This window comes from Pieris napi, chromosome 19, assembly GCF_905475465.1.
Source record: "Pieris napi chromosome 19, ilPieNapi1.2, whole genome shotgun sequence".
NCBI classification, from domain to species: domain Eukaryota; kingdom Metazoa; phylum Arthropoda; class Insecta; order Lepidoptera; family Pieridae; genus Pieris; species Pieris napi.
This window is the reverse complement of record NC_062252.1, coordinates 9,002,260-9,146,438: the sequence shown is the minus strand read 5'-3', so window position 1 is coordinate 9,146,438 and position 144,179 is coordinate 9,002,260. Positions and strand designations below refer to the sequence as shown.

Below are 144,179 nucleotides of genomic sequence, written 5' to 3'. Positions count from 1 at the left end.
AATCATTTTGCTCTATTACCCTAGTTTAGGTTCGGATATAACAAAACCTGTGATAACACGGAACTAGCCTTATCATTTTCACGTTATCGGTAAAAAACCCAGCTGTGAATAAAAATAGATAAAAAAACTGTTTACATACTACATAGCATAATATTTTATTCGAAAACCCCGATCGATTAAAGTTTGTTTACAAATTGATAAACGTTTTAATGAGTATATCATTTTAATATTTTTAACCGACTTCAAAAAAGCTATCATTTTGATTTTAATTATAAGTTTGGTTTGGGTAAATTAGGTATAGGATTTATTAGCCTATATCGATGGTTTAGTTGCAGCATACGATACGTACGAGATGACTTTTATAAATTTGCCTAATACCTTATTCTGTATGTATAAATGAAGTATCGTTTAATACATTTAATTCTTTTGGTAAAATACAAATAATTTGATACTTTTTAGTGAAAAAATCGAGACATTTCAAATTTGTTTTTAGCAATAGCTTGACAATCAATGGACCACTAACAGTGTAGATATCTGAGAATTGAATAGTATTATGAGTACTTGTGTATACAGGTGCTAATTAAAGATTTAAGTTGGCACCTGGTAGTTAGTACCAGTGTACAAGGATCCTATGATAACCAGAAAAACACGGTACGGATATAAATATCATATATCATAGCTATGAAGTTACCGTCGATCGGAACCCCTTCACGGGTAAAGGCCTCCTCCAGCTTTTAAAGTGAAACTTTTATTACATCGTCTCAAACTTTTTCATCTGTGTGTTGCATGTCGCGTGACGGTCGGCCGCGGAGAAGGGATAAAGTGAAAGGCGCTCGTCATAGCAGCCAAGGCCAATATGGCGGCGCCTATAGTTCGCAGCAGCTGACCGTGTAGTGTATAAACTATTGTTTAATATGTGTATATAATCTAAATAATTGTTATTAATATGTGTATATAATCAAAATCATTGTTAAATATTATGTATGTCGTACTCTCTAAGACACAGAGTTCACAATTTTCCAAGTATAAAATTAAGATTGATAAAGCGATTTTTATACCCTTAATGGAATATTATTCCAAAAAATTTTAGTTAAATGTCTATAATGTGAAAAAAAGGTTTCACTGTTACCGTGGTTTCATAAAACCACACAATCCTTTTTTTCCAACTACCTGCTATCGCTTATGTTTCTTCTATCTACCTTTTTTGGTATAAGTCTATTTTTATTGCAGTACACAATGTATTGCAATAAAAATAGACACAAAAATATGTCTATCTCATGTGTGTCGCAACAACAATTTAAAATCCCTTTGTCTAGAGCAAAGCTAACGTAGCTTTACGATCGATTCAACTACGCAAATACTCCGGAATTGTTTGTAGACTTGTATAAACATTGGCATACGGGATGCGAGACGCCCTAGATTTGGTAACGCTAGTCTTAGGGTTGTCACTGAAAACATTTTATAAATAAATCAAAAATACAACTTTTTCTACAGCTGTGATACTTTTTGACATTCAACACCTTTTGTCTTCAATCACCACGCACGCTGTAAAGCACGCGAAATATCAGATAAATTTAAAATTATGCAAAATAATTGTAAATTTATAATAATACATAACTTCAATCAGTGTCTTCTTTAAGATTACAAACATACATACAAAAAAACAAGTGTTTCGTCTTTATAATATTAGTATAGATTATTCAGGAAGTGGCTATGCCAGTCCTCTCGCGATTTTTCTTATCAAAATATTTTACTCAAATAGGTTGAAAAAATATAATCGAAATAGTATCGACACTTTCTCTGAGCTGTCCAGGGAATCCTGATCATCTGCAAATAAGTTCAAAATAGTACAGCATTAATGATTCCAAAGTTAAACAGATGGAATGCCCCTTATAAATACCGTGCATGTACCTCTCATCTCTTGACATGTCAAACATAAAACGACTTTCGCGGGTATAAAAATACCTAACCCTTGAAGATACTCGTTCCAATTAGTCACGGTTGACAACCCTACGAGTGCTTTCACATGAATTTGACGATACAAATTGGACCATCGTGCATCGCTGCACTTGAGGAAATATGATTTTATGATTATACTTATTACTTACCTTTGTGCTTTGAACTTTCATTTTGTTGTCGTTATTAAATTCTACCTAATTTTTTTCGTATTAATATTTACATCGGGATGTTTATGATAATTCCAAAATTTAAACCTAAATAAATGGAATTTGCTTAACTACACAAAAGTTACTTTTTTTTATAGACCAAAAATCATACGGGGGCAAACGGGCAGGAGGCTCACCTGTGACCTGATGTTAAGTGATACCGCCGCCCATGGACACTCTCAATGCCAGTGGGCTCGCGAGTGCGTTGCCGGCCTATTTTAGAATTGGCACACTCTTTTCTTGAAGGACCCTAAGTCGAATTGGTTCGGAAATACTTCAGTGGTCAGCTGGTTCCACACAGTATTATATAGATTTTGGTAAATAAAATAACTAACATTGCTACAGTTTTTTGATAATAATACCAAGTTATTTTTATTAAAAATATCACTGATGTGAAAAAATACATTATTTAAATGATTTGTTAGTAGTGATCGCTAATATTGTTTACAAAAAAATCTAATAATAATCAAGATGGTTCTGTCTGTGAGCTTCAACATAACTAATAATTAACACAATTAAAGTAAATAATAACCGCATTGAAATACGTTAAAGTATGTTTATCTAATATATAAAATTCTCGTGTCCCATACTCCTCCGAAACGGCTCGACCCATTCTTATGAAATTTTGTATGCATATTCAGTAAGTCTGAGAATCGGCTACTATCTATCTTTTAAACCCCTAAGTGATAAAGGGTGTCCACTGTCCAACCCAAAAAAAATTCTAATACAACGTACAAAAATACATACAACCCCTAATTTTCATCCCTCAACGATCAACCCCTACTTCTTTATTATTGTAGAACGTTATTTTTTATTGAAATAAAAAAATGATTCCTAGAAATAATATACATATAGACCAGTGCCGATAATTTTTGAAACCAAAAAAAATTACAGTAGGATGAAACCCATTAGAAAAGCAGGGGAATATGATCAAAATGAAAGGAAAAATAAATTACGGTCGATCTGAGGTCGGGAAGGGGCAGGGGGGGGGGGGAGTTTTAAGGGTAAAAAACGGTTTATCTCGATTTCCGGCAAAACTAAAAGTCCTATCGAAGAAAACTAAATGGCATAGTTGTAGGTCATAAAAAGATCTAAAACTTTTGTATTCACACATTTTTCACATAACCTCAAAATTTATGTGAAAAATTCAAAAAACCAACTTTTTGGTTTTTTATTTCTATCTTTTACAAAAATTTATTTCAATAACTTTTCAACATTATAAACCTACGGTTGGCAAAATTAATATAAAAAATATGATACTCAAGGTTATGTAATTCGTAGTAATAATATCAGAAACGGATATTGCCCACGTCTCGGATGCCTAAAAAGATCATCACGCTTTTCCAATGCCATCAATATCACATTCAGGTCAAACTGATAATCCTAATTTTTGATATCGCTTAAACAGTCATTCTATGACGTTGATAGCTTAGTGCTATACATATTTTACAACCAATTTATGTGTCCTTTTGCATTACTGACTAATTCTAATTTTTTTTTTAAATAATATTAATAATCATCAAGAGAATATTTTTATAATCTTGTCGTTTCAAAACTCTTAATACGTTCTTTAATTTGAGTGAAGAAATAACCGTATCGACGGGATGAACATCAAATGTTTGACAGTTACGAAACACTTTGTTTTTTATAATAACATAATACATTACTTAAACATCTGCATAATAATAAGAAATAATGCCACTATGCTATAAAATTGAAATGAATGATTTAAATTTAATGTTCAGTCCTTCAAGAAAAGAGCGTTGCGATTCTTAAAAGGCCGGCAACCCACTTATGAGCCTTCTGGCATATTGCGTGCGTCCACGGTCGCCGTTATCAACAACAGGTGCCTTCTGTTAGCCTCTTTTTCTATAAAAAAGTATAAATTCGCTTTCATATGTATACAAACTTTTTTGCAATAAAAAATTGTCTTGCATGAGATAAGTTCGATGGCGGTTGTTGCAGATATGTTCAGATATAATAATATGTTAAATGAAACACTTTGTTTGCAGCTGGCTTAGTATTAGTAGGGTTGCGACACATAATTATTAACAAAAAAATCGGTTGTCTGTAAAGTCGGTTTACTGACGATAGTTGAACGTGACAACGTCATAAATATTGATGGGATGGTTGCATTTAAAAAAAATATATATATATTATTTGTTTGATAAGTATTTTGTATGGATATAGAGAAGGAGGTAAATGGAAATCACAATTGAATTGATCAAGTTACATTTATTTGTACGCATAAATACAATTATGTAAATTTTAAATGGAACGCCTCAGAGCGAGGTAACGCCTCAGAGCGAGGTAACGCCGCATGAGTCATGTTTTTTCGTGCGTGCAGCCGGCTCCATCGAATTATAAGACGTCACGTCAAAAACTAACCTGGCTTATTTAAGGGGTCTTAACTCTAAGTAACACTTCAATGTCGACCTATTGGACATTTTCGGAAACGAGAATGTTATATTACAATTTATGAGTGTTGAAAATAATAAAGGATGATGCCTTTATTATTATTGGCTTTAAGTGTGAGACGAAATATATATGTTAGGTAATTAAGGTTCGATTACTATAGCGTGCCTTTAAATAAACACTCAATCTAAAACGTTTTAAACAGGATTACTAAGAATTCGTTGCACGAATTTCAGTTGCTTTTAATTATGAATTCCGTCAATATTGGTAGTGCACTCAACGTGCAACTCTTTGAGATGCATTTACATTTTAGTATTTTTCCGGGTTGTTTTCGTCCTAGAACTAGATTGCATATTTCGTGGTACTTGGGAAATGTAAGCTGGATTTATTTTAGCTTTAATTTACTTTTTTAGCTGTGGTAAATAAAATGGAACGTAATTTATTAATGTATTTAGTATATAATATTTTTATTTATGAAGGCAAATCATGGCTGTATTTATTCACGTACTATTACATACTGAATTCAACGACTACCAGACACTTTCCGAGAGGCTTGATCCCTTGGCGTTGCGTAGAGATGTGGGGAATTAACAAAAAAATTCAGAATAACATGTAACTATAACTAAAATAAAATCTAGAGAAAAAATAATAAAAATATGTATAAAGAAAAGATTTAAATGCCAATGAAAAGGTTATGTGAGTCATAATATTTAATATATGTAAGTAGTAGCTAATTACGAGGCAGAAAAAATATTAAACTTTAGCTACTGGGGCCGGCCAGTCACTCGTTTTACTGGTCAAGGATCCTCTTAACTCACTTAAGTCGAAGGAAGCGTATTCTTCCTCCATATTACGTTAGCTAAAACATTTAAGTTAGTTTAAAACACGTGTGCTTTAAGTGGAAGAAGTTTTAAAAGAACCCATGTTAACGAAAAAAATCGGTTGTCTGTAAAGTCGGTTTACTGACGATAGTTGAACGTGACAACGTCATTAGAAAATACTGATGGAATGGTTGCATTTTTCAAAAGGAAATTTTATTTTATTTGTTTGATAGACATTTTATATGGATATAGAGAAGGAGGTAAATGGAAATCACAATTAAATAAACAAGTAGGAGACAGATGTCGAACGCTGCCGAACGCGGAGGCCGATTGTGCCTCTTTGTCGCTCGTTCCGTGCTCTCGCTTGCACTTCAAGCCTTAAATGGAACGCCTCAGAGCGAGGTAACGCCGCATGAGTTATGTTTTTTCGTGCTTGCAGCCGGCTCCATCGATTTATAAGACGTTGTCACGTCAAAAACAATATTAAAAAACGTACATTTGAAATGTTTAACGCCTGAAGGTTTGTAATGGCAAAGTTATCTGGATACTTACTGTTTCACGCTAAGCCTATTTACGCAATAAATTTAGTTAAGACGTATTATAAAAATTAATAACAATTAACTTAACTTTGTATTGGTATACAATGTATTATAGCATTTTAAATAAGTCATAGCTTTTTTGAAAGACATTTTATACAAAGATCCCGAGTCAAAACCAAAATGTGTGCAAGTCTTGAAACAATGTGATGCGCCTGAAATATATATAATATGTATATATTTTATTTATTTATTTACAACGTTGTTGCTACAGCTACTTATTAAACAATATTCAAACAATTACACTGTACACAAAGGCCAAAAACGGAATAAACATTTAAACATACACAAAGCACAGTTTCACCTATACAAATACAAAAAATATACAAAATATTGTTTTCGTCTGGCTTGTAGTAATATTCTTTGAATATATTGACAAAGCGGTTTTCATGGCTCATTTAAACTAGATATGAGCTTCTTAAGAAAAAATATTTAATTTAATTGTGGGCACAATAAAGCAAAAAAAAAATTGGGACCGTATAATATTTTTTGCCTTCACAATAGTTCATACATCTTTTGAAGACTTTCGACCTTTAGCTAACAAGAAAGTTCTTTATTTTTAGAATGGGAGCTATCATCAGTCTACATCTTGCAATAGATTTCTTGATGCTTGAGAATTTATTATTTTAAAATTAAAGCGAATATGTATCACCTCGACGTCCGTTGTTCCCCAAACAAGCGTTTTTTGAAGAGACTTGGCACTTGCCGTCAGCTATCCATTGAAGTATTTCCGAATAACCACTTATTGCAACTATGGTTACCTTCATTGGAGTCCATTCGCAGTCCATTGTATAAGCGTAGAGTTATACTTCTTAGGCGTAACAAGATAAAAATATTTTCAAAAATTTTACTTTCGCCTTATTCTACGTTTGTAGAAAATACGACTCTAACAATAGAATAAAATTTACTCTCATCATTTTTCCCTAACGCGCCAAAAGAAGTATAACTTCAAAAAAACTAAAATGTCGAGTAAAGCTAACTTCAGGGTGTCGGTTATTTGTAACGGTGTGCGGGTGTCGGTTATTTGTGACTGTGTGTGCGCGCATCGTAAAAATTTACTCTCATCATTTTTCCCTAAAAATAAGGCAAAGTAACATACTTTTCGGTGTTAGAACTTTTACGAAGGCGTCTAAACACACACAAACAACATTTACTCCTATAGTCGTATTTTTAATAAGACGAAGCCAACTGACAGTAGCTAATGTCACTTTGTAAAATAATGTTGCCATATTTAAAGTAATAGTGATACGTTCAGTTCTTGTTCAATCAGATGAATGAACAATGAGTGGGAATAGTTAATCATTTCAAACTATACAATAATATTATTTATATTTTAAAATTGTGTAAAAGTGCTCTGATATAAGTTAGGTACTAGTAGTATGTAACTACAATCAGTTTTTTGACGGCTTATTACAAAGCGCGGCGTGGTGACTAGTGCCATCACCGATCATTAATTCAGAAGTTTTTCAATCATTCACTTTGTCAGAACACTATTTTTATTTAATTAAAAACTGACAACACCGTAAACGTCAGTTGACTTGGTCTAATTGAAAATACGACTTTAGACTTATAGATAACCGATAGTAGATCTTATGTCTAATCAAATTCATTGAACCAATTTATGCCTACGCACAGATCACAAGGCGGGTGTAACCCAAATCCATGCATTTTGGGAAATGGACCCACCGGACATGTAACATGCTTCAATCACAGCACACTCCGGAGGGCTGTATTTACTTTGAACAGAGTGGGTTTGGGTCCATTGAAGTACGAAGAATCGTGTCGTTTGCTATTTTGTGTTACGTAATTATATGTCAAGCGAAAGTTGAATTATTGAAATATAAAAATGCCACCAAAAATATAATTACATAGTCGAAAAAAAAAAACTCGCAACGAAGTTCTTCTATCAAAATAAATAAAAAAACTTTAGAGGTGTCAAGGGACACCCGGATGGAACGAAATTCCTTTCGATTAATTTATATGTTAATTGGTATCATAACAGTGTGATAGATTTTCTCGACACCAATCTTACGACGAAAAAAAAAGCCAATATCACGAGGTGTTTCCAGGCGGTGTCGTTACAACTTTTGGTCTTAATTTATTCCGTCTAGCCCCCTTTCGCAACGCTCGATAACTTCGTTCCAACAAGACTAATTTAGTTAAGTGATTCCAAAAATAATTTTCATTTCTTATCCCTACAAAAAAAAGCCAACATCACGAGGTGTTCTCAGGCGGTCACCCATCCAAGTACTGACCTCGCCCGACGTTGCTTATCTTCGGTGATCGGACGAGAACCGGTGTATTACAATAGCAAATAGCAAAAAAGTGTCGTGACAACTTTTCGTAAGAATTTTTTCCGTCTAGCCCCCTTTCACAACGCGCGATAAGGAACTTCGTTCCAAAAGTCCCTACTTATGGGACCATTCTTAAGTTATTACGTAATTAGGTAACCTAATAACACTTAACACTAAATGTTTGTCCTTGACTATATTCTAAATTTGAAGTTTCTATGTCTGATAGAATTGTCTTATTTGTTGATCTGTCAGTAAGTGAGGAGTGATAAAATTAAGAGATTTGACTATAGTTCACTGAAATGTTACAATTTGAGGGCCAAACTGAACATATTTAGAGGACTCAATTTTATTTATGGGACATGTAGGGGGGGTTGGCACCCTTGTCCCCCAGCCGCCATCTTGGAAAAAGGGGTGAAAACACGTTTTTGGCTGTATCTCCTAAACTATCCATCTAATAGTTATAATTCTTAAACTACTGGTTCAAATTGAATGAATTTTGAAATATACTGTGTTAATACAACGCCTGCTTGGTAACTGATAACGCAGGCTCCTAGTTTTATCCACAAAGAAGTTATAGGGGTCGAAAAAGGCCTGAACTACTGGAAAATGATGGTACGACCGTGCCACTTTTTTGCTGGACTTGGCGGCCAGATAGAACGTGATGGACTCGCTTTGCCCCACCGAGTGAATATAGGATAGGGGCAAACGGGCAGGACGCTCACCTGATGTGGTTGACACTCTTAATAAGGCAGTTTTTGCCGTGCACCACCACTATGTGGAACCAGCTGCCCACTGAAATATATCCTAACCAAATCGACTTAGGGTCCTTCAAGAAAAGAGCGTATTAATTATTAAAAGGCCAGCAACGCACTCGCAAGCCCTCTGGCATTGAAAGTGTCCATGGGCGGCTTAACATCAGGTGTGCCTCCTGCCCGTCTCCCCCTGTTCTATAAAAAAAACAGTAAACTATAATGTTTAAACTAAAAATATACAGAAGATAATTAATATACTTGACTTACATAACCAATAAGCCGTAGTTACACAGTTGAGTGAACATAAATAATGTTAATTACATTAGTAATTGCCGTGTGCCAATGGATCAACGCACTCCCCATACAGTGCTGAGTCAACATAATGGATGAGCGTTGCATTTGGCTAGCATCCAAATTTACTAGATCTAGGTATATAAAGCAGGTTACATAATAGGCACTGTGTTAGCTTCGTTTGAAATGCTAACATATTTGCTCTTGCGAACGGCGCGCTCGAGATTTTAACTATTTTAACTGTAATAGGGTTTAGACTTTTAATTAGTCTATTAAAATTGCTAATTTAGGAATATTTAAATACCTTTTAAATGTCGTTGTTTGAACGCGGATTTATTTTAGTAGATGTCGTGATATTTTTACACACGAAGTAGGATATAGCTTTTAAATTTTTAGTAGTTTTTGTCTGAAGTAACGAAAACATTTAGATCAAACCACTTTTTTTTCAAATAGCGGTTACAAGAAATTGTCATGTGTTACACAAGAGAAAAAAGAATAGAAAGAGAGAGAAGGCACGAGACTATATGTGCCTTCGTATCACTACGATGACGTGAAACTCGCTAACCAAGTTATTCCAGCCGCTAAGGATGTATATGTATACAACTTTTCGACTTTAGCCACCAGCGCCTTCGAGCCAGTTAGACGCATCGAATATCCTCCCATTTAAGTTGGAGAAACAGTACACCATCCTTCCTCCAAATATTAAACTTCAGTTTACATGTGTCTATGTTGGAAACAGCAGGAACAATGTTGGCGCAGTGGCTTCAGCGTGCGACTCTCATCCCTGAGGTCGTAGGTTGGATCCCTGGCTGTGCACCAATGGACTTTCTTTCTATGTGCGCATTTAACATTCGGTTGAACGGTGAAGGAAAACATCGTGAGAAAACCGACATGTCTTAGACCCAAAAAGTCGACGGCTTGTGTCAGGCAATGGAGACTGATTACCTACTTGTCTATTAGATTTAAAAATGATTATGAAACAGATTCAGAAATCTGAGGCCCAGTCCTAAAGCGGTTGCACTACTGATTTGTTTATGTTAGAAACAGAGGCAATTAGTTCGCTATATTTCATATTTAATGTTTATGTAGTTGACTGTAACTTTACAGTCAAATAAAGATCTCATATAAAGTTGGCTTGAAAATTTTACGATATTTACTACGAAGATAATAATAGAGTCGTGAACTCTATTTATCGCAATCGGCAACCCTATTAAAAGTCATTAATAGATAACTAGTACGTATGTTCGTAAATAATGCGAGCATTCAAACATCGATTAATCGACAATTCCCTGAGTAATTGCGGTATTAATATTATCTAAACATTACCATATATGCTATTCATTAATTGGTTGGCTTTTTGGTTAATTTCGTAATATTTCTATTTACAAATTTATTTATTGTTAAAAAGCTGCAGTCTTTGTTCTTAAAGCTTTTACGTTTTTGTAATCATAATTAATTTTGTTTGTATTGTGTTTATGGTAAGCGATTTAACTTATCTTAATTTCTATATATTATTATTATTATAATTGTTTTAACTCATGTCATGTAATTGTCTACCTCGTCAAATGACATAATATTAATATTACCACTAAAAGGTTAAAAAACATTCTTCCGAGTATTAGGGTAAGATTCTGAGTCGAGATGCAATTATTCTTCTCTGAAGACTTGGATGCATCTATCTTAATCCATTTGATATCCATAAAAAATTTTGGTTGCAGGTTCTAATAATTTTTATATAACCATGCTATTCTTAATGGGCGGATCGATAGCCCCTATTAGCTGTCGTTAATTTCTATTAAAATTCCTTCTCCATATGCGACAAGAAACACAAAATTGTTCCATGTGCCTCGTACGAACTCGAATTACCTGCATAATTCACCAATGTTTCGGGTTTTATCTAACTATGACACTAATTATGAGGATATTGATATTTTCCACCTCACCAAAGAACATGTGAGAAAATATTTGAAGGGGCGGGAAGACTTGAATTTTGTTTAGGTTGTATTTAGTATTATTTATTGTTTTAAATATTAAATTTCAGTTTTCTGTATGTATTTTTGTCTATTGATGCGCTTATTTGTTTCATTTTTCGTATATATAATATTGTTTATCTATGTAATCTGTTTTGGCTTTTTGTACTGTCTAAGTGTTTGTTTTGTAATATTATGTATGTTAGGTGTAAGATTACCTACTTATAATTAAATAAATAAATAAATAAACCTCAAAAAAGTTACCCCTTTTTGCAAGTAGGACAAAAAGCGAGGCCACGATTCACAAGCCGGATCGTAACTTTGCAATAAATTCCAAAGTACCCTCGTTTTTCTCTCAACATTAAGTACAGACATTATCGTTTTGCTACAAATTCCACTGTTTTATTATTGTTGTAAAGTCGAAAATTTATATTTATGGATGTTTGTTATTTTAGCCAAGTTTATGAGTAGACATAATATGAACATTATGTGTCAAATTTAAATTATTTAATTCGTCACATTGTATTATTATTAAATTTTAATTAAGCTACAAATCAAAATGTATCTATTAACAAAGAATTACCATGAACCCCTTGTAAAATATTTATAAGTAAATATTGGTGTGTCTATGTGTTTATGGGTGTATGTGTGTTTTTGACAATTGACTTAATAAATTTATTTTGTATATCATAAAAAGCATTTGTTCCGTAGATAAAGTATAGAACTAGATGAGCTTCTAAAATGACAATAATAACTAAAGAGAGAAGGCATTAACGTGAAATACTTAAGTGCGAGCGAAACAAAGTATCAGTTTTTCTGTCTCTATTTGCGTGTCGGGTTTTATTTGTTTACCACCGAGCCCTTGGTGGTTGTTTGGTTTAAACAAGTTTTAATAAAATATGAATAATAAGATAAATCTGTGAAACCCAAGTCAAAACCATATTTTAAGACTTTATCCTTATAGAGAGTGTATTTAAAGTGTCAGTCATTGTGAATTGTTGCATAATTGGCTATAGTGAACGTAAAGAACCAAACATAACCTTTCATAGGTAATTAGCTTATTTTGTCACGATTCAGTAACTTTGTTCAAGAATTATTCATTCGAATGTGTATTTTGGTCAATAATAAGCAATCTTCAATGAAAAAATAAAAAAACTGTAAATAATAAAAATGTAAATACGACATATGTCAATCATTCGCTATCTCACACGCTGTACGCTGATGCCTGGTCTATACCATAGTCTGTCTACGATTTGTTCCATTAAAAATGTCAAATTTAGAAATTAGAAGTGTTATCCTTGGCGTATTTTTGACGTCGATTGAAAAAATACTTTTTTTTCACCAACAATTTTATTTCTACTATATGAAATTCCGTAACTAAATTGTGTCCGAAGTAGACACATTTATGCGTTCTAACTCATCAGTTGCGTTTAAGCAATTAGGGGTTCCCTCAATGGTCGATGTTTAGGTCAAATACTTGCAGATTTTTTGTGAGCAAAGATTTAAGCTAAAGTAGCGGAAAGTTTCTTGACAGTTTCTTCGCTCTCCCTTGATTTGGGAACTGGTAGTAAATGTAAAATTAGATTTAATTTTTTGCAGCATCTTGAAATGCAACAACCAGCTTATCTCAACAAATCAGATCTTCTCACGTCTACTCAAGAGAACGCTCTGATTGCGTTGCGTTGTTCATATTACCTTTTTTCTTACCTTGTATTCGCCATTTTATATTGTTAAATATTAGACCTCGTTTCTATAAGGCATTTTCTATTATAACAAAACCCTTACTAATATTAATAATTATATAAAAACATTTTGATTCCTTACGGGTTTTCTAACGATGTTCTTCTTGATGTACGAGCATGTGTCTTTTTATTATATAAAATATATATATCTTTGCATATACTATATCTAGTTTTCGTATAAGGGCCGTAATGCTAAGTTCAGAAACTGATAGATTCGTTTATGTAATTTGTATATAGCTGTCCCAATATTATGAAATTTTATTGATAGCGGGGTACAAAAACGAAGCCGAGTTTTAAAGTGCGGGATATTAGACTTAAAACTAAGTAAAAAAAAAATATCTTTAAAAAAAACTAAAAAACACGCTTTTAAAGCACATCAAACTAAAAGGTGAAAAATAATTCCTAGATGTGCTTTAAAAGCGTGTTTTTTAGGTTTTTAAACTATATTTATTTTCCACTTTTTAGTCCTAGCAGCAACGTGTTGTCTCAATTTAATCGAATTGCTTTGTGGACTTAAAAAAAAATTCATTGTTTTTTCGAGATAAACCTATGAAATTATTATATTGTCGCTGATTCTTTATAAGTGTACAAAGTTTGAATTAAATCTGTTCGATTAAAGTGGGTCAAAATCGAGTCCGAAGGAGTCGGTTACATACATACATACAGGTGAAGCTAATATAAAGCGTGTAAAAAGAGAGCTGGTGCTTTCCTTGCTCAACGAATAAGTATCGCAATACAGCAAGTAAATGCTACCAGCGTCAAAGGTACACTGCCACAGGGACCAAACTTTTTAAATTTGTTTTAATTTTCTTTTTATTACTATGTTAAGTAAATTGTAAATACTCTATATTATTTATTTATTAAGTTATTAAGCTTACGACATCACACACAGTACTAAATCTACTAATAATTTTTCAAAATCTTACATCTAAAATGTGTGATTGAAGTTTGAATTGAATTGAATTGAATTGTGTGTTAAGTAACATAAGTTACACGAAAAAAAAAATAGAAATTAAAATTAAAAAAAAAATTGGTTGTTATGTTTAGTTTTTATTTAAATAAATTAAGCCTGTGCTATATTTAATCCACAAAAAAGTATAAAATAAACAATATAAACTCGCTGCTATTGTAATAAAACACCTTTGTTTTTCATCTCTTAGTTTTTCCATATTGCAATCATTTTCTTTCTTTCAAGCGTTATACAGTCTGTTCGCGTAGAAAATTATGCGAGTTATCAATAGAAGGTTAAAATATATTCTATTCTATGAAAATAACTATTTAAAACACTTGGTTTGTAACAATAAATAAAACTATACGATAATTAAACTGTTTTAACATTAAGCTGCAATCCATGTTGCGTTGCCCTTGATAAATATTCTGGAATACAAGAAAATAATAGTTAATATTTTGTTACTGGGTAATTGTTGTTTTAAGAATTGGTTCGGAAATACTTCAGTGGGCATATAAATAAATACATTTAGGTTGATATTATTTTCTACTTAGTATTTTTTTTTTCTTTGCTACTGAGGCGCAAACTAGCTGCTGTGGTCTCTGGCAGAATGACCAGCGCTGTGGAACTTTTTGCTCCTCAGTATAATGCTGAGCCAGGGCCAATTACAACGACAGTACACACACATTGCACACTTGAAGCGAACCGAATGGCAAAAGGGAATTTTTAATTTTTATTGTTTTTGATATGTCTTATTTTATTTTTTCTTTGAGTATTGTTATTTTGTATGTTTATGTGTGTGTGTTTTCGTATGCAATAAATGTTATGTCTATGTCTATGATATTGATGATGGTATAAATAATGCATTGTAGTAAATAGTGTGTTGTGAAAACTTGCGTGAAGAGCTTACTATAGAAATGATAAAATTAAAGCCAGAATTACATTACGAAATTAGTGGCATGAAATTAATTTCGTGACATTATTTTTACCAACAGTTTAAGTTTATAGAGAAGCATCTCTTTAGCTACATTGCATATAAAAAAATAAAGCTTTGATGCTGATGGGGCCATGGTTACAGCGATACTAAGGATTTACAAACATATCGAAACTACTTTCGTGAAACTGATTTCCCAGGCATGCCACTAATTTCGTAATGTAATTCCGGCTTAAGGACACCAAGGACTATCTGTCTATGTGAAATTAATACACACTCGTGCAGAGAATGTTCGTGTCCAAAGACACAAAACGTGACGGCGTGTGTCAGGCACAGAAGGCTGATCGCCTAATTAGAAAAAACAAAACACGAAACTGATGCAGAAATTTAAGTACTAGACCATTAAATGTTGTAGCGCCTCTGAACTTTTTATAAATAAGGTGAGTGGCCGGTCAGCGACCCTCAAGCAAAAAAGCAACCGCGTTATTATATACATGCATGATAATGCATAAAAATATTTTATATTTTTTACATTACTCAAAAATAAATAGAAATCTTACCCCATTTCTTATTTTAATTAACGCTGATTATTTCTTGATACTTTCTTTAAATACACAGGCTTCACAGATTCAAAATTTTTCTCAAAATATATTTCTTCAAGATCGTGTGGCTGATAGTTTGTTCTGACAAAACGACTGTGTGTACTAATTATCAGAATTATAAAAAATAAACATTTAAAAAGCATTTTCGAATACAAAGGTACGTTGTAGAGTATTGAACGATAATTGAAGTATTGAAGATATGCACCTGGGTTTTATATGTCTAAGTGTGGTTTAAGGGAATCCCCGATTAGAACAAGATATTTAAAAGTATTTTCCTTAATAACAGGTACGACATGTACACAATTAAATTGGATTAATCAATGGCGCTACAATCTTTAATTTATCTATTATCATCAGCTATTTCATGATCATTAGTGAATTTCTGTGCTTAACACACGCCGTCAACTTTTTGGGTCTAAGGAAAACCGGTTTCCTCACGATTTTTTCCTGCACCGTTTGAGCGAATTTTATATACGCACATCGAAAAATATCCATTGGTGCACAGCCGGGAATCGAACCTACGACCTCAGAGATGAGAGTCGCACGCTGAAGCCACTAGGCCAACACTGCTCTGTAAGGAAACTTGTGACGAATAAATTCTAAACCTGTATCTATATTGTCTCCTATTGACAGGTGGACCAACATGCCTATATGAAGGTTTATAGTTACGGAAAATATTAATAATCTATCAAAGTTGATTTTAATCACAATTTTGCCGCAGACCAAAGCGTACCTACCTAGTCATACTAAGTAGCTTTAAGCTCTGACGGGAGATAAATTACTCTTCGGTGGCTGTACTACGTGTTTACGAATCATGGACAACTGGGTTACAAAATTATAAAAAAAAAGTGTGTGTACTGTACACGCGTTAGAAGTTATACTTCTTTGGCGTAACAAGATAAAAATCTTTTCAAAAATTTTATGTTTCGCGTTTCTACGTTTGTAGAAAATACGACACTAACAATAGAAAAAAAATACTCTCACCATTTTTCCCTGACGCGCCAAAAGAATTATAACTTCAAAAACACTAAAATATTGATTATAGCTAACTTCAAGATGTCGGTTTTTTGTGACGGTGTACGCATAGTAAACATTTACTCTCATCATTTTCACCTAACGCGCCAAAAGAAGTATAACTTTATAACTTATTAGCTACCTCGGATAAAGATTTAGTCTAGCTATTCAAAGCCACTATTATATATTTAACGACTCATTGGTCTAGTGGTTAGAACCCCTGACTGCGAATCCATGGGTCCCGGGTTCGATCCCCGGCTGAGACGGACATCGATGTGATGAGCATTTGGTGTTGTGCTTAGGTCTTGGGCGTTTAAATATGTATTTATATGTCTATCTATCTATAATATGTATGTATTTCCGTTGCCTAGTACCCATAACACAAGCTTCACCAGCTTACCATGGGACTAGGTCAATTGGTGTGAATTGTCTTAAAAAAAAAGGAGGAACGCTGCCAGTGTCTTCGGAACCTTGCCTAAAGGGACTCCTTTTAATAATATATTTTAAGGTTAGTTATTGTTTAATATAAAAAGCAGCTATTATTATTTTTATAATTCCGTCAAAAATAACGAATTATATTAACGTTAACTTAATAAATAAAAACTTATTAAAAACAATCCAACACACAATACAGTCTTTACAATGTTCCTAACCTAAATAGTAATATTAATAATAATAAATATGAAAAATTGAAAATAAAAACAAATTGTAAAAGTTTGGTCCCTGTGGCAGTGCTTTAATACTGGCAGTATTTCCTGTACTTTTAATCATGTTATTGTGTTGCATACATTTAAAAAATATCACTATTCCGTGATTAAACAGTGTGCATCTCATAGTAGAGGAGACTGCATGCTTCGTAAGGCAAGTTTTTCCGTCTGCCTGTGACCTGGTTTCGAAGAATTTAATCTCGAAATTGCTTGCTTAACAGATCCGATCGGCTGGGGAAAAACATTGACTAGTTTAGAATCGTATAACTGCATTAAGTTTGATGAAGCAGACTCCTTAGAAAATAAAAATATGAAATTAATAATTAAATTAAATGTTTTAAAGAACTAATTTAGGAGTAAGTATTAAGTATGACTTCGTTAGCTTGGAAACGGACAAAGACCTTATGTTTATAATAGTCAATTCTCAATATTTCCATCGTCACAAAGGAATAATACTATAATATTTCTACTGATGAAAATAATAGCAAAAATTCGTTTAGTAGTTCTTAAGATTGCCTCAACAACTACCTTATCACTACATAGTATAAAACAAAGTCGCTTTCTCTGTCCCTATGTATGCTTAAATCTTTAAAACTACGCAACGGATTTTGATGCGGTTTTTTAATAGATAGAGTGATTGAAGAGGAAGGTTTATATGTATAATAACATCCATGAAATATTGTTGGAGAAATACTGTTATTTTTGAGGTTTCTAATGTGATGTCTCATGTCGTAAATCGTAAATAATTACATTTTTTCCGCTTACATTGCGAACCCTACGAATTTATCAAAATAATGTACTAAGTATTGTACACATTGAAAAGGTCTACAGAAAACTCCGCGATGGTATATGTCTATCTCTTATGGATATTCCACAATAATTTTTTTTTGTCATTTACTTTTTACGACAAATAATGGCTAATTTTCGAAGCGATTTTAACCAATACAGCATTAATCCTTATCCAATTAAATACCTTAAATACATTGTTGATTTAATATAGATATATATGGCCCTTTACAGCATATGATTTAAATGAATATTTTCGAAGATATTACAAATTTAAAAATTGCGGAACGCACCGCGTCGACGGCCGCGGTTGTCCCTATACTCTATAGCACTTTGAATTTAGTATCAGCATTGCATCCGTGCGAAGCCGGGGCGGGTCGCTAGTATTATAATATGACAAATTCTTAAAATATAACAGAAAATATATTTATATTGACAAAATTCCATTTGGTTCATTAATCTGTTTCAAAAACTTCTCATAAAAACTATTTACTCCAAACGAAAAAAATGTTTTGACTTAAACGAAACAATCTAAAAGACCAAACCTTAACAAAAAAGTTCCACAGACAATAAAACTATCACATACCCTGTGGTCACACCACAGATTAAAAAACAGCAAACTTTAGCACATCGTAAATTACACAATGCCAGCAAATTGCCGCGCTTTTAAACTATGAACAAAATATTCAACAAATGCACAGCGTTTTATGATTACACTGAATATGAATTGCTACAGTCTACAGGATTTTAAATATTAGCATTCGCGAGTATATTCACTCTTAAAAGTCACGTAGTGATATCTCTTGATAATTAAATTTTTGCTAGGCACGTTTCAGTGTGAGAATTGATTTCTAAGTTCCATAAAATAGATAATAGTTTATGTATGAACGTGTTTTCGTATTCTTATAGTGTTTTATTTAAGAAGAAATTAAAGCGATTAATAGGTGATAAATGTCAATATTTAAACTGTGTAAGGTTTTCATACATTTTTTATAATAGCAACATTGTACGCCGCCATGTTCGGACAGTTGCCCGCTAGTAGAACCGTTTGGAACAACATTCCAGCGCCATTGTCATAATAGGGAAACTGTATCCCAAAACGTCATGTCTCATCTTGATTGTAATGATTATTATGAAACAAGGATATTGTTAATCGGACGTTTTGTTTCACATCTCGGAAGTAGCAAGTTTATATTAATATATATAGCTAGTAATCTAGCTGATCCGGCAAACGTTGTTTTGCTATGTATATTATTTCTAGGAAACATTTTTTTAGTTCAATAGAAATAAATATCTTCTATAATAAAAAATCGAGGTTGATCGTAGAGAGTTGTATGTATTTTTGTATGCTGTATCATAAAAAAATAAAACAAATTTTTTTGTCTAAAAATAAAAATAAAATTTAGGGGACCCTTTACATTTAGGGGGATGAAAAATAGATGTTATGCAATTCGCAGACCTAACCGATATGAACACATAATTTCACGAAAATCGATCGAGCCATTTCGGAGGAGTTCAATTACAAACACCGTGACACGTAAATTTTAAATATATTTTTTAAATGTATATGTTTGTTTTTATTTTCTTTTGAGGTAATTGGTTTGGTTTGAGGGTAGTAAACTATTAAAAATTGTAGTAAACCTTTTGGTGTTACAACACTTAGTTTTAATTGGCTATATGTTACGTATGTTAAACAAAACTTGAATATACATAGACTGCCTTCTTTTAAGTTTCAGAAGCAATAGAGTGAGATAGACTATCCCGTAAGTCCACACCGTTGCACTTGGGGAAGGCTTTGTGAAGTATGATGATATCCAAGCAACAAGGCAGCCGCGTAGGTAGTCTAATTATTGCTCATTCCCAGTGGTATCGAATAATACTCATTTTAATTCATCACTTAAAAATCGAATGCGCCACAGCTGAGATGACAAAACAATCTTCACTTTCACACTCCAGGATTTGTCTAAGATAGGTATGAAAATTACCTTTAAATTATTTTTAAAATAAAAATTAAAAATGTGAATTATATTATTAAAATTAATAAGTAAAATATTTAAACTGTATATTTAATTTGTGCTTTTCCTGTTTTAGCTAGTTAATATCTATTTGTGTCCTAATTAATAATTGTGTTTAAACCTTGTAGTTTCCTCATACGGTGAAAGCCTAAATCGACGTGACATAAAAAAAACGTTCAAAAAGCGAATGCAATTTAAAGTCTATGTATTAACATGTTTAAGACAAGATTTAATGCTATATACTTTGAAAATAAATTTTCTAAAAGGCAGCTGGTGTAAGTTCCGAATCTGAATCAATTGATCTCGGCGAGTTCACAAATGACTCAATTGACCTACTAGTGAATATTAAAGCATTGATTAATGTTTATTATCAAATCTAATTTAGGGTTAGAATCTTGGGGTTGAAGTGCGCAGGCGCAAATTTAAGATTTAAGTTGGCGCTTGGTAGATAGTACCGGTAACCCCAGAGCTGGTGCTTTCCTCGCTCAACGAATAAGTGTCGCAATACAGCGAGGAAATGCTGCCAGCGTTAAAACACTGACACAGGAACAAAACTTTAGAAATTTGTTTTAATTTTATTACTATGTAGGTTAAGAATATTGTAAATACTGTATATTTGTGTGTTGGAAATAAATATCATATTAAAAATTGATTTAAGGTAAATTATCGGACGTCAAGGCAGAAAACAATATACCGTTCCACAACTGAGCGTTTTTCAAGGCAGTTTTTGCCGAGCACCACCTCTATGTGGAACCAGCTGCCTATTGAAGTATTTCCCAACCAATTCGACTTAGGGTCCCTCAAGAAAAGAGCGTACAAATTCTTGAAAGGCCGGCAACGTACTTGCGAGCCTTCTGGCAATGTGAGTGTCCATGGGCGGTGGTATCACTTAACATCAGGTGAGCCTGCCCGTTTCCCTCTGTTGTTTTAACAATTTTTTATGTAATTGGAGGGAGGGGAAAATTGTTTTAACAATTTTTTTTCTTTTTTTTTTAAAGACAATTCACACGAATTGACCTAGTCCCATGCTAAGCTGGTGATGCTTGTGTTATGGGTAATAGGCAACGGAAATACAAACATATTATAGATAGACATATAAATACATATTTAAACACCCAAGACCTAAGAACAACACCAAATGTTCATCACATCGATGTTCGTCTCAGCCGGGGCTGGAACCCGGGACCCATGGATTCGCAGTCAGGGGTACTAACCACTAGACCAATGAGTCTTCATTACATATATTGTATTAATGGTCGTATAAATATATATTAAACCTAGTTATTACGTGATAATTAAAAACAGTATTAAAAACCAATTATGTTCTAAAAATTTAAAATTCGAATTGAGTTAAATTTGAAAATGGAATCAACGAAGTTGGGATCAATTGATACAAATAAAAAAACTGCAACAGTTGAAAACCGTCTAATAATCTAGTTTTATGCTGAGGCGTATTCATGAATATGCAACGTGTGTCCGCTAGAAGATATTAATTATGCACGGTTTGCCTCCTCTCCGGTTAAAGGGAAGCTATTGCCGCGTTGACACTCTGATAAACATATTAAGTAGTTGGTTCTTATTCAGGCAAACATCTTGAATCACGTTTTCTTACTTTAAGTAATTCAATTCGGAAATTTATGACTTTAATGAAGACTTTGTTATGATTATAATATTGTCTGTGGTGTTCTCGATTTACTTTAATAAATCTTCCTTAATGGATATATGCGGGCTTATTATTTATTTATGTATTGCATTTTAGGAAGATTTACAGTATTTTAACAGAAGGTAAATTATGATTACAATAAAATAAAATCAGTACTAATTACAAATCTCCACCTATAGATAATCCATAAATACCTTAAGGAGATACGAAGAATAAAATTAACATTTATGAATTTATAAGACTATGAAACAATTAAAGAAATTAAGTAAATAAAAAATTAAGTATGAAAAAGCAGAAGATTAAAAAATTATAACTATTCTAATGGAAATAGCTGGATGTGAGTGCATCTCACCGAGTCAATGAAAGAACAGAAAAGATCAATGTCAAACTGGGTTGAATATTGGTTGTAGGGCTGTACACTTCAAATCATGAATGTATTTTTCCTATAGTTGGTATTAAGTGGAGGCATTTTGAAATGAGAGCGGTGTCTGAACCATAATAAGTCAGTTCACAAGTTGAGCTTTGCTAACATCTCCGGACAATCAACGATTCCCCTAACAATCTATATATCTATATATATATATAAAAGAAAGTCGTGTTTGTTACAACACTTATAACTCGAGAACGGCTAGACCGATTGCCATGGTTTTTGATTTGTTGGATTTGTTTCCGTCCCGAATAGCAGAATAAGCAATAAAATATCGGATAAGTTATCGAATAACGATAAATAAATTAATAAATTTTACGAATGCAAAAACCATATGGTGCCATCTGTTGACAAAACTACGCATCATTTTACGTCGAGTTCGTGTCAGTTCAAGAAATTCCGATCTTGAGGTGAATGAGGAGATGCATAACCATGCTTTAATCCTGATCAAAAGATGTTGGATATCAGAAAGTGCTTAACATGCAGTAGCGCCATATTGACGCTAGAGAGAAGATGCCTAATGTGTAAAACTGCCATTCTTCTTTCGCAATGGCAAGCAATAAAACATTTCTGTATTTGCAAAAAAGTTGTATTAATGTAATACTTAACAATAATGAAATCCTAAAATAAGTTAAATTAAAGTAACAACAATATTATAAGGTTGTAGGGCGGAACGAAGTTAGCCAGGTCAGCTAGTCTGTAATAAATAACAGACATCAGAAATATTCCTTCGATTTTCAAGGGGCAAAAAATGTATGTAGGTACATGGTAGCAAAAAGGAACAGAGCAATCGTTAAGTTTGCAACTTGATGTGGTAGTTTTTCGCTATCTAAAAATAATATCAGTGGCGCTAACTTTTTTAGTTCTGGGCCTCAGATTTTTGTATCTATTTCATAGGTGATCAGCCTACTGTACCTGACACATCTTAACTTTTGGTGCCTAAGGCAAGCCGGTTTCCTCACGGTGTTTTCCTTCACCGTTAGAGCGAATTTTAATTGCGCACATAGAAAGAAAGTCCATTGGTGCACAGCCGGGGATCGAACCTACAACCTCAGGTATGAGAGTCGCACGCTGAAGCCACATTATTCTTCTATGTGTGTTTGTCTATTAATAAGTGTACTTTATGTCAGTATGCTTGACTGCAGGGAAATTCAAAGGAATGTATCCGAATCTATGTCTTCCTTAACCTAATAAACGACTTTTTTCTTGCATTTTTTTTGAAGTCATTCTTTTGGTGCGTTAGGGAAAAATGATGAGAGTAAATATTTACGATACGCGCGCTCAACGTCACAACAAACCGACACCCTGAAGTTAGCTATAGTCAACATTTTAGTTTTTTTTTAAGTTAAACTTTTGGCGCGTTAGGGAAAAATTATGAGAGTAAATTTTTTCTATTGTTAGTGTCCTTTATTCTATAAACGTAGAATAAGTCGAAAGATAAAAAAAATTGTAAATATTTGTATCTTGTACACCAAAGAAGTATAACTTCTAACGCGTGTACATAAGTACACACACTTTATTTAACTTTTGGTACAGTATTAAGTGACAAATAATTAAAAAGTGTACAATTTTATTTACATATAATAGTATCAATCGCTTATACCGGGAATAAAAAAGGCGCAACTGCGTTTCTCTGCGAATACAAAAGAAACAACATTTAAAGCCTATATTCTAGGTTTTATAAAGTAAAATAATATAATGAAAAAAATAAAATATCTTACATATATTATGTCACGTGACATAAATTAAACATCGTCGATCAGACGGCAAAGACAAGATTACAAAAGAGTTTATATAAATTACAATATAGACAAGAGTTTGTATAGGAAAATATATTATGTTTTCCTTACATACATATAACATTTTATTAAATGTATAAGGTACAAATATAAATAAATTTACTGTATTTTAAATAAATAATAGCATACATTCCCCTTAACACTGTGTACTCACGGTTTTAAGCTCAGATTTTAAGCGTTGCAAAACTCTAGCAAAGTGCTCGACGGACGAAAAAAATTGTCGCGTCGTGGCTTATAAAATTTTAGCGGTTGTGAAAACACTCAGGTATATAATTATATACCTTCGTACTGTTTATATAAGAGGTTTAACGCGTCGGTTATTATATAAATATAACAGCAAACAGTCTGATGTTCAGAATTTAAGTTATTATGGAGAAAAGTGAAAAAGTTCTAGATAAACAGAAAATTACAAGAGATATTTTTTTTTATATTAACGGGCAAATGAGCAGGTGATGGACACTTAGGCACTTAGTAACATACATCGGCAGAAGGCTCGCAAATGCATTGCTGGCCTTTTTAGAATTGGTACGCTCTTTTGTTGAATATAAGGCGAATTGGTTCGGAAATACTTCAATATGCTGGTTCCACATATTATTGGTGGCCGGCAAAAACTTTCTTTAAAAACGCTCAGTTATGGAACGACGGACGTCGAGGTAATACAGATAGTATTTCGTAATCTGCTTTTACGTCCGATAATGAAACGCAGCTGCTGGTATTAAAACTTCACTGAATAATTTAAGGATTCAATTTTAAAGTCATCTTCATTTATTTACACCTTCTTGAAGTGCTTATGCCTTTAACTTTAGCCAAGTATGTAATACTTGAATACAATTCGATAGCCAAGTATGTAATACTTGAATACAATACAATTCGACTTAGGGTCCTTCAAGAAAAGAGCGTACCTATTCTTAAAAGGCCGGCAACGCACTCGCGAGCCCTCTGGCATTGAGAGTGTCCATGGGCGGCGGTATCACTTAACATGAGGTGAGCCTCCTGCCCGTTTGCCCCCCGTTCTATAAAAAAAAATATTAAAAAAAAAATAATGGCGGTCTTAACCTAATCTAAAAATTCACGCGTTATAAAGTTTTCGCTGTCATAAATCAGCTTTATGTTCTGTGAAATGTAGACCTAATCAAGCAAGTATTGTGAAATGATATGCAAAAAGTATCGGATTGAAAATATTTCTTTCAAAGAGTTAGATAAACGATGCACGAAATTTGTTAGATTATTATATTTTACCCTGAATTATCATGAACTTTTTTCTTTATTATATACTAGCTGACCCGCGAACTTCGTTCCGCCTAACAGTCTAATAATATCGTGTTAACTTTAGTTAAACTTAATTTAGGATTTCATTAAGGTAATAACATTAATACAACTTTTTTTGCAAATACAGAAATGTTTTATTTCTTGCCATTGCGAAATAAGAATGGCAGTTTTACACATTAGACCTTTTCTCTCTAGCGCCAATATTGCGATACTGCATGTTAAAGCACTTTCTGATATGTACAACATTTTTTGTTTTGTTATCCGGCGCAAGAACAAAGTGGTAGGTTTCTTTTATATGCGTAAATTTGTCAACAGATGGCACCACAATCTGTTTGCATTCGTAAAATTTATTAATTTATTTCTATTCAATAACTTATCCGATATTTTATTACTTATTCTGATATTTGGAGCGGAGAAGAGTCCACCAAAAAAGAGATAACTAACATCGGTCCAGCCGATCTTGAGTTATAAATGGTGTAACTGACACGACTTTGTTTTATATATTTAGATATATTAATATTGAACAACGCAATTTACTCAATTTAGTAGGTAAAGAGTGGCTTTCCGGATTCTGGTTTCGATTTTAGGTGGTTGGTATGAACGCCTAGAGATAAACGACTACGGCACATCGACAATCCGTTTTACTTAAAAATAAATAAATCAGTGGCGCTACAACCTCTTTAGGTCTTAGCCTCAAATTTCTGAATCTGTTTCATGATCATTTTAAATCTAATAGGCGAGTGATCAGCCTCCTGTGCCTGACACACACCGTCGACTTTTTGGATCTAAGACATGTCGGTTTCCTCACGATGTTTTCCTTCACCGTTCGAGCAAATGTTAAATGCGCACATAGAAAGAAAGTCCATTGGTACACAGCCGGGGATCGAACCTACAACCTCAGGTATGAGAGTCGCACGCTGAAGCCACTAGGCCAACACTGCTCGTTTTACTTAAAATGTTATTTAAATTTCAAGTGAGAATGTTTTGCTGTCTGTGAAGGGCAAAATGTAAAGTTTATTGCGCTATCTCATTGTAGCGTTTATTTCCGCCTTGTGACTTGCGAGACAGCGACAGTTTGAATTTGAAAGACCGCTTTAAAAGCACGATGTTTTACTGTAAAGCTTAACTTATTTTACATATATTTTGACCTATCAATTTGGAGTAAAATAATTTATTTATTTCGTATTATATCTTTTGATGTGACAACGTCTTATAATTCGATGGAGCCGGCTGCACGCACGAAAAAACATGACTCATGCGGCGTTACCTCGCTCTGAGGCGTTCCATTTAAGGCTGGAAGTGCAAGCGAGAACGCGAAGCGACAGAGAGGCACAATCGGACTCCGCGCTCTTCAGCGTTCGACATCTGTCTCTCTCCTACTTGAGTGAGCGATTCGTGACGTTGTCACGTTCAACTATCGTCAGTAAATCGACTTTACAGACAACCGATTTTTTTTTAACCGTTTACGACGACATCGTTTAGAACAACATACCGGTTATATCGATCAAAACCAAAGGTCCCGGCTGAATTCTATTTTATTAGGTTAATAACAACGTCATCAGCTGTTACGACTATCGGATTTTACTACCAAAAATGAGTAGTCCCTTCGATGTCGTTATAACAGATTTTGACTGTATTTACGAGTCTAAGGTACAGCGGATATGTTACATAATGAAAACACATTCTTAATGAATCTAATACGCGTTATGAGTACATAAATATTATTAAACACAATACCCTCACTTTTGCACAATCACACAAATTAGGTATTACTTATTTAAATGTATTAATATTTTTTTTGTAAATATTTGAAGTTTTTGTTAATATTGTGTATTGCATCTTTGGCTATATTTTTAGTGTAATTGTTTGTTATTATATATTTTTTAAGTTATTCTTCTTTAGGCGCGTTATGAAAAATTGATGAGAGTGAAATTTTACGATGCACGCGCACCGTGATACAAAATTAACAGAATGAAGTTGACGGAAGATGCTACGGCATTGGACATAATGTAAAAACAACATTCGAATAGTAATAGAATTTATGTTACACGTGATGTAAGAGAATAATAATAAATATTTATTTATTAAATTTTTCAAATGTAAACTGAACTTTATTGACTATAATGACTCCTTTTCCAGTCTTTGATTATTTAATTGTAATTAATTATTTGCATGCAATCAAAAACTATTTTTAATAATTCCAAAGTCGTATAACTTCTTTCGCGCGTATATAAGTACACGCACCCTTTTTGATTTTGTTAGCTGTAGGAGTACGAAATAAATAAATAACATTTAACTATCATGATATTTATCTTTTAACCAATGATCTCAACTTTCAATGACAATGTGTTGTTGTTAGTACCCTGAGACAATGCAAGGATACAGCAGTATGGACTGTGGAGGCAGCAAGCCGAGGTATCGGTTAGGACATTTCAAGACGGTTAGAACATATTCTCATAAGTTCTACTTTGTTCGAGTACGCAAGATCAAGGTCAAATTCATACAACATTTAATCATATAGGTAACACAATGTACACTTATGATCGTCAAAAAAAAGAAATGTATAAGCTTCTAACTTTACATTTAGTGCCAGTTCTCAAATCAAGGGCGTAGAACGGAAGAGAAGAACTGGCAATAAACTCTCCGCCACTCTTTATAATCGCCATGTTTTTTTTACACACAGTAAGGAGCTGCAACCATTACACCATGTTCCGCATGACATCACAAGGAACTAATAATAATAACATAAATTAAATTAACTGTTCCATCTGCAATCTAAAAGTCAGTGTTTTGTAAGGACGAAAAATACCGAAGCTTGCAAATGACAAAACCAGATCTAGACTCTAAAACCAAGTAACGTACGATAAGTCGTTTGAACAATGAATGCGAAATACAATAACAAGCCTGCTCTTGACATCTGTTGACTGTTGTTCTAGAAAAAGTATTGTCAGAGCTGCGTAGCGGGAAGTTTCTACTTGTTACCTTTTTTGTATTGGAAATATTGTTTCTATTTGACAATATTTTAATTGTATACGTCCAACATTCAAAGGAGCATTGAAATTTCTTTAAAAGGAACTATGAGAGCCTTCGCTGAGGCCCTGGTAGAATGGCCTTGCAGAAACTTGAGCTGGTGTTAGTTAGTTAGACCACCCCAGTCTCTAAATAGCAGAGATTCGGGTGTGTATGAAAAATATGAAAAATATCAGTCTTCGGTACACGTCGTAGATTTTTGGGTCTAAGTCTATTGTCGGCGGTATCTCTTAACGTTGAGCAGTATTGGCTTGGTGACTTCAGCGTGCGACTCTCATCCCTGAGGTCGTAGGTTCGATCTCCGGCTGTGCACCAATGGACTTTCTTTCTATGTGCGCATTTAACATTCGTTCGAACGGTGAAGGAAAACATCGTGAGGAAACCGGCATGCCTTAGACCCACAAAAGTCGAGAGCGTGCGTTAGGCACTGGAGGCTGATCACCTACTTGCCTACTAGATAAACAAATTATCATAAAACAGATACAGCAATCTGAGGCCCAGACCTAAAAAGGTGTGTAACGCCATTGATTTATTTTATTTTATTTCTTAACGTTGGGTGAGCCCCTGCTTTATAATTTTTTTTTATTGATACTATACATATGTTCATATATCAACTGATTGTTATGTGTAGCAGCCTGTTTGCATTGTAAATACAATATACATTTTCAACTTGAGACTCAACGGCTTAAGGAAGTTTTTTTTTTGTGGTGGAAGGAACTCTAAAGGAAGGAAGTGCTACACTTCCTAGCTTATCCATTGGGGACTTTGGGCCAGTGTTATCTCTAGTATTGTCTTTTATTAACATAACTTTTACACATTTAAAGAAAACAGTCTTATCTCTGACTGGTAAAGTTGTACACGTCGGTTGTAACTAGAGGTATCGCTATTGGACTACACTATTTAGAAATACAAGTGTATAATTATATATTGGTTTAATTATATGTGTTTTATTATATATCTTTCCGGATTAAAACGTGCTTAATTATCATGATTCTAGGTCAAATCTATATTAATTTATAAAACTATTCTCTCTTACTCATTACTATTTCTATAAACCTCCATAGATTTCTGACTTAAAGACCGGCAACGCTCTTGCGAGCCTCCTGGAAATGTGGGTATCCATGGGCGGCTGTATTACATAACATCAGATGAACCTCCTGTAACATAAAAAAAAAACAAAGTATTTAAAAAAGAATATTTCAGTCCGTGCGAAGCAAGGACTGCTCGCTTGAATTATTATTTTTTAATTAAGATGTCTAAGCGTTTTAATATATAATTGAAAGTTCAAAGACGAGACCAACACAAAGATCTTGAAAATATAATTATTAAAACTCCAACTAAACTCTCCTCAAATGGAATAAAAATATTTTCTCACCGTTAGTTTAATTGCTCGGAAACGTTCAGCGATGATATTTTCTACAGTTATTTTTACGAATGAATTTAAATATTGCTTTTAAATTATTGAGATCTCCATTACAATTTAAATACATTTTAGCATGATATCTTTCTGTGATTATCTGTGATTCTGTGAGGCTTGAAAAACATTTGTGTTCGCTTTGCTTTACACAATACTATTTTTATAAGTAATCCTACAGCTGGTTCATAATACTAATAGTTTACACAATATTTGACAGTTTTAAAACCAAAACAACTATTGTTTCTATTAAAATACTCTTTGGTTTTTCTGTCATCCCTTATCAATTATTTTAACTAATTTACACATGAAAAAGCACATCAGAGTAATATACAAACGATATTAGTCCGTACTTAGGAAATATATCCAAGTATCGAATATATAATGGGTAAATGTTGATGCCATCAAAAACATATCCTGTAAAAAAAAACCTCGCAGTTGTTCGTTGTGTTTGTTTGCAGTGTATCGTAAAGAGTCGTGTTTATACAATCCCTGCTTCGTAACTGAATTTAATGAACTATATTGACGTTAAAAGTAAATAATATTTTTTATTTAAGTAGTTACTAAGTAATAAGTATGTTCAAATGAAGTATTAGTAAAAACTTGAGACTTTTTCTTTTAATTACCTAATAGATTTTTTATAAAATATCTAAAACAACAAAACTATCAAACAAAAATGATGATTACATATTTTATACTCGTATTTACCGCGTTTCCTCTTTCCACCAGGGACGAAATTCGTTTTCTATTGAATCGACCGAGCTTGTCATAACTCTACCACCTTTGCCTAACAATTTGATATTGATAACGCTACGTAGCGTTTAACGAATTAAAATAGATTTGCCACTTGACTTGATTACGGAGTAGTACGAACGTACTGCCAGTGTCTAGAACTACATCGAACTTAGAAACAAAATCTTCGGAATCGGTATCGCTGTCGATATTGGAAGTTAGTTAGTCCTCTATGTAGCTCACGAAATAGATGTAACACAGATGGAAGTGGAAACTATACCGCTTATTGAGGTTAAGCCTTAATTAAAATAATTGATAGACAATAGTCTATGGCCCTATATAGTTCAAAACAAAAAAAAACTTTAAAGAACTTAATTTTATACAAAATGATAGTTTTTTACATGAATTAAAAAAAATTACATTCTTGGTTAAACAAACAATGTTTGACCAAATAATACAACAATACGTCCTTAAATATATCCTTAACGAGCAATAGACAAAAGAGAGCTTTAAATTGCTCGTTTGATAAATCATTAGCTATCAGCCCGAGGCGAAGACGGGACAAAGACAACAGACTACATTGTTTAGTAGTGTTCTAACCTATGCTTTGCTTACAAAGGTAGAATTCACACAGCTGTCTGTGAAAATTGTAGGGCCTATTTTTTTATAAATACTCCTGTTGGCTTTTACCAACAACATTGTATCTATAAAAAATAATCAACATAATTTTATTAACAGTGTAACCTCTTTATAACGTAATAGAAAGAAAGAAAAGAAAGAAAAAACTTTATTATACACAATATACAAGATATTTAGAAGGGCCTCATAGCCTAGCAGTCTTATTAAGTGGCAGCCAGGTGAGGTGTACCGGGTTCGATTCCCGGTTCGAGGGCAAGTTTTAATTTAATTTAAATTTGTTCTCGGCCTTTGGGAGGGTTGTGCGGTACCGGACGAGTGCTTAAACCGTACATGGAGGGCAAGGTCGAATTTCTAAGGCAAGCAGTGAGTATGCTACCTAAGAAAGGAGACTGTGAAGGTTTAGAACTTAGCAATACGTTCTAGGCCGAGGATGGCAAATTACAAGTGCGAATTATAAAAATCTCATACTTGACGCTGGCTAATGCACAAACCGTGCCAGAGCCATAAAAAAAAGATATTTAGATAAAGTAAAGTGCACTGGCCCCCACACTAGGATTACCTGTGATGTGGGCAGCAAGTCTCTTCCTTTTGACACGTAAACAGTATTTTAAAAATTATATTAATTATTTCTACACATTTATATTAAAACTATTTTTGCACAATGAGAATATTTTCAGTATCAGAATTGGACAGGTTAACAAGATATCGTTTGAGATGTTTAGTAAATGTATGTAATGTGATTTTTGAAATGTTAGTGATAATTTAGCTTTTAATGAAGTGGTTAAAGAAAGGGCCTCGGAAGGAGAAAAAGCGTTGCGCGAAGAAAGTGCGAGTTTTGGGCTGCTTATATATGGGTTTGCGTTTTGTTTGATGCGGTGCGGTGGGTGTTTGTTTACAAAAAAGTCTGCATATTGCTATTAAGTATAATTGTCTCACAGTTAAAAATTTTGTTTCATTGTACAATTTTTAAGTTGAGTAGCGGAAAGATCTCTCTAAGTCTAAATCTATTTTCGCGCAAATAACTTAGGTGTTAGATAGTATGATTTAAACTCCAATTTTTATTCAAAATTTATTAACCTCTTTAGAAAGTTAAAGTGACAAGTAAAGTATATTAAAGAGCCATTATATAAAGTATCCAAGGCGCTGACTCGATAAAAAGGTTATATTTAAAGATAAAATTAAAATTGGAGTGGAGTGGTCGATCTAAAGATAATCTGTTAAGATGGGGTAGATAAGGCGGAGGACACGTTGACAAATAATGAGTACGAAGATGTAGGTTGGAGCTGCTACATTTATTATTCATACACTGAGCGTTTATAAGGCTGTTTTTGCCGAGCACCATCACTATGTGGAACCAGCTTCCCACTGAAATATTTCCGAACGCACTCGCGAGTCCTCTGGCATTGAGAGTGCCCATGGGCGGCGGTATCACTTAACATCAGGTGAGCCTCCTACCCGTTTGCTCGCTATAAAAAAAAAATTCATTCCTACAAGTAACTAATTAATCTACTTGTGACGACCAACACAACCACCACCGGGGGTTTTGTAGGAGATACAGTCCATGTGAAACTATTGTTTTAAATAACATGACAAATGGAAGTATAAATAATTTCTTGTCCCTTCAACCTTTCCTAATAAATACATGTTTATTTGAGCAGTGGCTGAGTAGGCATCTCCTGGACAGCCGTGTCTCCGAAAGACCGTACCATTTTAACATCAGGTAAAGTTGTGGTCAAAAGTCTTTCCAGTTCTGTATAAAAATGGTTTTTATACCCTTTTCCAAACTTACCAACTTTTTCATTGTATTTTTCAAGAAAATATTACGTGTATATCTAATATATAGAACTCTCGTGTCACAATGTTCGTTCCCATACTCCTCCGAAAAGGCTCGACCGATTCTTATGAAATTTTTTATGCATATTCAGTAAATCTGAGAATTGGACAACATCTCTTTTCATCCCCCTAAATGTTAAGGGTGGTCCCACCCCTAAATTTTTTTTTGTAGACAAAACTTTATTTTTATTTGTTTATGATACATCATACAAAAATACATACCACCCCTCAACGATCAACCCCTGATTTTCATTATAGAAGATAGTTATTTTTATTGAACTAAAAAAATGTTTCCTAGAAATAATATACATGGCAAAACTGCCGGTTTCTTTAATTTAAAGATATCAGTACAATTTCAGGCAAACAATATAACGTTTAAATAAAATCGCTTTCCGCTATCTTAATTACCGCATAACCGCCTCTTCTGCTCAACGGTCGGTAAAACAAAAGGTGCTATTGTCATGTTCCGTATCTAGTGACACAATTATACAAAGATAACATAAATGTACACTTAGGAAAACCAACCTTACTAGCAGGAGATAAGAGCGAAAATCATCGCAAAAGATAAGATTGTTATTGATATGACAGGCAAGTTTAAATTTACGTTGATTCTTCTTAAATGAACTTTATAACATTGTAATAAAGTTCATTATGTTGTACGTAACAAAATTGTTCTCCTCAGATGGGATGGTTAAGCACTCAATGTACCCTTTATCTTAGATTAAAAAGGGGGGTTCTGCTTCAATAACTAAGGCCTGTACAGGTGTTGAAAACACTTGTGAAAAGTTTATCGACCCCAACGTCAGCGTAAGACAATGGATAGGGGGTTCGATTTCAATCGAGTAAAAGCATCTGTAGATAATGCTCTATGGCATTGTTATTTGAAGAATGGACGCCTATCGCGAGACAGGTGTCCATTAAGGTAAGGATTTAGTAAGAATAGAGAGATATCGATACCGACAAAACGGAGTTGGAACATAATATAGAGATGTATTGTATGACGACTCATTGGTCTAGTGGTTAGTACCCCTGACTGCGAATCTATGGGCGATCCCGGGCTGAGACGAACATCGATGTGATGTGCATTTGGTGTTGTGCTTAGGTCTTGGGTGTTTAAATATGTATTTATGTGTCTATTTATCTATAATATGTATGTATATCCGTTGCCTAGTACCCATAACACAAGCTTCACCAGCTTAGCATGGGACTAGGTCAATTGGTGTGAATTGTCTTTAAAAATAAAAGAGTTGGCGTAGTGGTTAAGCGTGCAAACCTGAGTTCGTGCGTTTAAATCATGGCATGTAAACCAATATTCTATGTTCTGTAGGCGCTATAGCGCCGTCAAACAAGTTATAACTTGTTTGAACGCTGAAGGTAAACTTTAAATCTCAACCCCTGCAAAAATCGAAAGTGTGAAACATAAGGCTGACTGCTTATAACGTAACATGATCAAGAAACAAATATACAGATGAGCCCAAGAGCGCCGTTGTGGCGCCACAGGTTTGTTTGAGAAGTTCGTAAGTTTATATAGAATTTAATTAGTTTCATGTTGGTTACTAGCTTTTATTATTCAATCAACTTCATTGTAAAATATATGTTATTGAAAGCAGAGTATATTATTATATAATGCCATATTTAATTATTAATACTCAGTAAAGGTATTTAATGTTATTAAATTACACACACCATAAACTAATTGAATTTATAACCTCGCTCTTTCATTACTAAGCTTGCAAAATTTTCATAATTTCTCTTGATCAAGTTTGTTTAAATTTTTTCAATAGTGATAAAAACATAAACTTTTGTAAGGTATTATAAAAATTATAATTATATAAAAGACGTTAAAGATAAGAGTCGTGGTGTGGTGATGCTATAAAAATAGAGCTGACTCATCATAATATATTTTATTGGTTCGAGCTACGACGCTTTTATGTGCAATCGCGCTACGCCAGCTACAGTGCTACGCTTATATAGACGTGCTACGGCGATGGTTACATTGTTTACCGTAATAGCTACGTAATAAGAGGCAGCAAACGCTCATTATAATTAAAATATGCGTTTACATTACAAAATTAATTAATAAAAGTGAAAGAAATATTTTTTTTAAACTATAAATTTATTCTTCTGGGTTTCGACCTAGTATTGGAAAACCATAATTTATGATACACAGTGTAGTTAGAATCTATCTATTTCTGTTTCGTTATGCACATACATATAAGTAAACACAGAAATTCAGAATTCGATTAGTGGGAAAAAAGTTTTTTGTAACACGAAGAATATATCTAATATATAAAATTCTCGAGTCGCGGTGTTTGTGGTTAAACGCCTCGGAAACGGCTTGACCGATTCTCATGAAATTTTGTATGCATATTGGGTATGACTGAGAATCGTACAACATCTATTTTTCATCCCCCTAAATGTTAAGGGTAGTCCACCGTTAACTTTTTTTTAATTTTTAGATATTTTTTTTAATTTTTATGATACAGCATTGAAAAATACATACAACCCCTAATTTTCACCCCTCTACGATCAACCCCTATTTTTTTATTATAAATGATAAACATGGCAAAACGACGTTTGCCGGATCAGCTAGTACTTCTAGAAAAAATATGATGCCGTTTAAAACATCCCTAATGATGAAACACTTACACTAAATAGCAGTGGGAATTCTAACTGCAGCAATAATTGAATAATCTCGGGAGCAACTTTGCCGCTTGCTGCAATGTCTTGAAATTCAGTTTAAGTTAAGAGCGATATATATATTCCGTTATTATGTTTAGGAAGCTTTGTCTGAAGTATTTAGTAGGGTAAAGACTTAAAAACAGTAAACATATTTCTGTTCAATTAATTATTTTGCGGAAAAAAGTGGAGCTCTCTGCAAATAAATAATAGTTAAAAAAAACTAAAAAATACGCTTTTAAAGCACATCAAACTAAAAAGTGAAAAATAATTCCTAATTTAGGCTGAAAATGGTAATAAACAAAAAATACTGGTATTATTGTGAAAAAGTGTGGGTATCTCGATAGACGAAAAATATGGCACAGAGTATTTTTAAACTATTATTTATTTTTTATTTTTTTAGTTAATTTTTTTTCATATTTTTTTTTTGATTATTGCATTGTCATCGATCTTTGACAGGTGCGCAAAGTTTGAATTAAATCTGTCCGTTAAAAGTGGGTCAAAATCGAGTCCGAAGGAGTCGATTACATGCATACATACATACATACATACATACAGGTGAAGCTAATATAAAGCATGTAAAAACCATATTAAATATTGTAACTTAATCAAACCCAGGAACAGCAAATCTCATACAGCCTCCATTTTACTCGGAATCCTCTGAACAATTTTTAGGAGGCTTTAGATTTACGTCATACTAATAATTCATTCGGTAATTCGGCTCATTATTAAATTAATAAAAATCTAAATAATAATCATACCTCAAACTCAATCATTAATATGATATTGATTTGAAATTTCCTTCCCTTATAAATATATATATATATATATATATATATAAGGGAAGGAAATAAAGATAGGTATGAAAAATCTTAGTTTGCTATATCAAAAACTATAGGACCTTATATATTAGGGACATAGTCGAAATAGCCGTTTTTGTTTGGCATTTATAATGGCAAAAGTGCATAGATAGCAATGATACATACTTTGATTAATTAAATATATTATATTAAAAAAAATATTGTTGTCCCTCTCATACAAAACGCCAATTTCATATGTAAAGACGTTATATATACTGATTGGCTATTATTATATAATAACAATAATAATATAGCTAAAGAAAAAACTTTTTAACCGGATTAAAGTTATGTTTTATTATAAATTTACAACTATTTAACATAATTTTAAATTTATCCGACGTTTCGCGTGCTTTACAGCGTGCGTGGTCACGGTGACTGAAGACAAAAGGTGTTGGATGTCATAAAGTATCGCAGCTGTAGAGAAAGTTGCATTATCTGTATTTATATCCCCGGAGTTGATATCGACTAAAAGATGGAGGGTTTTGGCAAAAATGGCTCACGGTGTTAAAAAGTTTTTTCTTTAAATGCGTAAAGGTTATGTCAATCAAACACAATAATAATATAGCTCTTATAACTTGTACTATACCTAAAACCATTGAAAACAATCTGCTACTTCGACTCAGATTTATGCAGCTTTCAGACTTCCTGGCCGAAAGTTCGCTTTTTATTTTTAAAACCATTAAGAGATTTTACTTTGAATTAACTCTGTGAAAATCTCTAAAGATCATTTTAATGGGTTAATTATGTTAAGAGGAAGCGTTTATTTCATTAGAAAAATATGTTTTTGTGTAATACATGCTTCAAAAGGCATACAGTTTGGACATTTAAGTATGGACAGACGGAAATTCAAAAACTGTTTTTATACTATAGAAAATTCTGTGTATGGCCTTTATGAAATCGGACATAACATAGCGACGTTTAAGTGTAGTATAAAGTTATCTTTTGAATAAGCATACTGATGTTTGAGTCTTGGATAGATCTTGTGTAGGAAACAAAATAATATTAACGTAATTTATATATTTATAATAATTTTTTAGATCGCACATCTGAATTCATTAATTGCTGAATTTTTTTTAAGACCAACTATTTATTAATATTATTATAATATTTTGTGCTATATTTACGACACTCCTAACCTTAAGGTCGTGCGTTTGAATCCCGAATGTGAACTAATTGGTTTTTTCTGTATCAGATCAGGAAACGCTCGTCTCAGACCCTTACAGCGGCAACATGTGTCAGTGTGTTGTGTTTTATTCTATCAAACAGGGTGCAAACGGGCAGAATGATAAGCAATACAGCTGCCCATGGACAATCTCGTGCCGGAGGGGTCGCAAATCCGTTGATGGCCTTTAAATAATTGGTAGGGTTTTTCTTAAAGGGCTTTATGTCGTGTCGGTTTGAAAATACTTCAGCGGGTTGCTGATTTGACCTAGAAGTGGTGCGCGGAAAAAAAAATCCTAAAAAGCTCAGTTATGAAACGATAGACGTCGAAGAGATATGGGTGGGATTTTGTATTGTGTCTCAACGTCCGATGATTTCTCTTCTTCTTTTGGTGTAGAGGTAATGGAGTGGCCATTACTGGATTTTGGTCGTCAGTCTCATGAAGCGTGTCTTGTTCTATGACTGAGTTTCAAGGTATTAATCCGAAACTCTGAACACTCTCATGGTAGATGCGGTATTATATAATGAGACCTACTTGTCAAAAAAGAAAAATAATCATATACTCAAAGTTAAGTGAGTCTTTATCTGAGTACCAATCAATAGGTAAGTCAACATTTTAATCCCTATAGCGTAAATATTAATCCCTGGAAATGAGTCGAAGCTTTCATAGTAATTATCTGACGTTATCAAAGATCACTTAGCGATCGACATACGCTACACAACACTAACGCTGCGAAGGTAAGTAATCTCTCTAGGAAATGACAGTAGCAGGTGTGCTCCGTTGGCAACTGCTAATAGCTTTTAGACAGCGGCTAGTGATGTCCTCCTCTATCGATGAAAAGGTTTACGTATAAGCTTTTGTAATTACTTTCGATAGTCTTCTAAACTAAAACCTAACATCAACAGTTTTAAAATTATTGGCAATGTCTAAAAATAGAATAAGAACTAAATGAAACGTTACCATATTTTTTATTCTAATTATAGCGATGCCTTATATGTATCGATAGACCTCCCAATTGGAGATAGAAAATCAATTCTGATTCTGTTCATAAACTTTTTTATTTATTAGGAATGCCATCAGTACTAATATAATTTTATTATTATTAAAGTCTATTTCTGTGAACAAAAGCAGTGTTGGCCAAGTGGTTTCAGCGTGCGACTCTCATCCATGAGGTCAAAGGTTCGATGCCGCCGGCTGTGTGCACAAATGGACTTTCATTTGAGCGCATTTAACATTGGTTCGAACGGTGAAAGAGAACATCGTGAGGAAACTGACATGTCTTAGACCCAAAAAGTCGACGGTGTGTCAGGCACAGGAGGCTGATCACCTCCTTGTCTATTAGATTGACAACTCGTCATGAAACGGTGACAGAAATCTGAGACCCAAACCTAAATAGGCTGTAGCGCCGTTGATTTATTTATTTTTTTATTTCTGTGACCACACAATAATTATAATAAAACACAACATTACAAACCAAAACAAATTATTTGGTCTACAGTATGTTATAGACATATATAGCCCTGTCCACCAATTTCTATCCTGGGTAACTCTAGTCTAGACAGCTCCCGCTGTGCCACATCATCCCTTCATCACCTGACCTGCCTCTTTTGCCATCTCGGGACTGCCATTCAGTAGTGAACAGTGCATTTCTCAAAACTTGCTCTTGTCGTGTAGCTAGACCGTCGCAAAATGCTAAATCTACGTACTCCATAAAGGAATGGAAAGGAGCATGTTGGGTGTCACTCTAAAAGATAAAGGGCAGACAAAGAAAGAAAGATTACAAATGTGGAAGATGTTTTACTATATTAATACCATTTCACACCCTTATATACACACTTTACACACTATTATATACACATTACACACAAATGTATCAATTTGAAATATTGAGTATTATTTGTTGTTTTTTATGTTAAATTTCAGTTTTCTTTATATAGTTTTGTCTATTAATGTACTTATTTGTTTTCTGTATCGTATATATTGTTTATCCATGAAATCTGTTTTGGTTTTCTGTATTGTCTCAGTGTTTTGTTTTATAATATGTATGTTAGCTGTAAGATTACTTATAATTAAATAAATAAACGTTTGTACGTTCACAATTTTGCTTTAGCTTAATTAATATTTAATGTAACTTTAAATAAACACTCACGGATGAATTAAAGTCACATCAAAGGTTAATTCAATCGTTTATTAAAATGAAACATTCGTGCAGCGAGCCTGTTTTAATTATTCATCAAAGCTTCAATTACTATCAGATTTGTTTGTTCAAGGATATTTGATTTAATATTTGTATAAATTTATCATAGGTATTTTATATTACTAGACGTACTAGAGTATAACTATGCATAAAAACTCTGTTGGTATGCGAGGGTTTAGGGCCAGGACTACATATGTATAGTTTCATACACTAATGTGTTTAATTTCAAAATTGTATTCAGTATTAAATATAAAGGATGAATTGTAAAAAAAATTGTTTTCCAGCAACAACTAAAAATGGAAACTCTTTTGGAGAATTGATCGTACAATGAATATTATATTCTTGGAGCAATGACATTGTAATTTTTTTTATATTTTAGATTATACATTTCCGTGAATTAAATAATCGATATGTTATGTATTTATTATATTGTTATATTCATTAACAAAGAAAAGGTTTTGTATGAGATATTATTATGGTACAATGAAACGAAGAGATAGATAAAAAGATTTAACTATTGACAAATGGAGACTAGAGATATTGAGAAACGGAGGCTTGCAGGTGCGTTGCCGGCCTTTAGAGGTACGCAATTGAAATTTCCACTAAACAGAAATGCACCAGCAGGTTGACTGTTCATATTAAATTATTATATTCTCATAATTATTTTTTAAACATCGATAAAATCCCATCCCTAGCCGTTCGGAGATGACATACAGTAATGGGCGACTTGGTGCGCCATCTGGTACACAAAATTAGCCACTGCGGTCCAGAACACACTGTCCCGACATATTGCAGTTCTCAACTTAATTACACGGCATTTGAACTGAGAACAGATTTGATAATTGATGTATTTATCGCTTAAAATTGTATGTCTAATGTTTTAACCTTAATGAACTTTTCCTTCTTGTTCCCATCGCTTTATACTAAACACATTGAAATTTAATCAACTAAGTTTATTTTCAACAATATTAGTTAAGCTTTTGCAAAGCTTATCGGCATTGTGAGGAAATGCTGCCAGCGTTCAGAGCATACAGGTGGTACAGGAATGGTCCCGATGATTTTAAAAATGACTTTAGTTTCTCTTTATTCAGAACTTCAAAGATATATTCGACTCGGTATTGACTCGTAAGTTGTCAATGACCAAATGAGTCTAAAAATCTATTAAAAATACATACATAGGACTCTTTTATTATTCAAAGGCATTTAAAACGCGGAATAAATAGTGGTATCTCATTTAAAAAGGTCTCTATAGGCAAATATTTTTCTTTATTCATTAGAAGGTAATAGAACAACCTAAGCAAGCAACTTTTATATTCACAACATCTCAAAGAAAATTTTATTATGAATCAAGAGCCTTTTCTTATTCAAACGTAACAAAAATCCTCAACACACTTAAACCAAGGTACGCTTAACGAAATTATAAAAACTCGAAACGTCTGCCTCTAAGAGATTTGCATAAATTTTCCTAAACAAGTAAATTGTAGCATAAAGGAAGCGACGTTACTCTAAATATTTAGACAAGACGTCTAAAACGGGAACTCGAAATATTTCGAGCGGGGGCTATAAAGATGATCTCCTAAAATGCTTGAAGCTCTTGCGTATTACGGGGCGAGTGAAATCTGTACGAATAAATTACTGTTGAAACTCGATACAAACTCACTTTTTCGTCTACTATGATTACCGTAGATGTGTATTTTCATAAGTGTTGGCCAACAGATTTAGATTGTGACTCTCATCTCTGAGGTCGTAGGTTTGAGCCCCGTCTGTCCACAAATATAGTATACAGAGACTGATCTTGCCTACCAGAAACAGTACATGACCACGAAACAGAAATCTGCCAAAACCTGTTTCTTTAACTCGTAGGATGAAAAAAGTGATTTGAAAACATTGTATGAACTTATTTCTAAATAACATTTATAAAATTTATTGTAAATAGAACAAACTCATATTTCTTTATAAATCTCATATATAAGTTACAAACACGGATTTATTAAGTTTTTCTTTGACAGCACACGGTATACCGTAGCACTCGTGACGACATTCGTAGCACTTGCGTAGCGATGCGATCATTTGTGGTCGTGCAATATAATGATAACAATTACATTTTTAAGACTCAGTATATCTAAATAGAATTTTACATACGACTATGTTGATTAAACTAACATCGTACGAACGCACTCAGGGCTATATCAGTACTTAGAATCACTTAGCTCTTCTCGACGAGGTCCGAGTTAATCTATCGATGTACGTAGTAGGGGATTTTAACATCCCCTTTCTCAGTATGAATCGCGACGTCATTGGGCCCGCACGCGATGTGCATCTTAAAGAGCGGGAAATCGCGATGAATTTTACGCAACTTTCGAATTTGAAAATGGAACCTTGGAAATTTTAATTCCTTTTTCGAAATTATAATTCGTGTTTTGTTTTTGGTGTACGGTTCATTGTATGGTTTCAAAATGGATGGAACTATATGGACGTTATTGTTATTATTAGTGAAAATAAGCGGTAAGTAATTGTTTAAATTAAGTTTAAAATGTACATGTTATGATGTGCTCGTACTTCATCTTGTATTCAATTAAAAACAAATTTACATTTCGCTACGGGTAGTGCGATAAACAAATTGTTTATTTTAAAGTCGCTAAGTATACTAGTCTATGAAAAAATTCCTGAAACTATAAACATCAGTCACCATTTTTTAATATTTATTACCAATTTCAATTTGGCTTTTAACAAATCAAGCTTACGAAACTTTTATTTAAATAATATAACTATTACATACAAATTTTATATAAACATACTCTATACGTGCCTTTTATTTTTCACCTTATGATAAAACATATTTTTCAAAAACAATGGTATTAGAAGCAGGCACGTTCAGAGAAGTTTTATTGAAAATTCTTCTGTACAGGGAAAACCTATAACGTGAATAAATAGCACATTCTATGCATAAGATAACATTTTTGGGCTTTTCTTGTTTGGGCTTTCTAATAAACTTTCTAACATAGCTTTTAAGTAAATTAGGTACGTTTTTATGCCCAAACATTTTTATTTTTAATAATTTATGAAAATAAGAAATGTCTTAGCAAATAGGATTACCCTCTTTCGTATTATTACCAAAATAGAACCAGGGCGGTAAATTAATTGAAGAATTGTATGTAAATCGATATATTCTAAGCCCCTTAAAACTATCAGTTTTATTCTTAATAATCGTACCTGTACAGTGTACATAATAAATAAATAAAATGACGGAACACTAAAACAAATCTAAAGAGTTAGGTATCTGTGGGTCCTCTAATGCTGACAGCATTGCAAAAAATGGCTTTTGCAAGATAAAAATAGCGATATACATTTTCTTTCATAATCAATAATAATATTAAGATGTAATATTTTGTTTTTACCCTTATCCTTTTGTTTCCTTTTTTCTCGGGTGTAGTTTCCCAACCTTGAAACTGGCACAAAGTTAAAACTACACAACTACTTAAACAAAGTTAAACATAATATAAAAAAGCGATATACAAAAATCCACAATAGTATGTTAATCCCGTGAGTACGGTAGCTCATTTCTCAAGAGCCCATCTATCTGGGTTGCATCTTACCTATTGAAGATTTTAAACCGAAAACTTAAGATGAAAAGCGATGTTAAGAAAACTGTCTTGAAAGGTTTAAATGTATTATTATGTCTTTGTTAACGTAATGGATTTGTATTATCCATGTTGAATATTATTTTCAGCTTTCTTTATAAAAACTAAATAAGTCAAATAAGAGTGCTACTTTGTTAGTCTCTAAGAGTCTTCAAAAACAAATGTTTATTATATTTTTTGTGGTGTGTTAAGTTTGATTTAATCCAGATCTTTTTAAGTTTTAACAGCGTTACAAATACTGTAAACATTTTAAAACAGGATAGATAATTATTTATTTATGAACCAATGTGCCAAATACACAAAATAGAAAACTTTTAACGGTTAGACAACTATACTCAAACTCAAACTTAAAATACCTTTATTCATATAGGTAAACAAGTACACTTATGAACGTCAAAAAGAAGTTAAATTAATTGTAAATTTACATTTACTACCAGTTCGCAAGCTAAAAGCAATGTGTAGATATTTTTGGAAACAAGCACGGACCACACCACGTCATTAACAACGCAAACTTGCATATAAGATACCCAAGAAAACGCACTTTCTTTGTCCAACGCTACTTCTTCGTCCGCGGCCCTTTATCTTTAATCACATTCTTAAAAACAATAAAAATGTGCGTGTACTAGTGTACACACGTTAGAAGTGAAACTTCTTTATGACTTTATTTTTCGAAAAATTATCTATATGCAACTAACTTTACAGAAATTGGTTAAATAAAGTTAAATTAGATAAAGTTTAACAAAAGGCTTTTAATATCACAGACTTGAATACAAATAATACAATTATTTCATTTTACCTTATTACCACTAAGATTATTACAGAATTTCATAAATTGTAATATAATTTTTAGTATCATTGTTATAGTTATTATAAATTTTTGTTATTAATGGTTTAGAATCTCTTCGAATCAACCGTGGTAGGGACGAGAAAAAGACGCGCGTACCGGTCAAATGTGACGCGTAACCGAAACATGTGACGCGTAACCGAAAAATGTTACATTAAATTTTTTTCCAACCCCGATAAAGAAGTTTTACTTCAAAATTTTCACTAACGATTCCAACAACATCTTCACCTTTTAAGAAAACTTTTTTCCAGATTGAAGTTATGTACAAAAATATATAAATGTACAATTACTTTGCATAATTTCAACATTTCGCGTTTACAGCGTGCGTGGTCACCGTGAAAATGTTTCTTTAAATGTGTAAAAGTTGTGAATAAAAGACAATAACCTCTTCACCTGTCCTATGCGAAACCATAAAATATTTAAAATATAAAATGTAAGTGTTATGTAGAAATTATAACGTCAAGTACCATTAACATGTCAATTGGAAGAAACTAGCTGCCCATGACACAAGGAATCCTAGTGTCCCTCACACTTGTGCACTTTCATTCTACCTAAACGTCCTTTTCATTATGTATAATAAAGTTTTTGAAGTGAAACTTCTTTATCGGGGTTGGAAAAAAATTTAGTGTAACATTTTTTCGTTACGCGTCACATTTTTCCGTTACGCACCATCTTTTGAAGTGAAACTTCTTTATCGACGTATGGGAGAAATTTTGTAGCAGGTTACGCGCCATATTGCTTTTTGAAGTCAAACTTCTTTATCGGCGTTGGAAAAAAATTTACACACACTTGTCACATTTTTCGGTTACGCGCCATCTTTTTCTTGTCCCTACCACGGTTGATCCGAAGAGATTCGAAGCCATTAGTAACAAAACTAATAATTCTATTACAATTAATGAAATTCTGTATTAATATTAGTACTACATAGTAGTACAGTAATAAGTTAAAATGAAATAATTGTATTTGTATTCATGTCTATGATAATAAAAGCCTTTTGTTAAACTTTATCTAATTTAACTTTATTTAACCAATTTCGAAAAATAAGGTCATAAAGAAGTTTCACTTCTTACGTGTGTATCTAGTACACGCACACATTTTTTTCTATCTTCAGTTTACTACGGTTAAAATCTACATATAGTTGTAAAATATAAATTACCGAAGTCGCAACCAAAACATGTCGTAATCCATTTTCACTGTACGCACAAGTGTTACAAAGAGCACTAGAGTTGTGCAAAACAGACGACAATATAACTCTAGGAGGGCGCTAGGTGTAACTTTGCGTAATTGTCAAAGTTTTAACGATCCGTACACTTTGTGCGACTTTTGTCGAGGTTCTTCGGTGAATTGAATTGCATATAGTTGTCTAGATACATTTTTACTTATAAGCTTACTTCAACTTTAATCTATATATATAAAAGAAAGTCGTGTTTGTTACAACACTTATAACTCGAGAACGGCTGGACCGATGTTAGTTATCTCTTTTTTAGTGGATTCTTCTCCGCTCCGAATAGCAGAATAAGTAATAAAATATCGGATAAGTTATGAAATAAAAAAAAAATTAATAAATTTTACGAATGCAAACTGCATGTGGTGTCATCTGTTGACAAAATTACGCATATAAAATAAACCTATCACTTTGTTCTTGCGCCGGATAACAAAAAAAAATGTTGTAGGTGTATCAAAAAGTACTTTAACATGCAGTCTCGCAATATTAGCTCTAGAGAGAGGAGGCCTAATGTGTAAAACCGTCATTCGTTTTTCGCAATGGCAAGCAATAAAACATTTCTGTATTTGGAAAAAAGTTGTATTAATGTTATTACCTCAAATAAATCCTAAATTAAGTGTAACTAAAGTTAAAACGATATTATTAGAATGTTAAGCGGAACGAAGTTCGCTGGGTCCGCTAGTTTTAAATAAAATTTAAAGTAAGTGTTAGTTAATGTACCTGTGAGTGCGTATATTGCGTATATGTGAGTGTCTGTGACTTTACGTTTATTATTTGTATAATTTTTATAGAAGGCCTTTGTTTAAATTATACCCAATCAGATATGAAATAGCCTAGTGCAAATGAAAAAAAACTTTTATATGCAATTAGCACCCTCTTAAAAAAGACTATTTTATTTTATTTTAAAACATATTATAATATTTTTCTGTAAAAAAGTATTTAGTAAAAAAATAAAATATTTCTTTGTATTGGTTTAAATTCTGGACAAAAAAACTTGACGATAACCAAAGAAAGCAGCCTTGATTTTCGTCTAAGAGTCTTGAGATTTTTGGGTACATCAACAAACCTTTCTGCCGTAACATTGGTTTTTTTTAAACCATTAGGGAGGGAGAACCATCATCTTATTAATACTTATAATGTGGGTTATTGTATTGTAATGTAAAGTATTATTTAACTAAGCAACAAAACAAATTAAATAAATAAACACAGAAAGCTTAATGTGACCAAGAAGTTCTGGGCAATCTATGCCTCCATCCGTTCGTGTGGTCATGGTCCAGCTGAATTTTGTAAAGAGTCTTTATATTTTACACCTTTTGTGGTGGTCACCTGCTCACTTAAAAGCAGTTGCTAAATACATTTAAGAATTATTAAAAACCGGCTGAGTTTAATAAGTAATAATTATGTGAGTTAAATAAATAATAATTAAGTAAGTTTAATAAATAATAATTAAGTAACTTTAATAAATAAAAATTAAGTCCGTTTGATAAATGATAATTATGTAAGTTAAATAAATAATAATTAAGTAAGTTTGATAAATGATAATTATGTAAGTTAAATAAATAAAAATTAAGTAAGTTTAATAAATAATATTTATTTCAGGTATAACATCACATTATAGGTACGATGAAGTGATGACTCCGGTCTCTGTGAGGTAAGAATATTTTCTACTTAATTTATTAATTTAATATAATAAATTTTATTGAATTAACGCGCTTATTTTTTATAAGTAATACGCAGATACAGTATATTTACATCAAGTCCATAGTACTGCAAAAAAATGTTAAGTGGAATGTATTACAGTTAAATAGAACTTCTCCTGTATTTGAGAGGAGAGTTACTCGACGGTAAGGCCATTAAAAAAAATATTACTTCTCTATGTTAAATCTTAGTTTCCGCCAATCAAGCGTAGGTATGTGACTAATTACGTTATAATGTACGTGGTAATCATTAATATTTTTTGATAATTGGTGTCTTAAAAATATGTCTGACATTTGCTGTCTAGATATTAATTACAGTTATTATTAAAGTTCTAAACTTGTTTTTTAGTTCAATAAAAGTAATATAAGAAACTCATCTACAAACCTACATCAGTCTACTCACAAAGCACAACAAAAGTATAAAAAACTAGCTATTATAAAAGATTTAAAAAAAACTTATACTAAAGTTAAGGAAGCGTTAAAAACCCAGGTTAATGATTGCTAAAAGTATTTTTTTATAGAAGGGGCAGGAGGCTCACCTTATGTTAAGTGATACTGCCGCCCATGGTTACTTTCAATGCCAGATGGCTCGCGAGTGCGTTGCTGGGCTTTTAAGAATTGGTACTAATTTGTTTTGGCTTTGTACATTGACTAAGTGTTTTCGTTTATAATATGTGTAGCAGTAAGATTACTTAAAAATAAATCATAAATTCACAATAAAACTATTTAATAACGTTATTCAAATGGATATAAAATGTTCCTTAATCGCATTAAGTAATAAAATAACGCCTACAATTTCGTGAAATAAATTAAGCACCCAAAAGGTTAACCTCATGTAATTAAGCTTAAATAATTATAACGAGGGAAAGGTAATAAAGCAGTTCTCTTATATCTTGTTAAATTCGGTGTAGATTAGGACCCTTTTCAAAATTTAACAAATTAAAACTGTTTTACTTTGAAAGAAACTTTAAACTTATCAGTATATAAGTAATATTGTGAATGTATAGAATCGATCTTACATGAAATAAGTGATGTCAAAAAGATTATATCATTCTATTTATTATTTATTCAGTAATGGCATTCTGATAAACAATAAACTACAAGCTCCCACCTTTTCATCATAAAATGACTGCTTCACGACTGATTTGAGAGCGACCGCCAGATGCGAAAACCGCTGTGTGAGTTCGAAAAGTGAGTTACAGAATCCCAGGGCTGAAATTCATGGCGATTTCGTATTATTCTTAAAATTATGTTTGATAAACCTGTATCAGTCCTTTTGTGTGTGGTGTGTGTTGTGAAGGGAGTTATTCCAATGTAAGACAGTCTATACTACTAGCATTACTCGGATTGTATGCTCCGGTCAGGTACGAGTTATGGAAGCACCCTATATCATCTAAGTGGAGCCCTCGAACTAAGTCAAGAATTGGGGAAGCCGTGAATACTTCCAATTTAAAAAAAAGGGTGCGTGTACTTATGTACGCGCGTAAGAAGTTATACTTCTTTGGCATTATTAAAAATAGTTTTTGATTGCATGCAATTAATTATACAATTAAATAATCAAAGACTGGAAAAGGAGTCATTATAGTCAATAAAGTTCAGTTTACATTTAAAAAATTAAATAAAAAAATGTTTATTATTATTCTCTTACATTAAGTGTAACATAAATTCTATTATTATTCGAATGTTGTTTTTAAATTATGTCCAATGCCGTAGCATCTTCCGTGGGCAACTTCATGCTGATAATTTTGTGTCACGGTCCGCGCGCATCGTAAAATTTCACTCACATAAATTTTTCATAACGCGGCTAAAGAAGTGTAACTTCAAAAAACCTCAAACCACCAGAAAATGGTGTAATCATCACGCTTGGTAAGACAGAGTGTGAAATTCGTGAATTCTGCAAGGAGGTTTTATTTTGAAGATTAACTTAAGGTAGTTAAAATATTGATTCTGGTATTGTGCTGTAGTTAAATAAATGTGATTTATCTGGTAACAAATACTATTTTACCCAATGACAAGTAATTCTTATAGTTAGACACCGACAATCTTGATCAGTCCACAGACGGAAAAAAGATAAAAGAAGGGATTTTGAAGGTTACTCTTTTCTTTACTCTTTATTATTTAAATTGGATAAACGGTAATAAAATTACTTTAACTAACTCTCTCGAGAGACAGCATAATTAACATCCTACGCAAACGTCCATTCAAGTGAGTAAAATGTATCTAACTTTGTTGCGAAGTTCTTTGTTTAATTTCAGCAACTTAGCGTAAAGTTTTGCTTACTTTGTAGCAATTTGAAGACGCGGTGACAATATATTGACGAAGGTAGTAATGAGGTTTTGTAGGAAAGGTTTCATTGTGTCCCATATAGTAGCAGATATATTTCACGAACCACTAATCTTTATGGGCAAGTTTTTTTCTGAAAATAAAATCCAGGAATTTCAAGATATAATTTGGTATAATCAAACACGATCTAACTATTCAATATTGTGTTAAAGTTCCTCCTTATTATGGAAAATGAGGACTAGGTTTCGTTGTCTATTCCATACAATAGCATGTTTCAGAAACCACTATTCTTTATGGGCTAGTTTATTCTGAAATTCTAACACGATCTAATTTATTGAAACTGTACTATTACAATTAAGGTGAATGGGAATGGTTCTGTTCCCTTCCCCACTTATTTTTGACGAGACAACGTCTTATAATTCGATGGAGCCGGCTGCACGCACGAAAAAACATAACTTATGCGGCGTTACCTCGCTCCGAGGCGTTCCATTTTAAATTGACATAATTGTAATTATGCGTACAAATAAATGTAACTTGATCAATTCAATTGTGATTTCCATTTACCTCCTTCTCTATATCCATACAAAATACCTATCAAAAAAATAAAATTTAAATTTTCTTTTGAAAAATGCAACCGTTCCATTAGTATTTTCTTATGACGTTGTCACGTTCAACTATCGTCAGTAAACCGACTTTACAGACAACCGATTTTTTTTCTAGTTTTGTTTAATTGAATTTTTTCAGCTTTTTATGCCACGTTATATGATCGCTAAACATTAGGTGAACCGTTCGCCAGAAAATCGCCATATTTGGCCGATTTTCCGCAGGCCACGTAACAAGCAATAAATAGGCTACAGCATTGATTCAATAAATTACACTCGAACGGAATCGAATCTACACTAGTTGGCAGCCGTGCCAAGAACACTGCCAAATGACGTCAGTGGTACAATATGCTTATCGGTAGTTTTATAGAGATTTTGATAAGGGCTATACATATCCAGTAGTTTTAACTGATAAGATTTATCTTGAGTATAATAAATGATAGGTGACGCCAGACCTCTAAGAGCAATATTAGTGCAGCCGTTGATTTCGTGCATTCCGCCATATCTTTTTTCTATTTTCGTTCTGAAACTAACATATTATATCTATTGATTGGTCTTGTGATATCAAGATATTAAATTTATTAAACGATAATTAATTTATTAATAGGCGAGATATGAAGATCATATTAGGCTGTTGTTTGGAAGTCGATGTTGAGTCCATCATTGTTAGTTGTGCTTCCAAAGGCAAATCAATTATTGTTTACATAGTTTGAATTATAGTCATCATTACCTAATCACTGTCAATACGAATAATTTGACACCCTCATAATCGAGGTTGGTCCATGGCAGAGCTATCTTAACATACTCTAAAAATTACCACAATAACTTTAAGTAAAATTAAATAAATGACACCCTTTTCAAGTATTGGAACCGATAATTATGTTTGCAAATTAGTGTTACGATGAAACTTTAGAATGTTTTGAGAATTTAAGATTTACTGTATATAAATTGTATTTAAAATTCTAAATTTAAAATGTTTAATGGGTAGTTTGATTGTAAAAACTTAGTTGAAGTAGCTGGAATATGATACCAGGGTAATAATACCTTTAGTATACGTGAAACAGGTGGAACAGTACATTTATCTTCTGCATGAGTGTATGAGGATTGTTTATTGTAGCCATAAACTCTTAGGCAACTATCGTACCCCTACTATTTGCTGTATTCAAATTTGTTTCTTTAAAACATAAGACGTTTTCAACTATGTTATTCCTTTATCACACCAACGGGTAAAAAATTGTTTTACAGTTATACCCGGCTTCAGGGTCACGTGCCCTTTCTGAGATCCGCTTTTAGACATATTGTGTGAATTGCGTCAACAGATACTATTTTTTCGTAAATATTCTATAGCTTTTAAAATATATTTTACTGATATATATTTTAATATAAGTTATCACTGATTTTACTGTTAGCATCATTTATTATTTTTGATAAATGTTTTGATTTATTGGGCCCATGTTTGAACTTTAAGTTCAGGAACTTAAAGTTCTAAATTAATTAATTTATTTAATGAGTTTTTAGACACCTTTTTGAATCTTTTATTTATGATTTAGACATTTATTTTAATAAGGAATAAACACATTTTTGAATCTTTTATTATGAATTAAAGATTTGTTTTAATAAGTTTTTTACATACATATTTGAATCTGTTGCACTTTCTTTTGGGGTACTCATTTGAACGCGTTTAGCTATAGTATTTAAAAATAATTAAATTGGCCGAAAATGGGGAAAATTCACGTATACAGAGAACAAACACTGAAATCAGTACATTTATCTAGAAGGGTCCCATAAAATCGGATGAGGTGTTCGAGGTAGGGTTGACAAAACAATGTAGAGTTTTCGGTTTTGAACTTGTTGATCCAATAAATTTATGAGATAAACTTTGTACTAACAAATTGAGGTATTATGAACTAGTATTAGCAAATTGAACTTTACAGCAGAACTTTGCAAGAGACAAATTATACCTGTTAACCTACTATTATCTTACAATCTACTTAAACATATGTAATATATATTTGGTATAGTATATTGAAAGTACATATAAAGTACTAAAAAATATTACGCTTTATTATTATTAACATACAGACATTACTTTAATAATACCTACTAACTGACGTGAGACTGATCTTAAATTAAATTATGATGATTCATGCGCACTTTGTTTTTTTTCATGTATCCTTTATTAGTTTAGTTGGTTTTTTGTTCCTGCTTAGTTTCTTTTTCTTAAGAACTACAAATACATATATTTTTGCACTTCTTGCCTACCTTATGTAATTTAAATTTTTTTTTTCTTTTCTCACAGTCGTTGCCTTGAAGAAATCGCTGGCGGCCAGATCGCTCGAAAGCGATAAGGCCGCCAGTAGCCTTTCCTTTACATGTAATTATGTTATTTTTTTATATTAATGCAACAATGTGTAAATAAATAAAATAAATTATTAATCTATTGACAACCCTGACTCCACCCTTAGCATGTGCTACTTCAAGCCTTATGACAAAACTAATTTGGTCTTCGTATACGATAATAAGGTAAAATTATAACTACGTTGCCGCATCGTTGTATTTTAGTAAAGAGAAAGAAACATTCTCAAGAAAAGGTTCAGGCTTTGTTGCTTTCGATAATGTTTATGTAAAGATTTGATTTTCATCAAATTTAGTAAAAATAAATCTATTTAAGGTAAAGTTCAGGATGTTGGTCTTGAAACTTGTTAGTTTTAAAACACCCGGAAACTATTAACTAAAAAACAGTCCTGTTGTTCATTATATTTGTATGAGACATAAGGTCCGTTGTAAGTAACGGCCTGGCTAACTAAACCAGCCAAGCTCCTAGAAGCACAGAAATCTCCTGGCCACTCCGCAGGCTTCTGGAGCGACGAGCTCCGAGGATTTCTGTTCATTGGGAAGCCACAGCCACGCATTCCAAGACTACGTGGGTGTCTGATTCCCCTGCGCTGAAACAGCCTCTGTACAAGGGACTGTCTGTCGCAAATAGGACAAAGAGATGTTTATTAAGGAGGCACTGGCTCGTAATTGTCAATATCATTATTTTGATATTAGTTCTGTTGAGGTTTAGAAATGCTTTCTTACTAGCGGATGAACTGCTGGCAGTGCTATTTTGGAGTGTCTGAAGTACGCGTTTCGGGACCATCGGTGATGCTGGAGTTCTGTAGATGTTTCACGAATCCAGGTTCGCTGTTATAATTATATTAAACTAGCTAACCCGGCGAACTACGTTTCGCCTAACAGTCTAATAATATCTTGTTAACTGTAGTTAAACTTAATTTAGGATTTCAAAGGTAATATAATATAACATTAATACTTTTTTTGCAAAGAAATGTTTTATTGCTTGCCATTGCGAAAACATAGCAGTTTTACACATTCTCTCTAGCGCCAATATTGCGATACTGCACGTTAAAGCACTTTCTGATATACAACATTTTTTGTTTTGACGGCGCAAGAACACAGTGGTAGGTTTTTTATATGCGTAATTTTGTCAACAGATGGCACCACATGCTGTTTGCATTCGTAAAATTAATTAATTTATTTATTTTTATTTGATAACTTATCAGATATTAAATTACTTATTCTGCTATTTGGAGCGGAAAAGAATCTACTAAAAAAATAGAAAACTAACATCGGTCCAGCCGATCTTGAGTTATAAGTGGTGTAACTAACACGACTTTGTTTTATATATTTAAATTAATATTCAGTTTGACTTCTGTTCGTACAAAAAAAGATTATACAAATTCACGGGTAAATTATTTGTCGAGGCGAATACGAATTCAGAGAGCACCTAATAAATTCTTACATTTATATTTATAAGTTTCTCTCCATTCAACTTCAAAGGCGCCTTTAACTTCAATCAACTCGAGATAAACACATGCTTCATTGAATATTTGATAGACTCTCGAAATTATTGGATCTATTGATGTTTCATTTTGTATATAATATGTTTTTTATATATCCAGTGGATTTTTCCTGATCTTGGAAAATTATGTCGTATAACTTTCCAGCCTTTTTCCTGAATATATTACAATAATGTTGATGTTTTCAATTACGGATAAATTCTACTAGTCTCTATTTAGCAATAAATTATTTTATTACTAAGAATTGATAATACTTGTTGTGTATTACCTAGGATTAGGTTGATAGGGAGCGTTCAAGTATTACGTAACATATTTTTTTCCTTTTGCAAAACGTTACGATGCGTGGCGGGGATTAAATTACGCGTTATTATTAATATTTTTTTCGACTTACACCACATAATAGTAACTAAAGAGTCACTAGGTGGTCACGAAACTTTTAACTATACTTGGGTACAGTACTTGCTACTGAAAAACGTTACGGCGAGTTACATGGCGGGGGGGTCAATAATCTCCAAAAATTGCGTTACGTAATACTTGAACGCTCCCATATATAACGAAATTAATCATTAATTAATAAAAAATATGGGTCTATTGTTGTGTAGTAAACAGAACACACACCTCCTCAAACGTTTTAATTGATTACATTGACTTTTGTTCTTTTTTAAGTCGATTTAAAATAAATAACAGCAAAATGATTCGTCCAATAATGGTTAAAACTTGTTTTTAAGCAAATCTACAAGCAACCACGTCAGACATATTTTTAATTAGTTCGATTTGACCTCTTTGAGTCAAATCTCCTGTTGAAAACTTGATCTGAAATTTGGTACACACCTTTAGTTCTGATGACAAAGTAACTTAATAAAATCAGTGTAAGAGCTGATTTACACAGGGTCAGTAACTGACTACAAATTCGAGGCATGTCAGTGCTGACCCGAAAAAAACCCTGTGTGAACTGATTTGAAGTCAGTACAGCGGATTGAAGTCAGCGCTGACTTGAATATTCGGACACGAATATTTTAAAGTCAGTTGGCGCCCCCCGCGACTCGCGCACCCCCGCGCCAGCCAAATAAACCCCGTGTAAACAGACAAGTCAGTGCGTGGTTAGTCACTGCCGCTGCGTTGTAGAGTGACCACGTTGTTTTCGCTGGCGATAAAAATGAAGCTTAGCGAAGACGAAACCTTAAAATTGGTGCAATTATATGGCGAAAACGAAATGCGGTCAACAGCGTTGCAAAATATGGCTCAACAAATGCAAATCGAAGGGCTCACTTCTACTGAAGTAAAAAATAAAATTAAAGCCATAAGGGCTACATAGTACATATTATTTAGAGCTCGACAAGATACAAAAATCCACCAGATCTGGCGCTAGTGGGAACGTATATGTCCCAAAAGTCAAGTGGTTTCAAGAACTGGACGGCTTTATAAAAAATGCTATTGTAAATAAATAAATAAATTTTTCAACAAATAATTAAATCGTCGTTTCAGTTGTTTCGCGAATTCATTTTTCCCACTGACTTCACACACGTGTGCTCATCGTGAGAAACGCACCACTACTAGTTACTTCATGTAAACAGTTAAGCGCAGTGCAGCGCCAATGTCGGCGCCGCGACTGACTTGTCTACTTACCCTGTGTAAATCAGCCATTATTGTAAATCCAAGATGGCCGCCGCAACAAAATGGCGGATTACATATTTCATCACTTCTTCCTCGATATAGGTACCAAATGAAAGGGCTCGATTAGCAATATAGAGGTCTCTATGAACATAAAATGAAAATGTAATATTTCCGCCAACAATTTTTTTATCAATTCCCCAATATTGGTATCAAAATATGAAGGAGCTTGAGTAATAGAATAGTGTTATTAATCCTGCTTTAACAAATTTAAAATCTAAGTAACTTTAGGAGTTATTTTGTAGTTTCAGATAAAACTTGTAATAATGAGACACTGAAGAAATTAAAAAAATCAGATTTATGTAACAAAATTAAAAACTTAAAAATAATAATAACGGTTTTAAATGTACTAAAAGCTTTAAAAACAAAGGGTAGCTTTAAGGTACCAGTCATCACACCAAGAGCATTGATCATACAAAATAACAGTCCATAAAATCGTTAAATTAAAAAAAAAACTCTTAGAAAAATACCAGGCTATGGAGACTTACAACGCCTAAAGGTTTACGGGTGGTTCCCGGTCTTTAGAGAAATAGAACGCTCTTTTCTTGAAGGGCCCAAAGTTATATTGGTTCAGAAATGCTCTATTGGCAGCTGCTTCCCAAAATGTGGTGCGCGGAAGAAAGTGCCTTAAAAAGCTGTTTTACGCTTTATAGTCTAATTTAAGTAAATGTTTTTAAATATAAAGCTTAAAATAAATACACAAAGCGAGTGTCGATTACGTTTTCATTAAAAATAATTGACGCTCGCGGGTTTGTTGCAGATCAATAAGTTTTCCAGCGAAGTACGAGAGAAATCTGCCACCGGATAGTACGGACGGTGAGTTTTTTACTTTTTCTATACCTTTGAATAAAATGATATCATAGAATAATATCTGTCATTGAATAAATGTTAAGCATAAACTAACAGAAAGATAAAAATAGTATTTATTCTGTTAAAATTTTAAATTATTAGTGTACGAGCCAAGGCTGTACATTTTGCTCACTCAGGCTTTCTTAGTTTTATAAGCGTGGCGATTTCCTAAATCGTGTTACGCCCCGAGAGTATAGCCAGACGTAGGCACTCTCTTCAACATTGTTTCATTACATAGCAATTAACATTTCATTATTTCGCTTATATTCGATTGTTGTACGCTAGTGGTTAACATAGAGTAAAACTAAAATCCTGTATTATTTAAAGCCGATGACCCAGGAACCGTACAGTTAGCGAGCTAATTTTCTAAGGGAAAATTTAGCGGGGAAAGCATACACAGAAGAAATAGTCAAACATGAGTAGAAGATATTCAAATAATTGTATAAATAAAATATTTATTAAAAAAAGTTTTTTAATAATTCTTTTTTTATATAGAACAGGGGGCAAACGGGCAGGAGGCACCTGATGTTTCGTGATATCGGCGCCCATGGACACTCTCAATGCCAGAGAGCTTTTAAGAATTGGTACGCTCTTTTCCTAAAGGACCGTAAGTTAAATTGGTTCAGAAATACTTCAGTGGGCAGCTGGTTCCTCATAGTGGTGCGGAAAATTAATCTGTCTTTAAAAACGCTCAGTTGTGGAACGACGCTCAGTTGATACCTCTCGCCAGTTGTAAGTGTTTCGTGGCGCCACATAGACAATATAAAATAACGAGTCTTTGATTATATGATTATATTAAAGGAAGGAAGAATATAAAAACGATATCAACACAAACAAACGCAAAACTAAAATCGTTCATATTAATTCGTAAAATACACCATTCCTCCTCCCGGCCCCCGTCACCCTGGAAGTCTCATTCCCGCTCCCGCCAAACCGTAATGACGATGTTAACGTAAAATTGTAAATACCGTTAGATTGTAATCTTTCTCGCGAGATTATAAACTGTCGTTGAACATTTTTATTGGTGCAATTTACTTTCTTATTTTTTATATAATAGACAATTTTGTTATGTTTTCAAAAACATTTCATATTATGTTTTCGATTTGTTTTTTTTTTAAATTTTGATTTTATTTTGTGATCGTTTTTTTCTAAAAGAAAATTTCATTAATTTTTCAATTTTAATTTGTGTTTGAAGAGAAAATATTGTTACGTTTCTGATTTTTTTATTTTGATATATTTTTTTTTCATCATGTGATGTCAGAATTATTGATTACCTACTAAGTAATAAATACTAATTTTTGAAGTGCATTTTATTTGACCGATACCCTTGTTTCTAACGGTCTACTATAAAGCCGACCAATCAGCGCGCGAGGTGCGTACCGTTTCACAATTTCACGATTTCACTTCGATAGATTATAATCTACCGAATAATAATACGTTAAATTGTAAGCAATACGTTGAGTTCACAATTTTTCGACAGTTTACAATCTCGCGAGATAGATTACAATCTAAGGGTTTTTACAATTTTACGTTGACAACGATATACCATAGAGTATCGCATGTCCATAGATTATCTTCGATTTTGTTAATACTGTCAAAAGATGTTCTATTATACGTATATAACTAAACTATTTGTTCCAGGGTCATTTAATGTCTTCAGATTTAGAAGAAGCTTAGCGATGATGTCACAACATTTTAGCGAAACAACTGTCATGCCGGGTGTTGATGTAAGAATTATTAAATTTCGCTATTAATTAAGACATTAAGCTTATATTTTCTATGGAAAATCATTTCCAAAGTCAATTTATTGATAAAAACTATTATAAATTTATTGCTTATGAATAGAACTTTAATTTGTTCCTGAGGTGTTGTCCTTTTAAACTAAACTAAACTAAACTAAACTAAACAAAAGAACGATACATATTCCTAAATTGTTATAGGTAAATTTGCAATGTGTTGTAAGTGGCACTCATCCAGGAAGATTTGTATGGGAAAGGGACGGTATTGTTATATCCTCGAATACGGATTCAAGGTTAGTTTTAAGTTGTAAGATCGATTTGATGTTTTTTTAGTTGGCTTCTAATGGTATCTTAAATGTTTATTTTATTTAACTATAAACCTCAAATTATTATTGACGGGACAACGTCTTATAATTCCATGGAGCCGGCTGCACGCACGAAAAAACATGACTCATGCGGCGTTACCTCGCTCTGAGGCGTTTCATTTAAGGCTTGAAGTGCAAGCGAGAGCGCGGAACGAGCGACAAAGAGGCACAATCGACCTCCGTTACAATTATGTCTAAAATTGACATAATTGTATGTATGCGTACAAATAAATTTAACTTGATCAATGCAATTGAGATTTCCATTTACCTCCTCTATATCCATACAAAATATCTATCAAACAAATAAAATTAAAATTTTCTTTTGAAAAATGCAGCCAATCCATCAATATTTTCTTATGACTTTGTCACGTTCAACTATCATCAAACCGACTTTACAGTCAACCGGTTTTTTTGTTAAATATTTTAATACTTACGAATATCAATGTCGTTAAAATTAAATATGAATCGCCTAGTCAATGAAAAGAGGCGACTACAAATTAGGCCTCTTTGGTATTGGAATCTAATAATAGTCCTACTATCATTATTCATATAAAATGAAGTATTTTATAATATTATTAGATACGTCATCGGTCAGACATTAGCACCAGACGGTGGAGTGATAACACAACTGAACATATCACATATAAGGGTTGATGATGGAGGAAGATATGCCTGTGTAGCTCATCATGGTGACAGCAACATCAGCCACGAAGACAGGGTCAATGTTTATGGTATGATTATCACACTTATTGAATTAATGAAGTTATTAAATTAATTAAAAAAATATTTAATTAATTTACTTATTTCTATGTGTCAAAATCTAAAAAAAAATTACTCACTTTCACACTATTTTTATTTAATCGAAATAAACAGTACAATTTTTTGTTGGTTTTTGTAAAATAAAGGATATGGGAATGTATATCGCAAATACATAGGATTTGGACATATACGTCGTCTATTAAAAACTTTACAATCTTCCAATCAATTCGTTCTCTGTTTCAAGGTATCTCGACTCCATTTGCTAAATCAAAGACTTCCAATTAATTAAAGCGCTAATGATAGAAAAACAAAGAAAATATGTCTCTTGTGAATCTTGCTGTAAAACTAGACTTATTTTTCTACTTGACTGTTGTTTGTGGATTTATTATATCTGGTTATATTGATAACGAGGTATTTAATACCCGAGTTAATATCAGTTACTGTCGCCGCACACGGCCCACACGCCACAGCCACAAACGCCGCCACGAGAAGCTAGAAGCGGCTACAAAGGTAGCTGAAGCGCGCGACAGCCACTTGTGGCCGGTGGTCGACACCTGCGGTCGGTGGCTGCTACTTTTTTTAACCCTTGCCTTCAGTATCATAATGGACTCTTACGAAGAAGGTTTAATTGCGCTACTGTTGATAAAAAGACGTCGTCGTAGAAGACGAAACCGTACTTATTGGATACATCCAATTTTAACGAATGTACACAAATGCAACGAACATTTCGATAATCTTTTAAACCATCCTAAAAAGTTTTTCAAACATTTTCGTTTAAGTATAGGTACGTTTTGGGAACTACATGCTCTATTATATGCTGGATTAAAGCACCACGACACCAACATGCGGAAAAGCATCGCACTTGCGGAAAGACTAGACTGCTAACCGCATTTGCGGTTGGCAGGCATGGCGGTTGGTTGGAGGGTTGGTCGACATGGCATGGCTTGGCTTTGGCTTTGGCTTTGGCTGTGGCTTGGCAGGATGTGACTGGCGACATCACGTCCGTTAAACTACCTATATGAACCACAGACTACGTGCGTGCGTTACCGTCAACTTCAGGTTAACTGAGGCAAGGGAGAGAGGGGCACGGAATCGCGCGAGTGGCGTGTGGTGGCTTTTTGTGTCGGCGTTTAGTGGCCGGTGCGAGCCACAAGAAGCAAGCTTCGACGATTTGTAGCGTGTGGCCGCCACCGGCGCCACCGTGTGCGGCGAGTCCATATAAAATGTATGAAAATTACAGGAAATATGCCAGTGGCGGCGTTTTGTGGTTGTGGCCGGTGGCCCATGTGCGGGGACCCTTATATGAAAGCTAATATTTCTGTATAATATACCTCGGTACTATAATATTTAATTTTTCCGATATACTCTACATTAAGTACACACTACTTATTGACAGGTGATACTTATTGACTTGCGTTCCGATGTGCATAAAATAAAAGTGTACGGCGTCGCTTGTGTTGGCGTCACAAATATTACTCTAATTCAATTCAATCAGTTTTGGCCAATTTCTGAAAAAGGCCTAAAATTTGGTCATTTTTACTATTTGTGGGTAGATAAATTTTTGTGACTACCCTCAATTTCCTGTCATGTTATAACACGCAGCTAGCCATAACTGCATGCGGAGTCGACGTTAGACGGACTTTAGAATAGGTTATGCTTCGAAGGTATTACTATATTACCCGAAACGACTATAGCGTCTTGCGATATTGGAGGTACCTACTCAAAAAACAAGGGACTGAAAATACAAAATCAACGAGGTATAGTCTTTCAATCGAGCACAAAGAGATAGATTATAACTAAGCAACGCTTTATAAAGGCAGTTGTATTTTCCTAAAAAAGAGCTAACTGAATATTTTGTTATAGATTTTTTGGTAATTTTAGTAGTATATTCTATTATAAGGAATATTACTTACTAGGATAAAAGTTTCTTCCATATTTTAGGACCTCCGTACATTCGCAGTCTGCCCCCGATTAAGGCTCAAAGTGGACAAAGTGTAACCTTAAAATGCCCATTCTATGGATATCCTATCAGGTATATCTTTTATACTTCTCTAATTTGGCTGACAGATTTAGTGGAGGTCATGTGAACTTGAGCTTGATAACATTTAAACTAACGTTATAAAGTATGTGCAGTCGTACCGTGCCAGTCAGTTAGGTTTTCATAAATATTTTATTTTAATTTACCAATAAGTAATTTTACCTTGGCTGATAACTGATAAGGATTTAGTTCTCCTTGAGCCCAAAAAGTACCAAACCCAAGTTGTGGTTACTACAAGTATTAATGAGGCCGTGGTAGTAATGATAGAAAATCTTAGTTTAGTGTTGTGGTTTGGAGCTGCCCCTAAAAACTCGGTCTTAAACTAATAGGGTTTAAAATATCTTAAACTTATCTTTTACTAAGATAAAATGAGAACATATAAATTCATAAAATAATCAGTATCTAATAAAAGCACTCACCATCTATCACTATCGATCTATCACTTTTCATCAACAATATACATATATGTATTAGACAGAAAGAGAACACTTTTAGTTTTTTTCACTTATAAAGAATTCTATAGCTGATAGAATCAATTAAAATGCACAAAATTATCTGAGCATTTATCGCATTCTATTCTTGTTTAATTATATATAATACTAGCCTAATCGACAAACGTCGTTTTGCCATGTATAAAATTTCTAAGAAAAAATTTTTTAGTTCAATAAAAATAACTATCTACTATAATAAAAAATAGGGGTTGATTGACGATGGGTGACAACTAAGTTTTGTGTGTATTTTTGTATTCTGTATCATATAAAAATAAAAACAAAAAGTTTTGTAAAAAATGAAAATAAATATTTAGGGGTGGGTCCACCCTTAACATTTAGGGGGATGAAAAATGGATGTTTTCCGATTCTCAGACTTACTGTACCTATATGCATAAAAAACTCCATAAGAATCGGTCGAGCCGTTTCAGAGGAGAATGGAATCATTGTGACACGAGATTTTTACGTATTAGATGTAAAATAAATATGTATAATTTTCACAAATTTTAGGGAAATCACATGGGAATACAGAGGTAAGGAAATAACGCCCGAACCAACGAACCGTTACAAACGCAATGCTAACAAAACCGAACTTTCTATTGAGATCTACGGTCGCAAACCAAAGTTAAGAAAACGTGACGTCTCAGTCAACAATGATGGTGTCTTAAATTTAAGTAAGGTCTCCAAATCCGAGAACGGTGCGACCTATGCCTGTATTGTGAGAAGTCCTTCTGGAGAAATGGCTAAACGCTCCTTTGATTTGCAAGTCGTAGAAGCACCTCAACTTGAGGAGATAATGCTGGCACCCGATTTACAAGAAGGACAAATTGTCCAAATTCACTGTAATTTGAAGAGTGGTGATTCGCCGGTTTATTACTCTTGGTTGAAGGACGGGAAGAAGATACCACCACATTTAAAGGTAAGTGTTTTTTTATTTATTTATATAACGGGGGACTCACGGGCAGTCGGGTCACCTGATGTTATGTCGCCAGAAGGCCCACAAGTTAAGCATACCAATACCATTCAATATTGATGTCTAAAATGGGGTTATATATTATACTAGCTGACCTGGGAAACGTCGTTTTTCCATGTATATCACTTATAATAAAAAAATAGGGGTTGATCGTAGAGGGGTGAAAATTAGGGGTTGTATGTATTTTTTAATGTTGTATCATAAAAAAATTAAGAATAAATTTTTTATCTAAAATTTAAAAAAAAATTATGGGTGGGGATACCCTTAACATTTAGGGGGATGAAAAATAGATGTTGTCCGATTCTCAGACATACCCAATATGCGCACAAAGTTTGGTGAGAATCGTTCGAGCCGTTTCGGAGAGTTTAACCACAAACACCGCGACACGAGAATTTTATATATTGAATTATATATTATGGGTTTCTCCGCCATTACGTCACTAAACACTTCCAACTCCGTGCGTATAGCTCTAGACGTCCAATTCAGGCAAGCCAGAGAGAAAGCTTGGGGCGCCCTATTTCTCGTCAGATTTCACTTCAGCTGGCCAAATAAAGATAATCGGAGGTGACAAAAGACCCCCTAAGAGTCTCCTTGCCGTGTGCGGCTACCCACACACGGTACCTTGAGGCGATTTGTGTTTTTTATTAATAAATTCATCATACAGATTGCTGAAAGGAGTTTAGAAGTGTTCAGCGTATTGATAATCAAGAATGTGTCACTGGATCACTGTGGGACCTACACATGTGTTGCTGCCAATCATGTAGCTAAAGTCGACCGTACTGTTAATTTATATATAAAAGGTATGTATAGCAATGTTGGTCTAGTGGCTCAAGCGTGCGACTGTCATCCTATCGGTTCGAACCTCACCTATGCACCAACGGCATCAGGCATCACAAGGCAGGAATCAGTACGTTCTCAGCCTTTGATTTCCTTGAGAAATCCTTGAATTTCTCTTGAAAGGTGATCACTATTCAGCCTTCTATGCCAGACACGCTAGCAATCATTAATTGAGCCCATATTGTCACACGCTTAGCTACAGGATAATTGTTAAACCATTGCCTTAATGCATATCTTATATTATAAGATATGCATTAAAGGGAATTGGTTTACTTTTTAAAATGAAAGCCATAGCAATTGACGCGGTAATCTTTGGGCAATACTTTATATAAAAGTACTAGCTGACCTGGCAAACGTCGCTTTGCCATGTATATCATTTATAATAAAAATAGGGGTTGATCGTAGAGGGATTAAAATTAGAGGTTGTATGTATTTTGGCATTTTGTATCATAAAAAAATAAAAATAAGATTTTTCAAAAATAAAAAAAAAATTAGGGGTGGACTACCCTTACAATTTAGGGGGATGAAAAATAGATGTTGTCCGATTCTCAGACTTACTGAATATGCACACAAAATTTCATGAGAATCTGTCGAGCCGTTTCCGAGGAGTTTAACCACAAACACCGCGACACGAGAATTTTATATATTAGATAAAAGTAAATTAATATTAAATCGAAATAATTTAAAGTATATTAGTACCTTTTGTAGCATAAACACATTTCAATATTTATAAAAATCTGCACTATAGTAATAAATAAAAAATAATACTTTACATTTTGGGAAATCAACAACTTAATTTAAATTTTACTTAATTGTAACGGATTTTGAGTATTTGATTTTTTTACGATCATTTACATTGATAAATTAATTGGACTAAGCAAGGACCTTTTATGTTCAGGAAAAAACAAGTACTTCTGCGTGTTAAAAATATCAAATATTAACAAAATACAAAACTTAAAGTGCCGAGCTTTAAAACGTTTAATCTAAAAAGCAAATCAGAATAAAAATGATCGCGGTTTTTAATCTGTGAAACCATTCGGCTCATAAAACGCGGGAAACGACTCTTTCTGTCATTTAAAATTCCAAGTTAATACACAAATATACAAGTTATTTTAAAAATAGAATACCAATATAATGAAAAGATTTTCGGATAATTGGTGGATATTTTGAACCTTTACAAATTTCAAATGGCACTTTACAGTTCATTAACCCCGAATAGTAATCAATTAAAATTTTCGTCAATTTGAACGGTCGCTGGCTTTTAAAATATAATTTATTGTCTTTTTACGCAAGCATTACACGTTTTATAGGAACTCTATAGACCTCAGGGATATTTAAATTGTTTTACATTGATATCGTTTGTGTCTCTCGTACTAATTTTGTTATTAATAAAATTTTATTATTTATTTGTTGTATTCATGATTAAAATCAACGTAGTTGTCACGAAAGAGTGAATAAACTAGAACCTTTTTAAGACTTCAGATTTTTTTCTAAGAGAGCTGTAAGTATTGGTCTTCTGTGCCTGACATGCCAGTTTTATCACAATATTAGCCATACGAACGAGTGTTAATGCCCACATAGACGGAAAGTCCATTGGTGCTCAGACACTTTAGGGAAAATTGTTGCACGCTGATGCGGCTAGACTAACATTAATTTTATTGACAGCCTAGGTACTTCACACTAAGCCGCTTTCACATTAGTTTTTATTTTTACTTGGAAACTATTCAAATCAAATCAAAAATCATTTAATCATATGGGTAACACATTGTACACTTATGACTTGTCAGTAAAGAAATACATATTAAAGCTTCTAATTTTACATTTAGTGCCAGTTCTCAAATCAAGGGCCTAGAACGGAAGAGAAGAACTGGCAATAAACTCTCCGCCACTGTTTTTAATCGCCATGTTTTTTTTTACACAACGTTTGTATGTTTGTAAAATCTTAAGTAATTAATAATAACAACATAAATATATTAATTGTCATATACAGTTGCACCGAAATGGAGCGAGGAACCGCAGAATACGTCGCTACTGCTCGGTCGGAACGGGCACGTGTCGTGCAAGGCAAATGGCTACCCGCAACCTCAGACACATTGGTTGAAGAAAGATGGTAAATTTAATACTATAATATTATCAGCATAATGTGTACATACATAAGTCTACATAACTTAAGACGTAATATATGCAACGACTTGCAAACCTAATATTAGGTATGCCATTACAGTGTTTTGTTTAAAAACAATTACTATTATTCTAGATTTCGTCTTAAATTATACAGCGAATTGTATATTTACTTTCCTCGCTCACTGTGGACTTTACCAATGTTTGCTCAATTCTAACATCTACACGGTCTTATTTTTTACACGCTTTATATTAGCTTCACCTGTATGTATGTATGTATGTAACCGATTCCTTCGGACTCGATTTTGACCCACTTTAAACGGACAGATTTAATTCAAACTTTGTACACATATAAAGAATCAGCGACAATATAATAATTTCATAGGTTTATCACGACAAAACAATGAAATTTTTTTTAAGTCCACAATGCAATACGATTAAATTGAGACAACACGTATTGCTGCTAGGACTAAAAAGTGGAAAATAAATATAGTTTCAAAAAACTTTTTCACAATATTATTATTAAACCAGTATTTTTTGTTCATTACCATTTTCAGCCTAAATTAGAAATTATTTTTCACTTTTTAGTTTTATGTGCTTTAAAAGCGTGTTTTATAGTTTTTTTAAACTATATTTATTTCTTACCGAGACTCAAATATCCTCCCCGGCTGATACTGCTTACCTCTTCTATTCGGTCACATTAGTGTCGCGGGCGGGTGTTTGCATGTCAGGTAGGATATTTGTTGTCGCCGCCTTGGGACGCTTGTCGAACCAATTCGACTTAGGGTCCGTCAAGAATAGAGCGTACCAATTAGTAAAAGGCCGGCAACGCACTAGCGAGCCCTCTGTTATTGAATGTCCATGGGTGGTATCACTTAGCATCAGATGTTCTATATAAAAAAAACCTGAGATTTTCCAGTTCACGTGGCAAATAAAAAGGCAGCAAAACTATACTAAGTCGATTAATATGATATTTAATTTGGATTTCAACGAACTGTGAATAAATCTTAACAGAAAAACAAAGGTTTAAATAATATGAATTATTTATTTATGTATAAAGTAATAAAAGTATTGATAATAATTTTTTATTATTATATATGTAATAAAAAAAAACAAAACTTGCGAGAAAAACTTCCAATAATATTCTTTAAATCACAAATGTTTCATCAGTTTTTTATCCACAGTGGTATCTGAAGCCTGGAGACCAGTACTGGAAGTAGCTGGCGGAGGAGTTCTAAGTCTTTCGAATGGCTCTCTCATTTTTGACTCTGTGTCATTATCTGATGCGGGTCTATACACGTGTCATGTTGAAAACGGTGTGGGGGAGGCGCTTAGCAAAACTGTATGGATTTCAGTCAATAGTAAGTATAGTTAATTGAAAATTGTATTACAACTAACTCCCAAGCGAAATTTGAGAATCATCACACAATAAATTCAAAGCCCTTGTTGTTGTTAAACGTAAATTAATCAATAAAGCTTTTCATAAATTTGACGAATATTTAAATGATCCTTATCCTTGGGATTGATTTGCTCCAGTTCAAACAATTTCTATGACTCAACTTGGCGATTAAAAAGAGTGGCGGAAAGCCAGCCCTGCGATTCTGTAACTCACACAGCGGTTTTCGCATCGGCGGTCGCTCTCAAATCAGTCGTGAAGCAGTCATTTTATGATTTGGCATTCTGATAAACAATAAAGTACAAGCTCCCACCTTTTCATAATGCCAAATCATAAAATGACTGCTTCACGACTGATTTGAGAGCGACCGCCGATGCGAAAACCGCTGTGTGAGTTCGTGAAGTGAGTTACAGAATCGCAGGGCAGTTCTTCATGCCCGCTCTACGCCCTTGACTTGCGAATTGGTAGTAAATGTAAATTTACAATTAATTTAACTTCTTTTTGACGTTTATAAGTGAACATTGTGTTACCTATATGAATAAATGATATTTTGACTTTGAAAATACAATGTAATTTATTGAATTTATTTGTTCACAGAACCGGTAACATTTGACGTAACATCCAGAAACTTAACAGCAAAATTAGGCCAACAAGTGACCATAGAGTGTATAGCAAAGGGCGATGACCCGATAAGAATGCTGTGGACAAGAAATGGAAAACCTATTAACCCGCTGACACAACGGTAAGTGTTACGATAAAAAAAGTTCTAGAATTAAACTCTTCAAAAATATACACACTATTACAACCAGATATCTCTTTTCATTACATTACAAAAATGATTTGTCAGAAAGAGACAAAAGTATTTCAATTAAATATTCTGATAAGTATTAGGCCCATAGTAGTCACGCAGTTGGTTTATTCACTGGTCGTAGTTTCGATTTGTGTCATCAATTGTTTTTAGTTTTGTTAAATCTAAGGAAATACGTCAGTTTTTTTTTTAAAGACAATTCACACCAGTTGACCGAGTCCCATGCTAAGCTGGTGAAGCTTGTTTTATGGATACTAGGCAACGGATATACATACATACTATAGATAGATAGACAGATAAATACATATTTAAACACCCAAGTCCTAAGCACAACACCAAATGCTCATCACATGGATGTTCGTCTCAGCCGGGGATCGAACCCGGGACCCATGGATTCGCAGTCAGGGGTACTAACCACTAGACCAATGAGTCGTCAAGTTAAGTTAGTTACTTAATTTATTACTCAGATCCCTTACTCTGTCACTTCCAATAGTAATGCAATCAATAACGTTTTTGTTCCGCGTGATTCCAAGTATCCAACATCTGCGCTGGACTTGAGTACATCGAACTTGTATATGTCACCGTAAAATTGTAAAAACCGTTAGATTGTAATCTATCTCGCGAGATTGTAAACTGTCGAAAGATTGTCAACTCAACATACTGCTTGCAATTTAACGTATTATTATTCGGTAGTTATATGAAATTGTTGGGAAGTAAAATTAATCTGTAATTGACCAAAGAAGTTTGAATGATAACTAAGTTAGTGTAGTACAATCTACCGAATACCGATAACCGATAACCGATAGATTACAATCTAACGATTTTTACAATTTTACTTTAACATATACAAAAACGTCAGGATGTTGGTATTGGAAGATACTGCTGTTGATTTATTTTGCTTACTTATTAACTTTGCTTAATCTTCCCACTTCTTAGGTTGAAAATATCTGAAATGAAATCCGAGGATGGTATGACAAGCATATTAGAGTTGATACAGACTGAAACGAGTGATGGTGCTCTCTACCAGTGTAAAGCTGGAAATCCTTATGGTGCGGATGTCTATTCTGTGTTTCTTACAATATTGGGTGAGTTTTTATATTTATTTACATGTCCAATACTAATTAACAGTATTATAAAACATATACAATTAAAAGTTATATAATATGATAATTAATATAATATAATATGCGGCATATTATGAGAAGTTTATATTGTACCATATTCTTGCAAAAAACTTATCATTATTCAAAATCAAGAATCATTTATTAATCTAGGTAACACAATGTACACTTATGAACGTCAAAAAAGAAATACATTAAATGCTTCTAATTTTACATTTACTGCCAGTTCTGAAATCAAGGGCGTAGAACGGAAGAGAAGAATATAAAATTACCAGAAAACCTTTTAAAAATACTACATAATAATGATAACATTCAACCTCTTTAATAATGCCTGAATAAAGCACATGTATTTTCTAACAAGTTATGACTTGACAACGATTCCAAAATCAGTCTAAAAAGATCATCACACACCCCCCCCCCCCCCCCCCCCCCATATAAATACTAATTAACACTTAATACATTTCTCTTAATACATTGAAATATAGTTTTATATTGATAAAAGCTTACCAACGCTCGTCACACACGTAATACATTGGTACAACCACAATATACAATTTTTGAAGTGACAAGCACTTATGGTAGGGGAGCCCACGATGCTAAATGGGGATTTACTCGAGCGTCGTAGAGACCTATTGCGATGCAAAGCTTGGATAATAAGAAGAAAAAAATGTTAAATGATATATACATTTTCATCGGTGGGGGAAGCGGCTATAGATTGTTAAATATGTAAAAAAAAACTGTTGCATTGACATCCTCGAGCGCGTCAGATATTGATAGCATCAATGCCCTACGTATTTTTAATAATGTACGTATGTTAATCTGATCGTTTGCATGATGCGGGTGGTTGTATTTAAGGGTTGAAAATGAAAAAAAAAAAAAAATTATCGAGCGCGTCAGATTTTCTAAGGGAGTGTTAAGTGCACCAAAAAAAAGCTCTCATTCACTAATCTGACGATTTCGATGGGACGCAAACCCACGGCCATTTTCATAATTTGCAAAAAAAAAAACGCAATTTTGAAATACTCTTGAGTACTCGCGTCACATTAAGATATATGTGGTTCATCTTTATGTTCTAAACGTACTGTCTCATAATCTGACGATTATCTAGAGGGATTCGGCTGATCTGACAAAAAAAATTTAGAAAAACGGTTCACCTAAAGGGCCATCCCTGCAACTTCCCGCTAATTCCATTCCTGGGCGCTTAAAATTAATATTTTGAGCTCGCTGAGTTCAAATAAATAACATTTCTATGCATTTGAGCTCTCCCAGATCGAAAGTCTGATAGAAGTTTCATAGAACACTATTTTTGGAATTTTCAAACCGCAATAACTTTTGAATGGATCAAGCAATTTTCACGCGGTTGGCGGCATTCGACGCAGTTTTATTATCCTCATAAGTAATTTTGCAATTTTAATTGATCGAACCACAAATTTTGTAGTAATCCCGAACAAACACTTTTTCGGGTTTCTTTCGTTCACGATATCTCTCGAACGAATCAACCGCTTTTGACAAGCTTGGTGGCAATCGACGTGGTTTTTCAAGCTCAATTTTTGAAGTTGATCGATAAAGAAACCACTTTAAAAAAAAAATATTTGTTATTTTTTTAAGATTTTTCAAAATTTCTCAAAATCTATCGGTCCGAATCGGTTCAAATTCACAGGAAATGTAATTTTGAGGGAAATATTTAGAACGCCGTTTAGTAGATTCCGATCGGTTTAAGGAAATGTAGGCATCACGCAGCTGCACGCATTTAACTTTATCGACGAATTTTTGTTATTTCGGCTTGCGGAAATCGTCAGATTATATATTTTTCATTATTCTTGAATTATTTCCTTCAAAATAAAAAAAAAATTAGCTACGCTCGAGAATGTCGAGATGACGTTTTTTTTTACAACTTTGTTGCCCTCCCCTTTTTTTCCGTCACTCTCAAATTGTCAGATTAGTGGAATATACACTTTTTAGGATGTAATTAACTCACCCTACCTTAATCTGACGCGCTCGGGAATTTCTGATGGTCAATTTTTTTTTACTAATCTGATCCTGTCTCCTTCACGGGCGGCCTTATATATGGGCCTCATATTTTGTGGAGGTACTTAACCGGGTATAAGGTATCCCCCTATATATTAATCTGCCGCGCTTTAGTAAATCCCGAAATCCCCTCTTGGGCTCCCCTACCATTATAGGCAAACATGACATACACGAAGAATGATACAAATACTAAACAAAAAAATTTAAATTACAAAATCTATAATAGTAATTTTAATTGTTTATATATTTTATTCGCTTATATATTTTAATTTACTATATTCATTTAGAAATTCAGTTGTATATGAATGGAAACAACAGTAATAATTATTGTACATAAAATATGCCCAGTATAAGCCTTTCAGTGTTTTTGCCTCATTATCTATGGTCTAATGCCAGTTTTCTTAAATTTTTGCAGCGTCGTGGAAAGTATATTTTGAGCTAAATAGTCTGTGTATATATCATAATATCACGCTTGAATATGCTAACTGTTAGATTAACTTATAGATTTTTATGCTAACTGTTGGTAATTGGCAATATTTTCAATGAAACTCGTAGATTTCTTGTTAACCAATGTTTTATTTAATCACTTATTGCATTACACTATTTTACATTTCTATTAGCACATACTAGGGTTAGCGCACCTAGTGCCAAAAAAAGGAAACTCATTTGCACGTTAGACAGTTGTTAACAAAGTGTTTACAGAAACACTTTGTACTACATTATAAATTTATAATCATTCAATAAACAAGCTTGTAAAATATTTATTTTTGACGTGACAACGTCTTATAATTCGATGGAGCCGGCTGCACGCACGAAAAAACATGACTCATGCGGCGTTACCTCGCTCTGAGGCGTTCCATTTAAGGCTTGAAGTGCAAGCGAGAGCGCGATGCGACAGAGAGGCACAATCGGACTCCGCGCTCTTCAGCGTTCGACATCTGTCTCTCTCCTACTTGAGTGAGCGATTCGTGACGTTGTCACGTTCAACTATCGTCAGTAAACCGACTTTACAGACAACCGATTTTTTTTTATCAGAACCGCCATTACCTCCAAGTGACTTATCAGTGGACTCAGTCAAAAGCCGGTCAGTACGGCTTTCCTGGATAGACACAACGCGTTCACTGGCTCAATACTACACTATACAGATAACGAACACGCAGCGATTATCGTGGAACAATGCGCGGGCTATTAATGTTACCAGGTGAGCAACAAGCAAGATATCCCTTAGCATTATAGTAGATGATACCTTATTTATATTAAGGCACTAGAAATGTTATCGAGTTGTGGACCGTATAAAAACCAGGGATTCCTTCTATCTTCTATTCTGTGTCGTAATCATTTATTTTTTCTAAACAGACAAGTACGTGATTAGACTTCTGGGCCTAACACCCGCCGTCGTCTTTTTGGGTCTAATGCCTTAGGATTTTTTCCTTCACCGTACGAGCTAGTGTTGAATGCACGCACAGACAGAGTGACAAGTCAATTGGTGCACAGCCGGGTTAGAACCTACGATCTCAGTACAGTACGTTCAACAGTACGAGAGTTGTACGCTGAAACCACTACGCCAACTTCTCCTAGCCTACAGGAGACAATAAGGTGTCGGTTTATTACAACAACAAGAAGCGTTTACATAAGTTTAAAGTTCGAGTACAGTACTGTATGTGGCGTATAGTCAGCAGTTTCAGCGCTTGATGTCTGACCAAACAATATGTTTCGCTTTGGAAAATTTAGAAGGCTGGCGTACTTATCTTACTTCAAACATAGTTTAAGAAAATGCCGATTTAATTTAGAACATTTGATTTTAGTTTTATCACTTACTATAATAAGGTTTTTGTATACAAAAATGTTATTACAGATTGTGACTTCGTATACGTTACGTACGTAAATCTGAATACACAATTATCCTATTGATATCGTATTTCTCATTCTTTACAATTGCTTTGCAGTTCATGAAACCGTGAGATTAGGTTTTTAGTTTATTTTTATTAAAAAAAAAATTGTTTTTTTAGATTAAGGTTCTATAATTTTTTTATAAGATTTGGTTATGCACTTCTTGCACTTTACCCATCATATTTCTTGTTTTAGTTTTTTTCCTTACTAATGTTCTCTGGAAGGTATCGCTTGATAAGGTCGCCAGTTCCATCCCTTATAATTTTTATGTATTATGTTATTAGGTTTTCTATAAAAGTAACCTGTAAATAAATAAATAGCCTCAATATCTGATTCGAAAGAAACTTTCATAAAGATTTTAGTATTGCATGTGTTTAAAACCTGAAAATCACATTTATTGACACTTTATTTAAATTGAACAGATCGGATGAAATACGTCACACAGTCGACATAGAACAATTGCAAGCGGCAACAGGATATTCAGCTAGAGTAGCAGGCGGGAACCAAGCTGACCTGAGCCCTTATAGTGTGCCTGTTAGGTTCACCACAGCTGAAGAAGGTAAGAAGAGATGATATAAAGCGTAAAATTACGAAACGATTTATAGAAATGTAAGATTTGATAAGAAGATACTTAGTAAACACCTTTTGGTCCTTGGCGCGACAGACAGTGCTTAGCCAGAGGCTGTTTGAGCGCAGAAGAAACAGTCAGACGTAACCCTTCCAATAGAAATCCTCGGAACAACGAGGTCGCTCCGTGAGGCCTGTGAAATGCTCAGGACACTTCTAAATGGAGCTAGGCTGGCTTAAGTAGCCAGGACATAACGTACAACGGACCAAATAAGAAATGACTAGATGTAAAAAAAGTTCTTTAAATAATTATATATGCACTTACGAAATAGCTAGTTATTTTTGGTATTTTTGTGTTATTAATTTTAATAATAATTATAAAAGTTTAATATGTAATCAAAATATGTAATGAGAAATAATAAATTAAACTTTTGGCGTAAATAAACTATCAATTCTAGATTGCTTCGCTTCTTTCTTCTTGCTATCGTACAGATCTTGGTAACACTGATAGGCTGCACAAATTTTGTTATTAACGTTGAAACTTCTCTCAAAACTAGGATCATTTTCTTCAAAAAATGTCATGACATTCTCCAAATTTGCACAAGACAGGTGATTTTTCCTATGCCGGAAATCGAAACAAATGACGTATGCTTGAGGAATAGTGTCAAAACATTGTTCGACGTAACTTGAAACGAGGGCTGCCTGTATGTTTAATTTAATTGTATAATATTGCCGTGTAACGAAACGTATATCCGCTTTCCAATATCATTTTTCATTTATAGTAACAGCAGTGAATCTCTTGGAACTAAATATTTCAAGGAGTCTCAGGCGGCGAGATTTCGCCTTCCGCCGTATCTTAATTTATCAATGTCAGTAGTTCGCTTCGGGATAGCAATATATCAAATAAATCCTATTGTTGCCGCACAATGTTCTAACGATAAGACGAGCCCTTTTAATTTGTCCCTTGGCGTCTATGAACAAGATTTAAAGGTCTAATTGGAGCAAATAAAGGTTATATATTCCGTTGTTCTATTGCCCTAAAATTAGGTGTATTAATAATTCGGAAAAGTGTTGTTTTATTGCTCACAAGCTTCCGAATTCCCCGCGTTGAATATGTGCATTTTAGTTTTTGTGCTATAACTCTTTAATAATAATAATTATATGCAATTTACACAAAATTCTAATGATAATATAATAAACCTTTCTTAGGAATCACTGTTTATTGGTAAAAACCGTACAAAAATCCGTTCTGTAGTTTTTGATTTTACGCAGATACACGCAGTCAGGGAGACTTAATCGGTGGATACAACGAAAGTTTAATTCAAAAGTCTGCCACTGTCCCGATTTATAACGTACTATGTGCCTTAATAAATAAATAAAGGAATATATTATGACTTAAACAGTAAATAAGTTTTAGCACAGAACCTGAACAAATTTTGAGAATTATATCTTTGCTAGCGAGTAAGACTTGTTATACTACTAAAAAATGCTATAAGTTTTATATTCAATAAACTTTAATAATATTAAAAACGTAAGCTTGTAATGGACCCGATTGATGATAAAACTATTTGCTATGAATCATTTATTTGTTTGATTTAAATATTTGCACATAAACGAAATATATACTATTTTAATTATGATTGTCAACTTTTCTCTATGATTATAAGCATGTATTATAAATATAAACCATCTTAAATAATGATTTAAGATGGTTTATAGACAATGGTCTATCGAAAAAAACACTTCAACATTCGTAGGAAACGCACGAATGTTTTCAAACGCAAATGAAAAGCGACGTCTTTCTGTACTAAGGTCTACATTAATTAATTTAATTGTTAAATAACTTGTTACTTTTCATCAGTGAGACGGATATATTTAGTTGCACACTGGCTGAATTCACAAGAATTTCATTATTTATAATTAGTTATAAAATGGTTTAGGTTTTTATGTTTTTACTTGTTATTTTTATGTTATGTTTTACTTTAGTTTTCTATTGTATTAGTATTAAGTTACTGTAAAAATAGGAAACAAGGAAAAAAATTATAAAAAAAAATTATTAAAAAAAAATTATTAAAAAAATTATAAAAAAAATTTATTACCCTTCATCCTTCAGCTCCATCTTCATCACCCCTCAATGTGCAACTGGAGCAGACGTCATCGCCCGGAGAGTTACTTGCAAGATGGCTACCTCCACCTACCGATACTCATAATGGAATGATTCTCGGTTATCGAGTACGAGCTGTGCCACAACTTACTGGTTTTAAAGGTATGGACAAAGTATTAATACAAGTGGGCCTAGTGGTCAGGAAATTACCATAGTTCACAAAATTTATATGTTTGAACTTTTTTAGAGTTTTTTTTTCTTTTTTTTTATCTTTTTTTGAAAAGAGCGTACCAATTCTTAAAAGGCCGGCATCCCACTCGCGAGCCCTCTGGCATTAAGAGTGTCCGTGAGCGGCGGTATCACTTAACATCAGGTGAGCCTCCTGCCCGTTTGCCCCCCGTTCTATAAAAAAAACTGGTTTAACACATTACAATGTGATATTTTTGTAATATTTATTTTATTAATGTATTGTATATAAACAAGACGTCTTCTCCATATAGACTTTAACTTCTCTTTAAGTTGTAAATAGTTTTGGCTTACACGTATAGATAATAAATTATTTGATGATGAAAATCTTATTTATGTTTTCTTATCTGTAAATTGTAATAGTAAGAGTCTGATTAGAAATTATTCCAAGTTTAAATTTGTTACGTTATCATGTAGCATTCCCTGTTAAGGCACACATTTTATCATATAAATCGAAGGCTTTGGTATTTTTCTAAGATTTTCAAATACATTTGGGAATGCGAGCCTATGCTATTCTGATTCGTATATAGAGCTACAAGTACCCTGGAGTATTGTATAGTGTTTAATTACAAAGTAAAACTACTTACCTATAATTAAATATTGTAGTGTGTAAATCGCTTAAGTTACTGAAATATATATCATTCTCGTGTCACAATGTTCGTTCCCATACTCCTCCAAAACGGAACGACCGATTCTTATGATTTTCTTATGCATATTCAGTAAATGTGAGCAACGGCTACTATCTATTCTAGCTCCTAAGTGATAAGGAGTGTCCCAAATTTGTTATTTTATTTTTTAGAATTTTTATTTGTTTTTATTTTTTTATGATACAACATACAAAAATACATACAACTCCTAATTTCACCCCTCTACGATCAACCCCCATTTTTTATTATTGTAGATAGTTATTTTTATTGAGCCAAAAAAATGTACCTAGAAATAATAAACATGGCAAAACAAACGTTTGCCGGGTCAGCTAGTATTTTTATAAACTTAAAATTTTATAATGTTCGATAAACAAGTAGATCACATAACAATATAAATAGGATATATCGCAACTAAAACAATGACGTTATCTCAGTTAAGTGGCAGTTAAGTAACGTTTAAACCTTTGTCGCAGAATCCCCAGAGAGCAGCGACAAGATAATAAAGACAACTTCTGTTTATTCTAAACAAGAGACCATTATTACGGGACTTCTAAAAGGAGTGAGGTTTGTTACTTTCTTAGTTTATCGCTTTAAACGTCTTTTATGTCATTGTATAGAATGTATTGGGCTATTTTAGTTCAAATTAATTTTTGTAATGTACATTAATTCGCCAACTAAAACAATTGACGATCATCATCAGGAGCCAACAAGATAGACTCTTTGACATCAAAATTTATAAATCTAAAAACTATTACTAACTTCTGTTTTAATTACTTCCGCATTACTTAATGCAGATATTTTATAGTATTTATAATTTTCTTAACCTAGATAATAATAATTAAAAATTAGTAAAAAGAAAATAAAAAGAAATTTAAAAAGTTTGTTCCCTGTGGCACCTTTAACGCTGGCAGCATTTCCTCGCTGTATTGCGATACTTATTCGTTGAGCGAGGAAATAATTAAGATTCTATACTCGTATCTTTTTAGTTGTTGAAATACATATATATATACATACATTTAGGAGTTAGGCTTGTTACATTTGCAATAGAAAAATATATGATTACTATTCTGTTACGACTAAAAACAAGTTTAATGTTGTAATAATTAAGTAGTGTGAGACGACTCATTGGTCTAATGGTTAGTACCCCTGACTGCGAATCCATGGGTCCCGGGTTCGATCCCCGGCTGAGACGAACATCGATGTGATGAGCATTTGGTGTTGTGCTTAGGTTTTGGGTGTTTAAATATGTATTTATATGTCTATCTATCTATAATATGTATGTATATCCGTTGCCTAGTACCCATAACACAAGCTTCACCAGCTTAGCATGGGACTAGGTCAATTGGTGTGAATTGTCTTTAAAAAAAATGAACTCTAGAATTGATTGAAGAGACACGAAGGAGATAATAACTCAGGTTAACAGTATTATTTGCGATTCAATTTAAATCTGTTGAACATAAAATATTAATACAATAAATTTTTCCATCTCTCTGAATAATTTTAATTGAATATCCGTATTTGCTGACTTTCCAAGAGTAAGTTGAAATGCTATTTTATCGCTTGTATAAAAACGTGAAATTTAACTGTATGCGTTCTTGGTAATATATTGAGTATTTATTTATAAACACTAGACAGATTGAAAAGGGATATTATAACCCGGAACTAATGGGTTCCCAAACTTATTTATTTATTTATTTATTTCGTAATCTACAGCTAACATAAATTATATATAATAACAAACAGTTACACTGAAAATATAGCCAGAAATGGAATACATAATACATTTTAATACAAAAAGGTTCAAAAATATACAAAATCAAACAAACAAAAAACAAAATTATTCTATACATTCAACTAAATAATACCTAATTTGGCTGTTGTGTGATGGTGTAAAAGTGAGGGTAAGTACGTGAAGGTGTGTATGTGGGGTATGCTCATGATGCAGGTGATTTTGCGCTATGGATATTCTTAATACTCCTTTTAATCATATTCCGCGATAGCTTAAACAGGTCAAGGCTTAAATATTGGTCGTTGTATGTCCGGGCTGCGCGATAGAAAACTGAGTTTTATTAGCTCCAGGATATAAAATTGAACACTTAGCCACGACAGTCTATTACTATATCTAAGGTATTTTTACATTAAAATCTGGACAGTTATAAAAAAAACTGAAAGTTACCTTTATTTAGCAATGACTAATAAACGTGTTTTAACAGGTACGCTGTGTCCGTAGCAGCCTTCAACAGTGCTGGGAATGGGCCATTCTCTATAGCCTTATTTGAGGACACAAGGGAAGGAGGTATGTTACACTAGCAAGTATATTTGTAAATAGTAACTTGAAAGTATGGACAATATTTTATATTTTCACGCCCCTTCTTCACACAATACAATACAATACAGTCATGCATCGTATACCTTGAGATTATAATAGAAATTACCAGCAAATAGAAATATTTAATGTATCTAAAAAATGCATAAGAAATTATATAAAAACTCTAGTATCCTTTATTAGATAGAATGGCTTTGTTATTCCTCCTTTATAATAAATATGTTGTAATGAACTATGAATCTTAGAATTTAGGATTTACATACATACATACATATATTCTTTGTATTTTTTGTATTTGTTTAGGTGTAACTGTGTTTTGTGTATGTTTAAATGTGTATTCCATTTTTGGCTCTTGTGTAAAGTGTATTTTTTTGAATATAGTATAGTACCAACTTGTAAGTTGCTGTAGGAATACCACTAAGCAAATAAAATAAAATAAAATAAATATTTTATTATAACATATAGCCACGTAGTACTACTATGAGCCAACATTTTCTCTTGTATTTTTTTAAATTCTATTCTATATATTTATTAAATCTGTTAATAGCTAAACAAAGTACTATATTTCAAAGCCTTGTTACATTTTATATTAAACCCATTACGTAAAGCTCGTGCATATAAGCAAATTTTACTTAACTCGAAGCTTGTAGCATCGTTCAAATCACAGAGTAGGAAATTTCAGCTTGTCTATGAATTTTCAGTTCCTTTTTGCAACATTGTTTCATGCTAAACATTTATATATAAATTTGTAAAGTTTATAAAATGATGGGATATAAGTAGAGCAGCTATGTGGCTACGAAAAGCTAGACACCGAGAAGAGTGGAAGCTTTTTGAGGAGGCTTATATCCAAGGACAAGCTGTCAAATGGAATTTAACCGGCCGGATTCTAAAACAATGTGTATGCCTAAAAAATACAAGAAAATATGACATCACAAATTTAGCACACGTACACAATTACATTAGAACATAAGAAAAAAATCTATTAATTATTAGTACTTTATTATTATAAGCTCTGTAAAATATTACACACTTTATGTGTAAAATATTAAGTAAAAATATGCAATCAAAAATGATTATGAAAGTATAAAATATCTATCTACAAACTTTTTAGCTAAAATTTTTACACTGCACAGGGAACTGTGCCAAACACTTGTAAATTTAGGCCAATAATTCGTATGAGTGAGAGCTAATGAGTGCAAAATAGCCCCTTTCGAAACTGCAAGAGTTTCATACACATTTCCACTTCCAAACAATATTTGTTCAATTAACGTTAAATTAATTAATTTCCCCTTAATGGTAGACCAATTTTTGTACCAACTCATGTTATATTTTGGCTGACTTGTATGGCTAGAATAAAAGCTTTGCTTACTGTATATTATTAAAATAATAATAAATTGTATTTTCCACTTCACAATATTTATTTATTCCATATCATTATTCTATCTTTACAGTAATTACTAATTCGATAGAAAGATATTGAATTTAATATGCTGCAGGTATTCACTTTCATGCATTAACCATCTTTGTGAGAGACTGGTGCCTATAATAGGTCTACAGAAGTCCTGTGGTAACAGGTCATCAGCTTTCCATCACAGACAGAAAATTTACAAAAACATGATGATGACGTAACTAAAGTAACTAAGTAATATGTGTAAAGTTGTGTGGATAAATTTAATTTAAAGTCTACCTCAAGAAATTTTCTGTTGCATCGTTATCAAGGCTGTTTAGATATTTAAAAAAAGGCTCTTCACATTTTTTTTCATTTTGACTGTAAACACTTATGGAATAATTAATTTTTTTTTGTACAAAAACGGGTTAAATTATAAATTTCCAAATTCAGTAGTTTCTAATAAATTCTATTTCATTGATGAAAAATAATTTATTTTAAATCAGGATAAACGCATTCCTTCCAATGAATTTAAACAGCAATTTAAAACGTGGTAACTTTTGTTTTTCCGCGTAAGCAAGAGACACTATTTACTATAGTAAATAACAATCTACATCAAGAATGTAATTTAAACTATTAAAATAGTTGTTTAAAAAATAAAAGTCTATACAAAATTAAAAATAGAAGCTGCCATAGCCACTCGCGTAACTATTCCGTCATTGTCAGAAATCACGAAGTTTGTTTTGTAGGCGATGAAAAAATATATATTATATGTTGTTAATATATGTATGTAGATATATTCAAAAAGCGGTTAACAATTAGGATATACAAGGCAACCGATGATGGTGAAGTCGGGTTGGGTAGGTCTAGTCGTACCAGGACCAAATCCAGGAGGTACTAGAGAAGGAACTACTAGTTAAAAGTACCCAAAACCAACGAGCATGAAAGTGGAAGCGAGAGGGGTATATCGTGACCGTACCAATCCGTCTCTGCCTACCCCTACGGGAAATAGGCGTGATGATATAAACAAATAATAAAACATATTATTCATATTCAATAAACAACATTAGAAACAAAATTGTGATTTTACATGGGCCGAAAAGAAATATCGAATTACACTCACTACTACCAGTAGAATTGTAAGAAGTTACCATAGAATCTACCTTTCGAGATACATTAAAATTCAAAGGACGAAACTAAACCAACCAGGCCTACTCTGTAGAATGTTTCTAACCATTTCGTAGATTACTTAGGAATTGCCATTGGTAGGTCTTATTTATAAATAAAAATGTAAAATCTATACTTGCAATTTTTGTGAATATGTGAGCACCATGTATCTACTTAATAAATTAGTTAAGTTTTAAAAGATCTAGTTTTAAAAGAGTATGGAGTTTCTTTCCCATTGTCCTCCATATGAAACTACTTTTTGAAACGGATAACTAGTAATTTTTTTAATATTTTAAACTTGTAATTCGATTTTGAAAGTACCTTTTTATAGTATAAATGATTTGACTTGACTTTACCTAACAAAACACAAATTATCTTACAACAACAACAGTTCGAATCACCGTGGAAAACAGAAATCAGTATCAATCACCCAGTTCCCAATCACCTGTTTCGTTGTGAAAATATTTTTTTGTGAATTAAAAAATATATAAGCGAATTATTCCAAATTCAAATCAAAAATAATAATAGTTTTAGTATGTGAAGAGAACAGACTTAAAACGCCAACAAGTAATGGAAAAAAGTTCACAAGTCTAAATTATCTTTTGAGAATTCAAATTCCCTCTACCTTAACAAAAGCTATATTATTTTTCCCTATCGAGAGTCTTAATTGCTTCTCACCTTTTTAATTTTAATTATTCCGTTCAGTTGAAACATAATTAATGTTCGCTTTTTCAAGTTTTCGCTTTCAGTCTTTGAAAATTATCTTCATAATGAGTTTCATTTTTTTGATAATAAACTTTTATCTTGCTTCATTTAATTAGTGGATTGTTTTGCCTAGACTTGATTATAATTGACGTTTTTTATATGTATGTTCGTCAATTATTAGAAGACCCCTCGGCTATTATCAGGGTTTGATTATAGGGTCTATACGCAAGTGGATGTCCTTTCTGTGTGAGCTATCCTCCCTCAAACAGTGAAGGGAAATATCGTAAGGCAACAGTTAAGATCAATTAATGGAAAAGTGTTAGGCATAGATGACTAATACTCGTCTCGAAAGATAATTAAGTACGAAAAAAACTATAATCTAATGTCAAGACGAGACTAGCAAAGGCTCGTTGTTTAGATATTTAACTATTCATTTTTATTTAATATTTCAAATTAATTTTTGAGCTATTGCATAGATTTTTTCGCGGCGACCGAATCAAAAAATTCCGTAACAAAAATAACAACCTAACATAAACTTAACGATGACGTAATATAGGTGCGGCCAATATGCGTTAGAGCGGGACAGAACGCATACTGCGTCTCACATCTCTCTGATGAGATCGGTGACGTAGCGTAAGCGCGGCCGATTGCGTGTTAATCTGAGTCTGGTAGAGTGGTACATTGAATTAAATACAAAGAAATAACTTAAATTAATATCAAAGAAAAAAATACTCCATAAAAAAAATATAATTGCATAAGTTGATGAAAAATGCTATGCTAGCTTTACCGCGGCAGTACCCGAATACCACACGTTTTTTTAATTTGTATAACAGCTCCCGAGGAAGGCCCAACATCAGTCGAATGCGGTGGTGTGACATCAACAGCGCTGCGCGTGAGTTGGCAACCAATACCGCACCACAAACAGGCGGGCTCGTTGATTGGTTATACTGTTCTGTATGCTGCACAAGGTAAGGGAACAATATACAATATAATAAGTGAAGTAATAATAAAGCACATGAATTTATAAAAATACGTTGAATTATAATGATTCTTAGTTAAATAAAATACTCTTCTCAACCCTTTCTTACCCCAGTATACTCCGGTATTAGGTATACCGGAGTATACTGGGGCAAACCCAGATTTTACTGTCTTGAGCATTTTTTATCTAGAAGTATTCAATTCTGGGCAAACAAGAACTATTATCACATCATTATTCTTAGCCCAAATTAAAGAAAAAGTAAAAAACATTGTAATACGAAAATAACATGGGTCAAAAAGACCCGTACTTGGTATGGCCCAGTGGGAAGAAAAAAGAGAAGACGCTCACCAAAATCCTGCAAAGAGAAAGCGGGGAAAGATTGGAAAAGAAGCAAAGATAAGAGACAAATAGAACAATTTGGAAGAAACCTTCACTCCGTCGGAGATCGTGTACTATTAAATACAATAACATAAACTAAATGTAATATTTATAGTAAATGAATATATTTTTATTATCAACCCTCTCAGAGTTATAAACAACTAGCAGACCGGCCAAGCGTTGCTGTGGCTAAGGTTTTTGTTATATTACATAGTAGTAAACTATTCAAGGGAAACGGTAGGAGAACACCAGTCATGGGGACCACCATGCTTTTTTGGTGGTTATGCTATTCAGTTGTAGCTTATGTGAAATGCTGGTACTTTCAACACAGCGCCATCTGTTAGAATTGTGACTATCAAATAATTTGCAATAAAATAATATTGCGGGTATAAATTGAGATGTAAGCTGTTCTATCTTTTAAGTTAAATAAAACCGCACACGGTGTGCAAATTTGATTGAAATCGGTTCAGTAGTTTAGGAGTCCATAGCGGAAAAACAACGTGACACGTAATTTATATATATTAAGATAACTGATTCACTGAAAATAAAACTCAGGACCACAAGCTGTTGACTTCCTACAAAAACTATATTTCGTTTAAACACCAGGTCGTCAATGGCAGAATGCAACAGCACCAGTAACAGAAGTTCGTTTACAAGGCCTGAATAAGTACACCAACTACACAGTTAAAGTCGCCGGATTCTCCAACTATGGGATCGGACCTTTCTCATACCCTATCGTCTGCTCTACTTTGCAGGATGGTACGTACTTATATTCCTTTTTAGTTTTCTTGTGAAACCCTCTTTCTGTTCTCACCTCCGGGATTGCATAAAGTAAAAAGGTTAAAGGTTGGTGGACTCAGTTTACACACTTAGACTATCTAGGTAAAGTCCTGGCAAACTGAGCCAGCCTAGATTCTTCTAGAAGCACAGAAGTCTACTGGGCACTTCACTGCAACACTGTTCCGAAGATTTCTGTACGATAGCATAAAGTATAATTAATTTAAATTCCCGAAGTATCCAATCTTTTCGGGAGATCGACAAATGTATTACAATTTTTTTTATTGGTAATTTAAATGCGGTACTAAATACTTCAAAGTCCTCTCACCATAGTTTAGCTCGTAAATTACAGAACCAAAATTACCGTCATTCGCTACACATTTTTGAAGTTATACTTCTTTAGGCGCGTTATGAAAAATTGATGAGAGTGAAATATGCCCACGGAAGATGCTACGGCATTGGACATAATTTAAAAACAACATTCGAATAATAATAGAATTTATGTTTTTCAAATGTAAACTGAACTTTATTGACTATAATGACTCCTTTTCCAGTCTTTGATTAATTAATTGTAATTAATTATTTGCATGCAATCAAAAGCTATTTTTAATAATGCCAAAGAAGTATAACTTCTTACGCGCGTACATAAGTACACGCACCCTTTTTTTCTAATATTATATCAACTAAAACTATTTATTTCTATTTATGTAAGTTTTCCTTTCATGTTACGTGAGAATTGGAAAATCAAATACGTTTTATTGGAAACCCTTTCGTTTCGATAGTTCCGGAAGCTCCGGCGGAAATAAAGCTTTTATCGCAGTCGTCAAACACGCTGCTTGTTAGCTGGAAGAAACCTCGACAACCGAACGGAAAGTTGCTCCATTACACCGTCTACTGCAAATCTACTGCCAGGTATCTATTAAGTTTAGTTTTCTTGTGTATTTATTGTGAGTTGATAAGTTAGTATTTGCTTAGTAGGGATTTTGTAACGTATAATAATAATAATGTAGTGAAAAAATCACACCTAAAATATAAATCAATGAACCATCTGAAATTTTCTATATGTATAAAATTTTACTTATTCCTACACATTTTATAATTACAGGTCCGAAGTCAAACAAGTTAAACCCTTTTATTTTCAAACCTAGTAAAAGAAAATGTCCTTGATAATTAAAATATTTTTATTGTAAAAATAACAAAACTAACCTGGTGATTGAAGTTTTAATCCAGAAGTCACGCAAATAAAACTAAAAATATAAACGTATTTTTTAAAATTAAAAAATTATTTCCCTAGCAATGACGGCCCAGAGTCCCACAGGATAGATGCGCAAGAAACTCAAGACGAGACACATAGCCACGAGCTAAAGGGTCTACAGGAAGGCAAGCAATATGATGTATGGGTGACAGCAAGCACTGCCATTGGAGAGGGTCCTCCAAGCAGAAGAGTGACTGATGCGCCTCAACAAAGAGGTAATTAGTTGTTATACAGTACTGTACAGACAGTTTGGTGTCTATTGTAATGTAGACCTCTGCATTAGTTTATTATATGTTACTAGCTGACCGGGCAAACGTCGTTTTGCCATGTATATCATCTATATATATAAAAATGAAACCCGTTTTCCGTTGTCACGACATAACATGAAAACGGCTTGACCGATTTGTCTGATTCTTTTTTTATAATATTCCTTGAAGTACGATAATGGTTCTTATGGAGAGAAAAATTAAAAAAAAATGAGTAAAAAAGTCTAAAAACAACACTTTTCTATATTCCCATACAAAATATTCGTAATAATATTTAAAGGCAATTTGAATTTTAATACCATATCATAAATTTCAAGTGTTAGTGGAGGGGTTCAGGGAAGGTAAATTTTTATTTTTTGACATAATGTATTTGTTGCATTATCAACTTTCTTTTTTTTATCTTACTATCTAGACCGGTGTCCCGAATAGCAGAATAAGTATTAAAAAAAATAAAGAATCGACTGTTAGGCGGTACGATGTTCGCCAGACCAGCTAGTTTATAATAAAAAAATAGGGGTTGATCGTAGAGGGGTGAAAGTTAGGGGGTTATATGTATTTTTTAATGCTGTATCATAATCATATCATATGTAATAGGTGTGGACTACCCTTAACATTTAGGGGGACGAAAAATAGATGTTGTCCGATTCTCAGACATACCCAATATGCACACAAAATTTCATGAGAATCGGTCGATCCGTTTCGGAGGAATTTAACCACAAACACCGCGACACGAGAATTTTATATATTAGATAATCAGCCAAAGATACATTAATAGCATATTTAATTATTGTGATAAATCTAACCTAGGTCGCATATGCAATAATGTTAACTAAAAATTATTAGCGTGATTTAAGTCAATTTTCTGTGGAAAAGGAGATATGGAAAGAAAACGATTTACTTTATATACATACGTTTTGCTTAAAAGTTATACATGAATTGTATTACTATATTATGAAGCATAAAGAATGAAGATGTCCTTCGATCAACTACAGTAGAATTGGATAGTACAACTTTCGAAAAATATATTTGTTAAGGGTGATCAATAATTTTAGACACAGCCGATCGCCACATTCTTGTTCAAGCTTGACGCAAGGTACACAATTGATTTGAGTAAAATCAAGGATATATGTACTCAAGGCTTACAATTTATTGTTTAAAAATTGTTTATGAACGGCCACCGAACCGTTCTTTGTGAACAACTTTGTAAAATATGTCATATTTCACCCTCTGAACATTCTTAAAATCGTTTAAACAGATAATATATATTGAATTTTAAAAATGCAGAGACATATGAATAACCAGGACGATGACTCGTTTTTTAACACACAACATACTAGAGATATATGGTTTATTATTTTCTAAGATATATATAAAACTGTATCTTAATTAGTTTAACATGAGATAAATGTGTTATTATCAACAGTGGTGGCCGGCGTTTCATCCCTTGGTGGCGAAGTGGTGGTACCAGTGCGTGGCTCTCTGGTCCTCGCATGCAAGAGCGTGGGTGTACCACCACCACGCACTGTATGGTACCACAACCATTACATCATTACTCACCACCCACGCTACACAAGGAATAAGGATGACAGTTTACTTATTAAAAGTAAGTTTTAGTTAAGTATTAGATTAGGTATTAGTTTAAGGTTTAGGGTGTATAATGTATATAGAGAAATGTAATAGGTGTAGCAATATTTAATTAAAAAACACATTTATTATTAACTTTGTTGAGTTTTAGCAATTTGTTTAAAAAACGCTTTTAAAAACTAATGTTCTGAACAGATCGCAACTTTTATGTTCTATACTCAAACTCAAAACTCAAAATATCTTTATTCAAGTAGGTAACTAAGTACACTTTTGAATAGTCAAGTTAATCGTAAATTTACATTTACTACCAGTTCGCAAGTCAAGGGCGTAGAGCGGGTAAGAAGAACTGGCAAGAAACTTTCCGCCACTCTTTTTAATCGCCAAGTATTGTCATACAAATTGTTTGAACTGGAGCAATTCAATCCCAAGGATTAGGATCATTTAAGTAGTCCTCAAATTTATAAAAAGCTTTGTTGATTAATTTTCGTTTAACGAGGACTTTGAATTTATTTAGTGATAATTCTCTAATTGCGCTTGGGAGTTTGTTGTAGAAACGAATACAATTTCCATATAAGGAGTGATTTATCTTTTGGAGCCTGGTTGGTCGTACACTCAAATTAGTTCTATTTCGCGTATTATACTGGTGAAAGTCACCATTTGTTTTAAAATCGTTTATATTTTTTTGGACATACAACAAGGCTTCAAGAATATATTGACCAGATAGTGTCATAATATTTAATTCCTTAAACTTATTCCGTACCGACTCCCTCGGAGAAACACAACAAATACCCCGAACAGCCCGCTTCTGCAGCACAAATATGGATTGAACCTCTGCAGCAGCACCCCACAATAAAATGCCGTACGACATAACGCTATGAAAGTAGCTATGATACACAATTTTAGCCGTGTCCTCATCAGTAAACTGTCGGATTTTCTTTACTGCATATGCTGCAGAGCTCAGCCTATTCGAAAGAGTCTCTATGTGTGGGCCCCATTGGAGTTTACTATCTATTGTTATGCCTAGAAAAACAGTTTTGTCAACAAAGTTTAGTTCACTGTCCTTAATTTTCAGGTTACCAATATCTCGCTTTACGCTAGTAGTTGTAAATCTCTAGTAGCGTATATTAGTGTATATTCTCTGCTAGTAGTGTATATTCTCTAGTATCGCGATTTCTACGTGCAAATAAGTTTTAAAGAGATGGTTAAAAGCACAGGGTTTATAATATAAAAAAATTCTTCACCATATTTAATATTATATTTCTCCATTTACCTTATAAATCTTGTTTTAAATTATAATAGGCATTAAATTCGAAAAATTCTCTCGCGTTTTTTACTTAAAAATATCGTAATATTTTTACATTTATTTATATTTCCTCGTAGCTCTCATCAAAGTTAATTGCATGTGTATTGTGTCGTTTATTTTTCAACTTTCACCTTTGCTTACATCCCGGGTTTTTTAATTAAGTTTTTTAGGTTTCATATTAAAACATCAGTCTGAATAATGACTTGACGTAAAATTAAAATCGAAAGTACCAATTATATGAACTAGATAGCCGGCTAGATTGAATAACCCTGCTGAAAAAGGTTGTGTCGGATCTTTGTATCTATGAGAGTCAAAGCAATCAATCAATAGTGACCATGCATTGGGTGGTCGCTGTATTGTAATAAGTCAATAGCTTCCCTGGATTCAAGAACTATATAATAAACAAGAAAATTTCTATGTTATGGCAAGACTGAGCGTTTTCTAAGGCAGTTTTTGCCGCGCACCACCACTATGTGGAACCAGCTGCCCACTGAAGTATTTCCGAACCAATTCGACTTAGGGTCCTTCAAGAAAAGAGCCTACCAATTCTTGAAAGGCCGGCAACGCACTTGCGAGCCTTCTGGCATAGTGAGTGTCCATGGGCGGCGGTATCACTTAACATCAGATGAGCCTCCTGCCCGTTTGCCTCCTATTACATTTAAAAAAAAACTAAAATTTTACATTAGACATGTTTTTTATCCGTATCAGATTTAAGAATCAATTATTCTAAGAGTATTTTAAAAAGTGCGGTTATACTATAAAAAATAAAAGTGTGTTAAGTCATTATAAGATATGCATTGAAATTTAAAAAAAAAACATGTGTCACGGTTCCCAGCTCTTCCATACCAAAGTTAATACAGTGGAATCTCTATAACTCGAATGTCAAAAAAACGAGTTAACCAGTTTTCGACTTAACAAGAACTTCGAGTTACTGAGGCGCGATTTTTATGTGTATTTTTTGATTTGTAGAGTCGAATTTGAATAAGAATGCTACTTAAGTTTTGTAGTATATATTTTTTAAATATTAAATCGAATTACATATAAATAAAGTAAACTGTACACTAAAAAACAATAGATTAGAAGCCTCGAACTCGAACATTCATTTTGGATTATATTGCTATTATTTCTGGGAATTCCAAGTAAGCCGCCATCATATTTTAGTAACTACGACTTACGGAGTTTCCTTGATGAAATTCGAGTTATAGTTATAGTTATCAATACTTCGTAAGGAAATAACATTTTGTTCGAGTTACAAAGTCAAAATAATTCGAGATTCGCAATTTTTTTGACTTACTCAGGATTTCGACTAAACGAGGTTCGAGTTCTAGAGATTTCACTGTATATTTAATTTCGAAGTCTTTCTTTACAACAAATTCTTGTCCTAATTTTTAACAGCATGTGAGTGAATGAGCGAATAATGTGTATAAATCAAATACATGTTAGCAGTAGCTAACTCTCATTTAACACGTTCACTGCGGCAAGTAAAATAATAATTTTTCTCAGGTGCGGCGGCGGGCCAAAATGCGCCCCCAATGATATTTCCGCCAGTGCGTGGCAGGTCTTTCTAGACCCAACAGCACTAGGATAGATTAAATTGCTATAACTTTGTGGAAACATAATGTATACACTTTTTTTTTATATTGCTAGAATGACCATGAACCCAACTTCCTTAGGTTTGATTCGCCCCGGGATCTGGCAAACAGGAAATGAGAAATAAAGCAGGAAAATCGGCAGGCCGATATCGACCTGAACCGCACTAGAATATATTTTTAGTAGTGATGGGACAGAGAAATATCGAAAATAAAACAGAATTATCGTAAAGGAACTGAAAAATGTATTTATTTACTTATGACGTATGCCTGTCTTGGAAACAGAAATACTTTTTATTTTTCTTAGTGGAAAATATTTCTTCACTGCTGTCACTATCACAGTCAATAACTGCAAGGCGAATTACTCTATTTTCCAAAATTTGTATTTTTCTTGTATTGCTTGCCATCGTTGATAATATCGAACGCTATGTTAGATCAGTTAGATAGCACAACACTAAATGGCCGGGCGCGCGCTCTGTGCGGTATCGGGTCGCCAGCTGCCTGTTGGGAGGGCGGGCTGAAATAGGCCCACTGCCGCACTCAGCTGATGCAAAGCAGCGTCAGTGCGTGGTAGGTCGATAAAAGCCTGCCGTTATGTTTTGATGGGGAAAACCTACAATTTTGACCGCAAGATGAAATATATATTTGTCCCTGTTGAATTTTTACAAACACCTGAGATAATCGTTACGCACCAGCGAGAGGGACATAGATTTCTTCGTCCGCACCAGCGGAAATACCGCGGCAGGCTGATATCGGCCTGTTACGCAGTGAACGTGTTAACTGATTTTCAAGTGAAACTTCTTTAGGCGCATGAGGCTAAAATTTTTACGGAACGTCAGGAAGAACGTCACGACTTGTAGATTAAAATGCCATGTGTTTTTACTATCGAAGAAATAAATTTAAAAAATTAAATTTATAATTTGTATTAATTTATATTATCATTAGCACGTATACAGTGTATCAACAGTGTGAATACAGATATCCAATACATGGAGTGATCATATACTAGTATATGATCATCTATTGGGGCTTTTATCTTAGTAATAATCAACTAACAAAGAAGTTTCACTTCTGACATGTGTACTTTGTACGCACGCATTTTTTAAATTGTGAATGGTGACCGGGAATATATTAAGCAGTCTATTTAACTTATTGTAGATATACACTTATGTGCGTCTTGCGTCTCTCTATTTGCTTACAATGATACCCAATGAAACGGATATAAAAAGCTTATATTTTTTTTAGATATAGACCAATCCCTCAGTGGAAACTACACCTGCCTAGCGAAAAACCTCTATGGATCGGATTCAGTCGTGTACTCAGTCAAGGTACTGCCTCTCCCAGATCCACCCTCATTGAGAGCCACCCCATTTAAAGACTCTATTGTCATTGAATGGGATGAATTGAAGACTAATAATGATACGCTTACATATGGGATTAGTAAGTATTTTTAATAACCAGTAACAATTTATATTATAAACTATCTCACACAATATATCTATAACAAAAGGAACATGAATTCATTTTTTACTTAATCTCCGGCTTTACACGCATACTGCTGAAATATGTAATGCAAGATATGCAAAACATTTCATAAATTTGTCATATGATAAACTATTTAAATTTGAATGAAACAGACTATTTCACAGAATGCAACATGGAAGTAATGCAAGGTAATTTTGAGTGTAATATGTATAAAACATATTAACATATTTGACTCGGGCGACGAATAAGAATATGGACTGTTAAAGATAACTTGGCAAGAGCCAAGAGAATTGTTTTATCGGGTACATACTTAACATACAAATATAATTATATATTAAGGGCAGTATAATCAATGTTTAATAAAAAAAAATTAATGCCAATAACGGAATCAAAATAATTTTGTACAATGTCTAGACACTTGACCTGAAATGGTTGTTAAAATCTTGTCAAATAGCTTAAATTGATAGTGAAATACCTAAAATTATTCCTCTATTTTTCACGTTCGTAAATTACCCATAAACATAGTATAAGGATATATTATATATATATTTTTAGGTTACAATCTAACATGGCGTGAGGGTGATGGGCCGTGGCAGGAAGCGTGGCCAGTGGTCCAAGAAACTCGCCTTGAAGGAATACAACAACACACGCTATCGGGTCTTAAGTGCGGCACCAAGTACTCTGTTAGAGTGACTGCTACAGATAACGTTGGGACATCTGCGCCTGCTCATGTCGATATTACGACCTTAGGTGGAGGTGAGTACATTTTTTAAAAAAACATATGACTGTTTTGATCGTGTTTTTTTACGAATGATCACTTTTTACTGAGCAGTGTTGGCCTATTGGCTTCAGCGTGCGACTCTCTACACCTGAGATCGTAGGTTCGATCCCCGGCTGTGCACCAATGGACTTTCTTTCTATGTGCGCATTGAATGATCATGAAACTGATTCAGAAATCGGTTTTTTTTTTGCGAATGATTTTTACCAACGAGAGCTGCCAAGAAACTAAGTAGTAATTCAATGAAAAGTAATTAATTATAATGTTTATAAATACATATCCACAGATAATTTTTATGATGAAAATTTAAATTAAAAAATATCACCTCTGTAGCTCCAACATCACCGCCTACCACTGATTGGCTTTGGAGTAACGCCACTCACATCTATATACAACTGAGTGGATGGGACGATGGTGGATGTGACATCACCAAGTGGGATGTTGATTATAGACCTCTGGGGTCTAATGTATGGCACCGGGCTGATAATAGAGCGGTGAGTTAGTTGTGATATCACTCTTGCAGTCACCGTCTTTATAATATATATTTATTAACATACTTATGGAAAGGGATTGCAATGGAGCAGTGTTGGCCTAGTGGCTTCAGCGTGCGACTCTCATACCTAAGGTCGTAGGTTAGATCCCCGGCTGTGTACAAATTAACTTTCTTTCTATGTGCGCATTAAATATTTGCTCGAACGGTGTATAATATAAAAAATGGGGGTTGATCGAAAAGGGGTGACATTTAGGGGTTGTCTGTATTTTTGTATGTTGTATCAAAAAATAATAAAAACAAAAATTTGTTTCTAAAAATTAAAAGATATTTTTTAGGGGTGGACACCCCTTATCACTTACGGGTTTGGAAGATAGATAGTAGCTTATTCTCAGATTTACTGAATATGCATAAACATTTCATAAGAATGAGCCGGTCGAGCCGTTTCGGAGGAGTATGGGAACGAACATTGTGACACGAGAATTCTCGTATATAAAATTGTATATATTAGATATACAGTAGTAGCGTGTACTACATTTTGTTTCTGAATGAAAATAAATATTCATCATATTCTGTAAAATATTCGTGATATTATTTTCATTATGCTATATTTAATTTCGGTCGTGATTCGTTCTCTTATGCATAATATTTGTACAAAATAATTTCGATGTTTCACATCTGCCAGGCGTATTATACATATAAGCCTCGAATTGAATTAGATTCTCTCGTTTACTTATAAAAACTGATGATGTAGTATAGACCTAAACTATCGGAGGCTGTACGTTTAAAAATAAGGGTAATAATTTTGAAGGTAAAATTTGTTGTTGAAATAATTTTAAGTTTTATTTTCGAGAACGTCAAAATGCTAACGTCAAAGTACCCAGGTACTACAGAAATAATTTTGTACTATTAATTTAATATTAACAAGTTCCGTTATTTTCCTACTAACATATTATATTTCTGTAGAAGCATCAACAACGTACGCGATGCATGCAACCTATTTCCGGGAACATAAATAGCGCTCGAAGTATAACTTCACTATTTGCGTTATAGTGATGCATTTCCAACATAGATATAATATAATTTTACTGTTAGGGAAGAGTTAATTTAAGTCAAACGGAATTTGTGATTGCTTTAAAATTAAAATATGGAACTTCACACTATATATTTTGTTCTTAACTGTGTTGTTTGTGTCACACTGTCCAACTATATCATCTCTCAAAAATACAGATATACCGTATTTATCTAGTGTATCATTCAACTTAACTATATAAAGCTCTGTTTGAACATAAGAATGAATCCTATTACTATTTAGAATATACATTTACGGCTTGCGTTTGAAGTGTGTACTCGAGTTTAATCATTATCACCCATCGCCTGGGTCTATTTCTAGACGAAGGCCTCCTCTAACATTTATTTTTGAAGTTATACTTCTTTAGGCGCGTTCTGAAAAATTGATGAGAGTGAAATTTTACGATGCGCGCACACCGTGACACAAAATTAACAGAATGAAGTTGCCCACGAAAGTTGCTATGGCATTAGACATAATTTAAAAACAACATTCGAATAATAATAGAAATTATGTTACACTTAATGTAAGAGAATAATAATAAATATTTATTTATTTTATTTTTCAAATGTAAACTGAACTTTATTGACTATAATGACTCATTTTCCAGTCTTTGATTATTTAATTGTAATTAATTATTTGCATGCAATCAAAAACTATTTTTAATAATGCCAAAGAAGTATAACTTCTTACGCGCTTACATAATAAAGTACACGCACCCTTTTTTAATATGAAGAATATTGTATTAATTAATATAATATATAGGCAATGAAAATTGCTCTTCACTGGGGCTATGACTATCGTTCAGCACTCGCTGCACCATCTCACTACGCCGTAGCCGTTCAACCCGCTACGTGGTATCAATTACGAGTCACCGCGCTTAACGACGCTGGGAAAGCTACGACACTCTACACATATGCTACTAAAACCGTAGATGGAGGTGAGATATTACGCAAAGTAGTTTAATTTTGACTAACTGTATATTAATGAGAAATACGGGTAACTATTCAATTTAATTTGATTAATTTAACTGCTTTTCCAAGTCCATGTGATATTTTCTTTTGGTTCAAATAGTATGTCTTAGTAAAACATAAAAACTATTCTACCTACAAAAGGTACTGCCACAGGGACCAAACTTTTTAAATTTGTTTCAGTTTTCTATTTATCAATTTTTATTTTTTATTATTATTACTATGTATGTTAAGAATATTGTAAAAACTTTATATTTTTGTGTTAGAAATAATTTATTTATTTATTACACCTACATTGTTTATTAAAATCAAAGCTTGCAGCGTGATTACACGAAACAATGTAAAAAAATCTTAATATAAGTTTATTTTGCAATGTAAAAGATAAAAAATCATAAAAATTAAAACTACTGTTTTCTTCTTTCACTGTTGTATATGTCAAATTTATTTTGTAGAGGAAATCGGCCCACCATCAGATCTGTTTGACCTTAACATGTTGGTGATAATATGCAGCTCCATTCTACTCGTAATATGTTCACTTGCTTTCATCTGTATTCTGGTTAAACGGCATAGGTAAGTACATAATAATCTAGTTTACTTACTTTAAATGTAGAGCAAGTCACTATGTAACGATTTTATTTATGTGTCGCCTTAATATATATGTGGGTATCTTTTGAAATGTTTTGTCAAAATTTGATTTGTATCTTTAACTAAATGAATACTTTATTTGTTTATTGTGATCAAAGTCAAGTCAAAAATAATTTATTCATATAGGTAACGCAATGTACACTTATGAACGTCAAAGAAGAAACATTAAATCCTTCTAATTTTACATTTACTGCCAGTTCTCAAATCAAGGGCGTAAAACGGAAGAGAATAACTGGCAATAAACTCTCCGCCACTCTTTTTAATCGCCAAGTTTTTTGTTTTACACGACGTTTGTAAGGAGCTGCAACCATTACACTGTGTTCCACATGACATCTTATGTAATAAATAATAATAAAATAAATTAAAAACAACAATTTGTCCTCTATCTAGAGGCATGGTGAAATAGGAGCACGCACTTACATACTCGTGGGAACATCACGCAAATACATAGTCGAAATAACTAACATATCATGAGGTACAATGCAAAGAAAATCTTGTAATGTAAATGGAAACTCATGTATTTCATACAGAAATTTATTAACAAAAAAACCTACACACACCTGAATAACTATGCCCATAACAATTTATATTTTTATCTCAAGTTATAATAATATTCCGACAGACAAACTTCATCTCAGTACCGTCACTCCATTGCTGAGGAAGTGAAATCCCGGAACGAAAGTGTCGCCTCGCACTCCGAGAACAAAGACAGATATGCGCATACGCCGCGGATATACACATCTCCCATACATCCACGGAAACCTAAAAATGGTAGGTAGATCGAAAAAGCACCTTTATAACTAGGTCAGTGAGATTGTGTGTTAATTCGCCTGTACACCAATAGAATTTTTCTGTGTTTTTGCATTTCATTTTTGTTTATTATTCTGTTTCATAATTAACCTGTAATATTAAACAGTAAAACCTCCATTTTGTCTCTATCTCTCGAATGTTCTGCGGTGTCATAAAAGGAGAGTGGTTGCGCCGGATTCTTATTTTATAATAATTTTTGATTTTTAAATAATGGTTGCTCAATACATACCTATACCCATCCTAATAGTTCCTAGACGCATATCTCATCACCCACCTATTTTATGTCCCAATCCTATGACGGTACTAGTTCCGGAACGGGCTATACGTGGCGCGCACGACGATGAGTCTCTAATAAGAATTAATTAGTGACAATTTTGAGGATCCGCGTTATGGTTGATTATTCGCCGCACGCTCGCAACGCTTCCTTTTTCTTTTAAACATTTAATTTTTTATTATAAACTTTAACTATACTTAAATTCAATTAACTTTAACTTGATTAAGTATAATTTGTGAAAGTGATTGTTCATTGGTGTACAAAAAGAAGCCACTAGAAGAAGCCACGAGGTTGAAGGTACTGTGCCGACATCCTTTCTTTCTTTTTCCATTGTCCATTATTGAGTAATCATATTAGGTATCAATAAGAAAAAATACAGTCCACTATATAACCACTTCAAATATTTAGCTTATAGGTATAAAGTTTTATAAAGTAACATCCCGCGCCTCCATTAAAAGTTGGTCAAAACGAGCCGAGATATATTTCTTAGCTTATAGTTTTTACCTACGCTCCGCTTATTTTCGCTTAGTATAATAATTTAGCTAAGCAATTGTAATGTTATGCTTATAACATTTCGATCATTACTTGCATCGCTTTGTTAAACGTACGCGTGACGTTCGTTTATTCGAACTGTATAAACGCAGTTCGGATATACCAACATGTAGCGAGTTTATAAGTTTTATTCGCGAACACCTAAAAATATTACAACGCACTTCAGGTAAATATGATGCTAAGAAAACTTTGGAACGTAAATATGATACGACAAGCAAAATTTCAAAACCAACGCATACATACCTAAATACGGCGACTGCACCTACGCAGCCGGTGTGTTCCCTATGTAATACGCGACACGAACATTTGTATACATGCTCAACTTTTCATAACATGACCGCTAACGATCGTTTTAAATTTGTTAAGGCGAATAATCTGTGCGTGAACTGCTTAGGGAAGCACCGATTAACTGCCTGTAACTCTTCTTCACGCTGCCGCCGGTGTAATAATTTACATCACACCATGTTACACTTTGATAACAATAACAGCGCCGCAGCCACGGGCACCACGTCTGGTGACAGTACTTCACGCACTTTACCTGCTGCCACGCTGCGCAATGCCGCTTCCACTGTGCGCCTTGCCACTGCCAGCACTTCGGTTGACAGTAGTACCGCTAATAAAGGGCGAACTTCGGTGATACCCACGCAACCCCATGACGTCACATTGTGTTCCTTATCTAATTGTAATGCTTCCCGCACACCTACTACGGTGTTACTCGCTACCGCACGCGTTGTTGTTTTCGATACGCAAGGTAGGGAACATAATGTGCGCGCTTTATTGGACAGTGCCTCGCAAAGTAATTTCGCCAGTCGCAGCTTATGCCAGCGGTTGGGTTTAGAGACAAACCAGAAACCCTCATGTTCAGTGGTTAAAGGGATTGGAGGTACTACTAAGCCAATTCTAAGTTCGGTTTCGGTGAAATTCTTTTCCCGCTTTGATCTCAGTGTGTGTTTTAGCATGGACTCGCTCGTAGTCGACAAGGTCACGGAGCGCTTGCCCACTGTGTCTGTGGATATTTCGTCGTTGATCAATTTTAATAATTTACCTTTAGCTGACGATACCTACGCTGCCCCTGGAGATATTGATTTGTTGATTGGAGCATCAATCTTTCCTCACCTTCTCTTATCTTGTAAAGTTCAAGGTCAGTCTGATTGTCTCTCACCGCTCGCTTTAGAGACCGTGTTAGGTTATGTTATTGTCGGCTCTGCTCCTGCTCTAGTTGATAATCACGCGTCTGTCTCATATTGTTGTGCTACAGACCCGCTTGACGCTGCTGTACGTAAATTCTGGCAGATAGAAGAAGTAAGCGCCCCGCAACTATTGAGTCCAGATGATAAGGCGTGTGAAGATATCTATAGCAGCACGACTACCCGTGATACGGATGGTCGATACATGGTCGCGCTTCCATTTAAAGGGGATGTATTTTCATTAGGTGATTCGTTTAAGAAATCTAAAAATCGCTTTCTTTGTTTAGAACGTAAAATGCAGGCATCACCTAAATTAAAGGAGGCGTATGATAACGTGATTAGTGAATATTTAAATAAGGGTTATATTTCTCCCGCTCCTCTAGACACTGAAGAAACTCGGAATTTACCCTCATATACAATACCTCACCATGGTATAATAAGAGAAGATAAACTTACTTCTAAATTACGCATCGTCCTGGACGGTAGTTCAAAGTCCAGTTCCCAAATCTCGCTTAATGACATTTTATATAATGGGCAAAATCTGCAAGGAAACTTATTTCATATTATTGTTAATTTTCGCTTATTTCGTATCGCTCTCTCCGCTGACATTCGTCAAATGTTTCTTTGCATTGGAGTTCGGCCATGTGACCGAAGGTTCCAACGCATTCTGTATCGCTTTTCGCCGCAAGAACCCTTGAAGGTTTATGAATTTAACCGCGTTTGTTTCGGACTGAAGTCTAGCCCGTTTCACGCTCTTCGTACCATAAAGCAACTAGTTTTGGATGAAGGTGCTTCTTATCCGCGAGCACAGCAAACAGTCAACACTGGTTTGTATATGGACGATTTTGTCTACAGCATTGACAACGAAGATGAGGCTATTTCCACCGCTGCGGAAGTAATCGCTTTGATGAAAGCCGGACAATTTGATCTTGTTAAATGGACAAGCAATTCACAAAGAGTCTTGGATTCTATTACGCCGTCGCATCGTCTCTCTGCTGTAAAGGAGTTTGATGACTCTGATTCGCATAAGGTACTAGGACTATGCTGGTCACCCGCAACAGATAATTTTAGTCTTAAAATCTGTACAAACGCTGAATCATGTACTAAGCGTACTATTCTGTCGTGTGTCGCTAGGATATGGGACGTCATGGGATTTGTTGCACCAGTGGTCTTATACGCAAAACTTCTCATAAAACAACTTTGGTTGTGTGAATGTGATTGGGATGATATACCACCCGACCACATCATTCAACAGTGGTCCCGTTTTAAGGAGGAACTTCCTCTTCTTGGAAAAATTAAAATTCCACGACATGTTGGCATCGCGTCCGGTGATGTTGTAACCGTTGTGGGCTTCGCGGACGCAAGTGAAAGGGCCTACGGAGGAGTTGTGTACTTTCATGTAAGAGACAGTCAAGGTCTTCGCGAAAACTCATTTAGTCTGATAAGCGCTAAATCTAAAGTGTCACCTCGTAAGGTGGTTTCGCTAGCACGTCTCGAGCTTTGTGCAATATTAGTCTTAAGCAACTTAATTGCTAATGTAATTAATGCTTGTAACAATCGCATTAATATAGATCGTGTTTTCGCATTCTCAGACTCGACTGTAGCTCTTTGTTGGGTGCATTCTTCGCCCCATCGTTGGGATACTTTCGTTGCTAATAGAGTCTCTAAGATTCAGAATGAATTTCCACCGCAAACATTTTATCACATCGCTGGCCATGAAAACCCCGCTGATTGTTTATCTCGTGGCCTTAGTCCCGCACAAATCATTGATCATCCGCTTTGGTTCTGCGGTCCTCAATGGATTCTATCAGATCCAAGTTTTTGGCCTGTTATGGATTTTAATCCATCTACTGTGTCTCAGCCTCCAGAAGTAAAGAAGCATGTAACTCTTTTCACTGCTGAAGACTGTGAAAAGGTTGAGAAAAGTTTTTTAATTACGCTTGCAAATCGTTTTTCATCGTGGTCAAAGCTTTTACGCATTGTCGTTTATATCTGTCGTTTTGTTAAATTATTGCCTCGGCGTAGTACTATAATCGCAGCGGATTTAGATTACGCTGAGAATTTAATACTGAGTGACCTTCAACGGTCCCACTTCTTCAACGAAATCGCTAGCTTACGTACAGGCAAGCGATGTACCCCTGCTTTTCAGCGTCTCAAGCCATTCCTTCAGAACAAACTTCTTAGAGTCGGAGGACGGTTGAGTAACGCCGATATAAAATTTGATAGTAAGCACCCACTCATACTTCCTCGGAAAGGTCATATTTTGAATCTTATAGTGGATTACTATCACAAATTGAATTGCCATGCAGGTCCGGAGCTATTGATGTCCATACTGCGTCAAAAATATTGGATTTTGTCCGCTCGAAATTTAATTCGAAGCCGGGTTCACAAATGTTTACCCTGTTTTCGACTCCGCGCTAAACCAAATTTTCCTGAAATGGCCGATCATCGCTCCTGCCGAGTTACACCAGTCGCTAAACCCTTCGTACATACTGGCACTGATTACGCGGGTCCCTTTAAAGTGAGTAGTTCGCGTGGACGCGGAATTCGCTCGTTCAAGGCATACGTATGTCTTTTTGTGTGCTTAACCACCCGCGCTGTTCACATAGAAGTTGCAGGTGATTTGAGCACAGCTAGCTTCCTTGGAGCTTTTAAGCGTTTTCTATCACGCCGTGGTCCCGTGGCTCGCGTGTACTCAGATAACGGCACTAATAACGTAGGCGCAAAGCGCACGCTTTCGGAGTTACACGACTTCTTAGTTTCAAAACACTTTAACTCTGAGTTTGGTCACGTATTAGCTGAAACTCGCATTGATTGGTCATTAAATACTCCTGCTGCTAGTCATTTTGGTGGCAATTGGGAGACCAATATTAAAAGCCTTAAAGCTCATTTATACCGGGTGATAGGTGATCAAATTCTAACTTTCGAGGAGTTCAGCACTGTACTTGCACAGATCGAGGCAGTGATGAACTCGCGGCCACTGTGTCGCACGCTATCCAATGATCCATCGGAACCTCTCGCGTTAACACCCGCTCACTTTTTAAACTTAACACCGCTAAAGTATCTACCAGCTAGAGAAATCGAAGAAGATAGATTACATTTGCTTTCGCGTCATGAGTTAGTTGACAAGCTAGTGCAGTCCTTCTGGAAGCGCTGGAAGTCTGATTACCTTCATACATTGCAAATGCGGAACAAGTGGAACACGCCAGCTAAGCCAATTTCTAACGGCGATGTTGTAATAGTTATTGTTGACAATGCACCGCCGCTCCACTGGCCGTTAGGAATAGTGGAGGAAGTTTTCCCTGGTTCAAACGGTGTTACACGTGTGGTCCGCGTTCGCACGGCGTCAGGTACCTATCTACGTCCTGTAGTACGTCTCTGTCCCCTACCTAGCGAATAGTTACATTTGTATAGGTCATTAGTTAGGTTAGTTAGTTTACATTTGTATAAGGCGTTAGTTAAGTTAGTTACTTTAACAAACTTTTCTTTAGATCGCTTTCATATCGCTATTCATTTACTTTCTAGTTTTCTTGAAGGCAACCCTTCAAACCCGGGGGAATGATTGCGCCGGATTCTTATTTTATAATAATTTTTGATTTTTAAATAATGGTTGCTCAATACATACCTATACCCATCCTAATAGTTCCTAGACGCATATCTCATCACCCACCTATTTTATGTCCCAATCCTATGACGGTACTAGTTCCGGAACGGGCTATACGTGGCGCGCACGACGATGAGTCTCTAATAAGAATTAATTAGTGACAATTTTGAGGATCCGCGTTATGGTTGATTATTCGCCGCACGCTCGCAACGCTTCCTTTTTCTTTTAAACATTTAATTTTTTATTATAAACTTTAACTATACTTAAATTCAATTAACTTTAACTTGATTAAGTATAATTTGTGAAAGTGATTGTTCATTGGTGTACAAAAAGAAGCCACTAGAAGAAGCCACGAGGTTGAAGGTACTGTGCCGACATCCTTTCTTTCTTTTTCCATTGTCCATTATTGAGCAATCATATTAGGTATCAATAAGAAAAAATACAGTCCACTATATAACCACTTCAAATATTTAGCTTATAGGTATAAAGTTTTATAAAGTAACATCCCGCGCCTCCAGAGAGCGTTTTAGCTTAAACATTGTAAAAAGACTAATTAGTTTTTTTATGTTGCGTTTTAGATGTAACATTATTATTTTTGCTACAGAAATGTTCGAGATAAGCCCGTACGCGGAATTCGCCCTCGGATTCCGTACATTTGACCACGTGGAAAATCAGGATCTACCCAGCAGACTACCTGGAAGACCAAGATTCGATACTGGCAAGTGAATTTTCTGTATAAAATAATATCATTATTGAAAAAAGATTTGAAATACTTAACTTATATATTTATAAACTACGTGTGCGTTACGGTTTACTCTCAAATATCAATAATATTTAAAATTAAATAATCTAGAAACATAATAATTCAAAACATAGAAACAGTAAAAAACTAAATAAAAAGTTAAAGTAAATTTGTCTCTTATTACAATATTGTATTTCTACATATATATATGTCAGAGATTTTGAAATAAGAAAACGCGATGTCATTTGTTTTATTAGAATGGCAATACCACGCAATATCATTGACATCTTACAGGTTGTAAATTGTCAAGTTTGACACATCAATTTGTCAGTAGTGCGTTGAATCGATCGTTGAGTTCTCTGATCGTCACGTACCCACCAACTTATTTTCAATCCAATTGTCGTACTATACTGATAACTATCTACGTATATATATATATATTAAATAGAGACATATGTATATATGTGTTAATTTAGTAGTCGAAACTTCCAAGTCGCTTCTATTCCCTCTTATTTCTTGACCTATTTCACACACAAACTGACACCAGTGGAAAATATAAAATGATTTTCATAGATTTATTCTCTATTGGAAATTCAATATTCTAGATTGTGCCAATGCAGTTCCAAGTCGGAGTTGGGACAATAAAAGCGCAGCGAGCGATCGGATACATTGTCACTCTAGTCCTACATTGAATTATGTTAACTGAACATGACTTGTTTTAAATGAATTTTGTACTCACGACTTATATTTTATTAAGACATTCTTACGACTTCTATATATTTTAGTTATCTCGGTCGGGATTTATATGTTATGCGTGTTATTATGCCTAGTATACTGAGGTGTTAATAATTTTTAATTTAAATTATAGCCATAGCTTAAGCTCTTCCGAAAACTATATCCTTGAAATCTCCTAGCTCTTCCTTTAAGGTCTCCGCAGGTAGTTTATGGAATTCACTTCCTGTCTCGATTCGCTTAGCTCCTTCTCCATCTTCCTTATAATCTTTACTATACCAACATTACAGGTCCACATCGCATCCCCAACTTTCGTGCTAACTGTTGTGAAACTGATCTAAAATTATCCTGATTCATGTGTACTTTTTCTTTTTCATGTGTTATTTTATTTAATATTGTCCAGTTCACTGTTTACATATATTTCAATTGCTTTGTTTTGTTCCATTAGTTTTGTCTTATGTATATTTGCACTTCTTGCGCTTGCCTTATCAATTTTTTTCTCACATTGGTTGCCTGGAAGAAATCGCTCTAAAGCGATAAGGCCGCCTCCTTTTCATTGAATTAAACTATATTATATATATATGTATACAATGAAGTGTTTATGAATAAAATAATTATGTCTACTCCTTACTACCAGAAATAATTTTATTACAATTTGAGCACAACATTCCCTAGTCACATTAGCGTGCGACTCTCATCCCTGAGTTCGTAGGTTCAATCCCCGTGCACCAATGTTCTTTCTATGTGCGCATTTAGCATTCGCTCGTACGCTGAAGGAAAACATCGCGAGGAAACCGGCTTGCCTTAGACCCAAAAAGACAAGGGCGTATGTGACATTAGATCAACTGCAAATTAGATTGACAAATGATCATGAAACAGATACACAATATAGATACAATTAAATGACTTCCTATTTCTGAGTAATACGTAAATAAAAGTCTTTATAAGTAACTAGCAGACCGGGCAAGCGTTGCTGTGGCTAAGGTTTTAGTTATATTACGTAGTAGTAACCTATTCAAGGGAAAAGGTAAGAGAACACCAGACATGGGGACCACCATGCTTTTTTGGTGGTTATGCCATTAAATTGTAGCTTATGTGAAACGTTGGTACTTTCAACACAGCGCCATCTGTTAGACTTGTGACTATCAAATAATAAACAAATATTTTGCAATAAAATAATATTGCGGGTATAAATTGAGATGTAAGCTATCCTATCTTTTAAGTTGGATCAAACTACACACGGTGTGCAAATTTAATTGATATCGGTTCGGTAGTTTAGGAGTCCATAGCGGACAAATAACAGAGATGGAGTTAATATAAAGTTATAGCTACTATTACCGAATAAATTTTAGCGATCATCTCTACACTGGCTCAGAAAGAAAATATAATTTCTCTTACTAACTTTTCTAACGCGTTTAAATTTAACTTAATAATAATAATAAAGCCATTTATTCCAAAACTTGCTTATGTTTTACAATGTTGTTAGTACTTAATTGCTTAAATTTAAAATGGTTACTTATAATTACCGTTAGTATTATTATTTATGTACAAGGTTTGGATCCCTGTTGGGTAAAGGCCTCCTCCATCCTTTTCCATGACTCCCTGTCTCTGCCTATTTGTATCCAGTCGTTTCCTGCGACGTGTGTTATATCATCAGCCCACCGTCTTAATTGTCGACCAACATTTCTCTTCCCCATGGGTCCTTTCCATCGTGTGGTTTCAATGGTCCATCTTCTGTCTCGGTATCGTGAGATGTGTCCAGCCCATCTCCATTTGAGTAAGAGTGCGTGCCTGAGAGCATCAGTTAATTTGGTTTTTTGACGAATTTCTTCGCTCCTAATTTTGTGTATTCTCCTAATTTTCAGCATACTCCTTTCCATTGCTGTTTGGTTACTTTTAATTTTTTGTTTTATTTTATTTGTAAAGGTCCAAGTTTGGCAGCCATACAGCAAGCAAGGTAACAGGCATGTATCAAATATTGTCCTTTTCATGTGTGAGCTGTAATTGCCTTTTAAGATTTCTTTTAATGCCCAGAATTTCTTCCAAGTTGTGTTGATTCTCCTTGTCACTTCTTCTTCGTTATTTGAAGTTTTGAAGGAAATTTGTTTGCCCAAGTATATGTATTGCCTGACGTATTCTATATTATTACCTTTTATCACTATCTGGCGCTCCCGATTGTTCGTTAGTATCTTCGTTTTATTTACATTCATTTCAAGGCCGATTTTGGAACTTTCGCAGTCCAGTGATCTCATCATTTCGTCTAAGTCTTTTGCAGTCTCAGCAATAACAGCAATATCATCTGCGAACCTCAGATTGTTTAAGTATTGTCCGTTTATGTACACTCCGCTGTTCTTCCAGTCTAGTTTTTGGAAGATAGTTTCAAGGACTGCTATAAACAGCTTCGGGGAAAGAGGATCACCCTGTCTAACTCCGCGTTCTATGTTTATTTCGTCACCTCTAGTTTCTAATTTAACTCTGCTCGTGCTTTTTGTATAGATATATTTCAAAACATTGATGTATTTCTGGTTGATATTTGAATATTGTAAAGCGTTCCAGATTGCACAGTGACTAATGCTATCAAAAGCTTTGCTATAGTCAATGAACGCCACATACAGAGGTCTATTGTATTCTCTGTATTTTTCTATGACTTGTTCTAATGTCTGTATGTGGTCCATTGTGCTGAAGCTTGATCTGAATCCTGCCTGTTCTTTTGGTTGCTGCTTATCAATATCGTCAGATATTCTCTTTAAGATTATGGATGAAAATAGTTTATAAATACTTGCCAGCAGACTTATGGGCCTGTAATTCCCTATATCTAAGGGATTTCCTTTCTTGAAGAGAAGGATTATATCCGATGTACACCACTGTTTTGGTACCTTTTCTTCATCTAGTATCTTATTGAACAATCGCGTAAAATGATATGTTAAAATGGGTGCTCCTATTTTAAGTGCCTCATTGCATATTCCGTCTGGTCCGGGACTCTTCTCGGCTTTCAGCTTTTTCATATGATCATAAACTTCGGAGTATTCAATTTGTCTGATGTGATCTGTCGTGTTCGTATGGGTTGTTTGCGATATGATTTCGGGGTTATTTTGTTTACTATATAAGTTTTTGTAGAAGTTAGTAGCGTGATTTATTACATCTTTTCGGGATTTTGTTTTTAGTGAGTTATTTTCAAGTTTTTTAATCCAGGACTTGTGTGTAGTTAGTTCTTTGTATGCTTTTTTGGCACTTCTAAAATGTTTAATGTTCCTTGTAATAATCTCGTATCTGTGGTTGTTGTAGTCCTTACGGATTGATCTATTAGTCTCTTTGTATATTCTGCTTAGTTCTGTTTTCATATCTTTAGTTTTGTTCTTTGTGTGTAGTAGTTCCGTGCGCCTTTTTAAAAGTTCCATTGTGTCTTTTGAGAAGATATTGTGTTGGTGGGGATACATATTGGTTTTGTATTTTAAGCTCTCTGTTATGCCTTTTTCCAGGATATTGTAGTATGTTTGGATATCAATGCTGTCTGTTTTTATATTTTCTGTATGTTTTTGTAGATTTCCGATGTAGCACTTTATTTCTGTTTCTGTCTTGGGGATATTAGCTGGTGTTGTATAGGTTTTTCTGCTCTTTACTGGACTACTCAAAAGTAATGTTGCTCTCACTAATCTATGATCGGAAGAGAATTCAACTTTGTTAAGTACCTCAATATTAGTTATAAGTTTGTTGTGGGTTATCATAATAAAATCTATTTCATTTTTAGTTTTGTGGTCGGGTGATAACCATGTCCATCTAGAGCTTGCTTTCTTTTTGAAAAATGAGTTCATTATGGATAGTTTGTATTGATGAGCATAAATTAAGAGCCGTTCCCCTCTATCATTCCGCACTCCGTAACCAAATTTACCCATTACTGGATAGTAGTTTGTTTTTGGACATCCTATTTTCGCGTTGAAATCTCCCATGACAATGACCTTCCCTTCTGTCTTTGTGTGAGCAAATTCAATGTCTTTGTAAAAATTTTCAATTTCTTCTTCTGTTGATCTCTCTGTCGGTGCATATGCTTGGATTATTGAAAAAGAGAAGCAATCAAACTTCATTTGTAGAAGTGCTACTCTTTCAGAGATTCCTATAAAGTTGATGATGTTATTTTTATACATTTTCTTGATAAGGAATCCCACTCCATATAGTCCTTTAGTTTCGCCAATATAGCAAAATATAAGGTCGCTGTGCTCTTCTATCTTACATCCCATTTTTCGGACTTCTGCAAGGCCTATAATGTCCCAGTTAATATTTTTTAGAGCATTAGTCAATTCAAGGAATCGTTCTATTGATCCTAGCGATTTTACATTATAATTGCAGATTTTGAGTGTTTGTTTCATACCATGATCTATTTCTCTATTTGGTGGAGGGTTGTAGTCTGATTCCCCACGATGACAAGTCGGATTGGGGAATGTTTTGTTTCTTTTATCTATTAGTTCTCGTCTGTTTAATGTTTTGTTCCGGTGGCTGATGGCAATATCCTATAGATTCTGAACGGTTGGCACATTGGCAGAAGGTAAGGAATTACTTCTATTCCTCATTATGTCGAATGCATTTAACCGAGCTGTTTTTGTTGACAGTTGTTGTTTGTGAGGGTGCTCTATTGCGTTAGGCGAGGTTGATGTTTCCCTTTTGCGTTTTTCGTTACCTGGTTTGCCCTGTTTAATAATTAGCTTGTCGTAGTTTATGTATGCGTAATTGCCCTTCTTCCTTTCCTCTTCCACTTTTGGTTGTAGTTTCTTTCTCATGTCCAATATTTCTTTCGGGTAGTCTTCAGATAAATACAAGTTTTTCAATTTCTTTTTATTTACCACTATCTCGTTTTTCTTCCAGGCGTTCACGAATGTTAGGAGGATAGGCCTTTCTTTTCCGTTTTTTGTGTTATTTTTGCCAATTCTATAGATCGTGTTCACATCCCTATCTTCAAAAGTAATGTTTAAATCATGTTCAAATTTCTTTTTGATTATTTCGATTAGGTCGATAGTCGATGTTTCGGTTTCTTTTACTCCATATAAAATTAGGTTGTTGTATCTTCTATATTTTTCAAGATTGTTTATTTTTTCCTTTAATTTCTCATTTTCTGATTTTAATTCCTGCATTTCAAGTCTAAAAGGAACTAGTTTTTCATCAATCCGTGCCATAATGTCATCGGTTTGTTTTGACATTTCTATTTTCATTTGTTCAAAAAAAGATTGAAGGTTATCCATTTTTGCCGCTGTCGCTTACGTGAAATGAAACGTATTATTGTGAACGCAGCTTAATAGGACTATTATGTTGGTAGTACTGATCCGCCTTAGTTTTGTTGAAATTGTGTCTATAGTCTATACTCGGTTTGTTTGGCAGGTAACCTCAAAAGTTTTTTCCACTTTTTAACCACTGAATAATTATCTTGATAACACAGTTTGCACTTGGATGTTTTAGTTGCAGTATAGTTTATCACAATATGTATGAAATTTAAATGTTTTTACACCGGAGTTCACAGTATATTCACAGTTTATTCGTAGAAATACGGAGCTTCGTTACACTATGTATTTACGTCTAGACAGCCGGACGAATTTTGTGTATAATAAAGCGCAATTAACTATGTGTTTTGCCAATTTTATTTTTTTCCTACAGTCCTCTGTGAAAAGCCAGAGGATAACGCGATGATTAGGTTTTAGTGCCACACAGTCACACTTGTTTTTGATAAGGGTGTAATGTTAATGTGAAGATTGTCTATCAAATTTGTTTTTTACTTTTTATTTCTTTCCTTCTGTAAAAATATTTTGCGGAGCTATAGTAATTGCAATGTTGGTACCAAACAGAGAAGAAAAAAGAAAAAATATCAAAATCATAAGAAATAATAATATGGCCGCCCTGAGATTTGATCGTACGGTAACTTGGTTTCAAACTTTTCGTGCAGCGTTCTGTTCAGTGCGCAACTGTGCACATGTCGTAACTCGCGAATACTCTGTACGTATTCTCCGTTTCGTTAGATCGATCCGGTATGAGTCATTGTCTTCTTTGTTCGAATAATGAATCACTTGTTGACGGCACTTTCACTTTAAAACGATAACGAATTTTTGTTCTTTTAGACAGTCAATTTATCACTTTATTACCGATCCGATATTTGAACTATTAAAAGTTTTCTTCAGGATTGCACTATTTAATCGTTTTAATGCTATTTACAAGTTTTAAACATTTGCTACACTTTTGAAATGTTTGTATGTTTTACTAGATTTATATCGGAAATTAGTCTAATAAATCCTTCACAATCACTTGCACTGATACTATAAGCACTACTTTATAGTTTTTTGTACTCCGAATTCGCGAATATTCGTTTGTTGTATTTTTAATGATTTATTATAGCGGAGTACGACGTGACTGTGACGCACGCGGCGGTCAGACCTCTTAAATTTAACTTATCCCCAGCTAAGTTTGACTTCTAAAATAGGTCAGATCCGCATCCAGTAACTCTACATCCAGCTGAATCAGCATTCACTAACGGGATCACGTCTGCTTTGAAATATAACCGTCTCCGTTCGATTTATCCGCACACCATTCAAAACGAAACTAACGCGTCAGCCATTTGTTACTATTGTAGTCACTTAATTGAATGGTTTTTATGAGTTTTTGATAAGATTTTTGTATTGAAAACGTTTTCGAATTGCTAATTGTTAAATACAATATGTTCGTTGTATAATCCAAATTATAAATTCATACCACACTGTCAATATGAGCAATGGTTGTTCCTAAAACAAAACAATTGAACATGGGAAAACGATAGTATCAGCTCCTTCCCAATCCCTTTCCAAGCCGCTTGATACCTTGGCGTTGCGTAGAGATGTGGGGTCTGCCTCTTCTACTGCATTCATGGAGAGTGTTCAGAGTTGTTCAGATTAATACCTGCAGTTGAATTTCAACATCAGATGTCTAGGCAAGATACGAATCCAGCCGTATCACCTCGACGTCCGTCGTTCCACAACTTAGCGTTTTTAAGGTTTTTTCCGCGCACCACCACTATGTGGAACGTGCCTACTGAAGTATTTCCGAACCAATTCAACTTATGGTCCTTCAAGAAAAGAGCGTACCAGTTCTTAAAAAGCCGGCAACGCACACAAAAAATTTACAATATCCTTAGTCCTTTTTAGAAGTAAGTCTGTAGGCGCGTTATGAAAAATTGATGATAGTGAAATTTTACGATGCGCGCGCACCGTGACACAAAATTTACAGAATGAAGTTTCCCGCGGAAGATGCTACGGCATTGGACATAATTTAAAAACAACATTCGAATAATAATATAATTTATGTTACACTTAATGTAAGAGAATAATAATAAATATTTATTTATTTAATGTTTCAAATGTAAACTGAACTTTATTGACTATAATGACTCCTTTTCCAGTCTTTGATTATTTAATTATTGTAATTAATTATTTGCATGCAATCAAAAACTATTTTTAATAATGATAAAGAAGTATAACTTCTTACGCGCGTACATAAGTACACGCACCATTTTTTATCTATGAATTTTTCAAGGCAAGGGTGTATTTCATATCATTATTACGCTATCACCAACCATACTTGAACTTGTAGTTTTTTATTTAACAACAAATCAACTAGGAAAATCTATTTACGGAATTTCTATTTTGTGAAATAAATTGCGAATATATCCCGAGGGCGGGAATCGTATCGAGTCTATAAAATTAGTTTATTTGACGATTGTTGAAACGAATACGCCTACATATTTTAAGCAACGTTTCAGAATTTGCTGCACTTGTAATTTATTGTTAGTCTACGTAGTAATAATTAAAATAATTAAAAAGAAAATTAAAACAAATTTAAAAAGTTTGGTCCCTTTTTTTGGTGCTGGCAGCATTTCCTCGCTGTATTACAGTACTTATTCGTTGAGCGAGGAAACCACCAGCTCTGGGGTCACCGATACTAGAGTCTGGCTAATGAAACGAAACGAAAAAGCGTGGCAAATTCAAAAAAAAAATTGTATGGTATCCCAAAAAGTTTGATGTATTTTGTGGATTAAACTTTCCTGGAACTTGATTTTATTTTATTAGTTTTTACATTGATAGTAACTGTATTTCTATGAAATTAAATACTATACGTATTTAGTATTTTACTATTGAAAACTAAAACTATATTTATTATAAAACACAACTTTATTCGGAATAATCAAAATCAGAATCCAAAAAATTTGCGATTTCTTTCTAGGTTCTGGGATTTTGTTCTATCTTTCTGCTCTAAATCAGTTTAATCAGTTAAAAAACAGTGAAGTGAAGTATTAAGTGAATTAAAAACATCCGTAAGAAAACTATTAAAATATTTATTAAACATATTTACCTAAATTTACAATATCTTACTATGGCTATTACTATGTACACAATTAACAGTGTACTCGTATGGTGAAGGAAAACACTGTGAGAGAACTGGACATTTAGGCACAAAAAGTCAACAGTGCATGTTAGGCACAGAAGCCCGATCACATATTTACCTATTCGTACGCGTTCTGTTTATTTATTGATTACCTAAAATATTAAACCTATGTTATGAATAATAAATCAAACATTGCTTCAATTTCAACACTGCTTTCTCCCTTTTCATCAAAGTGAATATTTTATTTGACTGAAAGAGCTGAATAAGATTTACGTGGATTTATGATACTATCTTAATTCCGTTATGGTTTTTTTTTTTTTTTACAAGATAGTTACCATAGTAACAAAATCAGTACCGACTTAACTCTAAAGAGATATAGTTTTATGTAATTTTTTGAAGATCGCCAAAATATTTAGAATATAGACAAAGCCACGGGTCCACACAACATAATTAAATGACTCAAATGCCTACCAAAAGTTTTGATTGCTACCACTTAAAGTTTGAACTACGCAATTATCAAACCCACATAACCTGCATGTGTTTGAACTTTAGCTCATTTGACAAGACTTCTCTGATGAACAAAGTTATATTGACGTTGTTATTAATTGTACTTGCTGACAAAGTTTTAGGATAATTGTAGGCTTTACTCGCTGCGTTAATTGTCATACTTTGTAGTTATTTCGTCTAAATTTTAATAGTTCTTTACGTCACTATTAATCACGAGTCCAAATAATGGAGTGTTATAGTTTTTATATAGAACATGGGGCAAAAGAAAAGCATTCTCACCTTATGTTAAGTGATATCACCTCCCATAGAAATTCACAATGCCAGTGTTCGCGAGTGCGCCACTGGCCTTTTTGGAATTGGTACGCCCTTTTCTTGAAGAACGCTTAGTCGAGTTGGTTCGGAAATACTTCAATGGGTAGCTGGCACATAGTGGTGGTGCGCGGCTAAAATTGCCTTAAGAAACGCTCAGTTGTAGAACCACGGACATCGAGATGATATGGGTGGATTTCGTATTCTGCCTCAACGTCCTATGATGAAACTCAGCTGCAGGAATTAATTCGAACAACTCCTCAACATTCCCCGTGGTAAATGCGGTGGAAGTTGCAGAGAGAGCCAACACCTAATGAATACATCCCCACAACTTGTAATTAAACATCTAAAGAATGGTTACATAATTATTTTTTTTTTTAATGAAAACACTCCTGCCCTAACGGACGACCCTAAATTGACATAAGTGTATAAAATTTACGGACGAAACAAAAAAAGCATATTTACGAAATTAATTAGGAAAAACAAAATTGCAAAATAAAAAATACAAGGAATGTACTAACTACTAAATAGGCACTAACAAATAATAGAAATTTTGACAGTACACTCAACGGACAGTGAAAAAGGCCCGTTAACCTACGTAATACGTTAACTAAATTAATACACCGAATCATATGTGCCCTTTTCAGAAGGTTATTCCTAGATGTGGGCACATGAAGTAACGGCGAACGATATCGCTTTCTGACGTACCCGTCAGGTACATTTCTATGTACCTGATGGCTACGGCTAAGGTACTGTACTGTCGAATTGCTGTCCTGTAGTTTTATGAAGTAGGTACATCACAATTGCGAATCCTCTTTTATTTATCAACCAAAATGCTATTTGAAGTAGGTACCCCTTAAAAAGGGAGAACTCAAATTTCTTTATTTCATTTTGGAAAGGTTTTTGCCTAGGCTTTTGTTTCGCGAATCGAAGCGACAACTCTGCATTCATCCTGTAGGTGAATCAGGTTACAACAAATATCTTAATATACTTAAGAGATTTTTCGAATCAATGAAACGTACTCCATCAGTCTTGTTGTAATTTAGTGAAATTAATGACTTCAGTTACTGGCTACTTCTATCTAACAGCTGATCGATTACACCGTTCACTGAGATTAATGTGTGTTAGATACTTTTTTGAATCGATTCTCTCAACTTTCAGCAAATATATTGTAACTCCGTATGGCCTTATATTGAATATTTTAGTTAAGGGTTGAAAGTGAGTGATTTATGATTCCTTATTAAAACTTAAACATAACAATCAAATATACAGTATTAACACAGTAATATTACAAAGCTTTCTGTTGCTTGTTGAGCGAGGAAAGCACCAGCTCTGGTGTCACCAGTACTATCTACCAGGCACCAACTTAAATCTTTAATTAGCGCCTGTGCACTTGAACTTCACGGCCCAAGAGTCTCTACTCCAAAGGAAACAAAGTTTGAGGAAAAACTCTTATATTTAAGCCGTTTATTATTTTCCGCGTGCTCTGCGGCCGCCATTTTTGCTTGTCCAAGGGAATTGGTTCTTATGGAATATTATTGTTTACTTTACTTACATTATAATTGTGTATTTTACGCTCACAATTACTGAAGTGAACTCAACAGTGGGGGCTTTATAAAGATTGTTAATACTTTTTTTGCCATATCCACGGATTAATCGAGTTGATGACCACGCTATCAAATATCCAGTGTTATATAAACTGTATATCTAAATATATATAACAAAGTCGTGTTAATTACACCACTTATAACTCAAAATCGACTGGACCTATGTTAGTTATCTCTTTTTCGGTGGATTCCGCTCCGAATAGCAGAATAAATAATAAAATATGGGATAAGTTGACAAATAAAAATTAATTAATTAATTGGTTTTACGAATTCAAACGCCACGTGGTGCCATCTGTTGACAAAATTACGCATATAAAAGAAACCTATCACTTTCTTCTTGCGCCGGATAACAAAACAAAAAATGTTGTATATCAGAAAGTGCTTTAACATGCAGTATCGCAATATTGGCGCTAGACCATAGGCCATTTTTTTTTTCGCAATGGCAAGTAATAAAACATTTCTGTATTTGCAAAAAAAGTTGTATTAATGTAATTATGTACTTATGTTGTATTATTTATTATTAACCTTAATGAAATCCTAAATTAAGTTTAACTAAAGTTAATACGATATTATTAGACTGTTAGGCGGAATGAAGTTAGCCGGGTCCGCTAGGTTTATATAGCTAGTTCAAACCCCGCCTGTACCCAAGACTTATTTTATTTACGCAATTAGCATTCGTTGAAGGATAACTAGGCACTTAAACACAAAAAGCCAACAGTGTGTGTCAGGCACAGATCTCCTACTTGCCTATTAAAACTGATACCGATATCTAAGGCCCTTAAGAGTTGTAGCGCTTTTAACTTGTTAATTTGTAAATACTCGTAATTGTAGGAATTGTGTGGGAATTGTAAGAAAGCGTTCTGATTATAAAAGAATTAATTTGATTTAAACTTACATATACATTATATCAATTGTATAAATATCTGGGCATACAGACTCGTAAAAATATCAATATATATGTGTTTTATCATATCAAAACCTTTACATAGTAACATACCGTTTTACTTAATATAATTATTTTACAGAGACAAGTTTCGCTAACCGATCTGAATCTGATGATAGCGATAGCACATCAAAAGCCACGGTATCAGCTATGCCAAGACGTGAGTATCCTTATTATTGATTGATATTAATAAAAAAATAAAAAATATTTACATCATTTGTAAGTGTCTCTATTAAACGTCACCATCATGATTGATTCTTAGAGTCGTGGTTTAAATCAAAAGGTACTTTGGTGATAAATGTATTTAATTATTTCACTATTATAACAAGTTAACTCGCGACATTTCAATATATTAACCCACTATTATAACAAGTTAACTCGCGACATTTCAATATATTAACACACTATTATAACAAGTTAACTCGCAACATTTCATTATATTAACAATACGATGAAAAGAGAAAGGTTTTTAATTACTTATGTAAATAAATTGTATTAATGTATAACCTACCTACGGAATCTGTAATTAGGTGCATGACATGTGAATATACAAAATATTAACTTTCATACCTTTGCATTTTATTGAATAGTTGTACAACTGTTATTAACAAGCAAAATTTTATCATTTATTTTCTTTTATTTTATTTTATTTTAAAAGGCACACTAACGAAACACATACAAACACTTACAGAGAACACATAACATAGAAAACAAGATACATGCATGTGCATCAATAACAAGTGTGCACAGCATTTAAAGGGAAACATTACAACGAAGAAGAAAAAATAACTTAAACATTAAAAGTAAAAAAAAAACTACTAGATTTAAAAAAAAAACATGCAATTTACAATTATATATATATATATAAAAAAAAACAATAATTTTCTACTTTGCAATAATCACTATTGGTCACGGATCAACAGTGGCTGCAGCATCTTACGCCTGAAGAAATCTTTATCTCTAAAAGGAAATTTATTTTATATAAAAATTTACGTACTTATATCAAGTTAACAAAAATATTTTCACATGTAATTTCTCCCAGGTTTGGAGGTCTTGAAAGTGTCGTTCAGTGTTCAGTTTATCAAACACATCTTATAAAATCAATTTAAATGAACTTGACATTAATATTATTTTCTATGAAGTTTTTAGAGAAATAAATAATGGTAGAATATAATGTAACACCGCTATAACACTAAGTTATTCTTATATTAATTTCATGAAATACTTCACAGACCACGGCACGTTCAAAATATGTGATTAAACGAATTTTAAATTAATTTCCTGTATCCTTTCAGGTCACTGCCGAACTCCGCACCACAGATAATAAATTTATAAGTTTTATATTCGAACTAAACCATATCATAAGTAACGCTGTTAATGTATAAGAATCTGTGTAAAAATATTTCCATACGAGATAAGTGTCTAGCTACTCAAATCTGTTCTTCCTGATACTATTATGAAACTTTGTGTGTGTGTACATTAGTAAATTGTCTATAGTCACCAATAATTGAAGTTTCAATCCAGCCATACAGTTTCACAATTTACAGAAAGATAACAAAAAAGGTTAAAAAGGGCGCAGCAGTTTATATATCTAAGGGTGCGTCCACATCTAGCGAAAATGCCGCAATTGTGCGTGCATTTTTGTTCGTGCTCCGCGCCGCTCCTGCGCCGCCCACGCGCCATTCGCGCGCAACCTAAGAGCCGCACGCGATCAGCGCGCGGGCGGCGCGCTAGCGGCTCGCGTCTTCCTTCCGCCCACGCCAGTAAACGGAACTGTAAACGCGCGAGAATTGAGTGCGCGCACGCCTTATACGAGCCTTGCATGAGTTGCGCTAAAGAGGGGCACATAACCATTGCCGTGACTGCACGCGCGCAGCTCGCAAAAGGCTCGCGAGCTGCACATTCGCGGCGCATTCGCCAGATGTGAACGCACCCTTAAAGTTTCTGGATGATTTTTTATATTCTAAGGTTAGTGTGGGTGATGTACCTACGCCTTGCAAAGGCTCTAATACTGCCATAAACGTTTTGGTTAAAAATTAAAATAAAGTACCACGAACTTGTTTTACAGCGTCTGATTATTTGAACTGTGTAAATAATGAAAGTTAGGCGTAGCCATTGTTCGATGTTATTTTTAAAAGACTGATGTTTTTAGTATCCAACTGACGAATCAATTTGCTGTGGGTGTATTTCGTGTAACAAAAATACATTTTATCCATAGTTGATTGAAATACGTCTATTTCTGTTGATAAACTTGGAATTTTTCAAAGTTAAATTCATAACTTTAAGGCCCTTTAAGAACATAATTCTAGTCCCAACAGCTGTCACTCAGTTATCTAAGGAATCAGACGTTATTCTTCAAAAAGGGTCGTAGTATGTATAACATTACTATAATTATCAGATAAATGTTAGGATGAAAATTTTATTGTTACTCAATTGTCGTATCGTATTGAAATAAAATATTGAAAATGTTCTTGCTTTTCATTACACCATGTGTTCATAATAAAGGAAATCACTGGTAAATTAAACAAATGATAATAAAAAGATGACATTAGACCATCGTTTCTCAAGCGCAAGCGTTGGGGTCGCAGTCTGTTGAAAAATAATAAATACAAACTACATAAAAAAGATTCGTTTATTAAAGGAATGAATAATTATAGTGTAGTGTGAGAGTGTCTCAAGACTTTTTGGCTTTTTCGTGGGTCGCGACATAAAAATGGTATAGAAACGATGCTTTAAAGTGTTTATGGTAGGGGAGCCCAAGAGGGGATTTCGGGATTTACTAAAGCGCGGCAGATTAATATATAGGGGGATACCTTGTACCCGGTTAAGTACCTCCACAAAATATGAGGCCCATATATAAGGCCGCCCGTGAAGGAGACAGGATCAGATTAGTAAAAAAAAATTGACCATCTGAAATTCCCGAGCGCGTCAGATTAAGGTAGGGTGAGTTAATTACATCCTAAAAAGTGTATATTCCACTAATCTGACAATTTGAGAGTGACGGAAAAAAAGGGGAGGGCAACAAAGTTGTAAAAAAAAACCGTCATCTCGACATTCTCGAGCGTAGCTAATTTTTTTTTATTTTGAAGGAAATAATTCAAGAATAATGAAAAATATATAATCTGACGATTTCCGCAAGCCGAAATAACAAAAAATCGTCGATAAAGTTAAATGCGTGCAGCTGCGTGATGCCTACATTTCCTTTAACCGATCGGAATCTACTAAACGGCGTTCTAAATATTTCCCTCAAAATTAAATTTCCTGTGAATTTGAACCGATTCGGACCGATAGATTTTGAGAAATTTTGAAAAATCTTAAAAAAATAAGATTTTTTTTTTTTTAAAGTGGTTTCTTTATTGATCAACTTCAAAAACTAATCCGCCTTTGAGCTTGACCACAAACCACGTCGATCGCCACCAAGCTCGTCAAAAGCGGTTGATTAGTTCGAGAGATATCGTGAACGAAAGAAACCCGAAAAAGTGTTTTTTCGGGATTACTCCGAAATTTGTGGTTCTATCAATTAAAATTGCAAAATTACTTATGATGATGATAAAACTGCGTCGAATGCCACCAACCGCGTGAAAATTGCTTGATCCATTCAAAAGTTATTGCGGTTTGAAAATTCCAAAAATAGTGTTCTATGAAAATTCTATCAGACTTTCGAGCTGGGAGAGCTCAAATGCATAGACATGTTATTTCTTTGAACTCAGCGAGCTTAAAATATCAATTTTAAGCGCCCAGGAATGGAAGTAGCGGGAAGTTGCAGGAATGGCCCTTTCGGTGAATCGTTTTTCTAAAAAAAATTTGTCAGATCAGGCGAATCCCTCTAGATAATCGTCAGATTATGAAACAGTACGTTTAGAACATAAAGATGAACCACATATATCTTAATCTGACGCGCTTGAGTATTTCAAAATTGCGATTTTTTTTTGCATATTATGAAAATGGCCGTGGGTTTGCGTCCCATCGAAATCGTCAGATTAGTGAATGAGAGCTTTTTTTTGGTGCACTTGACACTCCCTTAGAAAATCTGACGCGCTCGATAATTTTTTTTTTTTTTCATTTTCAACCCTTAAATACAACCACCCGCATCATGCAAACGATCAGATTAACATACGTACATTATTAAAAATACGTAGGGCATAGATGCTATCAATATCTGACGCGCTCGAGGATGTCCATGCAACAGTTTTTTTTTACATATTTAACTATCTATAGCCGCTTCCCCCACCGATGAAAAGGAATTTATCATATAACATTTTTTTCTTCTTTTTATCTAAGCTTTGCATCCCAATAGGTCTCTACGACGCTCGAGTAAATCCCCATTTAGCATCGTGGGCTCCCCTACCATTACTATCCAGAGCGTTACGACCCAATGGCCCTTGACCTGGAAGAGCAAAATTTGGTTCTCGTTTTATGAAGCTTTTGCTGGCATGGTTCAGCTTAGCAGCTAATGTACTTACTTGGATACATCAAGACCACTTATAGTAAGTAGAAAATAAAAAGAATGGCTACATATATCATAGATTGCAAAGTATTAAATCAATAAAATTAATCTTTCTATAAGGAAAGCACTACACTATTTTCGTCTGTTCTCGACAATTTGTACAAATAACATTGTATTTTACAGTTGTAGTCGTTTCTGAATTATGAAGGAACTCTCTGGGGCTAATTCACAGAGTATAAATCATACCCAGGGTCTGAAATTAATGCAACTGACTTTTTATGGCTGTAACTTTAGTTAAGGGTACCTTCATACTGGTAACGTTATTTATAATATAGATTTTCCTTTGATTTCTTGCTCAGCCTGGTTGTCCACCACTAGGTACAATGAGTTGCCTCATTGATGTAAGACTGTATACTTATTATTTTGTTAAATCTTTAACTAATATACGTAAATTTACTTTTTCTTAGTAATTTTCTAATCCTCCTAACTTAAATTAAATTTATAATCCAGTAAACTGATTTCGATAGCTATATATATATATCACTGATACCTTGGATTTAATATATTACTATGTAAACAGCTCAAGAATTGCAAAAACAATTTAAGATGGATGGAAAAAGATAACAGGAAAAGATGGATGGATAAAGAACTTAGGACGAACTAGTCGATCTCGAATATCACGTGGTTGATTTGTACAATTATATTTTATTATTATTATCTTTCGTTTCCCAGTCTCACGTTGCCCACCCAGTAGACTAAAGCCGACACGAGCGCGAGCCTGGAATCAAGTTTTTTGTGCTGCGTTCACGTGTGTTGGTTAAATCTACTTCGTCGCTCGAACATTACTTTGTAGCATAACACCTATATTTTTTTGGAACGAAGTTCCTTATCGCGCGTTGTGAAAGGGGGCTAGACGGAAAAAATTCTTACGAAAAGTTGTCACGACACTTTTTTGCTATTTGCTATTGTAATACACCGGTTCTCGTCCGATCACCGAAGTTAAGCAACGTCGGGCGAGGTCAGTACTTGGATGGGTGACCGCCTGAGAACACCTCGTGATGTTGGCTTTTTTTTTCGTCGTAAGATTGGTGTCGAGAAAATATATCATACTGTTATGATACCAATTAACATATAAATTAATCGAAAGGTATTTCGTTCCATCCGGGTGTCCCTTGACACCTCTAAAGTTTTTTATTATTTAAAGGACAATTATTACTCTTCAACAAGTGTGTAAACAAGCTGTTAGCACATCGTTAAACGTGTAATTACGTAATTCGCAACATGTATGAGAGTGCCTTAAGCTAAAACACAATTCAAGCAGACGGCTTCACCTAAATCAGCCTCCAACCGTAAATAAATAAGTTGAGACGCCCGTAAATTTCAGTTAAAACTACGATTTTATTCCCCAATGAACTGCGGAATAGGTTTCAATTTATTATGTACAAAGTTAGCTCAAATATTAGGCACTGTATTGATTTTCTAACTGAACGTTACATAATATACACTATCTGACCCGGCAAACTTTGTTTTGCCATGTATATTATTTCTAGAAAACATTTTTTAGTTCAATAAAAATAACTATTATACTATAATAAAATAGGGGTTGATCGTAAAGGGGTAAAAATTAAGGGATGTATTTTTGTATTGAAACGTGCAAATATAAAAAAAATTCGTTGTTAACTTGATGTAATTGGATCACAATCTCACAACTAAACCTTACTTCAACTTCTATATAATATTATTAAGGTTAAAAGCCTAACGAATTGTAAAGTTTCACTTCAAAACCACACAAGAAGGCTTTTAATCAAATTAAAATTTCACACCACGCTTAAAGAGAGCGCTTCTGAGTTTAATTTACACATATAAAATTGATGTTGAAATAAATAAAATTTTATTGAGTTATAACTATATTATAAACAGTTTTTTATCAGTAAACTAAAAATATGAATAACTAGCTGGCCTGGCGAACATCGTACCGCCTAACATACTTATTCTACTATTCGGGACACCGGTCTAGCTAGTAAGATAAAAAAGAAAGTTGATAAGACAACAAATACATTATGTCAAAAAATTAAAATTTACCTTCCCGGAACCCCTCCACTAACACTTGAACTTTATGATATGGTATTAAAGTTCAAATTGACTTTTAAGTATTATTACGAATATTTTGTATGGGAATATAGAAAAGTGTTGTTTTTAGATTATTTAACTCAATTTTTTGAATTTATCTCTCCGTAAGAACCATCCTCGTACTTCAAGGAATATTATAAAAAAAGAATCAGGCAAATCGGTCAAGCCGTTTTAATGTTATGTCGTGACAACGGATAACGGGTTTGATTTTTATATATATATAGATATGTAAATCGGTGATAGAAACAAAAAAATGCTTTATCAAACAAAATATGTTTTTAAACTATGTAACTAATTTATAAAACTCTATCTTCTGGAACAATTATTTAAATATTTTATTTTTAATTGAAAGTCATTATTGCTTTGGAGTAGCAGACATTGACGCTAAACATTTAAGGCGTCTTAAGGCGTGTGTGTATTTTTGAGCTTCTTTTGTTTGTTACCTTAAAGTATTGATCGAATACTTTCTAATTAAAAGTTATGGATAATTTATAAATGGTTGCTTAATCCTATAATTCGCGATAGTTAAAGTCTTAGGGTCTGTTTCAAATGTACGGATAAGTTCTACATAAGTTCCAAAGTAGGTATTTATTACGTATTGGTAGGATAAACACTATTGTTGCGTTTCACCTCTGTCAGATAGCGCTATTCGTCACATAAAGTCCATCATAAGTTATGAGTCCGTTGAAGTGGCAAATATCACAATTTATCTTCCAAATAATTTATTTGTTGCATAGCTATTAGGGTACTTTATCCATACATTGAAACAGACCCTAAGACTAGATAATTTAACTGACAATTAACTTGAAGATCGTAATGGTGCTTTTATGAAGAATTAGTTGCTATTATGGGAAATAATAAACGCGCCATTTGACATTCTCTCAGAATTATTCACGGAATATATAAAATTTTCAAAGAAAGCAAAGCTGTTTCGACATTTTTCCAAAATACGCTGACCTATGCAATTTTACAACCTAAAAATAGGTGACCTAGACTTATGAAACGTGTTCTGAACGGAATAGAATGTAGAAACAATTTGAAGTTTATGCTCGATCAATGGGAAATTAGACATATATACTTTAAATAAATCCATTAAATATATAAATAAGAATTTCAATAATTAAAGCTCTTCCAAGATATATCTGACGATTTACTCGGCTCATTCGCATACGTTAACGCTTAAAATAACATATATATGTAATGTTTTTGTGGATGCAGATTTTTTACAACATTCTCAAACTACTGTTGATAATGGCAAATGTATAACGTAAATTCCAGTAGTCAACATACATAAATACATAACATAACGTCACTGTAAAAAAATGGATTTTATAAATTACAATTTTGCTTCTATGTATTGCTGTTAGTAATTAAAATTAGGCTTATGTTTAACTTACCACCAGGTATAGTAACATATAACAGACAAAAATAGTAAATGATTACCAAAATTAAACCCGCATTTTAATGTAAAATTACAACCTAAGTTTTAACATCTCGCTATCCTATTTAAGCAAAATGACTCCAAATAAATCATTGTTAACCCAAAAGTAGTAAATGATCGCCAAAATTAAAACAGCATTTTAATGTAAAATTATAACCAAAGTTTTTACATCTTGCTATCCTATTTAAGCAAACTGGCTCCAAAAAACTCATTGTTAGCCCAAAAATAGTTAATGAAAACCAAATTATTAACCATATTTTAATTTAAAATGAAATGCAAAAAAATAAAATCTCGTTATCCGATTAAAGTAAATTACCCTCGGCAAAAAAAATATTTTGCCAAACACAGTAAAGTAAATTTACTCCTAACCTTTTTGTCTCCAAATTGATTAACCACTACAAAAAAAAATTATCTTGAGCGTTTCGTTTACAACCAAATGCTATACCTAAAATAAAAAATAAAACTCTTACAATTTCAATAATCCCTTTTTTAATTATTGAAACAATCATTAAAAAGATAGTCCTCTTAAAACTAATAATAAACAGTTCAAAGATCTTAAAACTAAACTAATAATAAGCATTTAAAAAATCTTAAGAAGAATCAGTCTTCTGTATTAATTCACTGCACAATTAATGCTTTCTTAGCTTTGGCTGGTCGTCCTCTTTTGCGCTTCATGCCAATCGGAATAGCTCTGGCCTCTGAAGGTGGCTGGACGTGCTTAAGCCGAATCGCCAATCCAACGAGATGCTTGCAAATGTAATCTTTGAGAAACTTTGGGCAATTGCATGTGCCGTGTAACCAATTTTCCTTTTCTCGGGGCATTATAACTTCCCACTCTCTAAAATGTTGCTCTTTGTATTCGTCAAAGGTCTCCCATGGCTTTTCATAATTTTTGCAATCTAAATCCGACCCAGCTGGAATTCTGTATGAGCAAACTAGCTCAGTACTATTCTTTAATGGCACCTGCTTCGACAGTTTTGCCCATTGGTAACTTTCTGTCCACATCTTTAAAGATACTGTCGGCAGTTGAGCGAACCGTCTCTCAGTATTATTAATCACGTATTCATTAGACCAGTCCTTGACTATATCAGAAGCAATTACTAAGAACCGCGCCAAAGGATGACGCTCACGAAGCGTGCCACCATCTTTTATTGTTTTATTGAAAGATTCCAGAGCATTGTTTGTAGCAGGAGTCCCCAGAGATGCGCCCAAATACCAGAAACGATTTAGTATTAGCCATTCATTTTCAAAGTATGTAACAAAATCTTTTTCGGCTTTCCACTTGTCCAAAAATTTTTCGCTGGCTCGATCAAATATTTCCTGAGTTGAGGCACACTGTAAAGCATCAATATCTTGTAAGATCTCTTTTTGGGATTTCTTTTGCACACTTTGCTCTACTCTTGTTTGCATCTTCTTTTTCGCATGCGCCCAGCACATTCTTATGACTGTATCTGTTCCAAATGTGCACGCAAAGGCAGTTTGTATAGCCTTCGCTGCATCACAGACCAAAACTTTACAACTTAAAGTGTATGAAAATATTGAGAAAACTGCTTTTTTTAATGCGGAAAATAAAAATATGAAGTCTTCCGTTCGTTCAGCTGTTGTCACAGCTAATCCAAATGGGTGAAAATGTTTATCTCTGTCTGTAGTTCCAATCACAAGTACTGGAAACCCTTGCCAAATGAGCTTATATGTGGCATCCGCGTGAAGAACAGAACATTGGCGTGATAGACCAATTAAATATTTCGTCGTTAACATGAACCGGAAGTTCTGATCTAAATCATCTTCAGAAATTTCATACGCCAAAACAAAAACTTCGTGACCGTCATCAGGTATTTCAGAGTTTTCTTTTAACCATAATTCAAGCTGTCCCAAGCTTATTACCGATGGCCCGTATTTTTTCTTACGTATGATTTTAAGATAATTGTTTAACTGTAACTTAGTCGGCAGAACTAGTCCATTAATTTTACTTAAGTTCTTCATAATAGATTTAGGTTTCAAACGCAGTTCGAATAGTTTTTCTATTTCCTTTTTCGTTGCCTCATTTATTCCCCTAGTCGACTGACAGTCAGAATTTTCATGGTCGTGACATGTTTCAGTACGAAATAATAATATATCATCACACGATGCGTCAAATAAAAGATAAATCGCGGCAGAACACTGAATTTCAGCCCGAAGCTTCACTTTGTTACAACGATAGTAACGTTTTACTCCTTCTTCAGTCGTATGAATTTTTTGTATTGACCAGGTCTTCTCATTTTTGATAAATTCCTCAGCGCTCCGCACAGTTATAAATTTTCTTTCAAAAACCCAAACTTTATTTTGCCTTCGACGTTTTTTCGTATGCTCTGTGATTTTATATTCGTCTTCATCTGATTCCGATGAAGTACTCAACAGCGGAGCACACGAACTCGGTCCCGCTAAGTTTTCATTCGCCATTGCAAAGAAGATAGATACCAAAACACACCCAATAAAAGCAAGTGCTCGCACGCGACTAAATTGGCGATCGTGTCCGGGCGTGCGCGGCGCTTGCGGTGTGGTGGGAGAGGATCGTAAGCCGCAGACATAACTTAATATGGCATCATAATGCTTCATTTGGTAATAAGCCTACATTTTATGTCAATCATAGTGGTTTATTTAGGCAGAAATAGCGCATTAATTTGCTCGCTAAGATTTGGTGATCATTTACTACATTTGGTGTTCGAATACAATTTGAAGTGCAGTCGTGACTAAAATAGCTAGTACTATTGTAATTTTAGACGTTATTTATCTGGTGTTAAGTATATATTTTTGGTAAAAGAACTAAGGGTATCAAAGCATTTTATGGTGATCATTATATTTAACCCCTTAAAATTACCTATTAATCTGAACTCACAACCTGATGGAAAGAGAAAAAGTGGTAGACCGAGGCTGCACTAGCGGGATGGAATTGTCAAGGACCTCAACAGTAGGTGTTCGATGTTGGAGGCAAGAAAAACGAAATAGATTACGATAGCGATATATACTTGAGGAGGCCAAGGCCCACAAGTATATACATGTATAGTAGTATAAGATCCCGATATACAACGACCTTCACCGAGATGCTTATTTAATGAAACGTTTTTTATATTTAATTTAAGATGTCAAAAAATATAATCCATATGGGTTGCCTAGCAAATTTCAGTCCAGATTATGTTTAATTATTATTTTAAAAAAAATATTTTTTTATAATTTGCATGTAGTAATTTTTTTTAATTTTTTTCAATACATAATTATTTTTAATCAGGGTAGTATTATATATGTATCACTATAACTTTCTTTTCTACTAAAGATGTATATATACTTTAGTGTCACATAAAAAATATACACATAAATAATTAATTGATTAAAAACAACCTAACGTTTGCATATTCTATGGGCTTCATACTTTCGATTGGTATAGAATTTATCTAATAATCACCGGTAGGTGAAATGTTTAAAAAAATTTTTTTTTTTTTTAATAATAATTAAAATACTCTGGACTGAAATTTGCTAGGCAACCCATAAGGATTATATTTATTGACAGATTAAATTAAATATAAAATACGTTTCATTAAATAAGCATCTCGGTGAAGGTCGTTGTATATCGGGATCTTAGACCATAGCCATTGATGATTAATGATATTAATTTATGCGTCAAATTAGTTACAAAATATTATTTGTAAAACAAACGAAATTATTCGATATAGCCCTAGTTCATAAAAACAATACTGGTAATTCAAAATGTAAAAGAAATTTAGTTATCGAATGAAGAGGAAAACATTCGTGGATCTCAATAACTGTTGAACCGTCTCTGATAGAAGACTGTGCCCTCAGTTCGGATCTTTCGTTTCCCTATATTATACCTACTTAGCAAATTTAACACCACGTGTGGAAGTATAAAAAGTTGTCTAATATCTAATTGAAAATATATAATATACTAGCTGACCCGGAAACGTTGTTTTGGCATGAATATTATTTCTAGGAAACATTTTTATAGTTCAATAAAAATAACCATCTACTATAATAAAAAATGGGGTATCATAAAAAAATAAAAATATTAAAAAATAAAAAAAATATTGGACCCCCCTTATCGCTTAGGGCTTTGAAAGATAGATAGTAGCCGATTCTCAGACTTACTGAATATGCATAAAAGATTTCATAAAAATCAGTTGAGCCGTTACGGAGGAGTATGGGAACGAACATTGTGACACGAGAATGTTATATATTAGATATACAGGTCAAAGTTACCTTTGCTAAGTCGGTTAACGGTATAATAACGTGAATTAGGAGCTCAATGAATCTTGGATTATATAAAATAATTTAACTTAAAGCTCGTTCTTTATTGAAAGGAAAACGACTTATGGACTTAACTTAGATTACTTTTTCGCATCTCGCCTCAGAAATTTATAATAACAATCCAATTGATAATGCGCTTTTCGACAAATCCATTGCCGTTTTTGCTAACACGCAAGATATTATTTGATACTAAAACCGTAATGTAGGTTATGTTTGGTGAATTTATTAACGGATGAGAAACGGAATGTAAGTTTTAATCCGATTAACTCAATGGCACTTACTAGCTATTTCTAGTGCAATCTGGCGTTTTTTTATGATCTAAAAATAAAAATTTCAGCTTTCTGATATTGTAAAAGCTAATATGTAAATTGAGAATATTATAGAACCATTTTTAAACGTACTTCCATATTAAATTCAACTGAGCGTTTTTAAGACAGTTTTTGCCGCGCCCGCTGAAGTACTTCAGGTAAATCGACTTAGGGTCAATCAGGAAAAGAGCGTAAAAATTCTTAAAAGGCCGGTAACACACTTTCCTGCCCTCTGGACTTGAGAGTGTCCATGGGCGGCGGTATCACTTAATATCAGGTGAGCCTCCTGCCCGTTTGCTCCCTGTTCTATCAAAAAAAAGGGTGCGTGTACTTATGTATGCGCGTAAGAAGTTATACTTCTTTGGCATTATTAGAAATAGTTTTTGATTGCATGCAAATAATTAATTACAATTAAATAATCAAAGAATGGAAAAGGAGTCATTATAGGCAATAAAGTTCAGTTTACATTTGAAAAATTAAATAAATAAATATTTATTAATATTATATTTATTATTATTTTCTAATATTAATTAGTATTGATTTAAATATTCAATTTAAATCACTTCTGATTATAACTTTGACGCACATATAAAATTCGCACTTGATATGGATAAATATTATAAATATAAATACACAGTGAACAGAGGCGGCGTGCGTGCTAACATGCGCCACTAACTTCATGCTGTTAATTTTGTGTCACGGTGCGCGCGCATAGTAAAATTTCACTCTCATAAATTTTTCACAACGCGCCTAAAGAAGTATAACTTCAAAAATCAATATAGAACCAAAATAATTATAGACAATATTATATTGGGAGGAAACGGATGAGACACTTAGACGGAATGGCATGAACTCCTCGTTAATTCTAAAAGAATCATAAACCTTATTTATATGTTGCTCTGGAAATGTGGTATTGGAGGCGGTTGCTAAGGATTCCCTGGACTGCTATGGAAATGGTTATTATTATTAATTACTTGAAATGTCATGTGGAACATGGTGTAATGGTTGCAGCTCCTTAAAAACGTTGTGTAAAAAAAAATGGCGATTTAAAAGAGTGGCGGAGAGTTTATTGGCAGTTCTTCTCTTCCGTTCTACGCCCTTGTTTGAGAACTGGTAAATGTAAAATTAGAAGCATTAATATGTATTTCTTTACTGACGAGTCATAAGTGTACATTATGTTACCTATATGATTAAATGATTTTTTTGCTTTACTTTAAAAACAAACGTGTCCATACACACATACATAAAACACCATCTGTCGACACTTTGTTACCAACGCATCCTGGGTTTTTGTGGACATGTAACACGCAGAGATCCAGAAAGCCTAGAAAACTCATGGTGACGTACAGAGTGGAGGGCACCAGACCTCGAGGGATTCCCTTATCGCTGGACTGATAAAGACCATTACGGGTATCACCCAGGCGCAGAGGCTTGCCCAAGACAGGGGAGAGTGGAGAAAGTTGTGCGGCGCCATTAACACGACCTTCGAAATGGAGAGTGCTATTGAAGAAGAAGATGAGATACTACTAACTTATAAATGTATAAAGTACATGTTAGGGTATAGAAAACCATTATTTTATTATATAAAACATTATTGTAGACGTGGGGGCAAACGGGCAGAAGTACAAATTTGGTATGTGATACCGCTCATGGACTGTCAAAATTTCACAAAATTATATTTATCAATTTTAATTAATTTATCTTTCATTGACGTTTTTAAAGGCAAGCCTTAATCTGAAGATTTTAGCCTCCTTCGTTAATTAAGACAATACAATGTGTAGCGTTTAGTCAAAAAACACTAATAAAAATTACTAATACTATAAAACGCAAGTTAAAAGTTCATCGAACTCAATGATTTTTTTTACTGTCTTTTCTCACATCATAATCTCCTATCATAAATGTTTAGGCTGTGATAAAAAGAGACGAGATTAATGAAACCCCTACGACTATTAACCGTAACTTGAGATTTGTAAATAATAATATTTTAGTAATATTGTATACAATACCTATTATATGCCTACAAACAATGATTATTTTTTTGATTTATCAAATAAAAAATCGTTACTAAGATCCTACCTACCTAACTTTGGCATTCTACAGGTAAGCCCTTAAGTATAACAAAAATCTAAATAAACGAAACCGATCAAAGCATACAAAATATTCATTATTCAAGAAAAACTCAAACAAACAATTATAGCAATAACACAGCGATAAATTTGCATCAAAGACTTTTGAATAAAATGAAAACAATAATTTCCAATATTTCTAAATTATTCTCGTATCTGAAGGTAAACAAAATAAAAAGTTGGTTCGATTTATAGCTCAAGTGGCTGGAGTAATGAAACTGAATAATGCATGCCGATGAATATTGCCCGTGGCAGTAGGGTTGTCACTTGCTACTCATTACAATTATCATTTTTCTTTATAGTTCAATTAAATGACTAAATTAAAATTTACTCGTACTGAAATCAAAGGCGTAGAACGGACAATAAACCGTTAATAGCAGCAGAAACATTTTGTGTCCTTTCCATTCTTTTTCTTTAGGCAAGTGTTTTGAAGCCATCTGTGCCTGACAGGATTATTTAGTCAATTCAGTTAGTTGACGATGTTTTCCCATACTCTACGAGTGTTATTAATTAGTCGGAAAATACAATTCTTGCACAATCGAGATGCAAATGCATGCGAGTTTTTAAAACGTTACGTGGTGCTACAACTTATGATTCGTGCCCTCAGAGTTACTTAGTTTAAATATCAGAAAAAAAATTCCTCACTTGCAAATCGGAACCTTACATACCTAGTAGTGCTTTTTTGTTTAATAAATTTTGGCGTAGATCTATATAAATAAATACTGTATACGCTCCATTGTTCATTGTTTTGTTCGGAGACAGATGCTTATTCGCCATTGTTTTTACATATATGGCTTAAATAAAAAGAAGTGAACTAAAATATTGTCCATCTGGCAGTATTAAGAATAACAATGCTTAAAGCTTTTGACAGCCCTAGCTAGACCATACGAAGGGCCGTGAGATCACACAACGATTAGGTTTTCATGAGAACCGCTGAGTTCTTATTGATGTGAATGATAAGTACGAAATGATCCACCTTATTACTGGGAAGGGCAGTTACCTATGGGTTCTTGAGATTAATAAAGTTCTGCCAACCGTTCATTTTAATCAATTTACTGACAATGTACTAAAAATTGACAGATTTTTAGCAAAAATATTTTTTTATTCATTAACTAAAATAAAGCATTTAATAAAAATAAGTGATTTTACTAAATAAAGAAGTCTATACTCATTTGTTTTTATTCAACTGATATTAACACATTGTTTTGTTTATTTAAGTACTATATACTTGTATAAAAGGTAAAACGCTGATCAAATATTAAATTCTAATGATAGTTAAAGTAATAAACCTAATTATTAGTGTAAATATTATAATTTCGTTCGTAAAATAAAAAAAAAATTAAACCAACCTCATTGCTAGAACATCAGCCCTGCGATTCTGTAACTCACTTTTCGAACTCACACAGCGGTTTTCGCATCGGCGGTCGCTCTCAAATCAGTCGTAAAGCAGTAATTTTATGATTTGGCATTCTGATAAACAATAAACTACAAGCTCCTACCTTTTCAGAATGCCAAATCATAAAATTACTGCTTTACGACTGATTTGAGAGCGACCGCCGATGCGAAAACCGCTGTGTGAGTTCGAAAAGTGAGTTACAGAATCGCAGGGCAGATGCCAATTCACACGTGTAAGTGTAAATATAATAAATTTGTTCTTAATTATTATTTTGGCAGTCGCTCGTACGGTCGAGAAAATATCGTGAGAAAACCAGCATGGTTTGGACCCTTAAACCATACACGTATTTGGTGCAGATGGCTGATCACCTACTAGATTATTAAGGAAGATAAAAAAGTAACAATTTGTAGTATTAATTAAGTTCAAACCAAGGGTTGTAGTACCAACGCGCCTATTCAATTCGGCGAACCATGTTTCGAAACAAGAATATATAATTCTATGTAAAAATGTAGTTACATTAAAAATCACATTTAATTAAATTCGTGTGTCATATATTTAATTAATATCATCGTTAAAAATCTAGATAATTCTGTTGAAGCGAGAGCACTAATTAGATGTTTTTTATTCTCATTAAGAAATCTTCAATTAACCCGGCAATATTGTCTCGGGGAAAAGTTAATTTTCCAGCTTTCCATTTAGAGAGGGATTCTCTCGCTTATATTTAATTTGCGTTTTTCCAAGTTTTTAGAGGATTCTTTGTGAGTTTTTTATAGTTAGAAGAGTTTTGCAGTTAATTCAAAACCCTAAAATTAGTTTAAAATTTGATATTTCTAATTACTAAAATAATCATGAAATATTTTTTATGCTAAAAATGTTTACTATCTCACGGTTCTGGGTAATTAGTAGGTTAAGTAGTTAAGGATATGTTTTATTATCAAAAAGCACTCTTAAATATTATGAAAAATTTGCACAATCAATTTGACACTATTCGATATTTATAGACAATCGTATTAATACAAATAAATAAAATTGTTTTGACTTACATCCTAGACTTACAGCTTTTATTTACAATCAGGTATACTAAAAGACACATAATAAGAGGTATAGAAAAGTAGAACAAAAAGATCACATATTGGTACCCAATAGAAAAGAAAACGAGGTAGACAGTTTCGCAGGTGGGAAGACGAAATAAAATCCGTAATTGGGAAATTTTGGACCAGGAAAGCTCGGAACAGAGCAGAGTGGATAGAAATGGAGGAGGCCTTTGCCAAAGTTGGGCAAACAGATGGGTTGTCGGTGTCACCGACTCACTAGTGATAATAGTTTAAGTTTAAAATTATGTAAAATTTTCTATCTGAATAAAGGCTTTTATTATTATTATTATACTAAAAGATAAGGATATAAGGTAAGGATATTAAATTTATCAAAAAAATATCTCAGAATGATACATGTCTCGTGGGACAGCTCTTGAGCTACGGGTCATTCTTCTACCTTCACATCTTCTTATCCTTGAACAATCTTTTAGGTTAAAAGTTCTGATGCGTTTTACCAGCAGTAATATTAGTTGTATTAAAAGACAGTAAGAATTTGAAGGAACACGTAAAAGCGAAACTGATGGACGAAATTAAACCATGCGAACTGTTTTATCTTCTTCTTCTCTACTGTATTACTACAGGTTGGCTGTTAACAACTTGAATTGCCGGGTATCGCTAGTCTAAAAAGCTCCTCGGCAGATGTGATGCCGTACATACCGCAACCACGACTTCTTCTTTCTACCAACCTGTCTCTTACCTTGAATTTTGCCCATCATTATAAGCTGCAACAAGTCGTATCGATGATGACGCAAAACCTGCAACCAGGCCTCCCACAGCTTTATAAAACAGGGTGAATTGGCCGATGTGAAAGGCCCTTGCTGTCCCAAGGTCCATTCCACATCATTCGTGGCCGTAGAGGACCGTGATACTAACGGCTGATCGCGTGGCTGGATGCGGACAAGGCTACGCTGTTACCGTGACCTGCCTCGGGCGATTGCTGGTGGCGCCGTGGGGTTTTAGTGGGTATGCACAACAGCGAGTCCCACATAACCCTTCCCCACCAAGGTCAACCGTGCCGCGGGAGGGTATGCGTAACGCATTTCCCCACGAAGAAAAAAGTGTCTAAGGTAAATATTCCGTATTTTAATGCGTAGTTTGAGAGCTACAAATACGTTTCAGTAAAAAAATATAAACATTATTTCTTTGTTACATTTCTACAATTAAAAGCACCCAAATAAAATTCCTTTATCATTTGAAATATTTATCTCTTGTAATCAACGAGTCAAAACAATTTCGAGACAGGGACTCATTAAAGTGTCGCAAAGCAACGTTTTCACGAGAATTGTCGTAAATACTTAGAACTTTAAGAAGGGGTCGGAAGCCTTCTAAATAAAGCGGCCTCCATTTAAAAATATATTAAGACTTTAAGACGTTTATTTAAGAGCAGTACTCCCAGTGAAGTTGTCAAGTTTCAACTACCCAACCCAGAGGTCGTGCGTTTATTGACCCGCGCTATCATCAATCTTCTTCTATACGCACAATTAACACATACTGTAAGGTACATAAGGTAGGGGAGTAAGGACGGAACGGAACTAACATCATACCCGGCCCAATTGTCAACCTCACTTGCACGCGCAACACTGCGGCGATACCTTACCGAACAGTGGCGGTGTAACCACACACCTGATCAGACAACGGATTAGTAGAGGCTACAGCGACCTTGGGAGGGAATAATCCCTTAAAAGTCTGGGGCAACGGGAAACCACTGTTCAATATTTTTCCCTAGTAGTCAGTAATAATGAAAAAGTCTAATAAAAAGAAAAAAAAATGACACGCTCCAAGATACTGACGGCTGAGAAGCACTAAAAGAAGAAGAAGTAAGGTACATACATTTCCACATTGTAGGAATGTGGCCCATGCGCTTTGCCCCCTTAGAGTTGCGGTACGTTCAGGCAGGACATTTATGGTTTTACACGCGAATAAAACATACAATAGATAAGGTTTTTTAAGGCTTTTATTTAACAACGATACCATTTTTTCCAGATATAAATAAGACATCTTACATTTTTTTCTTTCGTATGCTGCCATTAATGAATCCGTGAGACTAGTTTGTTTTTTTTTTTTTTTTTTTTTACTTTAGATTAAGGTTCTATGATTTTTTTATATAACATTTGGTTATGCACTTCTTGCACTTTACTCATCATATTTATTTTTTTAGATTTTCCCTTACTAGGGTTGCCTGGAAGAGAACGCTTGTTAGCGATAAGGCCGCCCGTTGATTCCCTTACAATTTGTATGTGTTATTTGTTTTTTTAATGCAACGAAGTGTGAATAAATAAATAAATTACTAAATCGATCGACAGTATATAGGCCTTCATAAGAGGATTCTATAGGATTTTACTGGACTAGGTCCAGTGTTTAATTGACACTATTCTGTAAAGAGGACACTTTTACTGTGCAAATGAGGTCCAGTACTCTCTTGAGTCACTTAACACGTTTTTATTACACTTAAAAAAGGAAATCAGTTTGACCTATACATTTAATGTAATATGTATGTAACATATTTGTGTATATTTAAAGTAAAGATAACTTTTACTATGCAGATTAATGCAGACGGTTAAAGGGTAATGGTCTATATAAAACTTGGACTTCCTAAACTTTTTAAGGAATCAAACCGTGTGACTAATAATTAGACTACCAATAGTACCTTAGATTTATTAATTCCGCACTATTTTAAACAAAATGCTACTGTTAACACATCATTAATAGTGTGTTTTAGGGAATTATTTTTAAAAAAGTCCGGCCTTTGTCAATAATATGCCGTACAGCAACAAATTTTTTTAATATTTTGGTTTTGATGGTTGAAGACTTACAGTTTAAAAAGGCATTAAAAAGAGGATTCTAAGGCTTTAAATTAAAATCCTTTTTTAGATATTATCGTCCAAATTATACATTTCAATTTAAGTTAAATTAAGATACAACATAAAAAATAAGTTATTTTAACTTAAGTTAATTTAACTAATATTTAAACTACGACAGTACGGGTGGCAATAGTTTCCGGTCTACGTTACCAAAACCTGGAGACTACATTTCGGAAGATTTATAAACCCACAAATGGGTTGTATTAGCTTTTGAAGAGATATTTAAACTTGTAATATCCGGAGAACGGAGAGCTTTGATATTTGAAATTGACTTAATATTGATTTATTTGAACTAATAAGAATTATAAATAATTGTTTACGTTTAAATTTTTCCCCCTGAAATTGTTCCCTTCCTCTGCTAAACTCGAAAAGCGCAGAGCTGTCCTTTCCAAAATTTTGCAATCTTTCTTAATTATTCTTGTTCTTCATTAATCGATTTTATCTCTCGCTTTTTAGATTTTTAATTTGTAATATTTCTGATAGTCATTAAAGCATGCTTTGCCTGTTAAATAGAGTAAATGCAATTATTGATTTTTGAGTATAAGCATTTTGTTAAAATACAAATAAATCAGTGGCGCTACAACCTCTTTAGGTCTTGGCCTCAGATTTCTGAATCTGTTTCATGATCATTTTTAAATCTAATAGGCAAGTAGGTGATCAGCCTCCAGTGCCACCAGATACGCCGTCGACTTTTTGGATCTAAGACATGTCGGTTTCCTCACGATGTTTTCCTTCACCGTTCGAGCAAATGTTAAATGCGCACATAGAAAGAAAGTCCATTGGTGCACAGCCGGGGATCGAAACTGCGACCTCAGGTATGAGAGTCGCACACTGAAGCCACTACGCCAACACTGCTCAAGCAATTTGTTAGCTTTTAATATTTATTTAAGTAAATTCTAAACATTTTTATAAAACATATTCTTATGAATATTGCGATAAGTGCACATGTGCAATAGTTCCTTATTTGACTCGTTCGGTTGTTTACGAATTGTTACGAATTGATGGAGTAGGGAATAGATTTTAAAAGAAGTTGTGACACATGCGCATGAGCAGTTCCTTTAATAAAGTTTGAAGTTATACAGTTTATACTAGTGGACCCGACAGACGTTGTCCTGCATGATATTTCAAGCAATTAGTAAAGCAAAGTATGAAAGTACCGACTGCAGCGCCATCTGGCGGGCTGATTTGTGAATCTAAACCATTCCCAGATCCCCTTGAACACACACAAAAAATTTCATCATAATCGGTCCAGTCGTTTGAGAGAAGTTCAGTGACATACACACTCACAGAAGAATTATCTATATAAAGATAAAGTCTCAAATTAAATTACTTTTTTTTAATTATTGTGCCAGTGTTCTGTGACTCCCAGTAGCAATTACGATATCATCATAGACATTGGGAGGTCTGGTCAGGATCGCTATTGGTATCGGTACTGGCGCTGTTTCAAAACGCTTTTACGTCATACCCATTCTAAATATAAAGACTGGCGTAAATAGCCAAGAGTTGAACATAAAATTTCCTGTATATAAGTTTAATTTGTTCTCAGAAATATGAGTTATCCTAAAACTAACAACCGTTTCCTCAAGCCACTATTGTTTACGACGCTGTAAGGCACTAACTTTCAAACTTACAGGAAATATTGAGCTTAAAGTTTTCTTAATCCTTTGTTTTCGCTTTCCAAGATAAGACGTACTTAAAATGGATTTTATATTGTGTTGAAAGCGACTGAATACTTTTCAACAATCTAGCTTTTGCCGTAGTGCAATTATTTATATTACTATAAATAGGTATTTTATATTACTATCACTAGCTGACCCGGCAAACGTTGTTTTGCCATGTATATTATTTCTAGGAAACATTTTTTTAGTTTAATAAAAATAACTATCTTCTTTAATAAAAAATAAGGGTTGCTCGTAGAGGGGTGAAAATTAAGGGTTGTATGTATTTTTGTTTGATGTATCATAAAAGAACTAATTTTTTTAAATACATTTAGGGGGATGAACAATAGATGTTTTCCAATTTGCAGAACTAACAGATTCGCACACAAAATTTCACGAAAATCAGTCGAGCCATTTTGGAGTTGAATTACAAACACCGTGACAAGAGAATTTTTAATTCAATGTTATATTAGATTCAATGTTCAAAACTCCTATTAGCTCATTAAAAAATTCTATTAATTCTTAAATGCCATAAAAATTTAAAGTGCCGTGAATGATTTTCGTCGTAGCAGATAACTCATTGTTTCACAGACAAGTTTTCCAAATTGGCTGAACTTTAAGGCTTTGTTTCGTCGGTTATACACGGGAAAGTTTATTCATTATATTAATTTTGATTAGACATAGACATAAAATTTATTACATACGAAAACACACACACATAAACACACAAAATAACAATACTCAAAGAAAAAATAAAATTCTAAACCGAAAAAAACCGTTAAATTTGTTGATTTAGTCCTTCTTTCGTCTCAGCTTAGCGCTGTAGACATGGTGTATAATAGAGGCCCTGGGTTTCTCTTACTTCTAGGTTAATCTGGCTGATTACCTATTCACGTTAATAATAATAATATATATATATATATATCATTTATTTTCAAGAAAGTGGTACATTTAGATCGATAAATTATAAAATCCGCACAAATAGCCGTATAAAAATAGGCATGCAAATTTCATTTTAATTTTCATTAAGTTTTATAAAATAAACACATAATGTCATAATAATAAGTTAAGCTATTTATAATTAATTATTGTCAAACTTATGGTCCAAATACAGGCCCACGCTATAAAGGCACCTTGCCTTTAAAAATTCATAGATCAATTATAAAAATCCGCACAATCAGCCATATATAAATAGGCATGCAAATGTCATATTAATTTATATAATGTCATACAATATAAACACCAACACAATGTCACTAATAAGCTAAGCTATATATAATTAATGTCAAACTTATGGTCTAAATTAAACCGACAAAAACTCACTGAATTGTATCTGTGCCATACTTTTTCAGGTTTTTGTAACCCATTATAAGACCCGATTTAAATAATGCTTAATCGAAAGGATAAAGTTAATTTTGTTACCAAAAATATGCCTCATTATTCAGCAATACATCATAGCATTTTGTGTTCAGGACGTGTGGGATCGAATGATGGATCGTCCCGTACAATACTCCTACACCAATAAAATCGCTTTTAGAAATTCTCATGATATAATTTAAAGTCTGTCTTTAACAAATCGGGAAAAAGATTTTAGTTCCACGTGTATGTTGCTTCCTATTATTTTTAAATCCAGTGCTTTTTCGATAATTTCACATTTAATTTTTGAAGTAATACTTCTTTAGGCGCGTTATGAAAAATTAATCAGAGTCAAATTTTACGATGCGCGCACCGTGACACAAAATTAACAGAATGAAGTTAGTGGCGCATGTTGGCACGCACGCCGCCTCTGTTCACTGTGTATTTATATCTTTAATATTTATCCACAAGCTTTGAGTTTCTACATTTAAAACACGTGTTTTCATTATACAAGTGCGAATTTTATATGTGCGTCTGAATTATAATCAGAAGTGATTTAAATTGAATATTTAAATCAATACTAATTAATACTAGAAAATATTTGTGAAAAAACTGTGCTCATCAACCATCCTAAGTGCTTTAATACAATTGAGGTTAACTATTCGTATGTATTATTAATAATGACAAAGTAGTATAACTTCTTACGCGCGTACATAAGTACACGCACCCTTTTTTATACTTTTATTGGTACATTCGTACTAACTAAATTACGTTGAACTTGAACAAGTGTATTTTTACACTTATTAGAGGAAATTAATAGGATACAAATAGTAATTATTTATCAATAAGGAAATATGTCTGATACATCACAAACACAAGATATTATGTAACATTAAATTTTTTCACAGATAAGATTTTTTTAAATACAAGTATGAGTAACAGAACTGAATATAAAAATAAAATAATGGACAACAAAAGGTAAATAGTAATAGACAAAAGACAAAACAATTACCAGAACGATTCAAAAACTAACCATCAAACTAATTTAAATTTAATAATCTGAAGAAAAGTCAAAGTTCATGTATGTATAACCAAATGTTACTTCCAGAAATGCAGTTTTTAACCATATAAAGAAGTAAATATTATCATGTCAAAATTAGTATCTACTGTACTAAGGATACATTTCTTTTCATAATCATAATCTCAGTTATGCAATGACTACCTAGGTAATAGCACGTCCCAAGTATCCTTTAAATCTTCCTGTTAGAAGACGTTCTAGAGCCTGCAATATCAACTCTTGATAATTGCTTGCTATATCTTTCTTGATGAATGAGGCGCCACAATCCGAGGCGGAACGGAGTTCAAGGCGAGATTTTATTCTAAGGTTTCAGTTTCGAAATGTGCTCGCACTAAAATCCGGAATTCATTTAAAAACCAATATATCTCTAAATTTTTCTACGGTACACTAAATTATAAGGACTCGTTCGTTCGTTATAATATTTTTTTTTAAGTTATACTTCTTTAGGCGCGTTATGAAAAATTGATGAGAGTGAAATTTTACGATGCGCGCGCACCGTGACACAAAATTAACAGAATGAAGTTGCCCACGGAAGATGCTACGGCATTGGACATAATTTAAAAACGACATTCGTACAATTCATACAATAATAATAGAATTTATGTTACACTTAATGTAAGAGAATAATAATAAATATTTATTTATTCAATTTTTCAAATGTAAACTGAACTTTATTGACTATAATGACCCCTTTTCTAGTCTTTGAATATTTAATTGTAATTAATTATTTGCATGCAATCAAAAACTATTTTTAATAATGCCAAAGAAGTATAACTTCTTACGCGTGTACATAAGAACACGCACCCTTTTCTTTAATGTTTTGCCGTTTCCAAAACGAAAAACAAAGTTTAAACAAACTACTCAGCTTTCGATAAAACACCAAAAATATTTTAGATTATATTGTATATTTTCTTTCTAGAAAAACATACCTACTAGCGTTCGCAACGTAGTAAATGTCAGTATAACCATAGTCATATCATCTTCTTCAAATATGAAAGAAAATCCAAATGACTAAAGGGAGTCACCAGATTTTTTTATATATAAAGTAATAAATAAAAAAAATTGATTTTCTTCACCGTAAGGGGGCCATAACAACCCTGGATCTGCCCCTAACAAGAATATATATAACCGGTATAAACTAAGAATAAAAAGTAACATTAGTGCAACATGTCGCACGATTATTTACGAGTTAAATTTCGGAGTCGCGGCTTGTTCTAGTACTTTTCGCTTTTTATCCAAGAACATTTAAATGAGTTTGGGACTGCGACGGATTATTTAATTATTTTGTATAATACATTGTGTCTACTATTTAACCTTTAAATGAATATATAGGGCCCGTGATTTTTTTTACGATATCGGTCCAGAACTTTTTAAGTGTGCGTCTCACAAAAAACACCCAAAATAATCGGTTCTAGAAGATAAAACAGCTAATCAAGAAGCAGTCCTAATCATACAGTTTGTTGATGGTTTAAAATTAAACTGGTCATGATTAAATTGGACAAACTATAAACTCCTATTTCAACCCGACTTAAAAAAAAACATAAAGGAAAAGTTAACAGTTCGATAGTGTTGTTTTTTTGCATGATATACTATTAATGTATTTGTATTCTTGGAAGATGATAAAGCCTTTCTGAGATCAATTCGCAGGTGATTTAGAGAGAGGAACTTCCAAGAATTAGCCTTATTATATTAATAAACTATTTAACACAATACTTAAAAACTAAAGTATACAAGGGCAACTATGTATGAAGGAATTTATTATCTGAACTAAAATGTTCTAGCGCATCGTGTGGTGGCGGGGTATATCTTGACGCACTCTATTACAACTCAATCTATATGTTATATATTAAAATTACTTCTAACACTCCCGACAAAATTGCAAAAACCCTGAGTCACATAAGCATTCTACCCGGAATCCTACATTTATCCTATTTCAGCAAATTGCCAAAAATATCATGGATATGAAAAGTTACTCTCTCATTGTAATTTTAACATGTTTTTTCATACACTCCCATCTGTATTTTTGTTACTAAAGCAATGTAAGTTCTTCAAATCTATTTGCATATGTATGAGTTCGTTGCAAACGGAAAGTTTCCATGCAGTTTGAAGTTAAACAAGTAGGTAACTGTGTTATAAGTTTCATAATATTATCATAAAAATTGTTTTTCGTCCTGTAGTTTATTTACGAATTTTTACTGTTTATACAATATTATAGTCTATGGAAAGTTGAATTTAAAATGTCTATAATACTCATTATTTACTGAGTATATGATATATGCTGGAGATCCTGGAATCGAAGCCCGGTGAAACAATCTTTGATTCAGATTGGTTTGTACGAGTAGCCTTAGAAATGAAATGATTAAAATTAATATTTAGTATTTTACTACAATATTGTATTCCAATTTTTTTTTTAAATTAAACGCAATCACTTGCAGTGACAAAGAACGACTAATATATTCAAACACATCACAGATACAATAGACCACAGTAATACATTTTACTTAACTGTCATTATATAGATGGCGTTACTTGTACCATTTCTATATTTTGATACTTTCAACATTTTTACTAATTAAATTAAGTTATATTTACTATTGTTTTCATATTTCCTAAAATATTAATGTATGTACAGTGTACACTTCGCCACCTTAATATATCTGCTTATTACAATAAAATACAGCAGAAATTATGTTTGGTTCACGTTCAAAAACCAATTCCAATCAGGGACCATTCTCTACAAGACACAATCATTACCCACGAGTAGAGACAAGGGATTAGTAAAACAAATAATAAATACAGCACTTGTTGCTGGACATGTTACAATGTATAATCAAATCCTGTCAGGTATGTTAGAGCTAGTACATAGTTTATCTGGCTCGAGTATGAATAATTCTCTGTAATATGTTCTATCACAGAAGGTTGGATGACAGATGTCATGTGTTTAGATTGTACCACTGGCTTCTAGTTTCCAAAATATTGCATGTTGGATCAAGATATATATAATAGTCGGTTGCAATGTGGGGCGTTTAATAAATTGGCGTAAGTATTATTTACGAAGCAATAAGGATTTTTCATATTAATTACCACTTCCGTGGCCGTCATTGCTACGGCGTAAAGCACCGAAGTTCTAGGGGTTTATTCCTGCCAAATTTTTTGGTACAATTATAAGGTCAATGTATCTAAAAACACCTCTAAGTGCCAATTCGCCTAGTCTTTATATATATAAATTACGCGTCACGTTCTTTGTCCGCTATGTACTCCTAAACTACTAAACCGATTTCAATCAAATCTGCACACCGTGTGCAGTTTGATCTAACTTAAAAGATAGGATATTATCTTAATTTATACTAGCAATATTATTTTATTGCAAATTATATAATTATTATTTGACAGTCACAATTCTAACAGATGACGCTGTGTTGAAAGTACCAACGTTTCACATAAGCTACAATTTAATGGCATAACCACCAAAAAAGCATGGTGGTCCCCATGCCTGGTGTTCTCCTACCGTTTTCCTTGAATAGTTTACTACTATAAAATATAAGAAAAGTCCCAAACCCCATTAGAGTGTTAAGGGAATTGAACTGACTAGAATATAACGTCCTCTATTCACGTAAAACTGATAATACTTTTTGTAGAGAAACACATAATGCAAAGGAAAATATAGTCAATGAAAAGGTACTTTAAATAAATAAACTGTTAATTAAACTTTCATAAAAAGTTAAAATTCGAAATATTTAAACGTAAATAGAGAACATTCTCGACACACAGGAAATTAAATAAAATAATATTCCTAGAGGATTCTCAAGTAGGTACACACGCGCTGCTAAATTAAAAACTTGTAACATTGTATTCTTAAGAAACCATTGCCCCCAACAATTACCTACATATAAGAATTTTCTTTCTCTTGAAATTCTAAGGCGCACTCATTATCTAGAAACAACAAATATCAAAAACAATGTAGCTATCTTGAAAGGGACGTATTTAAAACATCAGGAGCCCTAGGGACTTGTAAATGGATCAATGGCGCTACAACCGTTTTATTTCTGGGCCTCAGATGTTTGTATCTGTTTCATGATCATTTTTGAAGTTATACTTCTTTTGCGTTAGGGAAAAATGATGTAAATGAGAGTAAATTTTTACGATGCATGCGCACATCGTCACAAAAGACAAAAGACACCCTGAATATTTGTTCAAACGTCGGTAAAACAGTCTGGGCTGCTAGTTGGCGCTTGCTCTGTTTTATCGACAAGTTGCATTGTCAGGGCGTAGTGTTTTTCAGAGTCGAGTATTTAAACCAAAATAATGATTTCTATACGAGAAAACCCATTCCAATGTGATAAAAAACATAGTGTTTATTGTAAAATATCATGATTTGTACGTATACATATGATATCAATTGATAAGAAAAATTCAATTCGAATAGGAAAACGTCCCTCTAAAGTGCTAGAAAAAATTATTACGCCAAAGAAGTATAACTTCTAACACGTGTACATGCGGTACATAAGTACACACACGTTTTTTTTAATTTAATAAGCAAGTTGTCAATCTCCTATGCCTCGCAAGCCGTCAACGTTTTGGGTCAAAGTCATGACGAGTTCGAGCGATTGTTAAATGCGC

General features: G+C 33.7%; 1 protein-coding gene and 1 long non-coding RNA gene across 2 annotated transcripts; one reads left to right on the top strand and one right to left on the bottom strand.

Moving 5' to 3' along the window:
• Positions 1 to 14,076: 14,076 nt before the first annotated feature.
• Positions 14,077 to 15,710, bottom strand: LOC125059220. The gene is made up of 2 exons (XR_007118618.1): positions 15,490 to 15,710; positions 14,077 to 14,423 (listed from the first exon to the last, which is right to left on the bottom strand). It is a non-coding gene; the product is annotated as an uncharacterized LOC125059220 (long non-coding RNA).
• Positions 15,711 to 42,051: 26,341 nt separating this feature from the next.
• Positions 42,052 to 117,836, top strand: LOC125059068 (Down syndrome cell adhesion molecule-like protein Dscam2). Its single transcript, XM_047663267.1, has 32 exons — positions 42,052 to 42,262; positions 47,067 to 47,118; positions 56,341 to 56,396; positions 58,071 to 58,156; positions 58,370 to 58,461; positions 59,113 to 59,264; positions 61,234 to 61,324; positions 62,329 to 62,737; positions 63,456 to 63,591; positions 65,619 to 65,738; positions 66,934 to 67,110; positions 67,743 to 67,887; positions 68,890 to 69,038; positions 72,138 to 72,303; positions 73,415 to 73,551; positions 75,673 to 75,825; positions 77,030 to 77,120; positions 78,770 to 78,852; positions 82,975 to 83,109; positions 84,105 to 84,257; positions 85,058 to 85,187; positions 85,570 to 85,745; positions 87,220 to 87,399; positions 91,518 to 91,712; positions 92,313 to 92,513; positions 92,869 to 93,029; positions 94,860 to 95,034; positions 95,518 to 95,635; positions 96,333 to 96,481; positions 102,742 to 102,855; positions 115,451 to 115,528; positions 116,664 to 117,836. Exons 1-32 carry the CDS (start codon positions 42,214 to 42,216, stop codon positions 116,690 to 116,692), a joined length of 4,338 nt encoding a protein of 1,445 aa, XP_047519223.1. The 5' UTR covers positions 42,052 to 42,213; the 3' UTR covers positions 116,693 to 117,836.
• Positions 117,837 to 144,179: the final 26,343 nt, after the last annotated feature.

Excerpts from the sequence above, each read along its gene's own strand:
- LOC125059068 (XM_047663267.1), top strand. The coding sequence starts at position 42,214 with ATGGATGGAACTATATGGACGTTATTGTTATTATTAGTGAAAATAAGC. Across the intron at positions 67,111-67,742 it reads TGTATGGATTTCAGTCAATA|AACCGGTAACATTTGACGTA; the intron begins GTAAGTATAGTT and ends ATTTGTTCACAG. Across the intron at positions 75,826-77,029 it reads ACAACTTACTGGTTTTAAAG|AATCCCCAGAGAGCAGCGAC; the intron begins GTATGGACAAAG and ends CCTTTGTCGCAG.